Source organism: Denticeps clupeoides, chromosome 20 (genome assembly GCF_900700375.1).
Source record: "Denticeps clupeoides chromosome 20, fDenClu1.1, whole genome shotgun sequence".
Lineage (NCBI taxonomy): Eukaryota > Metazoa > Chordata > Actinopteri > Clupeiformes > Denticipitidae > Denticeps > Denticeps clupeoides.
Genome location: NC_041726.1, coordinates 5,304,614 through 5,448,792, shown reverse-complemented (window position 1 = coordinate 5,448,792; position 144,179 = coordinate 5,304,614). Strand labels below are relative to the sequence as shown.

General features: G+C 45.1%; 3 protein-coding genes across 5 annotated transcripts; all 3 read left to right on the top strand.

The window, feature by feature from the left end:
• The first annotated feature begins 22,776 nt into the window (after positions 1-22,776).
• On the top strand, positions 22,777-70,692 carry angpt1 (angiopoietin 1). Its single transcript, XM_028964468.1, has 9 exons — positions 22,777-23,636; positions 43,903-44,058; positions 44,356-44,477; positions 45,213-45,445; positions 49,773-49,900; positions 50,839-50,940; positions 52,937-53,103; positions 67,476-67,606; positions 68,641-70,692. The coding sequence occupies exons 1-9, from the start codon at positions 23,307-23,309 to the stop codon at positions 68,802-68,804; spliced, it is 1,533 nt and encodes a 510-aa protein (XP_028820301.1). The 5' UTR covers positions 22,777-23,306; the 3' UTR covers positions 68,805-70,692.
• Positions 70,693-80,756: 10,064 nt separating this feature from the next.
• On the top strand, positions 80,757-83,479 carry abrab (actin binding Rho activating protein b). Its single transcript, XM_028964357.1, has 2 exons — positions 80,757-81,424; positions 81,778-83,479. Exons 1-2 carry the CDS (start codon positions 80,940-80,942, stop codon positions 82,259-82,261), a joined length of 969 nt encoding a protein of 322 aa, XP_028820190.1. The 5' UTR covers positions 80,757-80,939; the 3' UTR covers positions 82,262-83,479.
• A 4,172-nt stretch (positions 83,480-87,651) lies between these two features.
• samd12 (sterile alpha motif domain containing 12) lies at positions 87,652-143,712 on the top strand. Of its 3 annotated transcripts, none has more exons than XM_028964182.1 (5): positions 87,652-87,790; positions 97,825-98,021; positions 100,793-100,922; positions 111,382-111,522; positions 142,835-143,712. In XM_028964182.1, the coding sequence occupies exons 1-5, from the start codon at positions 87,778-87,780 to the stop codon at positions 142,855-142,857; spliced, it is 504 nt and encodes a 167-aa protein (XP_028820015.1). In that variant the 5' UTR covers positions 87,652-87,777; the 3' UTR covers positions 142,858-143,712. The 3 variants fall into 3 exon arrangements, with proteins under 3 accessions (XP_028820015.1, XP_028820013.1, XP_028820014.1); XM_028964180.1 differs by lacking the exon at positions 87,652-87,790 and adding an exon at positions 87,876-87,984; XM_028964181.1 differs by lacking the exon at positions 87,652-87,790 and adding an exon at positions 88,034-88,214.
• Positions 143,713-144,179: the final 467 nt, after the last annotated feature.

Sequence of the window (144,179 nt, the reverse complement as noted above, 5' to 3'; positions counted from 1 at the left end):
TAAATACTGTATAAGAAAAAGCATTCTTCTCTGAAAGTACTAGCAAGTCATGTTTCAGTACAGTAAATTCAGTTGTGTGAAGGTCATGCCGGACCACAGGCTTTGTTTAGACTCCCTGGCACCCCAGTGCTGATAAAGGGGCTTGATAAACTCTTGATCGATAGCCGCGCACAGAGGAAAGTCAGTCGGCCACATCACCCCCGTTGAGGGCGGGTTAGCGGAAGAAGGAGGAGGTCAGGGGAGGCTGACAGGCCGTCTTCAGAAGGCCATCGCTTTGGCTCAGCTTTGATCAGCGCCTCTGAGCACAGCTTTAACTGATTAGATATGGCCGTCATTTGCATAAAATTACCTCAGAACTATTTGCAGACCTGGGGTCGGGCGGGAGCGAGGGCGGCGCTTTAATGTTGCCTCGGCGCTATCTACCAGCCTGCTCCCTGGTCGCGTGGCTGAGTGATGAATGGGCCTTCTCAGGCGGGCAGAGCTTGAAGCAACTCACTCCTTTACCCAAGACACCGCGGGGCCTGATAATTAAAGAAAGGACCGTCTGGTCCATTACGTCAGAGTCCCCTTAAATCCCTTGATCCCTGTCTCATGAGGCCGTTGGGTTCTTTTAATTGTACGCAGCTATGACACACAACAAAACAAGGTTTTCTGGTTATCAATATTTTGCTCATTTGCAATGGGTCCGCTCTGATAACAGAAAGAGCTCATATCTGCTTGGGATACAAATCCCAGTCCAGACCACATTTGTCATAACTCTTGAGAGAACCTTACCATTTATGCTCAAAGTCCACTTCCAGGCCATTTTTAAAAATGACTTGTGTAATGGGGCCTTAGAGTAAATTTCAGTGCATTTTACTGCATCCATGTCACTAAAACAACCCCGAAGCAATTTTTTTTCATTTTAGGTGTCACAAATCAATTAGGATTTAGTTAAACTAGCCAATCTGTCACGTCAGATTAGAGCAGATGAATGTCAGATGAAGATGATTCATTGAGGCCTTTAGAGCAAATATGCCATGCACCCAGAGTGCAATTTGTTTTAGTTCACCTTCGGGGCAACGTCACGTTGGTGGTTGATGGTGCAGAGAGATGCTTAGACGGTGATTGAATGAGCATGAAAATGCTGTGATTCACCTCGGCATCTGGCTCACCGCCTTGCTGCGGTATTTGTGTGTGGAGACACGTACTTAGACTCTAAACGAATAGACACTGTGGTGCGCATGTATTATTTTCTGCAATTTCGCACGACCCAGGACAAATTAATTGTGACCTTGGATTGACTATTATGAATGAAATGTGCTTTATTTGGAAGCACCCCGCCCCCCTCCCCTTTCCACAGGTGTCAGCCTTCAGCCCATCAGCAGTACGCAGGCACACTAAAGACCTCACACTCACGACCTACATATATGGGTACGATAGAATTTAGAGTACGGCAGCTCCTTATTCAAATCGTCTGTTCCACATTAAATACTGCAGGCTGCAATACTATTTATTTTAAATGGAAATTTACAGTGAAAAACGTTTTGGCCCAGAGAGGTACTTGTCATGCCCGAGGGCTGAGGGGTGAAGAAAGATCAGAATCTGGACATCTTTCAAAGAAGAGATTTATTCAAACAACAGCAGAACGTCACGAGGGCCAAAATCAGGGAAAACAAGGCGAGAACAAAAACAAACCCTTAGGCGTGTGTCTGGGACGACAAGAACTAAACACAATTGCAAAAGGTCAGGAAATGTGTCAACGTCAATGTGGCAGCAACGTCTGAGCACTGCTTCTTCGGTTTTATGGAGTCCTAATGGAGCCTAATTGGTGTCAGCAGGGATGGATCAGGACTCCATAACCAGGTGTATGTGCACATGCTGTGATGGCCCCATGGCCCCGGGGCATTACAGTAGTAGCTGATACTATTTCAACACAGTTTTTAGTGGCCCAGAGCTTTTAAACTGTATTTTGTTTTCTTGCAAAAGATTGCCATTCCTCAATCCAATACACAGTTCCCATGTAAAAGTTTCGGCCATTTCTAATAGTTCAGAATATTGAGTGGGCATAGAGATCATCACCATAGATTTAAAATGTTCTTTTTTCCTGAAACAGACCTTGCTGAACTACACTACAGACGTAATATGGGTATTGCAGCCTGTTGAGCGGTTTTTAAGGTGGAACTGACAATTCCAATAAGGAGTTAACTTATTAGATGCCACTCCAGGCAGTCACTCCTTCGTTTCCCCGAAGCAGCAGGCACATCTTGCAAAATGAGGGCACTCTTACTCCCCTTAAATGGGGAACAGAAAACCAATCAGGGGCCATGCAGTCATGATGTCAGCATGGGCGAATGCACACAAAAAAATTGCCGATGCCCGTGATGCCGCCCCCACCTCGATGCCGCTCTGCGCAACCGCCCATGTCACCCATATCAAAAGTGCCACTCGTACCAGTTGTATTAAAGTCCTGAACTCTTTCAAGTTCATGTGGATGGGTATCTCTCATTATGGAAGTTAGTAATACACGTTGCTAACTTGCCACAAGATGGAAGAAAATAATTAAATTCAGTTACAGGCTGAGAGAAATGGGGTTGAATGCATGGCAGTTTTAGTAATAATTTAGTAATATCTTGTTATTAAAAGATTGTGAGATACTTATGTACTTTCATAGTTGTTTACTATTTCATTTTTGACCCAGTCTACATAAATTTAGCAGAAATCTGCTAGACTAGAAAAATGTATTAGCATTCATGTTCAGTATAATAACAATATTATGTAGTAAGCAAAATTAAGTCTTGCCTGCTGTCCTCTTTGGACTTGTGCAGAAACATCAAAACATGCTGACGTTTACTCAAAGCATTACTTCTGCCCTCCCTACACGAATAATTATTCCCAACTGGCTACGGGTCCCTTTATACAGAGGTTAATAAAGGAACTCAGTGCAAGATTACACGCTTAACCAACCATTAGCGGAGTGCTCCTGTGGCGCTTTTTACACACAAAAGAGTCCAACGGCATCAAAGTACTGTCTCAACGAACCAGCAAATCATTTCAATTAGCTGTGACACCGCTGTCAGTTGGCCTCGTGTGGCCTATAGTTGGCCATGGTTGTCACGGCCAGAAACTAGCTCTGCAGAGCTGCTAGAGGCGGAACGTTCACTGAGAAATGAGAAATAAGACGGTTTTAAGGCTGATGAGCATACACACCGACATCCATTTTCACACTTTTACATTATCATTTGGGCCCTAGTTTTCAAGTCTTTAGTCTTGTGCATTAAGTCTTATGTTTGTTTGGTAGGGAATATAAAAACTGGAGCGCAACGAGGCCAAAACATACGTGTGTTTAAACCGCTCAACGATCTTGCGTCTTGAGTAATCAGCAATTTTATGGTGTTGATGACATTCCAGCACTACACACATGCAGGTGGTTAAGCTAAAATTGTCTCCGGTGTGAACTGGTTCAGTAGGCCTACGATACTCTTTTTTTTGTAATGCTAGGCAGTACCTGATGAGGAAAATATATTCGGAGACAGTGCGCACTGTGAAATACGCTGCATGTAGAGATATGCAGTATAGGGCAGCAACAGCAGGTTGAAAATAGGGCTGACAAAGACACCCGGACAATTACATTAAACATTTACCGCATTTATCAGATCTCTTCGAGATGGTATTTCACTGGTACTGCTTCAAGTGTACTTGCTCAAAAAACACCCCGCTGTCCTGACACACACGTCCAGCATTATGTAAACAAGCCAGGTACCCTAATTTTCATGATGATAAGCATTCCTTTGGCCTGATAATTGAGACGGAGTGTCTGAGCTCAAGAAGAAATATCCTCTCAGATAGTGCGCTAATAAGTCCCAGAGGGTTCTTTGAGAGCCCGGTAGACGGCCCACAGTAACACAGAGCACCACTTGAGCTCTGACCCATACCCCGAACTTCTAAGCCGGTTATTAGTGCCCACGCAGCCATCATTAAACTTCAAACGTGGCTACCGGTGAGAGAGGTACGTGTTTACCTATGTCAAGCTTAAAAAAGATTATAATTTGGCTCTGACTGCCTGAGCAAATCATCAATCATCTAGCTAGCATGGCACCTACAAACAGCTAATGTTCTATTATCTATAACATTTTATTGTTAGTTCCAGAAACTGTACATGAAAGTGTCCTCTAATTTGCTCTTATAATACTGAATCAGAAGTCTTTTTCCGAAATTCAACCATTTCGGTGTCTGTAGCTTTAAATGCAAATGCGGGACGAGGATGAGATCGGCCGATTGAACACCATTCACCAACCACAGTGTTTGCCACAAACAGGAAGTCGTGTTGGCATTTTGCCAGTAAAATATTAAATAAACTCACTGCTTCTTCAGAGTCTCGTGTGACGGAACTAAAAACAATATACATTTGTGCTCATTTTTACATCCAATCACTGAGCAACTGCAATGCTTCGCACTTTTGGAAGCCATGATGGTCAGTGGAGAAAATGTTTTGGCGTAGGGATGGGAAACTCTCTGTGCAGACAAAGCATGAGAAATGGGAGGTAACCTTTAAGCCTATGATGCCATAAGGGGACAAATTCCAGATCCGACCATCTGAGCTGGCGCTCTCTGAACGGCAAAAGCACTCTTTACACCTATCGCCATTTCTAGCCACTGCATTTTCATAGACAGGCTAGGGGAACTCGTATTAATGTTAAATAATCTCACAAAGTGAAAAGATGAAACTGTCAGAAACTCTAAAAACCATTCAGTAGAAAACCAGCTTTGATCATCTCAGTGTGTTTTTGTGTTGGTCGTACCAGCTAAGACTGTCTTTGACGGCACGTTTGACCAACCTATGTTCTCATGTGACCTTGAAAAAATACAATAAAAGCAGCAACCGGCATTATTCAGTGGTCGACCAGCAACTAGCTAAATAAAATCTATTAGTCTGCAGAGACAGATATGCACTTTTCTTGGATTCAACCTCATAATTTTTAACCAGAGATAACAAATTAAAAAATGACTCGATATTGCTTTAATTATCTGTCTTCTCTTACTCAACTTGACTTGATGACTTTTCTTTCAGTGAATGCTTGCTGACGTAAGGAATATGGGAATTAAATCGCCCTCCAAAGTCCCCTTAATATACGGCTTTCTTAATAGTTGCACATGTTCACAAATCACTTCTGTGCTCGTCTGAAAGCTTTTTGCCGGAGTCTGGAACCCATTTGTGCCAGTTGTTCAGATAACAGCATGAGTAACACTTCTCTGACACTTCCCAGAGCACAGGTTAGGTTGAGGCAACACAATGGCTCCATTCACGACATGGATGAAAATATCGTTTTCGGCACAGATGCCATCTTTCTTCTCGGTCCTCTCTGAGGTTTCCTCGTCTGGGGGGTTTTCTCCACTCCAATTCAGTTATGCAAAATGGGGAAAGATCAGAAAGTCACATAACTGAATGTGACTTTTTTTTTTTTTTAGTTTGTTTTGTGTGAAATAACAACAGTCAGATTGATTGAAGTTTTAAAGCAGATTAATTGGATGTTTTACATCCAGTTACATTTATGACATTTAGCATATAACCTTATCCAGAGCCGCTAACAATCAGTAGTTACAAGGACAGGCCCCCTGTAAAAAAAAAGTGTTAAGTGTTTGGCTCGGTGACACAGTAATAGTAAGGGGGGTTTGAAACTGGGGTTTGAACCTGTGACTTTGTGGTCTTCTTGTTTGGTCAGGTTAGGTTAGGTTAGACACCTACTGGGTTACCTACCTACCTACCCACTGCCCACCTACTGAGCACTGGTGGCCTAGTGGTTAAGGAAGCGGCCCCATAATCAGAAGTTTGCCGGTTCGAATCCCGATCCGCCAAGGTGCCACTGAGCAAAGCGCCGTCCCCACACACTGTCATGGCTGCCCACTGCTTACCAAGGGTGAAAGTTAAAAGCAGAGAACACATTTCGTTGTGTCACCGTGTGCTGTGCTGCAGTGTTTCACAATGACAATCACATCACTTTCACTTACACTATTGCCCACGTTCCTTCATGTTAGGGTGAAAATCTCAATATTTTCCCAAGTGGAATCTGGAATACAAATTCTGGTTTAAAAACACATCCATTGTCATTAGTGGATTGACTGTCATTCCATCCCTTATTAGGGATTTCAATAAGACAGTTGTGTGCCCTTAAGTGTAAGTGTGACTGTGGCATAGGGTGGGTGGGGTGGACCCCCATCTGTACTGGATGGTCACTGAACGGACCAAGCTTAATACACTACAGATGTGCAAGGCTGATTACAGATAAATGAGGACATCTTGTTTCCTGGATTTGCAGTGTTCCTCCAGCTATGGGGCTATCGATGAGTGAAATGGCTGCAGCTGAAAAGAGAAAATCACAGACAAAAAAGAAGAGGGGAATAGAAATGAATGGATAAGAGAGATATGAGTCATCCATCCAGACTGCATCAATATTTGAGAACGATTTCATTGTAGGCCTTGTAACGACAGTCATTCCAACTTATGGAAGATGTTCCTCTATACTGTACACAGCTGTTGGCGTATAAAAATAGACGGTGTGAACTGTGCTCTGCTGCCAAATCTAAATGAGACAGAGGGCCACAGTGAGAAACAGGGAAAAAGAAAAGGCGCGACTCTCATTCCGACACCCTTCAGTCGATATGAGACACTTACTTTAAAATTCAGTGCTGCGTTCCTTCCGTAATGGGATTAACCTTTGAGAGTGCAGGTGGTGTCTTATCTCATACTGCCCCTCTGATCCAGACTTCAAAGGGTAGATTACTCTTCTGCTCTTGACTTATTTAAATATAAGTTGTTCAGTTATGCTTTATTTGTTTATATAAATATATTAAATGTAAGATTTCAAAATTTTATTTCATTTGCTATTTCATGTATGAATGAAGCATGCAGGCTTTTTTTTTAAATGTGTAGGGCAACAAACAATCCATTCAGCCTATCATGTTCATTATATACTAGTTTATTGTAGGCCTGCATGCTTACAGAAAACAATTTATAATCCAGAGTAGATTTGCTGTCTTTTATATAAAAGACATGCTTTATTGCAGAATAAAATTACCGTGTAATTTAGTGTTTCATCATTTTGGGATGCCTGTTGGACATTTTAGTAAATAAATATGTTTTAGTGTGCATATTACAATGTTTGCATTCTATTCTCACATGATAAATTGGGATTTTGATGTCTATGGGAGGTTGGCAACCTCTGTGACCACCACGCCCATTTTTCTGTGTGAGATGGTTAGGCCAGAGCGCCAGGCTCTTAGGCCATCTATCAGCCTCATTCTCCAGTGGAGAGGGTGATCGGCTGCCTGAATGCCCCAATTCACGGCCCAGTGCCGCTTCCAGTCGCACTGTGTCTAATGCCGAGAGCAGGGAGCAGGTCTGCTGCCAAATCGGTGAAAGAGCGATGGGCTTTGTGGCACAAAACTACAAAACTCTGTGCCATTCCCAGGGACCTTTTAAACCCCATTCTTTGTCTTACCGTCACTGCAGTAACACCCATATCATTTGTTTCTCCACAGTCGCTCCTTTTTTCCTAACCCCCATGGGCATTTTAATTCTCACTGTGTGTCCATTTCAATTAAAAAAATGTTGTTTTTAGGGCATAGCTACACATAGCTTTTTTTGACAATGTTGTATAAAACACACACACAGTTATGCACTCAGTACACACCTGGCTTTGATATGCAGGGTGGCCTTTTTCTGTCCCCATTTCTTTAACTCTCCCTGCAGCAGCTGCTAATCTAGTTGTCAGGGTTATTAATAGGACCCCTGGCCCTTGGCCACCCTCCGCACATTGGCCCTGCCTCTCCGTGCCCCCATACTATCTTTTTGCCCTTAACCTTTGCTGCCGGGGCCCTGCCAGCCAACGTGATGACACCCAGGGAGGGACAGGAGTGCAGAAGTGGGGTCACTTCAGCGGTTGCCCACCATTCATTTCTCTTTTGGTCCCAGGAACTAAAGATGCCAAAGGTACTGTGCCCTGATATCTGAAACAACAGAGTTTATTTCCAACCGAATAGCTTAATATTATTTTATTTCCATGTTTATTCAAGCTTATTCCAGTATGTGTAAAATATAGCATGGCCATACCGAGCATTCGTCATCCAAACTATTTGTGGCAAATATTGGTCCTGACCTCTGGAACACCAGGATGTATATTCTACAGAGGCTGTCAGCAGACACTGACGCGTTGCATTTCTGTGCTTCCACAAATCAAGGACACGCAGGCATCTGAAGTAAGCGAGGCAGTGTATTCGCAAAGAACACCCCCGGTGGGGTGTTTTTTTAACCAGACGTCAACTAAAAGTGAACCACCAAAGCTACCACATCAAATAAATGGCCACTTTTTAAGAGGCAAGTGTGTCCTTACATCAGAATGTCTTACATGATTTCTGTTGTATCTCCTTGGTTCTCGGCCAGGGTCGTTTCTGGTGGCCGCCCACGTACCGAGCACCCCAAGGTCCACAGCAGAATGGGAGCCATTATGCCTGTTATAGACTCTTGCTGACAGTTTGTTCTCCACTGGATTTATGGCTATTTAGTGCTGCGGTTCCCTAAAGGACACTTTATTACCGTAATCAAAAGCACGTCCCAGGCCACGCCAAAGGGCCTGATTTATGGTACCTCGTAACGTCCCGTGTCCAGCACGGCATAGCTGAGAAGTGTCGTTTTACCCTCCTCATCCCGGTGGGCCACGTAGGTGTCCTGCTGTGACGGAAAGAGCATCCAGCTGTTCCAGCCAGGTGTGGTTCCTTCCTCTTGCTTGTCTTTGGTCTGTTGGCTAAACATGTAGGTCATTACATGGCAGAGGTGTGTGCCGTAGAGTGCCAATGACAGACAGGCCGGAGTCGGTCCAGGAGAGCTCATCACTCTGGGCTGAGCTCCATGTGTTGAGAGCTTTCTTGGCAGAAGGCCTCAGACCATATGAAGGTGCTTAGATAAGGAATTCCCTTGCAACATGGCAGCGTTTGAAGGAAATGTTAAGATCTTCATGAGTTGGACGAGGTTCAGAGATGAATGAAACATTTGATAGGCAAGGACCTGGACAAGATCTTTGTCCATCACTTGTGCAGCTTTGATTGCTCAGGATTGCACAGCTTTCTGGCCTTGCCACCTCATTAGAAAGAGTTATGATAAGCAAGTTCAAGACCATTGACCTAGCTTGTTACGCCATGACATCTCCTGCCCAAGGTTTTATGTGTGATGTCATGTGTCCCGCTGCATGAAATGAACTCATAAAATGAGACCAGGTCCCTGGTAGTTGACAATGAGTGCAAATATTTTAGAGCAAGACAAGACAAACACAGTGGCTATTTGGTTAGGGACCTTAGAACGTGTATCAACATTACCTCCATTCCGTTCACGAGTGACCCCAGACGTCAACAGAGAGGCATATTTGAGATGCCACTGTGACCCTTAAAGTGCACTCCCCCTTCACATCAAAGACTTGTTTCAAACGCGGCCCTAGCTTGGGAGGGATAAACTGAGAAACTCAGTAGCCGCGACCTGTAACCTCTTCAATGATCGCTTCGTTCACAAAACTGACCAAATGATCAGGACACAGAACTCTCTCCCGATATGAAAAGAATAAAAGCCCATTTGCGGTTTTCCTCACTCTGGTAATTGACATGTAAATCGTTTCGTTCAAATTAGCTTTCGCAGCAAGTATTTGAGAGCTCTTTTTCTGCTCATTGGGTCATTTGTAGGGTTGTGCAAACCACTGAATACTGAATATATTTTCACATGGGTATTCTTTAATGTCACAGTATGTAAATGAAATGTATTTACAATACTTTTAGAATGCATATTAAAGCAATTTTTGTGTTTGTTTATTACATTAAAGTGAATAAATTGTCGACAAGAATGTTTCGCATTAATTTCAATTTCATTAATCATCCACATACACATCAGACTGCATAAGGCCTTTGGGCCACCATTGAATGTGCTGATCTGTTGCTCTTGTTGCTAAGCTGTACAGGGCTCTTGCATTTCTCATGACATCAGCGAATTTTGACATTTTTCTAATGTCAAATGCAATGACATTAAAATGAGGGAAAAACATCTGGATATTTGTTATTTGATGGCTGTTTATCATTACAGCGCTTATGAACAGTAGTTACAGGAGAGCTGAAAGCCCAGTGTCTAACAATGTCACCATAATGCATGCAATTCACAAATTACTCCATGTCTCATATCAGAAAAGCTCCTTCGTGGTTGTTGAGTTAGAGCCAGGGGCTCTTGTGTCAAGACAGCAAATCTTTATGGGATTTGTGATTCCATGGTGACTATGAATGGGACCGAATTTATGGAGTGAAGTCTGAGAAAAGGAAACAAAAGTTACTTGGTGATCGGTCTCCCCCTTTCAGCTCTACAACGCAGCCTTTGACTGAGTTGCTGGCAGACTCGCTTTTTACTGCGGCACATTTGGCCTGCCCCTGACCCAAAGTTCAGCGTGTAAAAACCTCTAATTTCATGTCAAAATTCTGTAATCGAACATCAGAAACATGACAATTCAGATACCAATGATTCAATGTTCATTGTATTGCATGCAGCACAGGCGGTGGAGCTGATGAATGGGTCGCCCATCTGTGAAAACTGGGAACCGACCCTCGTGCTCTGTAAACCGCGAAAAAACTAAGATCAACAAACAGAACCAGCAAGATCGACAATACGCTTAAACAGCAGGGCGCGAAGGTCACCGGCCATGTGTATGTGCCTTCAGTCGCTTGTTGCCAGATTAGTTTTTATTTATTTTCTCATACTAATAGTGACTTCAATGCATGGCATGGAGGTAAAAAAGCCTCGTACGAACATGTGCTGAAGAAAACGCAGAGGTACACGTGTCCTGGAGGCAATGTCAAAAAGGTCTGAACTGATGCCAGTCATGACTGATTCCTGTGTTAATTTTTTCACCCATGGGTGGGGTTTGAAACCAGCTGTCATTTATCATTAATCTAAAATGGTATCACATGCACACTCCGCCCCCTCTTCTGTGTCCCCGCCCTCTTTTTGTTTGTGCCTCCGAGTGTGAAACAAAAGCAAATAGATAAACAAATTTTGTTCTACTGCGCTAATAGAAAAATTATTTACATTTTTTATGTAGTACTGTACCCCCTTGTAATCTCCTGAACAGGGGTGGGAATCAAAGATAATCTCACAATTCAATTATTTTTCATTAGTATTGACTACTATTTTACAATTCTTATGCAATATATAGTACAGGACAGTTATGATATGTTTACAATAGGACTGTGCAAAGCAGAAATCAGAACAAAGAAACTAGAATATAAAAAATGTTTTCACTTATTTCACCTTTTTTTGTTAAGTCCATAACTCCACATGTGTTCATTCATAGTTTTGATACCTTGAGTTAGAATCTACCAACGTAAATGGTCATGAAAATAAAGAAAACACATTGAACGAGAAGGTGTCCAAACTTTTGGCCTGTACTGTATAGTGTGTGGGTTACGGTTTATGGCACATTTATTCCACATTGTTTCCAAGTACTCACAATGGGAAATGGATTATGGTTTGAGTTACAGATGCATTAAGTGGATGCAAAGAGTGCACATTTTTTCGAAAAAAAGTACTACATGCCACGTTGATGTCATCTGGATCCGAAGCACATATTTTGGTGCTTTGACATTTGATGTCCAGGTACGTTGTACATTGAATGAATGAATTCGTCCAGAGATGCTAAAAACATGTGATTGAGGACTGAGTGAGAATTATATAATATATACTAAGTGCTATTACAACTGAGTAATGTGACTGTTACAGTACTGTTACTGAGACAGCTTATTTTAGGTGGTCCGTTGCACAATACATTTTTATAAAACCTTTGCACATTAATCGGTAAAGATGCATTTTTTTTTTAATGGTGTGCCAGACCAGCTGTTAATTCCGTCTTTTCTAGAGAACATGATCAGCAGGATCTGTTTAGCTGGCCCATGCTGATCAGCACTTACACAGCATCAAGGCTGTGTGCTGTAAAAACAGCGCTCCAGATGTTGGCAAAGATAGTTTGCAGTTAAGTTTTTCTTCCCACAAGCCATATGGCCATCTTACGTCATTTACGTCGCAGTTCCTACTGGCGGTGCAAATGCAACAAGAAAAAAATGGCCCTAGAGGGAAATTAGTTCTCAGGGGAGCTCCCCAGGTGGCCACTTCCTATAACTGCATTTTAACTGCTCAGTCTGAAAGCGGCTGTTTTGTATGGTGTTTTTTAAGTCAAGGAAGCTTCCAATTTGGGTCCATCAGAGACAGGGCAACAGTCATTAAAAATGTCCCACCCATTTAAGAGCACCAAGGAAAGAACAGACGCATGCTTGAAAAATTAGACATTGGGCCAGTCCTTTGGAAGCAATTTATAGATGCAGCATCATTGTAATGCCTTGTAAACTGTGTTTGATGTTGTTCTTGGTCTTCTAGCAAGCCTTTGGCCTGTTCTGAAAAAAACGTTTACCTGTCCCACACATGTATTTAAATTGTCTGGTCTGTGCTGTGTTTTCAAGTAATTTCTATTTTTTTTTTATCTATCATTTGAAAAATAATCCTTATTTTCTGCACAAAAGTATCTGGGTAGCATCGTAAGTGTTCTTGTCTGAAATTCCCGGGGATGCTGAGTAGCAGTGGACAGGTCGAAATGCAGTTCATCCAGCAGATGTATGGGTTGATCAGAAACAAAAACCAAGAGCACAAATGTCATAGGCCTGGGCCAATGCTGCGACCTCACGTTGAGCTGTCATCAAAGATTTCATCTGTGATTCACAGTACTTTTAAACGGTCTGCTTGGCTGTAATTCATTTTTCCTCATCCTCCCCGTTCGATACAATACACCCCCTGCTAGAAACCCGAGAATGAATTGGGTTGGTATATTGGTCAGAAGAAAGATGCATATGAGGAAGGTGATGGCAGATATATAACCAGATTTCAGAGCACTTGAAATACTATATGGGCCAAATACACCAGTTCATGGTATTGGATTTGTAATTTTTTTTCTTATACCAATAGCAATTTAAAGCCCCTGACCTTCTCTGTTCGTACTTCACTTTGTTGTAAGGCCACGAAAAAAACATACATCACTAAAGCTGATGTTATTAAAGCTTGGTTCCATATTTCTTGCACTTGAGCTCAAATTCCTGCTTTCCAGTTTATTCTATGGTTCAACTATGGTGCATAAATGTCAGTTGTAATTAGAGAGTCTTGTTAGTCCTCTGCCAGGAACAAATTTCAGAGTGGAGGGTGTGCTTGACATAGACCACCACACTCACACTGCAAGATCCAAGTCCAGCGACCAGGAACAAAGGGGCGTAAAAATCTTTAGACAAGATACTATGTCATATTAGCATGAGAATATGTGCAAATCATGAGAATATCTCATTTTCTGATGAGCTGTTTGACTCGAGTCTTTTCAGCCCCCTTGGCAGATGGGAGGATTTGCATGAGCCGGTTGGTATGTCATCATTAGCTGTTGGGTGGCCTTTGCTGCAACTCTGTTCGTAACTCTTTTCGCACGTACCTGCCGATGGCCGTGGGAGCTGAGCTCTGAGATTGCTTACACACCATTTACATTTACATTTACAGCATTTATCAGACGCCCTTATCCAGAGCGACTTACAATCAGTAGTTACAGGGACAGTCCCCATGGAGCAACTTAGGGTTAAGTGTCTTGCTCATGGACACAATGGTAGTAAGTAGGATTTGAACCCGGGTCTTCTGGTTCATAGGCGAGTGTGTTACCCACTAGGCTACTAGTTCAGGATGCTGAACTTGATTCCGCGCGGCTCGTCAAGGATTTGTGGTGAGGGTCCACTCTGTTTTCAATACCTGTGTTCTGTGGTATTGGAAAAGCAAAAGAATGGAAAGGGTTGTTGACACTGAGAGATGCTGGCCATGTCTTTTGTGCACGGTGCAGGAAAATTACTGGCAATAGGTTCGCCGCGGCTGAAAACAACCACTACACACGCAAGCCAGAGCTCACCTATTGCACAGAGGGTCCCAGGCGAATCAGCATGGCTTACCAAGAAGAATGCACAATACCATCTGAACCGAGGAGGAAACGTCAAAACAACAGAAACCGAGTGTTCGTGATGTCATCGCACTCGTCCCCCTTAACCGCAAAGCCTGAATTACTCCTGACATGTTGTTTATGCTATTTAAACACACTGTCCTGGAACAGATAATCCTTGTATTTTGATATTCCGAAAAATAAATTGATGGGAAAAGCCATAGATAATGGTTATTGTTACACTCCCCAAACTGAGCAGATTATGACGGTGTTGCATCGGTAACTACCATGTCGAAGCGAAATGCAGGCCCCCGCGAGCCCCAGTTCTGCCTGCCAGAAAGTATGGTCATAATCATCTGCTACACCTGCACTCCTTGACCAGGCCCAGCCTTATTTTCGTCCTGCTGGCGGTCACTGCTGACTTGTTGCATGTGGTGATGGGAAAGACTTAAGATGTGTTATCCTGCTCACATTTTTTTTAAATAAAACCAAAAATAATATGTAATGTAATATAAAAAGAAAACTGGATGGCTGTGAACCAGCCAATTGCTAAATTAGATTTTTTTTTTTTATTACTCACTCACTCACTGTCCAAAATCTCTGAATCCCTTACAGTCTCTGGATTGACCCAATGTGTCATAACTTTGATGCACTGAGATGTTGATAGTGGTTGAGAGTTAGAGATTTTATACCTTTTGGACACACCTTCTCATTCAAAGTGTTTTCTTTATTTTCATGACCATTTACGTTGGTAGATTCTCACTGAAGGCATCAAAACTATGAATGAACACATGTGGAGTTATGTACTTAACAAAAAGTGGAGACCTGACCTCCACAGTCACCGGACCTGAACCCAATCAAGATGGTTTGGGGTGAGCTGGACCCCAACAAATGCTAAACACCTCTGGGAACTCCTTCAAGACTGTTGGAGAACCATTTCATGTGACGACCTTTTGAAGCCTTCAGTGAGAATCTACCAATGTAAACAGTCATGAAAATAAAGAAAACAAACTTTTGGACTGTACTGTATGTGATGCACATCCCCTTATGATGCAAAAAAGTAGGGTTATTGACACTTACTTGAATTGCTAGGTGCAGGAGTTGGAAAAAGTTTGTTTCAAGTGTATTTTAAAAGATGATTTAAGGCCAAAAAGACTGATAATCTGACAATAATGACCAACCCATTTTAGGTCTTGGTGGACAAATCAGTGGCTCTAGGGTCAAACAGCTTGTTTATAATAGAAAGTAAATTAATGACGATTGTCGGCCCAGTCGTAAGGCGGATACCCAGTGTTTAACTGTAACTTCATCATTTCAGTTCATTTACAGTGCTGTCAAAACAAAACTTAATTGCCATTACATTTCCCAGCTCCCTGTAAAAAAGCGGCAAAGATAAATGTGCTTGATATGACATGCGCAGCAGACTAATGTTGCCAAGGCCATGCAAAGACAACACAGTCGATATTGCACAGCACCTGACATGGAGCATAGACTGTGTGCATGTTTGGAATTCCCTGTGAAGCAGATACACAATTTTAAGGGATTACAGTAGTGTCAGAATCAACAGAAAACTGACCGGTCCCATTTGTACTAGTCAGTGATAAACGAAGGTCTTACCACAGATAAACAAGCCAAGAAGCGAAAATCACAGAACATCATACTGTTATATTTACAGTACTGACATTGCAATGAAATTTTGCTGTGATGAAGCACATAACTGAATAATAGTGACACAAAGTAGGATTCCTTTATAGTATAGAACATTTTACAAAATAGTTTAATATGTGAGAGTATCATGACTTTCATCCAATAATTCAGTAAGGTGTTATTGTAATGGTACTACTTTACCCAGTAACAGGTAGTGTAAGAGAAAATTATATCCAGAAAACATAATACTTTTACAGGAGCTAATCCAAGTAATACCGTGCGTTACCGTGTTACAATTAGCTTGGCAAATCAGGGCAGGACTCCCCCAAAAAAGTTTTAAATGCAGACAAGAATATCAAGAAGTGGAACTTTTGCCATTTTTTGAGTCAAATATGAGTCCAACATTGTAAAATATACAACACACAACATTGATTGTTCCATTAAAATGGATCTAAGTGTTTGACAGGGACAAAGTTTGTCTTGACCATTTGACTAACTCATCTATTTCCCAAACTGTCAGTGTCTGTCTGCTAAATATTTGGTATTTCCACTCCTTTCATGATAAACCTTTATTTGCACAGATTGAAAACGGTTGCCTTGTTACGGTGCACCCTTTAGGCAACAAAGCCCTAATTCCATTTCCATTTCATAAAGTTCAGACTTTTTGCCAGTTGTATGCTTAAATCATGCCATTAGTCCATATGTTTCTTATTGGACAATTATTTTGCCTTTTAATTTTTCCATTTGGTCTCAAGTTACACACCATGAGGTGCATTTAGCTAAATCGCTGGTGTTGTGAGATTTGTGGATTTCTTTCCTACACCAAAAGGTGATCTCATTCACATTTGGTCATTTTCTGTCCTTGACCACAATATGTATTGTTGATTTTATACTCTGTACTAGAGAGGAAATGATGATTAGATGAGGTCACAGCCTTTTTTTCAAGCAAAGGTGTCAGGGCATCATTACCGGATTGAAGAATGCATTGAGACAAATGGCACTGTGCTGGCTACATTTTGGCCTATGGAGGGCGGTCCGGCTTCCAATGGGAACATTAGGAGCGTAAGAGGATCTTGGGGAGTTTTGCATCGGTTTTAAGTGTGACACAAGCCAAAAGCCTTTGAGAATGAAAAGGAGAAAAGACCTCATTCGGGGAGTTTATGGACCTATGCATCATAAATTGTGTGAAACAGTGGTCCAAGTGGTGAGTAGGCCCCTCAGCTGGTCTACGGCCTGGACGAGGTTGCTGTGTTTTGTAATGATATGGGCAGCAACCATATGAAACGTTCTGTGAGCCGTTTGCTTTCAGTCAGATAGAGCTGATGTTGTGGTTCGAAAAAGGTTTCTTTTAGGCCTTGTTATGTTCCACCATGGTCTACAAATGCCAATTTTAGTCCTCACCAATTTGTGTCAAACAGTTCAAAGTGAATTTCTCAGATTGTATCTTCTGCAACATATTAGAAATGTAAAATGATAATTTCAACATTTTGCAACAATGCACCGATTGGGTTTGTTGCACCCAAACTGTTTAATGGAAACTAAAAAAGACATCAATTGAGCTTACTTTTTTTAGTCTAGCTTGTTTTGGCCAATTGGGAAGCCTTACAAAGCTGACTGGGACAACCATGGGGAATAAACACCCTATTTACCCTCCTTTCATACTTTTCCGGTGATTGTGAAGGCTGTCATAGGTGCACCTTTGTGGACTCATTGCACCTTTCATCATGGTACCTTGTTTTCCACCAGCTCCTCACATTTGGCACTTTTTTCATCCGGGGCACCCTGGATCTCATGGAAGCTGAAGAATGTTTCCCAGCCATCGGAACAATAGTTCCTGAGGACTAAATAATTGAATAGAATGACTTGGCTAGCTCTACCAATTTCTGTTGTATTGGTTGTGTGTGTGTGTGTGTGTGTGTACGTTCCCCACCCTTTTGTAAACATTACTGTGAAAGGTAGGGGTGATCTGATACCACAGTGACACTGCCCCGACACTGTTGGTGTCATTCCAGGATGAACAGCAGCGTGGTGATATCAGACCGTGCTGAAAGGAATCGCCTCCCAATGCCCACTGAGATAACAGAAGCCCACATGGTGACAGTTTTGTCCCAGATAAAGCAGATAGTGTGATCTGATTGCAGAGGGATCCTATAAATGGCAGCTTGCAACTTGTATGTCAGGAGAACTCCCAGCCCATCCTGCGAGTCAAAGCAGAATGTACTTAAAGCAAAATGTCTATTTTTAAAATGTGCAGCTCAAAATGATTATGTTATTGTGCAGCACTTCCATTACACATCTTCGCATTCACTGGCAAACGAAATGCAACAAAATCTGTTTGCTGTCAGGGAATCCAGGGAAACATATTCAGTGTCAGAATCAAATATAGATGTTTTGCACATGAACATGTTAAGTTGCTTCTTCAACGCTGAGCCCAAATATTTAGTTTGAACATGGCCTTAATGTTCCTAAAGTGTGGAAGTGTGGTTTCCGTCATCATCCTAGCTGATGTAGGGTTTCTCAGCATTTGGGCTCTGGTTCCGTAAAAAATGTGTACCATGTTCTAAAAGTAGCAGAATGATGTATTGCTGAAGGTGTTTGTGTAAGTGATGATTTAATGCAAGTAGTAAAGACGTCGAGGATACGCATGTTTCTACTCATTTTTTGGGGAAATGGTTTGTTTTCACGAACCCAAGTTTGGCTTGCTCATCACTGTAAATTGGTCCTTGGTATATTTCTCAATTTTGAAATAAAGTCAAACTCCTGTCTGGGTGTTTGGTAAAATGACACGCAAACTGGTGACTGTATAACCCCTTTATTATTCTTTAACATTGGTACATTAATTGGTATGTAGTTTCAGCTACAAAATATGCAACATAGTAAAATATGACATGGAAATAAAGCAATGCTTTCACTATAAAAACTGTATAAACTGGTTCTATGTGCTATGGGCCTGTTTTTCTAGTTTCATGTAGTCATGCCAATGCCTTTGACCTTACACTAGAGAACAAGCTATGTGCAAAGAACCGGATTCAAAATTGTGCCGCTTGTCTATTGTTCAAAACAGATATCGTTCCGATAAATCTACAAAAAAATAGTTTTTACAAAACCTTAGAAATATGGTGCGTCTTGACAAACAAAGCATTCTGGCAGCAAAGTGAGGTTTTACACCCATGCAAGGTCAGTATTGGTAATCTGTCAGAAATTTTGACCCAATATGTCAGAATCAGAATCAGAATCGGATGCAAGCACATACAGGGAATTTGATTCCGGTAGATGGTGTCTCTCAAGTACAATGTAGGAAAAAACAACAACAATGTGCAAGGGTGTGGTGTTTTTGTCCAAGTTGTGGACTGTTTGTGATTTATAAATAACTATATCTACTTTTTATGAATAAATAGGCAAAAAATATATATATATCTTATATACAAGTGAACATAAAGTGCAGTGTGCAATGATGGAGGTGATTTACAGTATCAGCTGTTTAGGTGAGATGGCGAGGGGGAAGAATCTGTTCTTGTGTCGGCTGGTCCTGGTCTGCAGGCTTCTATAACGAGCCTGTGACCAGGGTGTGAGGGGCCTGAGATGATTTTCCCTGCCCTTTTCCTGGATCTTGAGACATTTGCCATTTCATCTTCCCTGTGTCCTTTAATTTAGAGTGGATATGATTATAGTCGCCTTAACTCTTCATGAGTTACGTAACATGCCCCGTAACGGAAGCATATTTTATAAATATCACGTGCCAAGAATCGCGAACGAAGCTACACTGCAACGATTCCGTCAGATTAAGCAATCGGAAGGCCGTCCTGTCATCTGGTGTTTTTGCTTTCAATTCTTAACATTTTTCAGACGACTTTGAAATATTTGGCCTCGACGAGCGTCTGACCGGCAGGAAGCCACACTTTAATCAAGACTCCAGAAGACTGAGAGGCAGCAATGAAGTTGTTTGACAGACAGGAACTCTCTAACACCTCTCGGTAAACTCAACCTGAACTTTACCGCGGAGTGTGTGTGTGTGTGTGTGTGTGTGTGTGTGTGTATGTGTGTTTCTGTGTGTTGGGGGGATGGCGGAGGTTAAACTGATGGTTGCTTTGACAGCGGACAGGCCCCCTCGCTCCGAATCCGCTTGCGTGAGCTGGACCGGGGATAACTGGGAATGGCAGAAGTTCAGGCTAATGGCTGAGGGTGTCACTCCGCGGGCCACCCCCTCAGCGCCCATGACATCAGCCATACTGGCATGTGCCACACTGGACCGCTTAAAAAATCAATCAAACCTTCCATCAGCGGAATTAGCCCAAGTTGCTAGGACGCAGACCGAAGACGTCTTTGCTTTCTTGGTGACACCTCATCAGTGGAATATACCCAATTTTCATTACTCCCGATTAGAGCCTCTTTTCTTGTGCCGAGTGCCTCGTTAAACACCCTCAAGTAGGCGTGGGTTCTTTCATGGACTGCCTCGAGTGTCCTTGTTTATAGCGCATTTTGTGTGGACGCTTTAGAAACCCCTCTGTACTGATTCAGCAGCCGCATTTCTATACATAAACACAAAATTCCCCCTCTTCACTTCCCCCTCTCGCCTCTAAATGAGATGTTAAGGATGCAACAATGTGATGCGTGTGAATGAAACCGTCTGAGGATCTTTTCAACCCACGAGGGAGGATTGAGACGGAGATGGCTGAATATGACAAAGATAAACTTGGCCCTGGGTGAGAGTATAAAGCGTCAGAGTGACATACTGAAGCTTTCAAGCAGACCATGCAAATGTCTGAATTGTGTGCCGGCTTTGGATCAGCATTGCCATGACGAAACCGGGGCCTTAGGAGCAAAATGCTCCGCTCCACGTCCCCTTGTGTGGTACCAAAACAGTGAAGTCCAAAGGGGATTACGCAAGCATGTAATTAATTCAAATTCGCCCGTTTAATGGAGCTGGTTAGGGTGAATGTTAAGTGCAAAAAGGGAGCGTTTCACCGCTTTGAGCGCTTCCTCTGAGACAAACGGAGACATTTTTGCAATTTATTTTAGATCAGTCACAAAAGTTTCTGCTAAATTGGTCTGGTCTCTTGGGCAAAATTTGTCATTGGAATGTCTTTGTGACAGAATTTACTGTATCATCTTAGGAAGGCTTTCAAACTTTCTTCTTTATGTCCGTGCTTTTCCAAAAATGTATCAACCTTTAAAAAGTGATGCATAGTAAGGTTAAGAACACATGACTTTGAGACTTTGGGTCTCAGCAATTGGGTCATGAAGGGTTCTTAGTATCATTATGTACTGGGTCTGGCAATGAGCTTATGACAAGACGACCCAGCATGAAATGTACCAGAGGGTCAGCACAGCCTCCGCCACCGTAACAGCTAAAGCTTCAGGGTTCCTTGAATGGACCAGAAGCATTATGATGAACATGCATGACACTGGACTAAATCCTTCTCTGCACTGTCCATTACCGCTAAACGTGGACAGATGCTCTATACTGCACTTTGGACTCTTCTACTATTTCTTTCTTGGACAAATCATCATAAACCCTGCACTGACACCAATTGCAGGCTCACTCTACCCTGGAAGGAGGTCCGTCTCTGTTTCATTCCTTCCCAATGTTTCTTCTTTTCTTTTTTTTTTGTCTCCTAGAGTTTTTTTTAGTGGAGGTTTCCCTTGTGTGCAGAAGGGTCAAGTGTGGGGGTGTCAACTGTAGGGCCTGTCAAAGCCCACTGAGACATACTGTATGTGATTATGGGCTATACAAGAAATAAATGATGATGTCTCAAAAAAACAAAATCATTTACAAGAAGTCACACAGGAAATGATGGAATGATCAGTCCTGAAAAAAACATGCAAAAAGGAAAGAAATGTATTGGAAAGTAGGTAATTGTGTTAGTGCTAAGAAATCACATAACCATGTAAATGTCATGCTGGCCAGATTTTATTTAACACGTAATTCATTAATTACATGTGAAATATGAAAGCTGTTTTGTTAATCCAGTAATAATGGCTGAACATGTATTGGTTCCTTCCATTTCTCTTACAAAGTAAATATGAAATTAAATAAAGAGTTAGTGCTGTCTTGGCCTGAAAATAAGACAATCTATGACTAAACGTAAATAATACAAAAAGAGGTCTCATCTTACAAAATGCTATTTTATTAGTTGACATCAAATGTGATACTGTAACAAATGTTTCATTTTGAATAAAGAGGGATTGTTTTTTTGTGCCAATATGGTACATTTATTAGAAATGATACAGAAATGAATCTATGGCAAAAACAACTATTTACTTCTTTATATCTTTAGACTATTTACTTTATAAGATTTTTTGGTAAGTGACCTGATGCGTTATTAATGCGTAATGTTTACTAGAAAGAATTTGTGAGTTCTTTTGTTAAAGGTATAGCTTCTTGGACGCCAACTCAGCGGACACCAGGGCAGACTTTGGAAGAAATGTTTGCTCGTGCCTTCTGTGCCGGGTAGCCTGGGTTATTCTGGGTTTGTTATCTTGGGTTTTCCTCCACACATTAATTCACACTCTCTAACCCCCGGCCTCGTCCCACCCCACACATCTCTGTCACCCTTCATCAGAGGCTCACTTCATGCCTCCCCCTCCCCTCCCCAAGAAAAACCCACCCACCATTCAGAGGCCGTATATCACCGGAGCCACAAGGCGTGGGGGCAGGAAGAGTCGTCCCTATCTCCCGCCACGGCCGGGCCGAGTCAGGCGATGCCGTGGCAGTTCTCGTAATTGGGTCTTGACACCCCGACCTCCAGCCTTTCACCACACTATCCCATCAGCCCCCAGCGCCGAACCCTCCGCACGATGCATCGTCTGGCTTTCGGTTCAACCCGCACCGAGTCACGTTCGCGCCCTTTGAATTCCGATGAGAAAATATACAGCTCCGTTTTCTGTGTGATGTTATGCAATTAAATGACCCTTCTGTATATATGTATGGCCTTAGAGTTTGCAATGTGTGTGTGTGTGTGTGTGTGTGTGTGAGTGGTTTATGTACTGCTAGAACAGACCTAGTGTACAGGGGCAGGGCTACCACACAAGTCTGGGGTCAGAATGCCGGTAAAACGATCCTCGTGGTCTGAGCACATCCTCTGTGCTGGGGTCCCTCTCCCTTTCACACACACACACACCGCACACACACATTCCTCTGCAGTCACTGTGCAAGGGGCAGGCTCAGAGTGTGCTGGAAGCCCGGAGCTGTTCTCCGGCGACTCACTCGCTCTTGAGGTCACTCTGGGAGTCAGGAGGAGAGAGAGAGAGAGAGAGAGAGAGAGAGAAGAACCGGGGCAGGCCCGACGCCCAGAAGCCCACACGCCGCCTTCCAGCACGGAGATTCCTCAGCCTGCGCTAATCTCCACCCGCCACCAGCCGCTCGGACCCGCGCCGCGCAACAAGTGTCGCCCTGCTGCCACCAGGGATAACGACCCTTCAGAGCGGACCGGCGAGACACCGACCGGACGACGAGGTCAACAATGCTCTCCAGACGCAGCTTCAACGGAACGTCCAGCGTAGACGTGGACAACTCACATTCTGCAGAAACTGTTTACTTCAAAGCGTTCTGATTACAGCGAGGGGGACACAGCTCGTTTTATTAGGTTTTTTTGGGGGAGAAACTGGACTCTTTCATTTCGTGACCTCTTCCCTCAGCTGTTGGTGGAAATGCTGTGGCGCAGGCTGGTCTGCCCTCTTCTGCCGCTGGCCGCCCTCCTGGTGGCGGCGAGCAACGGCGAGGGGGCCGGCGGGGAAAAGGACGACGGCGCCGGCCGCCGCTACCACCGGGTGCAGCACGGCCAGTGCACCTACACCTTCATCCTGCCGGAGGCTGACGGCGCCGCCCCGGGCGCCTCCTGCCGCGAGCCCGCCAAAGTGGGCGGCCAGTACAACGCCAACGCCCTGCAGAGGGACGCGCCGCCCGAGCCGGACTTCTCCACGCAGAAGATCCAGTACCTGGAGCACGTGATGGAGAACTACACCCAGTGGCTGCAGAAGGTACGCCAGTTCCACGCCCCGTCAGTCCATCAAACGGCCGGTTACTTCCAGGCGGGATTCCTGAACCCTGCCAGAGCTGAAAAAAGGAACGAGTGTCTGGACAGAGGCCTTCATGCCAAGATATTTCAATATCAACTAGTTCAAGTGTAATAAACACGCTGTAACACTTATCAAAGTGGCGTTTGGTTTGGGTTCGTTGACAATATACCAAAATTCAGTTTGATCTGTAGACAACGTCCCGTTTTTTTTTTTTGTTAGATTCTGTAGTTTGGTTATAAGCGGTCGTTTGCCCTTCGTCCAGACTTCAGCAGTGTGCTGTCTCTTTAATGACAGGAAGTGGGGTACTTCTGAGGGCGCAGCAGGGAACAGCTCTGTCCCAGAAAGAGAGAGAGAGAGAGAGAGAGAGATAGACAGCAGGAGAACTCGTAGCCCGCACAGACGTTTATTGTGCCGCAGCAAAAGTATTCTAGAAATGTGAATACGGCGGCGCTGGCTTCGTTTAGCAGATAATACTGTAAACTGCGAGTCGGTGATAACGGGGTGACAGAGCCATTTAAAAGTTGTGGAGCCATCTCCACAAACGTGTGCATTATTAAATTCGCCATCCCTTCTTTTCTCATTTTTTTTTTTTAGCCATGACCGAGCGGCAAACGAATGGCTCTCTAGTGAATTAATGAATTTAAAAAAGAATACAAAATTTTATCACGGCTTTTGGCAGCCGAGCAGGTTTTTTTTTAGACCAGTTGGCTCCAAGAAAAGAGCGATAAGCTGCAAAATGAAAGCATGCGTCGAGGCAACGTGGGACTTCTAAGCCCCGTCTTATTTACTTTCATTTCTCTGCTCATTGCTCAGGGCGTGTCTGGTAGTTCCTCACCAGGTTCTCGCTTTTCTGGCCCACGTCGCGTGAGGCATTACTCTTTGTTTCGGCCAATTAATTGACCCTAAAACTGCCAGTTTGTCGTCAGTGTTCCTGCTTAACGGGGTAGTTTAGTGCCAACTGTAGTAGTTCACTTGAGGTACCCGTATTTGCGCTTGTTATGTGTGTGTGCACGTAACGTTCTGAAGCACAGAGAGGACGGTTACTCCCCTAAAATGGTGTGCCGAGTAGCGAATTCGGCCGTTGTTGGATAAAGATTGATGTGGAACCCTAAGTGCCAGGCTTTCGGGTTACATATCTTATCTCATGTGTTTCTCACACATTCCCAGCGAACAGGTCTGAATTGATAAAACATGCATTAATATCAAGCAAAATCCACACAGCGCACGCGGGGCCAGGTCTTAAGTCCGGCTAAAAGCTCAGTATCAGCACAGGACTGGTAGCCTCCGTAGAGACAGCGTGCTTTTTACTGAAGTGTTTACCAAAGACGCCCAGCCGGTGAAATGGTCCATCTTTCGCAGGGAGTATTTGTATGGGCGAAGGAGGCGAAGGTTCGAGCCCCGCTGCTCTTCAGTCGGCTTCATCCATCTGCCGGTGGCGGATGGAGGAAAAAAAAAAAAAACACAGACAGTGTTTGCCGGCTGAGCCCTGGTGAAGTTTTAAGACTGACTGCTCCGCAAACACTGAGAGCGGGATCGTGACGCTATGTGTTGGTGATGTTAACGCCGAAATGCCTTGCCTCTGAGCAACGTGGGTGCCTTTCTGTTTTTTTCATCTGATTTTTTTTTTCTCGTTTTTGGATTAATTTCTCACTTTGGATAAAAAAAACAAGAGGGCAAGATAGAAATCCGTCTGAATAGGAGCGCATTTCAAGTTGCTACAGCTAATGTTTTGGCTCAAAGCCCACATTTTCAATAAAAAATGTAAACACTTGATTTTTTTTTCATCTGGACTAGCCTATTTTAATATTAATTTTAATATTAAGACTTAAAGTATTTCTTGTCATTGATATCATATATGTTATATATTTACAATCTATCAGTATTAGGTTGCAAGTATAAGATGTCCCTCCTCCCTTTTTTCAGTACTTATTTAACCAGTTGTTGCGAAATGATCTACCAACGATCTAATTTTTGGTCTATTCCACAAATGCAACACATGCAAACTAGTTTTTTCTCTGGGAAAAGACGAGATTTATCTTCTGGGTAAAAATGCACCCAGATTTGATAGTTTTACCCAGGAGATGAGGAACTACAGAGCACTAATAATGGGAAGATGTACATCGTGAATAGTGAAAATAGTGAAACATAGAGTGGCTATACCATTTAATGGAAAACAAATACAGAAAGAAACACTTGGAGCAAATGACACGGCGCTAATTCCCTGCAATTACGCCGCAAACATAAGGATGCAGTTAACATATTTCATTGGACAGAAGTCAAAGAGTCCCGGCCGGTCTATCTGTCTTGATCAGCGGAGTCCTGACCGCTGGTGGAGGGTAGAGCTCCGGGATGATGAATGCTGCCGCGCTGTGGGCTGATGAAAGCGCCTGACACAGATATCACTCTCTCTCCCCATTTCCTCCGGCCCGCTCCGGGCTGGGCCGGCATGATCCGCTCAGGGTTTCGTCCAATTCTGCTCCATTTGAGCAGATAACATTCTTGCCCAGTCAAAGGTGGCTTCTGTTTGTCGAAGGATTACCCGAGAGTTGCAGACCGGACAGCGGAGAGGGGATTTAGTCTGGCGGGGGTGCGATCTTCTGTCATTTGTTTCAGGAAACCAGCCACTTAGGCAACCCCCATTACCCCTCAGGTCCTGCTTCACTCATTTACTGCTTCATTACCAAATATGCCGTGAAGGAATGGTTGAGTAAAATAAAAGCCCTTATTAATTTTGCAAGAAAATACCGTTATTATTTTAAATTCGACAAAAGCATACTTCAGGCCAGTTTTCTTTTTTTTTTTTTTTAATAATGTCGACGAACTCAGTTGCTGCTGTGTTTTTTTAGTGCTCCGTTCCCTTAAGGGAGGTGAGATTGGACGGGGGGTTGAAAGCAATTTTTTGGGACAGAGAGCAGCCTACTGTCATGTGTCCATGTGGGAGTCCACTAAGAGTGGAAGTGATTGATCTGCAGACTGTATCTGGAGAAAACCTCTCAGGGCCCTGTTTTTTTTTTTTTTTTTAAAGGCAGTCCTGCCAAGCCAAACCGCTCATTTAGAAAGGCCACTTTGACGGCCTGCCTAGGAAAAACCCTCATCACTGAGATTTGGTGCGGTCAACTCACGGTAGTTAATACGAATGCCCGTGCCCAGCTCCCTGTTCTTCATCAGAGTAAACACGGTTAAACTGAATAAAAGGGGGGGCATATTTAGCCAAATTCTTCAGGGCCCTCAGAAAAGTGCTAGCCTGGCTTAAGCGCCTTGAGAAAGGCCCAGGCAGTTTTGGAGTGACTTTCTTTGTGTGTGTAAGTTTGCTTTGCCCCTAGAATGAATCTGAATAATGAAAACAATGCACTTCTGGACGGATGAATGACAGACACACAGACAAAAAAAAAAGTCCTCCCTTCCTGTTCTGTCTTTTTTTTTTCTGAAATAGTTCAACATTCATCACCGTTTCAACTTACTCGGGCCTGTGCCTTTTACCCGGTGCCAGAAAGAGGTGCAAAGAAAACAGAGCCGGTTGGCTTTGCCCATCAGGGGAATAGCTCAGAACATATATTACGGGTTTGAAAGCCGAAGCCGGCATAATGCGCCTTTCTGGGACTCAGGAAAGGAGGGGAGAGTTTGTCATAGTCAATATGGCCACTCAATTTTTGTTCCATTTTTTTCTTCCCTCCACAAATTCATATTTCAGCGGGTGGTTAAGGCTGGAAAAGAAGGCTTAAGCGCTACGATGCTAGCACCCCGGCCATCATTATTAGCCGCCTGAGCAGCGCCGTGGGTTCATGCAATCAAATTTCCTGCAGGCATTCAGTTAATCGCCATCCTGCGTACGCTTATGTTCAGGATTTATTTCAATTGTATTGCAATTATATTTTTCTATTTTGTTAGGTGCTTCGGCTGTTCCGATTTGCCCTGGCCCACAAACTTCTGCTCATGGCTAAAAGTTGCTACAATGCGTGTGGAATAAATTGAGAATTTCCTGCAATATGTTTAACTTTGCTCATACCCTGGGGTGGGTTTTTTCTTCTTTAAACAGCTGCCATTTCTCTTCCTGGGGTTGCAGCAGACATTTATGTGCTATGTCATTAGTTGAAAGACATTCTGGTGCAGCTAATATCTCATAATATACGAAACTCGGATTGCATCTGATTGAATGTCATTGTGGCTTAATTATCTAGTTATGCTATCGCAAAAAGGGAAGCATGTGCTGCCTACCTGACTGATGTCACTAAGCAACAAAAACTACTGGATCATTAAGAAACATACGTCAAGTTTCTTGTATTGCAACAGCCACTAAATTCAAGTGAAAGGGATTGTTTTTGTCATTGTGATAAACAGCACAGCACACCGTGACACAACGAAATGTGTCCTCTCTATTTAACCCTCACCCTTAGTGAGCAGTGGGCAGGCAGTGTGTGGGGACGGTACCTTGCTCAAGGTGACTCAGTAGCACCTTGGCGGTTTGGTACTTGAACCCGCAAACCCTCGGTTACAAGTCTGCTTCGTTACCCGCTGGGCCGCCACTTACACATTATATTATGAATTATGTATTATATATGCACCATCAATAATATTCTACCCAAATAACATAAAATGTTATCACTCAACATGGAGCACCTGAAATCATCTGTGTTCTTAATTTTGAATGCATTTCATCCTAAAATGTCGTTTTAATCCTTTGTGCTGTTATACATTGACCCGTCGTGAATATGACTGGAAACAAAAGTGCCAGGTATTCTTGCTTAGGTAGCGCTTTGGCCATGAACCCTCATATATCATACACCGCTGGACGTTGCTGCAGTCTCAGCATCAAACATGGGTCTTAATGGCTTCCGGATATGGTCTTTCTCAGCTCCTTAGCTTTTTAATGGGTTTTAAAGGCGCAGCCTGTGTTAGCGCACGCCGTTTCCTAACAGAACAGCTGCATTTTCTCAGGTTTTCATAAGTCGGGGGCAGATCTGGTAGTGATGCAAGCATGCATGGCTATTTTCGTCTCTCCATGCGCATCAAAATAAATAAGGTTGAGATGTCATGCTTGTGTTTAGGAAACGAAATCTCTTTTTCGGAGTCCAGGCCGTTCTTGGGTTATATTTCTTACTTCCATTGGAATCCACTTCATCTGACACACATTAATCCACGAGATAAACAGAGCGTTTGAGTTTTGGTTTTATTTCCCCCAGAGTCGTCCCTTCTCTGTACAGACGCGGCTCCGTGTGCGACCGTCTCTGTCAGTCGTCACCGCAGCAGCTGCCAAACTTCCGCTGGTCCACCTTATCGTCTTGAACGTTTCCTTGATTGCACGTCAAAACATCAAGTTTGCGCAGATGAAAGCGAACCACGCACGGGGATGTGTGATGCAAGGGCGTCAGATAAATAAAAGCAGTGAACTAATCCTCCCTGTGGGACAATTCGAGGTAGGCGAGGGACAAAGAGACTTCGGTGTTCATGAGTCACGTCTCTTTGCACCGGAGGCTCCAACATGCATTGAAATAAAATTTTGAATTATTATATGTCAGAATGACATTTAATAAGTGTTTGGTTTTTTTGGATACTGTGGTGGTCTAAAACACACCTTGGGGGGTGTTTAGCTTCAACCCACCAATGTTTCTCAGTTTTTGTCTGAATGAAGAACATTTGAGGTCCCGCAGTGCTACAGAGCTGAAAGCCACACGTCTCCAGATGTATTGAGAAGCATTGATGAATCTAGATGATCTAGATGATCCTGAAGGCCATGTCATAGAAGAAACATGCATCGAACCTGCTTAATTGAAACATTGTGTAGGTCCCAAGGTCATTTTCCAAAGACGATGATGACCTGTGAGCAGAACCAATCATTAATTAACATATGAAAAAATTCATGCATCATTAACATAAAAACGCTCACTCTAGGCAGTTAAAAACGAATAAAACTCCTTCAACTGAGCATTTTAATATAGATTTATACGCATGAGAGTTCTTATCTTTATTCTGCAGAATTGAATTATTTGCTAATTCTAATTGCGATCTTGAAAACCAGCCCAAAACCCAGTTAATACCTGTTGGCATTGGTATGCGCTGGGTTAGCGGGCTTAGAGGTTTAGCGCCGTGATCACCCTCCGCCCCCTCACGCCCGCCCAGCTCTGGAGAACGTCTGAACCTCGGCCAGACCGGTGTTCGCCTGGTCTGGGAGCTGGGCCAGCCTTCTCACATTCCCCACAACACACTGGGTGTGGCTGTCAGGACCGACGGCAGATAATTGCTAACGATGTAGATATGGGCGCTCTCGTAGATTCAGCCGCCACCCCTCCCCGACCCTCTCACCTCCTGTCAGAGCAAGTAAAGGTGGTGCTGTACAGAAAAAAGGGGGTCAAAGGTCATTCTACATTATGTTATCAGAATTGGAATACCTCTTGAAGTCCATTAGAGTCACACTCTGAGCAGTTTGGCCTCAATGACCCTCATTTTGAGGTTGGAGAACATAATGGTGCACACGGCTTTCTAAAGAACACGTATAACCGTTCCCATGAGGATCCGTTTCTAGAAATAATCCAGAAATTTCATGTAACGGATTGGGGAAGCTTTGGTTTTTTACCCCATGTAAGGTGTCAAAAGAAAATGCAACCAGTAGCACTTTTAAGGAAACAAAACAAATAAGCCTAAAGAAGTTTTTATGGAGTTTCCCAGCGTGGGGAACGTACGTGTGAATGGACTCCTGGAGGCTAATCTTTGACAGATCTGGTGTGGCTGTGTTTGGACATTTTGTAAAGAAAGAGGAGGTGATGTGCGACCGGCTGCTGCGAATACCTTCCACCATGATGGATAGGCGAATCCCCGCGTTTCCCTGGGTGCCGGCTGCTCGGCGCGCTGGCATTGACTGTCGTGGGGCCTGTATACAGCAGCAGGGGTCAGACGCCACTGTCATGCAATACGGATAGCGCCGTGACAGGATATTACTGTAGTAAATTCAGCGTAAATTATGGTCAGCGGAGGATAAGCGGCCGGGAAGGGAGGATAAAGTCTGTCACGGTGGCTCGTCACCACGAGCGCGCTGTTTTAGCTCATTTGACCCCCCCCCCGTGTCATTGTGTGTACACACACTTCTGCTGCACTTGAGGCTGAGAAAGCAAAAATAAACAGCGGCACAGACAGATGGAAGGACAGGGGGCTGTGGCAGCTTGGCGGACGTCCATGCTCCCCCCTTTTTCCCGTTCTTCCTCGCCCTCCGGAGAACCGTGGGGCAGTATATTACCCGAGCAGTGTGTGATCCTTCATGGCAATTTATGAAGATCCCAGTCCCCAGCCAGCAGTGCCGTTCTTCACCCATCTGGACAATTGTGGAGAACGTGGTGATCCATGAGCTAATTCTGCAGACTCACATTAGCACTGCAAGCAAGGTGGGCCTGTCGCCAGCCGTGAGATAAGGGCCGAGGACATATAGCATCCAGCGTGATGATGGGTTAAATACAGAGGACACGTTGCATTGTGTTCACCGCGTGCTGTGCTGCAGTGTTTCAAAATGACAATAACGTCACTTTCGCTTTGACACAAGGTAATTTGGACACTGATAAGCATGGCATTGGGAACCACTGTTGATTGTTGATGCTGAATTCTTTGCACGTTTCAGCCACAGTCAGTGTACGTTTGGATGATCCATTTATATTTACGGCATTTACCACACGCCCTTATCCAGAGCAACTTACAATCAGTAGTGACAGGGACAGTCCCCCCTGGAGACACTCAGGGTTAGGTGTCTTGCTCAGGGACACAATGGTAGTAAGTGGGGTTGAACCTGGGTCTAGGCCACTAGGCCACACCCCTGGCCACACCCATTGATACTCGCCTGTCTACTGGTGCAAATAAATGCTTCCATTTTAATTTATTTGCAAAGAATGCAAATACAGAGTGCCTGAAATACCAACTTAATGCAATTTTTCCTTTTTTTCTCAATTTGTGCGATATGAGGCCTTTTGTTGACATTAGTCCGTTTCAGATACTGAAGACACCATTAAATAAACTACAAGGGATTACTTCTTGATTGGGGCTCGATGCTGTGATCATTTAGGATCTAACAGTTGTCACTAACAGTTACAATCGGTTGGCAATGAATTTGAATTTCACCCCAAGGAAAGCTACCTAAAATTCCCAGGGAAGTCCACGCTAACTTCCAGCGCAGTGTCCTGTTCACTGAAATTCGGTCTACATCTGGTCTTCCTTTCACTCGAGACAAATTAGAGTCTCTTTGGTCCGCCGCTGAACAGACTGGAACTGTACCGAGAGACTCTTCATCTGAGCCACTGCGTTCCACCCACCTCCCTGTAGTACTCCCTGTAGTGGGGGCAGTGGTGGCCTAGAGGTTAAGGAAGCGGCCCCGTAATCAGAAGGTTGCCGGTTCGAATCCCGATCCGCCAAGATGCCACTGAGGTGTCACTGAGCAAAGCACCGTCCCCACACACTGCTCCCCGGGCGCTTGTCATGGCTGCCCACTGCTCACTCAGGGTGATGGGTTAAATGCAGAGGACAAATTTCACTGTGTGCACCGTGTGCTGTGCTGCTGTGTATCACATGTGAGAATCACTTCACTTCACTTTTTTTTTTTTTTTTTTTTTACTTGGGCACGCTGACTGTAGCTGTCAGCATGGTCGAGGCCTTCAAAAGTCCTCGTCTAGACCCAACACAGCTGAGGTGCTGATGCGTGGTGCGGGTATAGCGCATGTTACACTTCATAACTCGGTCATGATGTAATATGGATCCATAAAGACGCGTTCTGACGTTCCTCGGGGGACGTTATTCAGGGAAGAACTTTCCCAGCAGATTCCGCTTTCTCCTGGAGGACAGAGTACCAGGCTGTAGATCGCAGGGGGGCTGGGGCAGACCCAAGTTTGTTTTCTTGTTTGTTTCTTCTCCTCCCCGTTCTCAGGTCTTGGGTGAATGCCTGCATTTCCTCTCCCATACATCTAGATACACACAATTAATAGGAGGCAATTTCGGCGAACCAGAAATTGCCCAGACTTGAGAGGGCAGCAGTAACTCGAGGAATCGTACAAATAAACAGAGGCACACACAGGCTCGTCTGAAAAATAGTCACCGTCCCTGCCATTTTTTTTGTTTTTTTTTGCATGAGTGACGCAGAAGCCGCCGGGCACCAGCCTCGAGTCAACAAAAAAAAAGTAAAAATCTCCCAAGTTGGGCTGATATTACATTTAGATAATGAGAAATCCTGTTTTCACACATTAAGCTTGCTGACCACGGGCCTGTGGTTTGGGGGGGGGGGGGGGGGGAAAACGTCACCGAGAGTGGCATTATGATCACGTCTAGACCAACAGAAAGTTCATTTCAAGGAAATTGATCGAAATAACAAGCAAACGTCTGTGTTGTACTACCACCGTAAAAATAAAAAAGATGGGGGGAAAGTAAACATTTCTGTTGGACGCGGCGGCGCTCGCCGCTCTTCCGAGAAAAGAATGGAGAGTCAAAGCAAACAGACGTCTCCTTCAGGCCCCTTTTCTCGTTTTCAAACGGGTTCATGTGTTTTTGAGGCGGGATATCGAAAATTAATTGCCCTTTGCTTTCGCTAGCTTCCCTTGGCTTACTTTTGACATAAATCACACAGGCCTCCGTGAAAGCTCACGCATACCAGCCCCTTAATCTGGACTGACGCAAAAGTCATTTAAACTTCATATAGTGTCTGATTAATATGGGGCCGTTGATGTTTTAATCATCTGGGCTTGTAATAAATATGATTAAGATAAAAGGAGAGCTTAAAGGATTTCAGATACCATCTCATGTTTAATTTTAAAGGAGCCACTACAGTCTTTTTTTTTTGCAAAGGAAGAGTCTGCAAAAATATTTGGCTCAAACTGTCACGACTACGGACTTACGGGGGAAGGAAGCGCAGAGGTTTGACATACTGGGAACGGGGTTTTATTAATACAAACAATAAAGAAATACAAATAAACAGCGGCGCGGTGGCCGAAAACGATTTAACTTAAATAACGAACTGAAACTAACCCGTAGGCGTGTGGCGATTGCCAGAACTCAAAACACTCATAACAAAACCAGGTCAAGTTCGTGCAGAGTCCACGAAAATGCCAGCGACCCCGAACGGGCGGAAACTTCCGGCATTTATGGGGCGTCAGGATTGAGTTCCGGTGTGGAGCCCAGCTGCAGGCAATCCTGACAGAGCCCCCCCTCCAAGGGCTACGTCCTCGGAGCCCCAACAGTACCATCAGTGGAGGCGGCGTGGCGGACGGCGGCAACCACAGGGCTCCTGCCCTGCTGTATCCTCCCCTTGGAGGACCCGGTCCCTCGGGCTGGCTCCCCGGCGTGGTCAGGCGTGGCGGCCCCGGTCCCTCGGGCTGGCTCCCCGGCGTGGTCAGGCGTGGCGGCCCCGGTCCCTCGGGCTGGCTACCCGGCGTGGTCAGGCGTGGCGGCCCCGGTCCCTCGGGCTGGCTACCCGGCGTGGTCAGGCGTGGCGGCCCCGGTCCCTCGGGCTGGCTCCCCGGCGTGGTCAGGCGTGGCGGCCCCCGGTCCCTCGGGCTGGCTCCCCGGCGTGGTCAGGCGTGGCGGCCCCGGGTCCCTCGGGCTGGCTCCCCGGCGTGGTCAGGCGTGGCGGCCCCGGTCCCTCGGGCTGGCTCCCCGGCGTGGTCAGGCGTGGCGGCCCCGGACCCTCGGCCTGGCTCCCCGGCGTGGTCCCGCATGGCGGCCCCGGACCCTCGGCCTGGCTCCCCGGCGTGGTCCCGCTTGGCGGCCCCGGACCCTCGGCCTGGCTCCCCGGCGTGGTCCCGCATGGCGGCCCCGGACCCTCGGCCTGGCTCCCCGGCGTGGTCCCGCATGGCGGCCCCGGACCCTCGGCCTGGCTCCCCGGCGTGGTCCCGCATGGCGGCCCCGGACCCTCGGCCTGGCTCCCCCGCGTGGTCCCGCATGGCGGCCCCGGACCCTCGGCCTGGCTCCCCGGCGTGGTCCCGCATGGCGGCCCCGGACCCTCGGGCTGGCTCCCCGGCGTGGTCCCGCATGGCGGCCCCGGACCCTCGGCCTGGCTCCCCGGCGTGGTCCCGCATGGCGGCCCCGGACTCCCGTACCTGCACACAATAATCAGGGCCGATCCATCTGGGTACGTGTGGGCCCTGTCTCCACATGTCCCCTCTGACACGTCTTGTGTCACCCCCTGCACCGCGCAGGGGAGATTGTCCCAGAGCCTCCGGCGACTGTTCCAGGCACCCCAGGCTGGTGCCTTCTGGGACTATGCAGCCCCTCTCGCTGCACGGCCCTGGTGCCAAGGGGGGGGCATTGCCAGACCATCCGGCTAGCCCCTTCTGCGTCCGTTGGGACAAGCAGGCCCTCTTCCTGTCTGTCCCAGCTGGGTCCTCATGCCTACCCGGGGGCTCTATGGCGCTCCACCCCTCTGGAGGCAGACGCAGGCCCATGCCTGGCCTGCCCTCCTCAGTGGCTACCGGAGGACCCAGCTCCATCGCTTCCCCACCTCCCCTCCCCTCAGGAGGAGTCCCCAACCCGAACTGCACCCCCCCAAAAAATTCTTTGGGGGAGCACCCCCCCCGGCTGGACTTCGGGGTACCTTGGGGCTTGTCCACCTCGCCTTGGACCAGCACATTCGGGTCAGGAACCTCCTCCCTGGGGTTCGGCTCCGCGGCTGGGTCGCCATCTGGTGGACACAAAGAGGGGAAGTGGGGGCGACATACGGACACATATGCCACGCACACACACACAGACAGAGACAGACAGAAGAGAGGGTCGTCTGGTTCCCTCTCTGAGCTCTCCGGGACCTCCTCAGGGGGCACAGCCAGAATCTCGGGAGGCGCGACCTTCTCGTCGCCCGCCAGTGCTTGGTCTTCTTGCCCCGGATCCTGACTGGCACTGGATGTGGTGGAGGGGCAGAGTTCGATCCCTGGCTCAGGCTCTGGCCGATCAAACTCCGCCCTCAGTCTCTGCTGGAAGTCCCGAAAACTCCTGTCGGTCTCTCCCTGCTGCCAGGCAGCGTCGCTGGAGATGGTGGTGGGCGTGTGGCGTGGGGGGTGGTGGACGTCTTCTCCAGCATGCGGGGGCGCTGGTGATGCGCTGCCGTTCAGCTGGGGAACGTCCGAGCAGAGGGAAGGCGGGTCGGCGACTGGAACTGGGAGGGCATCTTCCCTGTGAGGCAGTTCCGACAGTGCAGTTGCTGGTTGGTGACCTCCTGTCGCCCTGTTCCACCAGCTTACGCCCGCATCGCTGTCCTCCTCCTCACTGTTGTCGCACCTCTGGGACTGACGTGGGTTTCCACGGACCTCGCAACGGACGGGCACGATGGGCGGAGCCATCCCGGCACCGACTGCCCAATCGGCGTCATCCTCGTGTTGGTCCGTGTCGACCTCATACCCTCGGAAGTCACGTGGATCTTCACGGATGTCGCGACAATCTCGGACGCGCGCGCTGGGTGGAGCCATCCCGGCCCCGACTGCCCAACGAAAATCCACGTCATTGTCGCTTTCGTCATCCGTGTCCTCCCACCTGTGACTCCGAGGGTCGTCCACCCTGCGGACATCCTGGACCCAGGGTGCGATCAACTCCCAGGGACAGTACTCTGGCCATTCGGGCTGGAGGCTGCCCATCCCCTCGCTGGAGGGATGCCGCCGTTGTTGTCGCTTCTCACCCCCCTGGAAGTGACGTGGGTCCCCACGGACCTTGCGACGATCGCAGACTGGTGCGATGGGCGGAGCCCAACTCTCGTCTCCCGTGCTCTCGTCGTCGTCCGTGTCGTCCCAGTCCACGGGGAGCCTTGCCAGCAGAGCGCAGAGTTCTTGGCTCGACATGGCGAAGATCGTGGGGGTCGCATCTTCTGCGCTCGCTGCCCACGTCACTTCCTCGCTGCTGCCGACGCCAACGTCCTCGCTCCGCCCACTCACCCGCCGACGTTGTCGCTTCCGGGTTTCGCGGAGTTTCCCGGGGATGACGTCATCACGCGGCGCCGCGTACCACGGCTTCTCGGGGAGAAAACGCTCCACCAGAACGGGCGGCGCGTCTCTCCCCTGGTGTCCGCGTTCGCCGCGCCGGGCTGCGTCCCTCGCGGCGCCTCCTCTCCTCTGTCTTTTACCTCTGCGCTTTTGGGGGGGTCGCTGGCATTCTGTCACGACTACGGACTTACGGGGGAAGGAAGCGCAGAGGTTTGACATGCTGGGAACGGGGTTTTATTAATACAAACAATAAAGAAATACAAATAAACAGCGGCGCGGTGGCCGAAAACGATTTAACTTAAATAACGAACTGAAACTAACCCGTAGGCGTGTGGCGATTGCCAGAACTCAAAACACTCATAACAAAACCAGGTCAAGTTCGTGCAGAGTCCACGAAAATGCCAGCGACCCCGAACGGGCGGAAACTTCCGGCATTTATGGGGCGTCAGGATTGAGTTCCGGTGTGGAGCCCAGCTGCAGGCAATCCTGACACAAACGCAGATGGGTATAGCTTTCCGTTTCGCAGGCATTTATTTTTTTCTGTTCCCGCTGACCTTGTGCTGACTTCATAAACGTTGAATTTTAATCAAGGTTATAAAAAAAAATTGATAAATTATGCTTAGATCATTTTTAGATTTTTTAATTTTTAATTGCCAGATGGATTTTAAGTTTGAATAAATGAGTTATAATGTTCTATATCAACATAAATTCATCATATAATGTAATGCATTATATCATATTTTTTCATTAAATTGCCAGAAATCTTTTATTAACCAACATGCATGCATCGTTATTGTAATGTGGGGTTGTATTTAACACGAATCAATCACGTATCAATAATTACTATGATATGAATTCGTATTCATTTCATTGACACTTGGGGGAAATCTGCATTCCGTTGCATATGCCTGTATTTTTGCAAATCAGTTTGAGCCCTTACATTTACATTTACATTTGCTTCTCTGATACCACTCAGCGCCTATGGTGACCTGTTAAACAGACAGGGTTCCCACGGGTCATGGAGTTTCTGGAATATCAGGGAATTTCAGTAAAGGCATTTACTGAATAAATTTGATCATTTTTGTGCCAAGGAATTTTGTTAATAGTGCAGTAGCCAAAATCAGATGTGTATTTACACGTCTTTGTTCCCAGTGACTTTTTGTTTTACTCAAAACCGCTCCCGCTCTAAAAATGAGCAACATTCTAAAAGTCTGCGTTGACGCACGTCCCTACACTTGCTAAAGTACAAAACATGTCAGGCAAGTGTAAAATTTAACATAACATACTTTAACATAAAAAAACTGGCTAACTCAAAGGGACAAAATAAAAGATGCATGTAGAGGATGTCAGAAATGGAGTCGAGGTTTTGGTTTGTACCATTCAACACGCCAAGCTGTATTTATTCTACACCAATGACATAAATGCAGTTTTGAATCATAGCGTTATCCGGGAGGTCATGCTTTTTGGTCAAGGAAAGTCGTGAAAAAGTCAGAGAAGTTTAAGTCTGACTTAGAGTGGGAACCCTGAATAGAGTACCGGGAGAGAGGGAGACTTCACGCTCCCCGCCCCGCACCACCAACCACACTCTGTTTTCCTAAGCTTCCTCATAATTGTAATCTGCACCGTTTAATTCCCAAATCATGTGAAAATAAATGACTGGAGATTCGAAGCAGATTTATCTGGCCCTTTTCTGACGTTCCCAGCATAAAAAAGCGCATGGTTGTTATGAGGTATGACGTACAGTCCCAGTGCATTGCTGACTTGTTAACCTTAATCAGATTTCCACTTTTAGTTCATCCTCCAGGTCCTCCAGGTATGCTGTCTGCTATCGAGAATACAAAGTAAATGGTCATTTAAACAATATCCAAACACTATAAATCTGTCGCTGAATGAACAGCATGGATATTTGTGTCTCATTTTCCTTCTTAATCGTGTATATGTAAGTGAGGCTGTCGTTAAAGTTTACGAGCCATTTAGAGACACATTTCTAATTTGAACATGGACTTTCCATCTACATGTGCAAATAAAAATATTAATATTTTTTGCATACGGGTTGGATTCGCTGTCTGCGACCTAATTTGTTATTTTGATAAAAAGTAGTACATTGTGCAAAAAAATTAGTGTTCCTTTCAGCATTTTTTGGTTATGAGGCTAATTCGTTTTGGGGATGGACTGGTTTAGGGTAATGTATACAAATTAGGACCTTGGATGTCCATGACCAAAGTAGTTGAATCAACAGTGATCCCCTTTTTAGAGACAGCATGGCAAAAACTTTGCAATCAAGGTGATGGAACTTCCTCTCACAAGACAGCCGTTCCAAGATTCGAAAGGGGGAAAAGGTTCACGCCACCAGGTCTGTTAAAACTATGACAGACTAAGTGTTGTTCATATAGCATTGTCTAAATGAGATTTTATTTTTAATAGGCTAATAGGGAACTATTTTGTAACTGCAACTAAACACAGCACAATGCAATAAGCATGGTGCTTAATCACTAGTGTCCGTTCGGTGTGTGTGTGTGTGGTGAGGGGGTGGGCGGGTTACAGAGGTTAGACAGGATGAGAGCACTGGTCACTCCAGATGATTTTCAAAAAGTGAAGTGATTGTCATTGTGAAACACTGCTGCACAGCACACGGTGATACAACTAAATGTGTCCTCTGCATTTAATCTAACCGTCACCCTTGGTGCGCAGTGGGCAGCCATGAAAGTGGCACCTCAGTGGCACCTAAGTGGAACCGTGTGGTTCAGGGTTCCATTTCCTTACCCACCGGGCCAACCACTGCCCCAAATAGCTGACCTTAAACTGGGCTGTTATACCAAGCCAGACAAGTGACTGGCCAGGTTTACACTAAATAAAACGCCTTGCTATGATTTCATCATGAAATCTCCACAATGACAGTCAATAAACACAATATTTTATGCCATTTAATAGAGTTAAAAAGCAACATAAAAACTTTCATATGTTGTCCAAGTGATAAGCGGTCTCAGGTGTCCAATGACCTTGTTATTTTACAGTCGCCAATGAAATTTTAATAATAATGATATTAACAACACACTGGTGAAACCGTTCTTTTTGTTGGCGAATTGCCCATTGATTGGTGCTAATTGCTTTGTCAGGGGGATCCATTAGTCTCTCATTGGTCCTTTTTTCTCTCAGACGACAGCCTCCCAGGCTACGCTGGGTGGAGAGATAAGAGGCGAGTTTTCCCTGAAAACAGCCCAGACGACCACTTTGTCCTGCAGACACTGGGTTTGCTCAAACCTTGTGCTCCAAGGCCAAAGAGGAGTAAACTTCTGTGCTAGGACGGCTCGTTTCACGTCCCTCAAATTTATTTCAATAGTTCAGCCATAAAACAGTCTGGGTGTCCCCCTCAGCCAGCGCTGTCTTCTCTCAGTTGATGGCAGCTTTAGGCAGATTGTTTTACCATTAAACGCGGGTCATAACTCGGCTCCCGGCGCTCGTAACAGAGGCTAAAAGAGGCTGAGGGACGAGCCCGAATGTGCCACAGCCGCATTCCTGGCCTCCGTAAATGGTGGGAATGAGCCCAGGACTCCGCGGCGACGGGGGTCAGCGTGTCAGACGGTGTCGTTAGCGCGGTCGCGGGGAGCCTCTGGCCATTTCAGCTCTCCACAGCCGATTCCCCCTTTTTAAACCTTTTATGCAACTTTGTCAAGTGGCAGTTTGGGAAACATTAAATTCTGTTTATGTGACTCTCACTTAGGCAGCGGTAATTATGGTAGAAGGGAAGGAATGATTTAGGAGGTTAAAAACCATGTCTCTGTGTTATTGCACTTTCAGGAATGTCCAAAAGTATAAATCCCTTTTTTGTCACCTTTCAAAAGTTGAAAGAGAAGTTGTAATATATATATTATTTTCATTTTCACGCGGTAAAGGGGGTATTATTGAAATGCAGCTTAATCACGGGGACAAAAGTGACCAACATTTTCATAAAGTAACTTAAATAAACCTTTACAAAAAGTGATTTTGGAACATCTGTGTGGGGTTAAACCAAATAATTACACTTCAGGAACATAGTTATTCTTATACGTTCTAGGCTCAGCGCGAGCTACGGTTATTCTGCTTTCGCAGTAAAATATTTTTGCAGTGAATACATGTTTCTAGTTTGAATATGACATTTCTGTATCTGGTCATAAAAAAGACTGCAAAAATCGGGAAAAATTAGAAAAAGATTTGATACCAAAATAAAAGGCATTTTTCAATGTTCATTGTAGCTTAATATAAATATTTAATTACCTCTGTAGTGTGTTTTTTGGTCTTCCAAGAAGTTCTATGTAACAAAAACTCATTACAATATTTTATTATTATTATTATTAACAAATACATCAATAAATAACATTAACGAGAGTCACCCCTTCGTCACCCTCAGAGAAAGATAAAACACAGTGCTAATCCATTTCCACCTCCGTGACACTCAGGACCTGGGTCTGCCACTGGGGTATTGATATGGATGTGGCGGTTCAAAAGGTCAGACCTGGCCTTGTAGACAGTGAGTGACCCCGGACTCATTTGGGCATGACCCTCGGCTGGTGGGCGACGAGTGGACGTAAGCCATCTTTTCCAGCTGCCCCCGCATTGGACACGGTGCTCGAAAGATCCTTTTCAAAAGCACACAAGTTTTTTTGCATCTCAACAATCCCATTTCAAAAATCATATAAATTTATTGTCTCTGAAACCCCATTGAATGACAGCTGCACTTTCTGCTTATGTTTCCATTGTCCTTCATGGACAACGGCCTGCAGGACGGGATAAGGGCTGGGAACAGAACTTGACACCCACGCCCATCTACTTCACTGCGTCCGCCAGAGTATTTTTAAATGAAGTGGTCCTGTTTATGTAATCTTGCTTCTCCTTGGTACTTTTCCTTTACAGCCCTCTCCTGGATAGCACTGCGGGTCTTCCGGCAAGTGATCTCGGGGCTAATGTTTCTGGCGGCCACCGTGCGCGCCTTCAAGGTGACTTACCAGACCTACACTCGGATGAGAAAGGACAGAAAAGGCGCAGCATTAGAGCAACCTGAGCGCAGGGAACATCTGAACTGTCCACTGGCAGCGTTAGTCTTCGTGTTCAGCTGCACCCTCTCTCCAGTTTGGAGACGTATGTGAAAGTGACACTCATCGCAGCCAGTGGGCCTGTTCTGCATTCTCTCACGGCTCTGAAACAAGCGTCACGTCCAAGGCGGGGTATTTGGCAGGAAAGTGCTAATTCCTTGTGGCCACCTTTTGTCACAGAACAGGGTAAAAGCTGTCTTCAGCTGTCCTGTCACAAGGATGAATGTCTCCCCTTTCATGTAGGAGAGACAGACGGCGTGCCATAAGATCCGAAGAATGGCTACATTTTGCTTTCGTTCGCATTTTTTGTGATGATTGAAATGGATTCTATGCCTTCGACTTGAGCAAGTGTTGGTTTGTGGACCATCGAGCCCATAGTACCTGTAGCCAAGCCAAATACACATCTGTCATTCTCCTAACAAAAAAAAGGGATTTTGGTTTGCCAAGTGATTCACACATTTCTGCAGCAACGATTGACCAATGCTGGCAAAGGTGTTTGTGATGCTTTGGAATGGTTAAAACTATGAATAAACATATCATGGTGGTTGCCATGGTGGTGTGGTTCTTGGCTGTAGCTTGACTTATTGCTCTTAGTTTCGAGTTAGCATGTTCTCAAGATGTTCATGTTGGATTTCCACCAGGTGTTCTGATTTCCTTTCATAGTCCAAAGACCTGCCCAGACATCAATAAGGTGAACTGGCGATGCTAGATTGACTGTGTGTGTGTGTGTTCACCTTGTAATTGACAAGAATCCTGTCTAGGGGATGTTCTTGTCTATAACCCAAGCATTTTTTTGCACAGACGCCAGCTGTGAGAGATGCATGAAGAGATGCTGGGTGGACATTACGTGTCATTTACAGTAGGTTGGAACCAGACCTTTTGCCCTGCAGAGTCGCGGTGTCATGGGATATTATGACTTGTTGGCCATGAGTCACATTATCCTTTTGCGGATCTGATCCTGCCGGAGCTCGCGTCAGATTCCTCCGACGATCCTTATTTTGTCAACCGCAATTAGCCGAACAAACGTTGCGGTCAGGGACTGTGGAAAAAAATAAAACGTAGCGAACAACTCCGATGTCACCGTCACACTGTTTTTTGTGACTTGCAGCCAAGTATTTCTCCCCCAGTTCTTTGGCAATAGAAGGCCTGAGCGAAGCCCTTTCATTTTCCGCTGCCTGATGCTATCAGCGAATTACTAATAGTCTGTGTATGATAACTGTTGCTGACTAAGTCGCATTAAAGAGCGAGATAATGGGATGTTTGGGATGTGAAGTCTTTTGACCCAACAAAACTGGCTCACTGAGGTCTCAGGAGTTGGCGTCAGTCGTTCGTGAGTTTCTATCCTTCGTTGTAACTCTGTGTCAAAAGTACCACTCTGGTTCTGTCATCCACTAAAAGATAATGATGAAAGAGTGCTTTCAATATAAAAACCTGTCAAGTCGCTTGATCTACATCTTCTCCTTTTATTGCAAAATGACCTACATCCGTTTCAACGTCTTCTCAAATTTGAGTGAGTCAATGGAAATCCTTGTGTCCATGAACGGAAGGGTTGAATTGATCCTTTTAATCTAGGAAGTACAGGTGTCTTTTAAGTTCACATATCTGATATGTCTCATTTTGTCAAGGGCCAACTAAGCCGGGACAGAGTGCCAGGAACTTTACGGGTCATGACAAAAATCGACAAAAGGAAATCCAATGGACGAGTTATTTCAGTGAACGTCATCTGATTTGGTTTTTTTTTTTGTGTGTTTCACAATGACACACAACAAAATGTGTCCTCTGCTTTTGGGGCAGTGGTGGCCTAGCGGTTAAGGAAGCAGCCCCGTAATCATAAGGTTGCCGGTTCGAAACCTGATCCGCCAAGGTCCCACTGAGGTGCCACTGAGCAAAGCACCGTCCCCACACACTGCTCCCCGGGCGCCTGTCATGGCTGCTCACCAAGGGTGATGGTTAAAAGCAGAGGACACATTTCGTTGTGTACTGTGCATCACAATGACAATCACTTCACTTTAAGTCATGTCTCGGTTTCTAAATGTCAGCAGGTCACAAGCAACTCTGTTCAGGTATTATGTGATAGAACCAAGTTATGTCAGTGTTATGTTAGTGTTAAGTTACGTCAAAAGTCAAAATTGTATTGTACTGTTCATATGGAGTCTTATTGAGAGAAACCAGTTCTGTGAAGAAGTATTAAAATCAGTTGATCGACATGTCTGCTGTGTTTGCTTTCATATGCAGATCGAGAACTACATCAAGGAGAGCATGAAGATGGAAATGGCTCAGCTGCAGCAGAGCGCCGTCCACAACCACACGGCCGCCATGTTGGAGATGGGCACCAGTCTGCTGTCCCAGACTGCTGAGCAAACAAGGAAGCTGACCAGCGTGGAGACCCAGGTATCACCCAGTCTTCTGAAGTTTCTGTTGACTTTACTCGTGCATGTCCTTTCTCCCTCTCTTCTCATTTATTAAGACAACCAAGCATGTTTGTTCTGATTTATGTGAAAGAAAAAGGTTTTTGCACTGCTCAACTGGAAAAAAAAACGAAAGTGTTACCATGTGATCTTAATAAAGGCTTAGCTATGTATATTGTCCACAGTTTATTATTTTCCCTTAAGTGCAGCTGATCTGTTTCTGACCTACATTGTGATCTAGAGACCATAAAAGCTGAAGGCTCTAATTTTGTTGGATCAGGTCCTCAACCAGACATCCAGGCTGGAGATTCAGTTGCTGGAGAACTCTCTGTCCACCAACAAACTGGAGAAACAGCTCATGGTCCAGACCAATGAAATCAACAAGATCCATGACAAGAACTGGTAAACATACACAGAGAGCCCCAACCCGCAGGGTCTCCACCAATCACATCCATTTTAAAGTGCTTACAACTTCCATTTAAAACTATAAATCCTACGTAGCCTGACATGATTTAATGACTCTGAAATGCACCAACACACACACACGCTCACACACACACCTCAAAATGACTTCTGGAAGGCTTTTCATAGTCACTCGGTCCCTGGAATTGTTTGATTGGTCCCGGGGGGCTTGTCTGTCGTCGGGCCGCCAGCATGGGCGCTGGGCTCAACGCGGCCAGCTGTTGATTCAGACGGCCATTTCAATTTGTGACAATGCCGTACTCACGTACGAGAATTTATGTCCCCTACCTTAGATTTGATGTTTTACACGTTGTCTCTTTTTTTTATATCAGCCTAGAGTAAATAATTTGTCCGCTGCAAGGGAACAAAAAATGAACCTCATGAACTGCAACATTTATTACCCCAGGATCTGATTGGGGTTTACAGTAATTTCTGATCTTTATGATGAAGTGTGTACCTGTTTGTTTTTCATGCTAGTCATGGAAACAGAGTAAATCTGTGTAAATGTTTATGTCTCCGTTTATGTCTCAGTCCCTGTGGTAATGAATAGGGGGGGGGCACGCTATAGCCTAAACATATGGCGGGGTCATTTCCACCATGTTTAGGTTGCTCTTTGGTTCAATGTCTTAGTCTTTTTTTGTTGTTGTTGTCCCTTTTGAACTTCTTCTTGACCAGGTTTCTGGAGCAGAAAATGCAGGAGATGGAAGCTCGGCACCGCGAAGAACTGGAGGCCCTACGTGAGGAGAAGGGAAGCCTGCAGGACCTCGTCGGTCGGCAGAGCAACGTGATCCAAGAACTGGAGGCTCAGCTGGACCGGGCCACGGGCAACAGCACCGCCCTCCAGAGACAGCAGCAGGACCTGATGGACACTGTCCACAACCTGCTCAACCTCTGCTCAAAAGATGGAGGTACCCTCATTTCGACAACAATTCACCCTGAAATACTGATACATCAAAATGTAAAGGCAATACTTTCATAAAGATGTTGCTTTTTTAGAAAATACATTTATGAAAGAAAGTGAGCAACCAAGATCACATGTGAAAACACTGGTGTGCAGAAACGTTCATGGTCATGAGATGGTTTATAAATAATATATAAGGGCATTAACTAATGCCTAATAAGGGCAAAACTAATAGCTAATAGATAATAGCTTGGACCATTCAATGGTTTAAATTCCAAACAACGTGCAATATTTAATGCATATCGTTGTGCACGTCTGCTTGAGCGGGGAGAAGAGGCCGGCCTCCTCGTCCTTTATTTAAAATATCAGCTTATCAGGGATGCAGCAGGGCGGCTGTGGTTAGCCGTTAACCCGAAAACTCGGACTAACAAAGTCCTCGCTTCCTCAGCGCCTCCCCGCAGCGGCGTCTCGGGGCCGAGGGGGTTCCCCTCGACCGCCAACGCGCGCCACACAGCCAACTTATTATCCCCCATGCTGCAGGCCTCCTGTCTCCGGCCATGCCCGCCCCCGTTTGCCCCGGCGACCGGAAATCTACCCAGGATGCTGGTAGCCTGAGCGCGCTCTCCTCAAGCATCACTTCCTGTCGCAGTGTCCCCGCGTGACCTCTGGCCCTTATGGAAACCGTATTTTCTGGGGTTTGTCTGGGTTTTATGGAGCCTCGTCACTTTGCCAGGTCGTGTGCACCACTATTGTGAGCGCCAGCTGTCTGTCCGCGTTGCCGATGTACTGCAGAATGAAACATGGCCGCCTCCGGCCTGCGGTTGGTCACTTCCTTTGCTGCGGGAGGCCCCTCACCGATGAATTAGTCAAATTTAACGGCCCCGTCGGGACGGGCCGTCCTTGAGATGGACGTGGAAACGGTAGATATCCGAGATCGCCCCTAGCTCCAGTGCCTTCTCCCCGAGGCCGTCAAAAACGCCGCGTCCTGCCAAATCCGACTTCCAATTTTCTTTCGCTGGCGAGGGGAGCGCCTGTTTACCTAAACACATTTGTGTTTTCTTTAGGGAGGGGATGGAGTCTCCCGTCCCTCAGCGTGGCGTCTGTGTGAATTAGGCTGTGTTTGGAAAGCTGAGAAAGTATTTCCTCGCAGGCCAGTGCGCAGATCCTCACCGACGGTTCAAGTAGGCAAAGTAGGATTTTTTTTTTGGTCTGTTTTATATTTGATTTCTTTTTTAGAGGCACCGCAGGGTGCAATCGGTCTCTTTCTGAACCTTTCGGGCACAGCGGAGCTTATTCTTGCCCTTACAATAATAGCCTCAGCAATATCAGTGCATCATAAGCCAAAGATGCATGATTCATGGCGAGCGAGCTCGGCTTTGCTCACCGCCAAGCCTTTTTGGGACAATGGGGTTCCTTTGTTGCATTGTCAACCGAGGTTCTCGCATTATCGAGAACATCGGTCAGCTTTGCGGCTTTTTAAACTGAAGCGCGCAGGGCACGGATTTGCCTGAAGATGCGTGAATCCGGGAAGATCTCAAGAGCATCTGGATGAGCTTGGGTCCCACCATAGATTGCAGACTGCAGACCTTTTGGAAGTGAGCGCAATAGAGCATAGAGTATACACACAGAGTGTTCTACAACATTCTACATACATTTCCTCTTTAACGTGAGTCTACAGCGAGAGCAACAAGCCATGTCTTTTTTCACGTATCTCAAACCACAATATTTTGGTCTGAGAGCGCGGTGAACTCATGTTTGCACACATGATAAGTTTTTTTTTTTTAAATCGTAGATATAAATAGATTTTTTTTGTTACCGTTTGGTTTATATCTGCAGCGCCGCAGCCGGCCAGTCTGCAGCCAGCTCTGATTTTAATCACAATAATCGGCCTTTAATAATAAGTAAGCTGCTGATTCATTTTAAAAGCCTATTGGCAGTGGTGCTTCGAGCTTCCCGGGATCCTGTCCTCTTTGGACCTTCGTTCCTGAGATTGGCTTTTGCCTGGCCAAGCTGTTCACACGGAGCAACTCATTTAAATCCAATCCTTGAAATGAAAAAAAAAAGATGTATTTGTGGTCGCACCATCGCCTGAAGGCCTGAACCGTGATGGGGTCTCAGTGGTGTTTCGCGCCGGCGTTCGGCGCTGACCTCTTGGAGCACGCGCCCCGCGCTCTCCCAGCGTGAGGTAAATTGCCGTGTGACAGGGGAGGCTTGTGTTGTGTTAGGCTCAGCGGCGTGAGCTTCGCTCCCTGTCAACCCATCACTGCGGGGGATCCTTGTCCCCGACACTCAATACGTCTCCAAAAGTGGCTGAAAAAACAAGTCTTCTTCCTGGAAAGCCTCGCTCGTCCTTCAAAAGTCCTCTGGTCGGCTTGTCAGGCATCAGAATTGTCACTGACTGACCAACACTTTTTTTGGTATGTGTATGTGTGTGTGTGTGTGTGTGTGTGTGTGGTACGTGTGTGTGACGTCTCTTTTTGCATCAACAATCACGACCATAAAAACAATGGCGTGAAAACTGAGATGAGCTCAGTTGGAAAAGGGCAAACAGAAAAAAAAGGGATGTAATCGGACAGAAACGCCCATAGATATAACCGGGCTTAGAGAACAAATATAAACCACTTGTTATAACAGGAACTTGAAATTTATAGCTTGTAGTATTTTGTCCTCAGCGCTGTGCTTGGTTTCAAAATATTCCCGCCATAATTATCTACAGATGGAAATAGAAGCAGCTGCTGGTTGAAACACACACACGTGCAGGCGCGCACACACACACACACACACACACACACACAGATCAGCCACTAACTGAACTTGTACTGCTTTCTTTTAGAAACACGCAAGTCACTTGCCCAAAGGATTCTATTGATAAAACATGGACTTCTTGGTGGATCCTTAGATTTTTTTTGAGGAAAATTCCAAAAATGTATTTTGTGTTGTAGGCTGGAGAAATACTCTGTTCGTATTGGCTGGTGGATTCAAATAGTTTGATGGAGAGCTTTAGGTGCAATTAGGATGACAATAATTTAAGTAGTACAATAGTCTATTGTATATTGTACTCTACTCAGGTGGAGTTACAGAGTACCACATCAGAAAGTAGTTGCTTCTACACCACAGTTCTGAGCAACATTAAAATACCACAACAGCCTAACAACTAGTTTTACACAGAGCAATTTTAGCAATTTTATTAATCATAAGAATATCATTTATTATTGACTTATCCACACATAGCATGTATGAACTTTACTACATTTTGACTATATATTACATTTAAACACACAGCATGAAACTCACAGAATACCACAGTCTGAGAACCAGGAACATGGTTTATCATAAGTACCATAAATCATGACAATTAACATATTAGTTGTTTTCAATTCATGTTACCATGATGTAGTCAAGTATAAGATCAAAATTCTCATACTATGAAATATTTTAAATTGCATTCAACTAAATCAGTTTAAAAAGAAACATCCAGTGTACTAAATTTCCACTTTCTGTATTCACATCCTTCCATGCAAACCATGATTAGCTTCTACAAATTACATTCCCTGCAAGTTGTGTGTGTATTGTTCATGCTATTGTACAAACACATAATATATGCGGCATAAGTTTCTGGGTAAAACCTCTGGGCAAATGATTGTAATGTAATGCAACATAATAACATGGAAATACAGCTCAAAGTGATGCAGAAACCTCCAGCTGTTAAAACTCACACCTCCGCTGCGGAAAATTAGGCACTAAATTGCACGTGTCGGGCGGGGCCGGTAACCCAAAAAAAGTCCGAAAATGGAAACACTGACACACTGTGCTGGGTGTCAGGCGCGGCCGCGCCTCGATTAAGACGTTGCCTCATAGCGCGTCGATCAATCACCACCAAAAGTATTTTCCCTTCCTTCAATCCCTTTCTATCTGCATATAGCTTACTTTTATTGGACGCCCTTTCAGCGGCTCATTCCAGTCATGGTCGGCAGCATTCTGCCCGAAACCCACCTGCCAGAATGCGGCGTAGGTTAGCGGCCAGCCGGAGCGAACCACAGCTGTCGTGGAGCGGCTCTCATGACAGATTGCAGACGTGGGCCAGCGAGTTTAGGACAGGACCCCACAGACACCAGTCACTCAGTCTGTCCCTGGGATGAAAGCTGCCCACAGGAAACCCAAGCCTCCGTGCTGACTGACAAGGTTGGGTTTTGACTTTGAAACCCAACACCTCGAAGACTGTTCCTCCAGCCGCCGCAGTTGTATTATTGCACCTAGGGCTTTGTGCGAGGGTCATCGGTGTTCATAAGACCAATAAACTCCTTTTTTATCACCTCCCTTTTGTGTCCCACCAGTCATCCCCAACAGCACCAAGCAGGTGGAGGAGGAGAAGAAGTTTCACGACTGTGCTGACCTCTTTCAGGCTGGTTTCCAGAAGAATGGGGTGTACACTGTTCACATCAGCAGCCAGGAGACCAAAAAGGTGCCCCACATGTTCCACAAAAACATCCCAAAATTCAGAGAACTTTATGAAGACCATACGATTGGTTAGAAATTCCTGGAGAGACTATTCTGGGTTGGGTTGGTGGTCCTCGGTTTCTTATCAATAGCTACTATATTCTAGAATACACCTTTCTGAAGAAATATTCATGAAAAAGTTACTCGTATGAATAGTTCATATCTTTCTTCACTTCTGTTGATTGATCCTGATAATTGGCAGTTTGGAATCCCTCCACGTCAGAGGAAGGGATGAAACAGGTGTTTTCGACTTCAGTAGGGTGCTGCCAAACCTGAGATGGATGGTCCAAGGTTAGCTGGGGCGGTGGCAGAAGTGAGTCTGTGAGGAGAGAGGATGGAGTGAATAAGAATGAAATCAATAGCCGGCCAGGGGCGAGAGGTCGAGAAGGAGGGGGCTGGGGGTCCCGACGTCTGGTTGCCACAGCGGTCCTGTCGGAGGTGCTTCCTTTAATTACACCCAGACTGGTGTGTGTGTTTTCAGCTGGGTTGGGCTGAGGTGAGAGGGATCCCCCTCCGAACCGACCCCTAGCACAAAGAACCACCGCAGAGGGGCCATAGGTTCCCCTGTTATCGACTTACATGAGGCCAGGGGCTCTGTATTACACCCAGGTGTCCACCAGCACCGGGGCTTTGATCTTTTATTCCTCCCATCTAGCTGGAGGTCTTGGAGAAGAAAGCGGGTATCAATGAAATCTTGTAGAACAAGCAGAAAGGTTCCATATTCCCAGGAGCCTCTGTGTGAGTGTGTGTGATTGGAACTGAGGAGCGGTGATTGAAGTACAACGAGTCGGCCCTGCCAGACATCACAGCTGTTAGGGTTTTGGTGAGGTTGCCAGAGCTTGTGCAACGGCTAACTTTGTGCTGTGTTTGTGTATGCATGTGGCTGTGTGTTTGGCTCAACAGGTTTACTGTAACATGGAAAGTGCTGGAGGTGGATGGACGGTGATCCAGCGCAGGGAGGACGGCAGCACGGACTTCCAGAGAACGTGGAAGGAGTACAAAATGGTGAGCGCCACTCACTGCCAACTCTCTCTTTTAGCTTTTGTGCACGAACATTCGTCACCGTCCAACAATAATAACAGTCAATTTCAGGGAATTAGGGGCTGATATGCGTGGCATGTTCCTTTGAACGCTTTATTTCAGTTTGCTTAATCTCGGCCGGCACTTGGACGGGAGGTGGAAGATTACTGAGCAAATTCAAATCCACTGCAGCGATAAATCTCAGGACAGTTTTGTTTTCCGATGGCACTTTCCTGCTACATTAACTCATATAGTCTCTCCGCTGATAAATGCGCCATCAACCCAGCCATCCAACTGGAAGCACATCTATCAGAATAGCGTGAAACGTAAATTAAAGGGCGTTGGATGGCGTTGCCAGCGTTGGGCCAACCCACTAAAGAGGTAAAGACAGGAGCCGCGCCTCTGGCTAGCGGCGCTGAAGGCAACGTGGCCGACCTCCAGTCAGAGACTGAAACAGGGGACGTCCACTGGCACCAGCTGGACAGCCCTCGTCATGCGAGCTCCTGGCGAGATGGCCGCAAGACTGACAGGCCTGTTTCGGGAAAACAGGCCGATGCTTTATCTTCGCGTCGTGGGACGTAAGCCAGCTCCCCTCCGAAATGTAAATACCCCGACTTTTAAAGTGCTGATGTATACAGAGCCATTAGCGTTCCGGGGCCCATTTTTTTCACGTGATGGACGAGACACTAAACAGGGAAAAAGTGAAGAAGATGGGAGTTAAGATTGTTATTTACACTGGACCACACAGTCTGGGTGATGTTTTGAAGGCTCTTCTGCGTGTTGTGGCATTTGTGGGAGAGAACTTCAACCTTGTAAGCCAAGGTGCAATAAAACCGGAGGCCAAGGTTGGCGTAAACAAATGTTGTAGGGTGCCTAATCAGAGGCCAAATGAATTTGGGCCACGTCCGATGAGTTTGTCCGATGCTACAGGACGTGCCTCGGACGAGAAGAATGCCTCGTATTTACCTAATCCTGTGACAAGTCGGCACACAAAAACAAAAGTGTTGGCTTGCCAGTAACTTTTATTGGTTTTATGGAAATGCTTTCATTGTCAAAAGCACTCCGCTTCCCATCTGAGCTGGTGCATGACTTGTCCAAACTTCGTCGTCCTTATAAACAAGGCAAGGAGGCCACGTTGCTGAAAGCAGAATGCAGCAATAGCTGGAGCTTTTAGACCGGTTGCGCCAGCCAGGATGAGAGGAGACCAGGTCCTCATCTGGTCCTAGTTTTCACTGTCATAAGCCCACATGCACCTGCTCTGGATTATGAAACTTCATTGGGTCTGTGGAGATGAATTGCCTCTGCAATGTCTTCATTAGAGCTCAGGACCAATCAGGACACCAGCAGAATGGACTAATGAGCGGTGGAACTTAGAACATAGAACAAGATAGAACATTCAGCAGCTGCTACGCTGAGTAACAGGACAAAGTGGACTAAGAACAGTCAGTGGCGGTTTTAAAATAACTGGTGAAGTCAAGCTTTTATCCATTAAGACTTTTTGCCAAAGTCCAGCCCTTTTTACATTTTAAGGATATTGTGATGGCCATACAGGCCTTGAATTATACAATGCTGTCTGGTTTGGTCTGTCATTGTTATCACGACTAGAGTAGTGTGACATATTACACCAGTTTTGGCTTCACTACACCGGTTGCCAGTACATTTTAGAGTACAGTTTAAAATCATCCACATGTTTTTAAGGATCTAAATACACAGGCCCCAACATATCTAGCTAACCTTTCTAAGTATCTTTGAGATCTAATGGCAATGCCATTCTAGGCTTAAAGCTCATTCATTCTCTATAGCATTCCCTGACTTTTATAGTTTACTGTCCATGTCCTTTCTATATATTGTTTTTTTTTGCATTTTATGTTTTTAAATGTTTTTTTTTTTTGTACAGCGCTTTGGTACAGTGGAACCGCTGCTTAGTGTGCTCTAGAAATAAACTTGACCTTTTCTCTTCTTGTCCTCCTCTCCATTCCAGGGTTTTGGGAGTGTGTCGGCAGAACATTGGCTCGGAAATGAGTTTGTGTACCAGCTGAGCAACTCCAGACAGTACGCTTTACGAGTGGAGCTCACAGACTGGGATGGGCACAAGGCCTTTTCCTTGTACGATCGCTTCTACATCGGCAGCGAAAAACAAAACTACAGGTATGGACACTTTGCACACAGTGAATTTTTTCATTCCAATGTGTGATTGGATTATCGGACTGGAAAGTGACCAGGACAAAATAGTTGGACATTTTCTCGTCCATGGGGCCCAACACTTTGCACTTGTCCTTCAGGTTTAAAAAATAAAAATTGTTCTCGCTGCTCAAGTGTCCAAAGTCCGTAAACCCAAATCACTCCTGATTTGCAGCCTAATGGTTTCATGCAGAATCATGTCAGCAGTGAGTGCACCGACATGACCCGCATGTCATATTTCATTTGCCGAAGCCCTGATGATTACATGCTGACAGCACAAGTTGTGCGTTTCTTCGTTTTTTTTTTTGTTTTGTTTCTGCGCTCTTGGAAGACGAAACCTCGCTAAGTTTCACTCGCTAAGTGTAACTTTTTAATCGGATTTCATGGATAAACCTGTTGAAAGCGATCTGACAGTCACATCGTTAATTGGACAAAAAGCTGCGTTTGCAAAAACCCTCTACACTTGTGCTGCAGTACACAACACAAACGCAAAAAAAGCCAGAATGCGCTCATAAAGTCAGTTGCTGAAACTATTTTTGTACCATGCATTCTCTGCCACAAAGCGAAGTGGAAATCACATCAGCTTCTCGATCTTTATAAATAGCTTTCATTCTCTCCAAGCGGTGCGGTGGGATAATCATGCATTGCTCCTTGGTGGAACGCTTGCCAAAGCGAACCTTTGCTCTATACCTCCAAACATCCCGGGACAGGAAGCAGCCACAGAACGCCAGCGTTGCGTTGGCCCCTCCGAGCGCTGGCCTTTAAATAGCCCTGCTGGGGGTTTCATAGGCTTGCGTTCAGCAAGCAGAGGTCGAGATTTAGGGAGGAGGGCACAGCCCCGCCCTGGTTATGCTTGGAGCTCGGGCAACGGAGAGTTTACAGGTGCACACACCGTGTCTCCACGAGCCTTGTCAGGAAAACGTAACATACATGTATGTATGTGTGTGTGTATATATATATATATATATATATATATATATATATATATATATATATATATATATATAAATATACACACACACAAATTTGCATCTATGCATTAGAGAAACCACATTGGATCTTTGGGGGCTTAAAGCATTACAGCTCAGAAGTACGTCCATTTATCATGAATGTTGTGGACGTTCGCCAGTTGAGAATTGGCTGCTCGGCTGCCAGCGGGAGAAATTACTTATTTTTCCAAATAAAAAAAGTCAAATGTAACAATCTTTCCCTTAAATCAGGAATAAAGGATAAAATGCCACATTTTAGAGAATTTCTCTTCATTATGTACAAGCAGGAAAACTGAATCAGAGTTAAACTATTTTCCAGTTTAACAATGTTAAAAAACATTTTTGTAAGCAGCAGCCTGTACGTTGAGATTGGATTGAATGTCACATGGTATTTATTTAGTGGGTATTACGGCAGCAGGGCAGCGTGGGATTTGTGGCATTTGAATGTGTTTTCCTGTTTCAAGGTCCTTGGGGGATTTTTTTTTTTTTTTTGGTATCCCATGAACTTCAGATGCAATTTCTTCAACACAAAAATAAATTTCAATAGCGCCACAGTTCTAAAAGCAGAGAGCATCCCTACTGCGACCTGGCACTATCTTCAGGGCTCTATAGCGTCGGTAGAACAGAGGGGATTTAAGGCCCAGCCTTAGCGGCGACTATGTGGAAAGTAGCTCTTTGTGCTGCTGTTTTTCGGTGGAACCAGTTTGACATTCGTTTGGGATTGAAGCAGATGTTAACCTGCTGTTTTTCACCCGTAGGTGCTGGGTAAGGTAAGGTAAGGTAGCCTTGTGAAGCTCTATGCTGTAAACATAAAAAGCTGTAGTCGCAATGCCTTTACCACACGCTAGCAGTGTTAGAGTGTTGAGCCTTTGTCCTTGTGCACATACGTGTGCTATAAAATTGATGCATGGTCGATGTGAACCGCCTGAACGCAGAACTGGAGTCTTAAGTGGGTTAAAAGGTCACATTTCTGCACGTGATATAGTATTGTAGGGGGAATTACACAATTTAGACTGCTCCGAGTTTCTTTTTTAGATAATAGAGCATTTCAACGAAAAAGCTTTCACATTATGCTGTGTGCCCCACCAGGGGTTGGGAATTGATGTATTGATGGCCAATGATTAACCAGCCAGTAATAAAGACTTTTAGAACATCAAATATAGCAGTTACCCAAATTCACACTTTAAAAAAAAAAATGCATCTGAACATGTCTTGTTGTCCTACACTGTTACTATAGGCAAAAACATGTATTAGCAGTATATTGCGGCGGAAACCGTATTTTGTAATGAGTGTATTTATGATGAACCATGGCATGGCTTAATGGACCAGGAAAGTGGAAAGATGTGAGAAGGTGACCAAAGCAATAATGGTTTCCTTCTGGACCTGTTGACTGTGTAACCATTCTATGATTGAATTATGACATGTATGTAATCCTCTGATTGGAGACTTAAAGTCAATCTTTTTTTTATTACGAAAATGATGCATGTTCAGAAACCACCTTCAGTAGAAACCATGCGAGAAACCACAGGGTAAACAACCAAAGCCCTTCTAACAATCTGCTTATGCAGTTTACAGGTTTTGAATCCTGCAGTGTCTCAGAGTGCAGTTCAAATCAGATGGATTCTAGTCGTAATTGACTTAAATAATCAGTTTTGTTATGATGTCACATTGGCAGGTCACGTTGGACTCAAAGTCTGCTTGTACTGCCAAGTACATGATACATTCAGTGCATAATCTTGATTTAATAAGCTACTTTTGAAGGTCCTGCAGTGGAATGGAAATGTGATATTGATATGTGGAATTTTTTTAGTCCTCTGTCGTTGAGATTTTTAGGGCCGCGGTGCTGGGAAATGAGCATTATTGCCTTTGTGTGGTGTAGAGTAGGTGATGCTGGGAAATGGTGTCCTCTCTTCAGCGTTGGGGAGCGATGAAGATGAGAACTTCTTCGCAGAGGTCAAGAAGGGAATTTCCTGAGCTGGCATGGACACTCGGTGGTCCACATTGGATGGGGTTGGGTAAACAGGGAGCCTTCAGGAGGTCACCGCTGGTCACACGCCACATCTCAGTCATTCGCTGTTGTACAAGTCGGCCCGAGATGGAGATGTCTCTCTTCCTCTATCTCTTAGTTGGCGCATTTGTTTCTAGTTTTCATCTTTTCATATTTCATATTGAGCATTTCATTGAGAGAAGAGAGGAAAAATAAGCAGGGGGAAACGTTGTGAAGAGTGTGCGCGCTGAGAAAAGGTTTGGACGGTCGAATTTTACAGCGCGATGTGGGAGTTTGATGCACGAACAAACACACCCAAGGTTAAGCAGCATTTCTCAAGCCTCCCGAGGAGAATTGTGCTGCTCTGTGTGTTTGTGCACCGTGGCTTTACATCTTTATCCAATATCCCGCTCCCGCTCCGAACCCAGCCAAACCCTAAACCGAGGATTTCTCCCTACCGTAAAGGAGAGCTCCTCGACACCAGACAGATGTCGCAGCTGCGTTTGATGAGGAATTTTGTGAACACCGCCTGCCTGAAGGTGAAATGTAGGACAATGTAATAAGCCACTGACCCACTTTTGGACTGAAATTCACACAACGTTACCCACTCAGACCAAATGATCTGGGGGATTCAAATATGACTAAATAAGTAGGATGCAAGCAGTGTGTTGCACAACAACAATCTTTAGCATGGATGGACATTTGAAATGCATGTGCTGCATTTGTTTTCAGATACTGTGTTGACCTCAGTGTAACACAGTCCCCTATTTTTTTATTTTTCTAGACCTAATCCCTTTTTTGTAAGCATTTTTTCACAGGGTAGGCTGTTGGGATGAAATAACCTGAGCAATTCATATTTTAGATTAGCACATTTAAGTGAAGTCACAGTAAAGTAAAGTGCAAATAAGTGCAAAATAATCATCATTGTTTTATGTGTTTTGGAATAATGTTTATTAGTTTTAGATGAAACCACCACGTGTCTGACAACACTGTTAAAAAATCTCATACACCCAATATATTTGGCCCAATACAATAATTCAGTTTTAGCCATTCAAATGTCCACTATCCAGGTCAATTGGAAAAAGAAGCCTTTCCCAGGAATTACTACTGAAAAGATCTTCAGTCCATCACATCATGAACATCAACACACATGACCAACAATGGCAATTTAGCTTCGCCAATTAATCTGCACCCATCTAACATCTTGAATGTTTTTAATGAAAAACATTGGAATAAACAAAGGTGTAGGAAGTGAAAATATATACTGAACTACGCCCCCTAATCAGCAGTAAGTGCTGCTAAATATAAACACACTCTCAAAATATTCACAAAGTATTAAATACATTTTTTTAGAATGTTTTTTTTTTATTCAAACCCACCAAATCTTTCAACACTGCTTCTTGACAATTTGTAGTTTGGTAGGAAGAAAATAGCGTCAACATGAAGCTGCTCACCCAAGTATGGGTTAAATAATCATGTGGCAATAATTTTTTTTTTCCCAAAAGTGCAATACATCAGCACAGCACACAGCCACGCCTCATTCAAAAAGCACCATTTCAATCAGCAGGATAACATGGGCAAAATAATTTCATATTGAAAGCATGGTGTCGGGCGATCAAAGTAATTTGCTGGTGGATGGTGCAAGGCTAGGTGTAAAATAGGGCCCTGGGCCTTTGAGCTCCACAAGTCGAACGCCATTCACTCAGATTAAATTTGAAAGAGGTTAATCACCGTTATAGCTGATCAAAGAAGACAGGACCGAATATTAGACTCACAGTTTATTATGAGTGTGTGACCATACACATAAGCAGGTCACCCCAACACTCACCTGCAAGCAGCAGTTCTTTGGAAACGGCCCTTTGGACATGTTCATTAACCTCAGCAATGGACCTGGGTGATGAGGTCAGCAAGGCAATGAGTGGCAGGTAAGCAGCAGCACGTGCCTCAATTCATGAAAAGCTGCGAAGCGGCCGGTCACGGGCAAAATCAGGGTCATGTTTTGGGGGACACGTCCTCTTGTGAAAAAAAAAAGCTGTCTTACCACTATTAATACCACATGTTACTGTTTTTTTGGCCTTGCAAAAAAGCTGAGGGGCAGGACATTACTTAACAAGGTGGTGTGAACACATTAGTACATTTGCTTTAGACCATAAAGCCCAATGGCTCTTCTGTGGGGACATATGGACTCCATGAATGCAGTGATCAGACAGTCGTTTGGATATACTTCACATATGGTTTGAATGGTTCTAGATGAAACCGCATAGCGCGGTCACGGATCAGGAGAAACATCGCTGCTTCAATTACACGACCTGAATCAAAACATGAAGCGGCAGATGGAAAAGATGGACTTTTGAGAGGATACTCCCACCCACACACACCCCCTTCCCGGAGGGCTCTGCACTTATCTTGTTTTAGTTCGAGTGTGACATCGGTGCCAGAAGGAGAAATAGCTATTCATGATAGTTCTGCAAGATTTCTGTGAGGAACCAAGCTCCATTGAAATATGTATAGAACTTCACACCAGCACTTGCAATGACATGTCTTGAAAATGTGCAAAGCATTGCTGTTGCTTGGTGATTGGATGTAAAAATGAGCACAAATGTGGTTTTTTTTTGTTCCGTCACGTGAGACTGAAGAACCAGTGGGTTCATTTAATTTTCCTGGAAAAACCATCGACACGACTTCCTGGTTGGGCCAAACATTGTGGTTGGTGAATGGTGTCGATGACTTCTATAGGGTGCTCTCCTCATCGTCCAGCCTCTGTCCTCCACATTAGCCTTTAAAGCTACAGACACCAAAACAGCGCGTCCTTGGAAACCTCATTGTGAGACTGGATCAAAGTGGCTGTAATTCTGCACCACGGCTGAATTTCAGACAGAGACTCCTGAAATATCCCCCAAACTTGAAAAAAAATCAAGTCAGGGGACCTTTAAAGTAACAATTTAACATTGCAGATATTAATAAAAATGTTTTTTTAAAGCTGTTGATGTGTCAAATACTTCAGCATCAAAAGTCAAGGTTGATGTAGAATCATTTTGGCAGCTTTTGGAAAATTTGGGAGTAAAAGAAACATTTAAGACCCCTTTTAAAACCCACAAAGATAACATACCCCTTAATGTCTACTTCTTTTTGTTAATGTATCTACTGCCCGTCATCCTTAGCCTACAGGCCCAGACTCCAACTGCATGTATTTATTTCTGCATTATAACATTTATTTAGTTACTTAATACAAAAGATGTGCTGTCACTGGAGCCGATTCTTGTAGTGTAAAATACATTTTGCAACGGTTAATTCACTCACAGCTCTTAAATTCTTTCTCTTTCTTTTTGTAAAAATGATCTTTGCTATGTCCATGGCCCTTGACTCCAATAATCTAAAAACATATTAATGTTCTGTTGATGCGAAAAATTGAGGAAATAAAGTGAGCCTTTGCCTTATTCCCCTAATTTATTTATTTTTGGAAAAGCCAACATCTAAAGGAGAACCCCCCTGTAGCAGCTCTTTATGATTGGTGTTATGGTGTTATTATTATGGAACCTCAAAGCCAGAGGACCACCTCTACAACCCAGAAGGGGAGTCAGAATGTGCCTCAGAGCGAAATAACGATGAGAAATGTTGGCGTTGCTGCTGGCTCTCACCCTTTCTAAATGTCACATTTCCGGTGATCAAGGAAAGCCTTACAAACCACGGTCTCTTCTGATTACCAGGGAAAATTATGGATGGCTGGACACCAAGGCCTCTTCCCTGGGGGTGTCATTGTGCAAGGCCGCATAAATCTTGCTTCATTCCGTTTCTGTGGTGGTGGTAGTGGGGAGTGGGTTTGTCCATAGAATTACGAATTCTTGCAATGTGCACTGGCCACTCTTCATTTCTAACGTTTGTTCTGGTGTAGCCCATCAGATACAGGCAGCGGCCGGGCCTGAAGGGGGTTTGTGGGGTCTCCGTTGACAACTGTGCAGATGTTTGACCCCTGGGTGACATTAGCCCTGCGGCTGCGTATGCAAAACACGAAGTTGATGGAAGAGTAACGTAGACACACATTAAGACAGAATACGTTCTTGTCCCGCTCACTGACTCGTAACATAGCATAGCGTAGCATGGTAGCGCTACACGGAACAATTGCTACAAGGTCGCAAGGTTATCAGCCGCATCCAACAGAATTCTCATTATGTCTGCAGTTATTTAAGGGGTTCATAAGGACGGGACGTTGTTAATTAAGTTACTTCAGACGTCAAAGTTTAAACATGGATGACATTTTCAACTCTGCATCTCCCGGATTTTCTTTTTTTCTTTTTCTCTTGTCTTCATCACTGCAGGCTCTTTTAGGATTTTACTTTCAAATGTATGTATATTAAATATTTATTATTGTTGTTTAAAAATGACCATTGAAAGCATTTGTAATTGAAATACCCCCCATATATAAATATCCAGCTCACATAGATCCATATTTTATTATGCCATGTTATGAGCTGTATGCTGTATGTCAGCTATATTTCAAAATGGTCCATGTGCAAGCAACTTTGGTCTGGAACAGGTTCGTTCAGCAAGCTTCATAAAAGTTGACAAAGTGCAATGTACCTTTTTTCCTCAAATGACTTTTCTTTGAAAATTAATAAAGGACATTTGGCAGCTTAACATTAAAAAGTTTTTTTTTTTTCTGTCTCTTTAACAAATGTAGCGTTAAGTTCTGTACAGTAGGCTATGAATGCAATTTTCTAGTACCCATCTGCAAACAACAGTTATGGTAAAAAAAAAAAGTCATTTTGCCAATTCAATTTCCCCCTTCTTTGCAGTTTTTTTTTTTCTTTATGAAAAGCCAAACGTTGTGAAATGAGATTTATGGCACTTGCACTGCCCTTGTCCGTCCCTATTAACAGCGATAGTTTTCAGGAAATGATTCGGAGTTGAAATGGACCATGTTTCATTTGGGTGTTCTTCGCTGGCAAGGGCTTGTGGCGTTGTTCCTTGGCTCTGCACCCCGGGATCTTAGAGGAGCCAGCGTGAGCTGGAGTTTGACAGTGAAGCTTAGCGAAGGCGAGTCCCCTCACTTAATGATCGAGGTGGTGGGTTACTGGAGGATGGGGGGGGGTCAAGTTTTTATTTTTTTTTTTAATCCAATGGCAGCTGTGGGACAGAACGTGCGATTGTTGTGGGAAACAGGTACAGTTTCAGTTTCTTTGTTTTTTAAGTTGGAGCATGAGTCTAAATGCTCCACCAAATTGAATAAAGACATGATAAATATTAACAGCATTCTTGGTTCTAACAAGTAGCACTGGCTGCCAGTGCAATAAGTGAATTTGGATTGATAAGACATCAGAAAACAAGTCAGGATGTCTCAAATGTCCAAGTCCAAAGTCCATGTCCAGGTTCTACTCAATACTAAATTTGAGCTGAAAATAATACCAACTAGAATGGCCAGTGCTATTTATATATTTGGTGCAACGATATAAAAGCAATACAGTCCAGCACTGTTTAGAAATGTTGTGTGTGCTGACATTCACAGAAGTCTGGCAGCTCGCAGTGTACTGAATCCATGTCACAGCGAGGGTCTGAAGGGGTCATTTGTCTTGTTGTAAATGTAACCCAAACCCCAAATCCACGGCTGTTTTTAATGGGCTCACCGATGGGTTAAAGCATAGATAAAATAGCACTTGTCAAAAATATAGGTTGTAAGCGGTGGTGAGTTATGAATATGGCATCCTAGAATTAATTGTAGGTCACACGAACCGATTAACACAATCAGATAACGTCTCCGGGAAGCTGTGCTAAAATAAACACACCACCCCAACCCCCACCTCCAGGGGTTCACCTCTGTCCACCCTGCTAGGGTCATCACGCAGGGGTTGCAGAGCCTTCCGTACAACTGCAGGTATTTAAGTCCGTCTGGCTGGAGAAGCCCGCTGATTTACAGGTTCCACATGTGCGGGTCCAACGGACCGGCTGCCTCTGGATTTATGAGCGTGTTCAGTCCTCACGGAGGGGCAGACAGAAAGAAAAAGCAATTGTAAGCAAGAGAAGAGCGGGGCTGGGAGGGGTTCATCATTTGTCCAGACGGCAATGATCTAGACAGTCCATGTAGTTCTGAGGCCACCTTCATCCCCCATGTCGGAAACGGAGTACATCTGTAATAATCTTTTGCCCTCCGGTCCTGTTTCCTCGGCCTGCGTAGGATTTATTTGTATTATTTGTAACGCGAACCGGGACCAGAACAAGAGAGACGTGTAGGAGGAAACGAGAGACCTCGGTGCGGTGGGACGCAGGGAGGCAGGTAAGTTCCTCCGCGTTAATCTGCGAACGGGGACGGCGCGAGCCGCAACACCACACTGATGTTGTCGTTCGCGTATTAAGACACAAGACAGGGCAGGACAGAGTGACAGGAAGGAGTTCAGGTATCGGGAGAACAGAGAGGACAGGTACGGTCTTACTGGGAGCGGGTTTTCGGAGCCGAGTCGAATGGCGTGCGTCATTCAATGACTGAGCAATTGGCAGCTGCTCTCCAGCCTATTATATAGGAGTCACGTTACCTCGTTTCCGTGTTACTCCCGGTCACATGATTGGATCATGTGACAGTACCCCCCCCTCCAGGGCCGACCCCCGACGGCCCCGGAGTGGCGGCGGTACGCTGCCGGTACTCAGCCACCAGAGACGGGTCCAGGATGAAACGACTCGGGATCCAAGACCGTTCTTCTGGTCCATAGCCGGTCCAATGCACCAGGTACTGGACCCCCCGACCTCTGCGGCGCGAGGCAATGATGCGCTCCACAGTGTAGGCGGGTCCCCCGTCGACGATGCGTGGCGGTGGCGGATCCGGAGCAGGAGGATGAAGCGAGGATCGGACAAAGGGTTTGAGTTTACTGACATGGAAGACTGGATGGACACGGATGGCAGGAGGGAGTTGGAGACGGTATGTGAGGGGGTTGATCCGACTGAGGATCCGGAATGGTCCGATGTATCGAGGGGACAGCTTGTGTGACTCAGTCCTGAGACGTAGGTCTTTGGTGGACAGCCACACCCTCTGTCCCACTCGGAAGTGCAGTCGACGAGGGTGCCGGCGATCGTGCTGGGTGGACATCCTTCGGGAGGCGATGAGGAGGGCCGACCGCGCCGATTTCCAGGCCGTTCGACAACCGCGGATCATCTGACGGGCCGAGGGGACCCCACCTGCAGGCACCTGGTGCGTGAAGATGGGGGGCTGATATCCATGGCAGATCTCAAAGGGACTATGGCCGGTGGCGGAGGAGATTTGCAGGTTGTGGGCCAGCTCCGCCCACAGGAGAAACCCGGGCCAAGTGCGTTGGTGTTCGGACGCGAAGCATCGCAGGTATCGTCCCAGCTGTTGGTTGGCCCTCTCCACCTGACCGTTGGTCTGGGGATGGTAGCCAGAGGAGAGGCTGCAGGTGGATCCGATAAGGCGACAAAACGCCTTCCACACAGCTGAGACGAATTGGGGTCCCCGATCAGAGACGATGTCTTGGGGGAACCCATGGAGGCGGACCACGTGTTGAAGCACGAGGTCAGCGGTTGTGGCAGAGGACGGTAGGCCGGGCAGGGCGACCAAGTGGACCGCTTTGGAGAAACGATCCACTATGGTCAGGATGGTGGTCATACCACTAGCTTCAGGGAGGCCGGTGATGAAGTCCAAGGCGAGGTGGGTCCAGGGGCGATGAGGAATGGGAAGGGGACGCAGGGGCCCAGCAGCCGGAGTGTTGGGAGTCTTGGCACGGGCACAGACATCACATGCATCCACGTAGGCCTGTACGTCCCGTCGTACTGAAGGCCACCAGAATGCTCGGCGAATGAAGGAGAGGGTCCGTTGGCGTCCTGGATGGCCTGAGAGGACGGAGGAATGGCCCCAATGCAGTACATCGGGCCGGCAGGTATTTGGGACGTACAGGCACCCGGGTGGGGTGTTGTCTGGGCCAGGGTCGGATGCCTGTGCTGCCCGGACCTTCGTCTCGAGGGACCACCGGAGAGGGCCTAGGATGCGATGAGGAGGAAGAACGGGTTCGGGGTCAGAGGATGGTGAGTCTGGGGCGTGTTGACGGGACAGGGCATCGGCTTTCTGGTTTTTGGAGCCGGGACGGTAGGAGAGTTGGAAGTCGAACTGTTCAAAGAATAGTGCCCACCTCGCCTGGCGGGGATTGAGCTGTTTGGTGGTTTTGATAGAGATTAGGTTTTGGTGATCGGTCCAGACCAGAAAGGGGGTGTCACTGCCTTGCAGCCAGTGCCGCCACTCCTCGAGGGCCCACCTGACCGCCAGCAGCTCACGGTCCCCCACCCCGTATCGCTGCTGTGCAGGGGTGAACTTCCGCGAGAAGAAGCAACACGGGTGCAATTTCCGGTCCGGACCGCGTTGAGAGAGGACGGCGCCAGCACCCACCTCTGACGCGTCCACTTCTACAACAAACGGAAGGGTAGGGTCTGGGTGTTGAAGAATGGGGGCGGTGGTGAAATGGTGACACAAAGATTTAAATGCTTGAATGGCCTCCGGGGTTAGGCGAAGCGGACCTGGTGACGGTTTGGTGAGAGCAGTGAGGGGTGCTGCGACCGTACTGTAGCCACGGATGAAGCGACGATAGAAATTTGCAAACCCAAGAAACCGCTGCAGTTGCTTCAGCGTCGTGGGTAGGGGCCACGACGCCACTGCTTCTAGCTTCTTGGGCTCCATGGCCACACCCTGGGACGAGATGGTAAAACCCAGGAACGTGGTGGAGCGCTGGTGGAAGGCGCATTTTTCCAGCTTACAGTACAGTCGGTGGGCGAGCAATCTCTTTAGTACTGCCCTCACGTGTTGAATATGGGATTCTAGAGTGGGTGAATAAATGAGTACGTCGTCCAGGTAGGCATACACCCACCGTCCCAGCATGTCCTGGAGAGTATCATTTATGAACTGCTGGAAGACGGCGGGTGCGTTGCATAGACCGAATGGAATTACTAGGGATTCAAAATGACCAGTGGGGGTGATGAAGGCGGTTTTCCACTCATCGCCCTCCCGGATACGAATCAGGTTGTAGGCAGACCGGAGATCCAGCTTCGTGAAATACTTGGCTCCCGAGAGGGCGTCCAGGGCGGTGTTGGTGAGGGGTAACGGTGTTCGATTTTTGATGGTGATTTTATTGAGTCCCCGATAGTCCACGCACGGTCGCAGACCACCATCCTTCTTGGTCACAAAGAAGAACCCTGCCGCGGCCGGGGAGGTCGAGGGGCGGATGGTGCCGTTTTGAAGCGCCTCTGCCACAAACCGCTCCATGGCCAATTGCTCTGCCTTGGAGAGGGAGTAGAGATGTCCTTTCGGAGGAGTGGTTCCTGGCAGCAGATCAATGGCCATGTCGCCTGGTCGATGGGGAGGCAGCTGGGCGGCTTTGGCTGAACTGAAGACGGTGGCTAGGTCATGGTAACAGGAGGGAATGTTGTCTAACACTGGAGGACTCGGTTCTGGGTTCGTGGAGACAGACGAGGAGGGTTGTGGCAGAAGGCAATGGTGATGGCAGTGCGCTCCCCACTCCAACACCATGCCCGACGACCAGGAGAGATGGGGTTCATGTAGGGACAACCAGGGGAACCCGAGGAGGAGTGGTGAGGTGATGATCTTGGTCACCAGAAATTGGATTTTCTCCACATGGGAGTCCAGCCGGAGTTGCAGAGGGACCGTACGGTGAATGATGGGTCCTGCGGAGATAGGATGACCATCCACGGAGGTTATTGTGAGAGGACTTGGGAGGAGTTCCAGGGGAATGTGATGTTGTCGGATGAAGGAGTGGTCTATGAAATTTCCAGCCGCCCCGGAGTCCACAAAGGCTGTGGTGGAGATGCTTCGCTGATTACATTCCAGGACGGCCGGGAGAGTGAGTCGGGAGGTCGGTGGCATCAGATGTGGAGGAAGGGGCCTAGATGGCCGTGCCGTGCTGATCTGCTGGGTGTCCCGTCTCCCCGGACGAATAGGGCAGGTCAGGCGGATGTGTGAGGGGGAAGCGCAGTATGCACACAAACCCTCCCGAAAACGCCGTTGCTTCTCTTCAGGCGTGAGGGTTGTCCGTCCCAGCTGCATGGGTTCCCCCCTATGGTCTGGAGGAGTGACGGTGGGCTGAAGTGGTGATAGAGGCGGTCGAGGGGTCTGATGCAGGGTCGGAATGGGGGCCGCAGTTTTCGGGAGAGCCAGCAGATGGCGATCAATCCGCATTGCGAGTTGTATGAGGGCCTCATATGTTGCTGGCATCTCCCGACTGACCATCTCACCCCGAATTCGTGGGGCCAGTCCCTCATAGTACATCATCCGGAGGGCGTGGTCGCCCAGCGGAGTCTTTGCAGCCAGGGTCTGGAATCTGGCGGTAAACTGGCTGACCGATGAGGTACCCTGGCGCAGATGGTAAAGCTGTGACGCGACGTCTTCCACGCCGTCCGGATGACAGAAGGTGAGTTTTAATTCCTCCACGAATTCGGCATACGAGAGGGACGCAGAACTGGGGGAACTAATTCGCGCAGCCGCCCACTCTGCGGCGGAACCACCGAGCCGGGTTAGTAATAAGGCGATTCGGGACCGGGCACTGGGGTAGCGGCTAGGCTGTAACTCGAAAATCAACGAGAGAGCGGTGAGGAGCACCTCGCCGCTCCCCTCGGTCCCGTTCCAGCGCTCCGGGAGCGGCAAACTGGGTTCGGGAACCGCGGGGGGGCGAGGGCTCTGCGCCACGCTCGCCGCTTCATGGTCTCGGTGCGCGGCGGTCACTTCCTGAACGCGCTGCCGCAGGAAGCGAACCTCCTGCGACAGACTTCCAAAAAGATTCTCCTGCCGCGCTATCCGATCGCACAAAGCAGCGAGTTGTGAAGCGCGTAATTCTGGCTCAGTCATTCTGTAACGCGAACCGGGACCAGAACAAGAGAGACGTGTAGGAGGAAACGAGAGACCTCGGTGCGGTGGGACGCAGGGAGGCAGGTAAGTTCCTCCGCGTTAATCTGCGAACGGGGACGGCGCGAGCCGCAACACCACACTGATGTTGTCGTTCGCGTATTAAGACACAAGACAGGGCAGGACAGAGTGACAGGAAGGAGTTCAGGTATCGGGAGAACAGAGAGGACAGGTACGGTCTTACTGGGAGCGGGTTTTCGGAGCCGAGTCGAATGGCGTGCGTCATTCAATGACTGAGCAATTGGCAGCTGCTCTCCAGCCTATTATATAGGAGTCACGTTACCTCGTTTCCGTGTTACTCCCGGTCACATGATTGGATCATGTGACATTATTTATGCCTTGCTTCTACACACGTGCAGCCTACAAGATGGAGAATGTGATATCTGTGCATTTACACATGTATAAGTTGTCACTTTACTTATGCTTCCTGTGCTTTTGCCTTTCTCTTGACTGGGACCAGACTGTCCCTGAAGAGCCACAGTGGAACGGCAGGCAGGCTCAGCAGTCTGGTGATCCATGGCGCAGACTTCAGCACCAAAGACGTGGACAACGACAACTGCATGTGCAAGTGTTCCCTCATGCTGACTGGTGGTGAGTCTCCGTATCAGTTCAAAGGTTGCAGGGGTTTCAGATTTGATTTAGAAAGGTCGCTGCATCCTGTCTCTCACCATTGAGGAAAGCAAAGTATTCGGGTGACATTCGTATGTCCACAAAGCTTATATCTTCTCGCATGAAAATTCAGACTATTGGATGACCAGCCAAAGGCTCGGCCAGGCTCCCAGAGGAAGAACACGTTCTCAAATGGCAACGCTTCATCCCAAACCAGCAGCATGACGCCATGTTCAGCTTCAGATTGTTCAGCTTGATGCTCTCCACTATGGATCTGGCCTTTGTTTTCGCTCTTATTTCGAATGTGTATGCCAACAGTGTGCTAAACAGGGTCCTGACGTTGATTCATCACAGGATATTCAATAAAGGGGAATGTGATGGGGAATGTGTGCAACAAATGAGGAAGAGTTCCACGGGGAGAGAAACCCTGTATGAACAGATGAGGAAAGTATTGATCGATTGGGTCTTTTCAGTACTGAAAACATGACCAACCTTGCAGGAAGGTGTCCAAAGGACACCAGCAGTGCTCTTAAGCAACATCAGAGTTAGCGCATCAGAGTTGTGCCAAATTCTTGCAATCTGTGCACAACATTATGCAGTGAGAATGTTGGCATGGACGCGCCTACCCAGCTAGTGCCAAATACGGCCTACAAACATAGACACGTCTACTGTACACCTTTTCTCCAAATACCAACCCTGGCAGATGGACACCGGGCACTGCCACTCACTGTCAACCTATTTTACCCATTCTACCGTCTCTAGACCTCTCTGGAATGACAGACTAACCTGGGTCAAACCCAATACCTGGCTGCAGTAGGGGTTATGTGACCTAGCATCTCCAATATTAGCTGCAAAGAGCTGCTGTGTAAGTTCAGGCCTGACTTAGATGAGTCTTCAGTCAGTCTAGAATTATGTGGTCAAATCACCTTGAAATTCCAACTCTAGTGACTCTAGATTTGTGTTTCAGCTAACTGAAAAATTGTTAATGAATTGCATGCATTCTTTTGTTTGCGTAGGTTGGTGGTTTGATGCCTGTGGTCCGTCCAATCTCAATGGAATGTACTACGCCAAAGGGCAGCATGTGGGCAAACTCAATGGCATCAAGTGGCACTACTTCAAGGGCCCCAGCTACTCTCTCAGAGGCACTGCCATGATGATTAGGCCTACGGACTTCTCGTAGGCCGCTCTATTCCAGGGGACCTTCCAGAGCTTCAGGCTCATGCCTTTTGGCATTCTGCCCTCAATTCCATGACACTGTCACAAGGTTCACTACCTGGCCGCAAGTGACGCTTTTGCCCTGATAATCACTCCCAGGAACTGGCTGTTGCAATTCTGGAAATCCTGTCGTCCTATTCTTATCACGGAGCTCAGCTGTGGTGGGCGGTTTGGCTCTTCAGGACTTTGGAAAAAAAAACCTGGCTCTTTTTATTTTTATAGACGTGGTACGGACTTGAAGTGCCTCTCGTCTCTCGCTCCAGAGTTGCGGACTACTGTTGTGGAAAGCTTGCCTTTGATTGGAGCCGGCAGTTCCATGCTGTCTTCTCAACTCATTCGACTTGCAAAAAGGTCTCAGAAAGTTTCATTCTTCTGGAAGGTCCTAAGAAACCAACAGAGTGGAGTTGCGCAATTAAATTTGGGACTCAAATATTATTATTTTCTCATATTTTGTATTCCAGTACATTAGTGTGATACAAATGATTGTTTTGTTTTGTTTTTTGGTACAAACCTCGCAGATGAGAAATACAGGCCTGGTCTACAGGTCCTGTTGAAAGTCCTTCACGGACACTGACAATTGAGTACGGGACGTGGTCAGCGGTTCTTCTGCCAGGACATGTTGATTGTTTCACAAGTTCAAGATGTCACATTATTATTGGCCGTGACCTCTGGTGGAGGTTCATCAGCATTTATTATTGGGTGTTTTATAACCAACGCGTGCCAAGATTGAAATGTGCTACAATTCTGACCTCATGTCAGCAACCATATGAGTGCAGTTATGTGCAATATTATAGTGACGCTGTTACAGGTACAGCTGTGGGTGTGGAAGAAATCCAAAACAGTATTAGCTGAAGGTTAGAATGTGTCCGCTCAAAACCCCTAACATGGACGCATTCAAAATATTCTCCTCTCATTTTGCGGTCGGGGTGGGCAATATTATTATGAATGTGCGTATTTTCTCCAATGTGAATATCTTGAACACCGTGACGCTGCATAAATCATTTTTTATTCATCCCAATGTCTATGAATACATATGGTCAGTGTTACCAGAAGGCATCACTATACTGTCACTCTCTCTCCACATTTCTATATTTATTGTAACAGTCCAGCTTATCATATTGAGACTAATATACCAGGTTTTTTGTTTTTTTTTCATTTTCAAACATTAATTAAATTAAAAAAATTACAAATGCATAACAGTGCCACCATTTCCATTTCTTTTTTATAATCAGACAAAATCATTGAAGTTACATCACTGAAATGCATTATAAAATCATTCAGTTCTGACATTTAACACCGAAGAAGCTCTGGTCATTTAAAAACTCAATTTTCTAATCTATTTTTGTACTACTTGGTTAACTTTGTCCTACACCTTTCTTCTGAAAAATATTCTTGCACATCTCAAGCACCCCTGCTCTTTATTCAGTATGGAGAACTCACTGGCGTGCCTATTCCGCATTTGGCCTTATATATCTTTTTAATGCATCTCAGCTGAAACAAACTGTTCGGTTCAGTTCTGTGCACTGTACGCATCCATTACATAACTACCAGCATGGAACGTGTTCGAAGAATAATATGTAACTATATATGCAGGTACACGTATGAAAATGCCTCGCTGCATCTGGATTGTGTAAGACCTCAATGTGACATGTTTATTACCATACTCTGTAAATGGTGTAATTTAATGTGTATATGTAAAATAACTTTCCTGAGGAAAGCACTGTATTTTTTTTTCCGTTTCTTATCCGTATGTCCTGTGTATGTGTCAATGTGTGTGTTTATTCATCTGTAATTACAGTAAAGGCAAGTGCCTCAAGTGACTCTGCTATTGCCTTTGGTATTATCTCATCAAGCTGTAGGGTTTTTTTTGTCATTTTATTTAAACATGTTGGTCTCACAATAGACGAAATAAAGAGCATGTGATGCATTTCTCCAGCTTACGTCGATTGGGACATCTTTGGCATTGGGATATTATGTTGGCAGTATAATGCACAGAGGAAAAGTCCATGAGTCAAACCCGTGGCAACCGGTTGACCGTGGATGTTCAACGAAGTTCAGCGAGATGGTTAACAACTGGATGCCAACCTTCTCCATTTCCCTTGTTTGGACGGAATGTTTTTTGGTCTCACATTTGCTCACAATACCCCTCGCACATGAGGGCGTCGTCGCCAGATGGTGTCGAGATAGTCCCCTACCAACTAGCTCTATTGTGTTGGGTGTTAATTACCCGGTTCTCCGCAGTGACAGATTGCCTGGGTGTCAAACGATGAAGTCGGGCACCCTGGGTCCCTCTGTGACGGGTGTTGCTCAACCTAATCGGAGGTTAAACAAATGACTGCCGCTCACACAGCGGCGCTTGGCATGTCAGCGCCGCCTCTGACCCCACACCCCCGGAGGAATGCGGCCGCCATTGAAGAGGTCCTTGCGAACAATGAGAGGCGAGAGCCGGGCAGTCAGTAACAGCGATGACACGTATGTACGCTTGTGTTGTTACAGGGCGGGGGATTTGGGTCTGCACAATGTGATGCGGTAGAGGGAACGTAGACAAGATCTCTGGTGAGGTTCAACAGGTGAGGGATAATCCAAACACGTTCGGACAGGCCGTCCTCTCCACAGCCAACCCCCAAAACCCCTGGACCCCAATCGCCAACACCGCCCCCCACTTTGCTGGCCCCTGGCCGGCCATGAAGACTGAGATGGGGGTTCCTCCTGAGGGACGCTTAGACCTGGCCTACAAAGTGAATGCTGAATCCAGGCCAGATCAGATAAGCACAAATACAGTACATACAATGCAAAGAACACCAGCTCAGCATCTGGAGACTGGACACAAACAGATCTTTGGCATACATTCTCCTTTGCTCTCCGCATCTTTGGACAGTTACCTTGTGGAACATGATTGTTCCCGTTCGAAGTTCTGGTTCCTCAATGTGCATTGTATTCATAGGGTGTTTATAAGGTTCAAAAGATCATCAATGTTACAGGCTATATCAGGGATTATTGGCTATATCAGGGACACTCGGAGTTTGGTGTGGTGTGATTGAAGACACACACACACACACACACCCCTACTCTGTGGTTGTCATGTAGACTAAGATGGAGCCATTTTGAAAAATCAATAGCAAGAAATATATTTATTATTTGTTGTATCAGGAGAAAGTGAAGTGTGTTTGATGAGTGATGTCTGTTCTTCAGAGTCGCCTCTTTTTCCTTTACGGCGGCTTTGTTCACTTTTGTCATCATCAAAAGCAGCTTGATGAGACGCTCATTAACATGAGTGAATTATAAGAATTACAAGTGTTCAGTATAAACCTTCAGGACTGTTGGAAACCGTCCCCTTTGTCCAACTTAAGGTGGTGAAGAGAAGACAAGATTTGGAAAGACTCAAATCTTCACCTTTATTCCTTGTTTTATTGTGTGTGTGTGTGTGTGTGTGTGTGTCTGTGTATGCGTGTGTGTTATTACAATGTCATCTGACAGAACATCAGCAGAACATCAACTGATGCCAGTTTGCTGCTGTCTACCAGATGTCACTGACGAAAAAGAGAAACAGTTCAAGCTTTTGGACTTTTTTTGATGTGCTGACTTTTCAAAGGACATTTTTTCCTTCTGAAGTTAATTATCTTAGCTTTTATCTTAATAATCATTGATTATGTAGGATAATAAAAAAAAACATGTCCAATGGATGGAGTTAATGTTGATTTATTAGGTGAGTACAGAAAACTCAGAACCTATTTAAAGGGAACATTTTTGACACGCAAATGGAAGAAAAATTATCTATATATTTATATGTTGTAAGTCGATGCAGCCGTTCCAGACATCCATCCGTTTCTCGGCCCAGCCACTGGAACCCAAAACCTTCTCCACGTTCTCTGCTGAATTAAAAATATTAGGTGTTAGGTCAAGCATTTATTGTTAATGTGCCTTTCTTAGAAACTTTGAAATCTTCCATGGTCCGAATATGCTCAGCCATCTGTTTCATCGCAAACGCAGCCCAAATTAGGCCAAAGCTCTGGACCCTGAAAAATTTATCTTTGCTCTAAATGAAGTGAACGGTAATCTAGAATTGAAGAAATAAACACGTTTTTTGGGACGTTAATGCAATGCCCCAGATGACACGTTGCGTTCCATAAAATTACTAAAGGGTCAAAAGTAGATGATCCTGCACCATTTATTATTTGAAATGTGAGCGGCGCTTGTTGCCACGTCTCGTTGGCTGTGGAAATGGATACTCATCTGGTCACAAAGACAACCCCCCCCCCCCCTCGCCCGGATCTCGACAAAGCGTCCAAAAACAAAACTCTCCCGTGTCGCTTTCTTAAAAAAATATAAATGGATAGGAACAAAAGTGTAAACACGCCGTAAAAGTCCGGGGGAGGGGGGGGCTCCCCGGCTCGCCGCCCTCCCTCTCTTTTCAAAATTCTCAATAGGTGTTTGCCGTGATGGATGGCGTGCCACGCTGAGAGTGACACTTGATTTAGAGTTTGGTGAGAATGTGTGTGTGTGTGTGTGTGTTGCACGGAAGACCCCCGGGTTTTGGGAGAAAGTCAAACGCACGGCGCTCAGCGCGGCTTCGTCCACAGGCTGATTTACAGCCCGTGGTTCCAGGGCACCAGATGCCGCTAAATGGACGTGTTTACCCGCCGCTCTACGAGCAACAGACGCCGCGGGCCCCGGGGAGCCATGCTGTGTGGACCTCGTGCCACGTGGCCAAGTTTCCCGTGACAAATGGTCACGGTCCGTGTCGGGAAGTCGCTCTGTTTATATGTTTGTGTGACATTCCCTGTCTCTCCGTGTTTGCGAAAGACGATCTTTGCATTTTTTTGTGCTGAAGGGAGATGGTAGCTAGCTACATCGATGAAGACGAAGGCAGTTTCCATGAGTTCCGTGTTTGTTGACGGATATGTCGGGTGACGTATCGTCTGCTGTGGATTTCTTGGAGAGAAAGAGATGCTGAGGTGAAGGTTCCGAATGGCTTCTTCTGTCAGGCACAGAAGTATCGAGGGTCAGATGCAAAGTCGTTTTAATGGACGTTAAAAAAGGACTCCATTAGCTACATATTGTTGAATTATCACTCCTTTATATATTATAGAAAAATGTTATAAAAAATATTTTTTTTTGCATAATTATCCTGACAGCAGCATAGGTCTCTACAAATGAAAGTCAGGGTACATATACAGTACAGGCCAAAAGTTTGGACACACCTTCTCATTCAATGTGTTTTCTTTATTTTCATGACCATTTACGTTGGTAGATTCTCACTGAAGGCATCAAAACTATGAATGAACACATGTGGAGTTCTGTACTTAACAAAAAGGTGAAATAAGTGAAAACATGTTTTATATTCTAGTTTCTTTGCTCTGATTACTGCTTTGCACACTCTTGGCATTCTCTCGATGAGCTTCAAGAGGTCGTCACCTGAAATGCTTCTCCAACTGTCTTGAAGGAGTTCCCAGAGGTGTTTAGCACTTGTTGGGGTCCAGCTCACCCCAAACCATCTGGATTGGGTTCAGGTCCGGTGACTGTGGAGTACAGGTCTCCACTTTTTGTTAAGTACATAACTCCACATGTGTTCATTCATAGTTTTGATGCCTTCAGTGAGAATCTACCAACGTAAATGGTCATGAAAATAAAGAAAACACTTTGAATGAGAAGGTGTGTCCAAACTTGTGGTCTGTACTGTATATATTTATGCTATTTATTTTGCATTCTTGTAAATATGCTAAGCATGATAAACATACTTTAAAGCATACCATATAGCTGTGCAGAGTATAAGTCGTCTTCTTCATGAATATTACTAGTGCTGGGTATTCATCAAGGCCCTCGTTCAAATACATAAAAGAGTTTTCCAGGCGTGCAGCAGAACAGATCTACGGTCCATACATGCACCCCTGGTGGGGGGACGCAGCGGGTCGCCTGTTATCTTAAACGATTCATCTCCGGATCTGCTCCCCAGGGAGGTGGACGTTTGTGCAAGGTGCACTCCCTGATGGAGAACCTCTTTAATGACGAGGTTGAGATAGGAGAGCCTCAAACAGGCAGCGCGTAACACAACAGAGGGACAAAATGGCCGAAGACATTTTTTTCTCATTCAGATGCTACCTTGGCATTGCATTCTGGGACTTACTGACGTTGTTAAACTTGGGATTTATATCTTTGTTCTGCCCTGTTCTTCCGGTGAGCACATGCATGGAGCGGGACGGACGTGTTCACACAAGGTCACCCCGGGGGTTCCTCTTGTGAAAAAAAAAAATCCCCAAGGGTCTGTGAAGGAGAAACCAAATCTGTGAATAAGCTTTCAGAAACCATGAAACCCGAGAGACTTGGAGATTCCTTTTTTTTTTTTTCAGCAAACTTGTCTTTTACATCCCAGACAAAATCCCCAGAGACAGTCACCCCCCCCTCCTTCATTTTGCCATCTTCTCCTTTACTGCCACCTTGCATTTCATGCTATAATTGATCTGTTGCTCTGTGCACGCTACTTTATGCTAATGCAGCCAGACACATTTTTAATGGCTAGACATACTTTTTTTCTGATTCAAAACTCAGTAAATTTGCTATTAACTACATTTAAAAAGACAGAACAATTAACAACTGAGAATAAATTAGACAGCAATCAGTTTGAAAAACCCTTAGCCCACAAAATGACTATTTTAGAGTGAAAGAAGAGAGGACATCTTTGATCCTCAGTTGGAATTGTGGAATGTATGAAGTGCTCAGGATGCAACTGGGCATCTAAGGTGTCCAGAGGTACAAGCTGTAGTGTCAGTAATGTTCTCTGACCAGCAGTATGAATATAGAAGAATATAAAAGAGGAACTGAAATCATCTTAAGAGAAAAGATTCAACAATGCGGTCAAAGTTCTTCAAGGTCTTCATCGCCCATACCAGCCCGCTCAAATTTATTCTCAGGCGAGTGCAGCAAGTTTTTTTCTGCGTTCACGTCTGTGCAGATGACAGCCACGTCACGATTTTGTCTGACTGGAGGTCCAAAAGGAATGTTGCAGCCATGTGGACAATACTGACCCCGGATCAGTTTTCCCCTGCACATAACATGTTCTTTATACTGTCACCATTCCAAGCCCACAGTTCATCGCAGCAAGAAATAATGAGCGAGCACGAGCTGATTCCCTCATCAAGTGAGGACGAATTGGAATGATTTGACTTGGTGAGTTGGAAATCCTGGATTCGGCACCATTTTACTCACAAAATCAGCACTCCTCAGTGTTTTGGACCTGGTGGTAAACCGGCGCTAAGTTGTGTGTGAAGACACCGTCTCCTGGGCCTGGTGTGTTTTAGCAATTTCATGCATTATTAGAAGGTTAAGTTTATCTAAACCCGAAGTAACCGTGGTCAGGAACCTCCTGCTGTCTGGAGGAGAATCTGAACCCGGCAGAGGCTTGTGGAAGGTCCACTGACTGCACCAACGACTGCTATTAATGGCGGCCCTAAATCTTACACCAAAAGGAAAGGAACGAGAGGAGAAGCGAAAAGAAATTCTTTTTGCCCCCACCCCCCCCGAAATACCTCACCAACGCTTACAATAAATCCACGTTCTGTAGCTTGCGTGCTCCGCACGGCTCTTAATGAGATCAGCTGGATCACCCCATCCACTCGCTCTTCCTGTCATCCCCCCTTCGCCGGGGTTGGGATTTCTTCCCTTCTCCTGACCTGCGCCCACCCCGGCTAATTAAGCCCCTTCCACCAAAAAACGCTTATTTATGTGGGTGCTGGATCCGGCCGAACGAAAAGACCAGAATTCGGCTGTAGATGTCATCTGGCAGAGTCAGGGACAGGAAAAACACGCAGAGGCACACAAAGCCAATTTCAACCGTAATGAGGACAACAGGCATGTGCTGTGCAAAAATCATATATTAAAAAGGTAATGTAGGGTATGGGAGGGGAGAGGGGGACGGGTGATTGGAATGTCACTTTTGCAATCAAAAAAATGTAAATGAATGAGTCCAGCTCATGATCATTCTTTTCTTATTTTTCTTTTCTATTAAATTGCTGTCAATCATGCTAAATATACTTGACTAATTCTTCGTAAAATGCTTGAACACAAGCACCAACAATAACTTAATTAGCTTTTTTTTTTTTTCCTCATGAACATGGAAAAGGTACATAAACAAATAAATATTTGTTCAATGTAAAATCCTTCTGTGTAATTCTGTTTGCATAATTGTGCAAAATTCAGCATTGGTTGGTATAAAATGCAGTTTAAAGGTTTCTGGAAGGCATTTTGAAAATACAGTCCATAATACAGCGAAGAAACGGGTAGGGTACGAGAGACCTACCTGGATCTTGCCATGAAAAATGAGTTTTTAAGATGTTTTTTTAAAGGAAATTTAAAAGACGTCTGTCTTTTCGGTACCTTTTTTCACGGTTCCGTAATAGTCCAATAACAAAGCAGTACTGGAAACAGCCGTCCCGTCTGGTTTGGCGGCCTGCTAGATATTTCACCGGGTGCTCTGTGTGTGTTTAGCAGTTACAGTATCTACAGTAACAGTCACATTAATCATGGGCCAGTTACAATAACACTAAGCCAATTAGAGCGAACGCCAGCCCCGCTCGGCGCGCCCCCAATCATCAAGGGTCCCGAAACAGGGCACACACGAGTTTGGGGGCTGCGCAGCTACCCATGGTGGCCAACCAAAACAGAACCTCGGGAGCAGCTGCTGGCCCTGAGGAGCACTGGACAAACAGCCAGGGCGCGGAGGTAGAAAGAGGAGAGACGTTTGGTCACACGCCCCCGGGCCACAGGTGGACTTGCTCGGGCCTCCCGGGTTTGGAAGCGAACGGTGGACAGACGTTCCGACCTGGTGGGCCCAGGACGGGGTGGGGATGGAGGCAGGGTGAAGCAGAGCGACACCTGGATCGCTGGAGCGGGCAGGGCATCTGTCCTAATGATGAATGCCATTAATCAATGCAGGCCTGGAGCCAAAATGGAAACCATCTGACCCTGTGGGCCCGGGCCTGAGCTCGGCGGTGACACTCGGTCCGGCGAAACTGTGGCAACTGCGGGGAGGAGGACTTAATGAGCTTCTCACAGTAGGATGTAATCATGTACCATGAGTTCATTTGGATGGAAACAGAAACGTGCTTTTACTTTAAAGTCGGTTGGGTTTCCTTCTCGAGGAAAAATAAAGAAATGTCTGCAGGGTGTTCAGATGTGTGTGTGTGTGCGTCCTTACCCATCATGCATTTTTTTCCCCCTTCCCATCCTTCCACAGCAATAACAGGAACACCCTCTGCTCTCTCATATGCATGATTTATTCAATCAGGGACCAGTGGAGTGACATTGTTCAGGACCTGACCCTGCGCCATCAGTATTATGCAAGCAATCATCAACTGCAATTTCTGGTCATTGGCGGAAAAAATAAGCCTGTGCTCTGTGTCATCGCAGCTTCGTAGGCATCACTATTGATGTTGGTGGGACTGGTGGGACACACACACACAGACGAGCAGTTGGCGGAAGTCTGAAATTTTATGTTCTCTGACGCCCCCTGCTGACACACAGTCGTCCACCTCTTGGTGTGAACTTCAATTTCCTCATATTCACATGTAAGTAATGCAAAACTGTAAGATAAATTATCCCAGAGTCCAATTTAAAACCCATATCACGCATTATATCAGCTACATGTACATGTAGCTCTCCTTACCCATCATGCATTTTTCCCCTTCCCATCCTTCCATAGCAATAACAGGAACGCTCTCTGCTTTCTCATATGCATGATTCATAAAATCAGGGACCAGCGGAGTGACATTGTTCAGGACCTGACCCTGCGCCATCTGTGTTATGCCAGCGTTCATCAGCTGCAATTTCTGGTCATTGGCGGAAAAAATTAGCCTGTGCTCTGTGTCATCACAGCTTTGTAGGCATCACTGTTGATGTGAGTGGGACTGGTTGGACACAGATAAGATAAATCAGATAAACCCTGGTTCCTGGCAACTGCTAAACGAGGACATAGCATGAAATGAACCAGAGGGTCACCACAGCCACCACCACCGTAACATCTACAGCTTCAGGGATCTTCAAATGGATCAGTAGCATCATAATGGACACGTAATGTACACCATGATACTACATTTTGAACTGTAGGCCTTTTCTCTTATTGGACAATCACAAAGCCTGCATGGACACCAACTGCAGGCTCACTCTACCCTGGAAGGGCGTCCCTCACTGTATCACTCCTTCCCAACGTTTCTTCCTTTCTTTTTAACTCTCTCCTAGAGTTTTTTCTTGTGTGCGAAGGGTCAAGTGTGGGGGGTGTCAACTGTAGGACCTGTCAAAACCCATTGAGACACACTGTATGTGATTTGGGGCTATATGAGAAATAAATTTAGTTGTTGTAACATGCTTTATCCAGTAGGTGAAGCTGTAAGAACATGAGAGCACACACACATTCGGTCGTTCTGCGTGTGTGTCTGCGTGTGTTTGACTGGCACAGAGCAGCTGTTGCACACAATTCAGCCTGATCTGCAGCCGGGCCCTATTAATAACTTCTCATCCAAACCAAAAATTACCAAGGGAACGCAAACGTGCACAATCCACACGCGCATGCACGCGTGAATACACACACGGCGTAAATATTACATATGAACCGGATCCAGAGAACGCGCAGTCTTCCTTTCACGCTCTGTGTTTTTGGCTGAGACAAGCCTGCCAGGTGCATTGCAAGACTATCCCCTGCCTACGTCCTTGCAGAGATAGTCTTCAGGTGTCACATTCTTCCTTGGTTCAAGTTCACGAGGTTTTTCTGTTTCTCAGATGAACTCTGTTTCACGGAACTGTTTCTCTAGTTCTCTCACGCAGCAAGCAGCCCCAGGCCCTTTATTTATCGCCTATCAAAGCATATTTTGCAGGTTACACTCCGCTTTATATGCTTTATAAGGACTGTTGTCGTTTATTTTGCACAACTGCAAAAGAATTAAAGTTGCAGATATTTTGCAATGCAGCAACACTCTCATGCCGCAGTCGCTCGGCTGGTGCAAGGGACATAGTTGTGAAAATAAGGACAAAATCGCAATGAGGTGGCAATGGTAATGTGGAGCTGTTGTTCAAATCATGCTGTGATGTCATTCCGCAATGTGCCCCATTTATTAATGTATACAGTGCCAACTGTGCGCAGTATGTATAGAATAAAATTGTAATACATTGAACATGAATTTAAATGCAATTGTGAGTGAACTGAGTTTTCAGTTTCGCTGCAAGCATCAGAATAAATAGGCTGAGGCTTTACTAAATTTGATCTATGAAATTTTAAGCTAATTGGACAGTCTTCAAAACAGGGTATTTGATATCATTGTATTGCCCATATTGTGAATGGAATTACAAAATACGTTCTGTGAATATCAATGGAGTATGGCTGATTGCACTTACTTTTACATTAAAAGTTCATTTTGTGTCCAGCAAGGACAATACTGTACTGTCACATCTGCTGGGTTCTTAGAGGACTTTGTCTCCGCACAAGAAGATCCCCACGGGTTTCCTGTCCTTTCCTGTCACCCCCCGACCCCGAAACACTAGATGCCTCCAGGACAGAGCATAAGGTCTTGTTAGCTAACTAATTTATTCCCTCCAGCCCCCGCCAGCCTATTGAATGGTCTTTTAATCTGATCAGCGGCGGCCCTGTCTGGTTTTTACGTGGGATACGGTGACACCTGGCTACGCACAAAGGCTCCGATGCCACGCGTCCAGATACGTCTGGTCTTCCGTCCTGTAATCGGGACAGTGCGCAGGCTGGCCCCTGTTTAGCCCCCTAATCTAATGGCCGCCGTGGCAGGAAATCCGAGCCCACGCTGGTGCCCAGGGGTCGCCAAGTGTCAGGGAAAGACGATCATCGGGGCGCTGGGGATGCCACAAATACTTTCCACCCTCACTAGGGCTCGCACCCCTGCACTTTGCTGCCGCTCGTCACCGTGAGCGCAGGCAGAGGCGACACAGGTGGGAGGGTAAAGAAGGAGCCCAGTGTTTTCTGGCAGGTTCTCTGGAAGCGAGGCCGCAGGGCGCCGTGGCAGTAACACGACTTCTGGGCGGTGAGAGGGGTCACTTGAGAGGAAGCAGCCATCACAGGAAGAGCAACTGACACCAGAAACCGAAGATGTCACAGGTTCAGGTGAACGAGGCTGGACAGAGGAAGACCTCGACCAACAAGAACATAAAGAAGCTCCGCGCCGTGAGCGCGGTGTGCAGCCTGGCTCGGAGCTGGCAGAAGTGGGTGAGCGAGAACGAGGAGAAGCAGTCCAGCGAGCCCAGCGGCTGGGCACCAGCCGTCCTGGGCGAGCCGGAGGATAAGAGAGTCACACCCAGAGAGAAGAAGCCACCTTTGAAGGCAGAAGGTGCAGAGGACGAAGGAGACTCCCGCATCAGGACCAAGCAGGTGGTGAAGTCCGTGGGGGAGCGAATGTGCACCAACATGGTGTCGGAGGTCGCTAAGGGCTGGAAGGAGATGGAGAAAGAAAAAAGGGACAGAAGCGTGGACACAGAGGACAGTGGGTTCTCTGAGGCGGAGGAGAGGAGTCCAGAATCTGAAGGTGGAGCACAGGAGGCCAAGGAAGTGAGGCTAAAGAGACCCTCGGCCCAAATGTAAGTTTTTTCCAGAAAGACCTACTGCTCAAATGTGGACAAAGATGAGAATAAATTAGTCAATTTTATTATTTTCTCAAAATGTGTCATCTTACGCTCAGGGTGAGGCGAGCACCAGGGTTGCCAGATTGTTAGGAATTACATTTATTTCAGAATTTGGTGCAATTTGGTGTATAAAAAGCTGTTTTCACAAATTGGTTTTAAAAAAGTGGAATTTTTCATTTTCAATTTTTTAAGGAGCATTATCAAGCCTAGGGTTCATATTGAATGTTATTTGAATGAATAAAACGCTTATGCACATACCTTTAATGTACATGATCTAGACAAAAAATCGCTGTGTTGCACCTCCACAGACTCAAAAAGAAGAACGAAGAAGCCAACAAAATCAATTCCACACCGAAAAAGTACAGCACCGTGGGCAACCTGAAGAGCCGCTGGCAGAACTGGGCCTCGGAGCACGAGGTCAACCAGAAGCTCAACCCCTTCAGCGAGGACTTCGACTACGAATACTCGATGCAGACTCGACTTCGCAAGGGCGAGGAGGGCTACGGCCGGCCCAAGGAGGGCAGCAAGACCGCGGAGCGGGCCAAGCGGGCCGAGGCCCACATCCACCGCGAGATCGAGGACATGTGCTTCATCATCCGGACCATGGCAGATCCGGACCCAGACGGACGCACCCGGGTCACCTTCGGGGAGCTGTTTGACCGCTACGTGCGAATTTCGGACAAGGTGGTAGGCATCCTCATGAGAGCCAGGAAACATGGCAAGGTGGCCTTCGAGGGTGAGATGCTCTGGCAAGGACAGGACGATGGTGTGATCATCACATTATTAGTCTGACACCAGAAGGAGGAAGATCTGGATTCTAATCATAATCAATATCGGTGATCCTTGAGGAGCAGGCAGCATTAGCTTGATAGGAAAGGATTTGTTGACATTTGGTGAAAATGCCTGAGAACATTTGATTTTACATCTCTAATCATACTGAGGTACTGCTGAACATCTTTTTACAATGCAAACAGCAAAACTAGGTCGCGGGATCACGAGGGAACGGGGCTGAAATAAAGGTCATTTCACCTCTCCTGCATGTGAATTCGGGATTATGCGCAGTTTCACCGGACGGCCACCAGGGGGCGCTCTCCTTGCATTTCCTACTGACGCTGACCACCAGCGCAAACAGCGACATTTAAGACATCAGCAGCAGCAGTCTGCAGCATATCTGTTACACCGAGCAAGGTCATTTCCGCTCAGGCTGCGGGTCTGAGGCTGGAAGCTGGCGCTCATACTGCTGGTCACATGTAGGATGGTCACTGCTGGTCACTGCCTGATTTATGCTCTTATAAAGCCTTAGCATCATGACCACCACCTGATATTAACCTGGTCGCAGTTGACACCAGTATGGCTGATTGCTGTTTCTAATTGTTTTTATCGCATCTTTTGACATATCTGGAGATATTGGACTCGTAGTGACTAATTGACATGATTCGGGACGATTGTCTCATGTTTGTGGCAGGTGCTGCACGCACAGTGTGGGATATGAGGACATATCCCAATGGCTGAGGACAATTTGTATGTCACCTACACATTTTTAATGGCACTGTAAAGTGAAAGCAGTGGTGCATAAATGTATGTACAAGCATCAAAAAAAAAAAGTTTTATGTTTGTCCTGATATACTTTGTTGCTCGTTTGTTGTTATGGGACGCTGACATGTAAAATGCACGTACGTATGGCCCCAGGCATGTATTCCCAACATAAATGCTGAGAAGACCCTTAAGCTGTGTTACAAACCCTCTTATGAACATTATGAACACCACATATCTTCTGCCAAAGACACTTGGTTTTGATAAATCAGATACAAAGCAAATTTATTGTCATTGCGCTGGTACCAGTACAATGAATGGCATCTAACCAGGAGTACAATATCTGCTCAACATTTACTATGATCGTGGGAACATGAAATATGCACTAATTAGCCGATGGCCTCCAACCAGGCGTGCAGGATCTGAGCTATTTATGTGACCCTGGGCGTGAAAACGATGTGTTGCGGGTACATTGAACAGGGGTACATTAAAGGTTGTGATTGCCTACCCTTTCACTCTTGGAATTATGTCCACACTGAAAAGAGTAAACCAAAGCTGTCATTGGTTTAATCTGTTTTTTCTTTTTCTTTCTCATTCCAGTTGTTTAAAAAAAAAATTTAAGTTTGCTCTTTTAAACTAATCTAATGTATCTTCATGGGTAAAAAAATGTTTTTAATTTTCTATAATTTTCTACATTTTGTTTATTTGCATTACGTCAATGCTAGCATATTAGGTGTGAAAGATTACTTTTATGTTGGTCTATCCAGAATACTATGCTAATACACTGTAAAACATGAATATTGGCTGAACTTAAAAAAATTGAAGTAATCTGTCCAACCTAATATTTTTGCGTTGCCGTAATGTAAACAAACCAATCAAACCTGCCGTAACCTGTATGTTTACATTACATCAATGCTAAAATATTAGGTGTGACAGATTACTTTATATTTTTCTGTCTAGCCAGTGTTCACTTTTTTCAGTGTATGAGCAGCAGAATTGACAGTATCAGTAGCAAATCACAAGAATTGGCCCTTAATTTAGACTTGAAACATGAATTCTTCAGACGTGGCCACTCGTGCCCAAGACGACCACCTGGTTTCACTCCAAGTCTTTAGTGAACACCTTAGAATGAATGGCGTTTCAAATTTGTTTAAAACCTTGCACGTCTACGTTTACATTTACAGCATTTATCAGACGCCGTTATCCAGAGCGACTTACAATCAGTAGTTACAGGGACGTCTAGAAATACCTGAAGAATTGGAAAACATTGCTTGGTCTTAAACACTGGGTTGGGTCTTTTTAGAACTTCCTAGAAACCCCTGCCCCCAAAAGGTCTCAATGGCTCTTTAATTGCTGCCATCGATTAGCCATGGAGTCAACTTCCATGAGAGTGAAGATCCCTACATTGGCCGTTCAGTCTGTAGGCCACACACCGTAAATGGGAGGCACAAGAGTGTCTTAAAATTCTTCTCCATCATCCATGAAAGATATCTTCCTCCATAAAAGAATGCATTGAAGGCTGAATCGAGGGACTAGGTGATTGTAATGAAGTTCACAAGGTCAAATGTTCCACCTTCATATATCTAAAAAGCTTCAGATGATGTAGTTGAGCTGTCCAGGGTCCTGGAGGGGCTGAAGAGAGGTAATGAAATGGGAAAAGGCAGAACACAAGCATTCCAAACATTCGTTTTCAACAGTGTCATCACTCCTTTGAGAAAATTTGTTCATCCTCACATTGCTCATCGAATGCTGTTTCTCAAATTAATTTCTGCAGATGCCTCAGCATCAGTACATAGAGGCAAAAAACCTTCTTCTCTGAGGCAGCGTCAATATATAAACCTGCCTGGGATTTGATTTGTTAAAATCCTCCTGGGAGTTGCTCTTCATGAAAGGAAAAAAAATGTAGGCTGATGTAAAAACACAAATCCCACATGAACGCTTGTGTTGTGGCATATATATATATAGTTTAAGATTTTTAAGATCATATAGTACATTATATAATGATGGATAATATTAGATCCATGTTGCAGTTGTTTTTTGCTTCTCATCAAACAGAAGGTAAGATGCCACCAGCAGACGGAACCTGTTTTGCATAAAATACACACTTGCAAAGTCAAAAATAACATCTCTAACACACTCACAGACCCCCTTTTCTGTTTCTATGCCCTAATTAACACCAATTTTAGACTAAAATTGCCAACTTTTTTTAGTTTATAACAGACCCGTCTTCCTATGAATCATAGAACACATTAGCACCTGGTTTCAGACTTAATTTTTGATTTATCCAGATGAATCAATTTCCTGTTCAAGCCAGGTCAGGGTGGTAGTAGCCTAGTGGGTAACACACTTGCCTATGAACCAGAAGAACCAGATGTTCAAACCCCACTTACTACCGTTGTGTCCCTGAGCAAGACACTGAACCCTGAGTGTCTCCAGGGGGGGACTGTCCCTGTAACTACTGATTGTAAGTCGCTCTGGATAAGGGCGTCTTATAAATGCTGTAAATGTAAATGTCCCAGAGGACATCAGTGAGGTTCATTCAAAATGCTTTTAGTCTAGGACTATAGGCTTAATCCAGGAACAGGAAACACCCGGAAGGACGAAGATGCCATTCCGCTATAGAAACACAACCTTAGCTCCTCGCCTGCTCTTCTATAGTGATTAACCTCCTCTGTTGGATGCTGGCATTTTTGGCTTGATCTCTCCTCATGCTGTCTGTTTTAGGATATTTACCCCTGATGTTCTCAGACACTCGCCTGAACCCTGATCCTGCCATTGCCAAACCTCGAACAAAGACAATTCTGTCGCCAGGCTGCTTCCTGTTCAACCAAGCCATGATAAAAAGCTTACGCCTCCCACCCACTGCATGCTTTGGACACAGCTGTGTGGTGTCCTGGACTGCTGTCTACTCTAGAGGCCCTGCCTCGTATCTCCACGCGTCTCCTCAAGTTCTCCAGCCTCTTCAGCCGCCAGAGGCATGCCGGCAAATGCAACCCTGAGGCCTCCTGTGATAGCGTGGTAGAACTCACTCTTTGGTTTAATTTGGTATGCGTTGAGGGCGTCGATTTGCTGTAGATTACAGAGATTACAATCTCTTTGGTTGTGACTGCCACCTCCAGAAGGTTTCTGGTGACTCCACCATCACCAGTGACAACAAGGAGTGGTCCAGAGGGCCGGCTGAGAAGTAACCGAGACTGGATAGGTGACACTGAGGCCCTCTGAAGGAACTGACAGAGCAGGTTGTCTTTCTTGACAAGGCTGAGGTCATTTCTAGCAGTCTTGCGGTTGCCCGTGTTCCTTCCTGTGGTGTGCTGGGGTGCTCGGATCAGGACTGGGGAGGCTAACAAACTTACTGGTGTGGAAAGCCAGGTCTGTGGTGGGTTTGGAGCTGGATGATCTGGATAAAGGACAACATCAGGGCCATCCAGAACAATCCCTCTCACCTAAAAATTATGGAAGTAATATATCGCACCTAATATTTCAGCATTGACGTAATAAACAGGAAACTGGTTATAAACAGCAGGTCCTTGGGACCCCTGTAACCCAACCTATTAGAGAGCAAATTGCCAAAAAAAACACAGGTTTGCCTTCAAATTCCTCTTAAATTAATTCTAAACATTTACTCATACAAAACTGCAACTTCTTAGTAGACTAAAGAAGACAAAAAGGGAGTGAGAAATGGGCCTTGCAGTGGATTTTTCAGAAGTGACATGCATTGCATTGCTTTTCCACCCATTCCCACGCCCGCCATTTTGACAACATGTTGGTATTCCTTAGTTCTTAATGCATGCATGCTTTAAATATTTCAGTCTGTGCGATATAAGGTGACCGTGCAAATGTGGGAAATGTTTAAAAAAAAGCTTAACCGTAAGGCAGTAGGAAAAAGTTTGTACTGTGTACGTCACAGACTGTAAGGAATCCCGTCAGACAGGACCTTTATCAGCAGAGTGCAGAACATGTCGCAAACTGTGTTAAAGGTGACCAAGTTCAAGTAGATTGTTGTCATATGTACAGAGTACAATGTACCGAGCATAATCAAATTCTGACTTGAGTACCATCTCCACAGACACATATTTTCATGACCATTTACGTTGGTAGATTCTCTCTGAAGGCATCAGAATTATGAATGACCACATGTGGAGTTATGTACTTAACAAAAAAAGGTGAAATAAGTGAAAACATGTTTTATATTCTAGTTTCTTTGCTCTGATTACTGCTTTGCACACTCTTGGCATTCTCTCGATGAGCTTCAAGAGGTCGTCACCTGAAATGCTTCTCCAACAGTCTTGAAGGAGTTCCCAGAGGTGTTTAGCACTTGTTGGTCCAGCTCACTCTAAACCATCTGGATTGGGTTCAGGTCCGGTGACTGTGGAGGCCAGGTCTCCACTTTTTGTTAAGTACATAACTCCACATGTGTTCATTCATAGTTTTGATGCCTTCAGTGAGAATCTACCAATGTAGATTGAATGAAACATTGAATGAAAAGATGTGTGCCTCTACTGTATGTATATATATATGTGCATACATGTGTGGGTATGTGTGTGTGTGTGTGTGAATACATATATATTTGTATGCAAAACCGTTTTCTTTTTATAGCGCCCTGTAATTGAACAAAAGAGAAAGAACTACATTTCCCACAATCCTCCAGGCGCACGCCGCTCAGCCCTTTGTCGCTGACCAGCCACGAGCAGGGGAGCGGAGAAGGTGGCATGAGGCGACGCTGACGGGTGGCACCAGCGTCCCCAGAATGCGCGGACGCGCGGACCTGTAGCAGAATGGCCGTGCACGGTAAGAGCTGGCGGGGGACGCGGCGACGCGAGGCTGAGCCTCCCCGGACCGGACCGGGGAGCCGCGCCCGGTGATTGGCTGGCGGGCGTCTGCTGTACAGCGGCGCGTCGTGATGAGCTGCTCCGGGTCCGCGCTGTCCACGAGCCGTGGGTTGGAGGGGGTCGTAGGGGAGCGATTTACCGTGAGAGTGCGTGGTGAGTTCAGGGCACGTTGCTTCACATTTCTTTAGTGACCTATAAATAAGAGCGCGGTCAGATACACACACACACACACACACACACACACACACACACACACACTCAGGGTCCAGATCTGATGTAGAACCGGGACCTTGGCTGGAAATTCTGCAGCAGGCGCGACATGATGCTCGGCCAGTCGCCGCACCTTATAGGGGGCATCTTGTGGATTCAGAATCCGATGAGAGGTGGGTGTGTTGCTTACATCTAATTTCATTCTATTCGTGATCTGCTAATCCGACCATTATTCGTCCATTCATCCGTCTAAGATGTCAGGTCATCATTCTCTTCTCTGTCAGACTCTGTTCTGATGTTTCCTGATGGAATGGCAGACTTCGGTCCTGCTCTGTTCTATTCTGTTGAACTGTTGTTCCTTTGTCCTGTAAGACTGTGTTCTGTTCTTTTCTCGTCTCTTTTTTTTTTATTATTCATTTCTGTTCTATTGGTCATCTAGATCCCGCAAGACTTTTTCTCTTCTCTTCTACTGTGTTCTATTTAATAGATGTTTACACGTCCATGTCCATGTTCTGTTCTATTTTGTTCTGTTCTCTTCTATTTAGTTCTGCTGTGTTCTATTGTCTTCCCTTATTTTCTATTCTATTCTTGTGCTTGTACTTTGTTCTGTTCTGTTTGGATGTATTCTGGTCCAAAACTGTACAGACTACTCCATTCTGTTCTATTCTTATTTTATTCTATTCTACATTTACAGCATTTACCAGACTCCCTTATCCAGAGCGCCTTACAATCAGTAGTTACAGGGACAGTCCCCCTGGAGACACTCAGGGTTAAGTGTCTTGCTCAGGGACACAATGGTAGTAAGTGGGATTTGAACCCAGGTTCTGGTTCATAGGCGAGTGTGTTACCCACTAGGCTACTACCACCCCTGTTTCTAGTCTTTATTCTGTTCTGTTTAGTTCTACGTAGTTCCTTACTGTTCTCTAACTTTTGACACCTTCTCAACTCATTTCACGAGATAAGAACAGGTTCCACCTTTACGGGGAACTTGTTGCGCAGCCGCTGTTGTAGCAGGGGGAACCTCGCGACCGCCCCTGCTCCAGATGGGCCGCGTGGATCTGCCTTCTTTACATTTCAGCGTGTGGATTTTTCTCGGCGTCCCACTCCGCCGGGTGCCCTGCAACATGAACGATGTGCTTTGGGAGAATTGCAAGCGCGGCAATCGCCTCGTCGTTGTGGGGAAACTGTCCGACTTGTTTGTCCGCTGCTGTCTGGATTCGCATGATTTGCTTCTCAAGTGCTTTCGCTTTCGATTACTGTCACGCTTCCATTGGACACGCGCGGCATAGTTCGATAGGACCAGAGATCAGTGCAAATCTACCGCGTGTCAAACCTGAATAGGTGTTTGTAAGGCCTGTATATACCAACCATTGCCAAGCTTCGCTTTTTCGGCACTGGATCACACCGCGCCGCTCCATACCTCCTCAACCAGCACGTGTCCATTTCTGAACATGAAGCCGGTGGCTAAATTATTTTTGGCGGTTTGAATGGATCGCTGGAGACGTAGGGCGTGGCGTTTGATGACTTGGCCTGCAAGCGTTACACCCCCATTTATTTGTAGTTAATGGCGTTTTGGGGGTCAGCTAGGGGGTCATTGCAAGGCTGAAGCACTCTTGGCCACAGTGACGCAGTAACGCATTTCTTGGGTCAGCGTTCGCGTTGCCGAAGCTCAAATGACGTGCTGAGCTCGTATCCGGACGTACAGAAGTGCTGAGTGGGACGGGAGGCGGGGACTTGTGACTCGGGCTGCGTGCGATATGATTAACCCTCGATTAACGAAGGCAGCAGAACGGGGCAGGATGTCTCTGTGTTAAAGGGCTGCCGACACGTCGTAGATGATTTGTGCCCAAGGGACTTTCTATTGAGTTGGACTGTCGTCGTCGTCCCCCCCCCCCCCCCCCCCCCCCCTGTGTGGTTTCAAATGGCAGCATTGAAAAGCTTTCTCGTTTAAGCCGAATAATCGATTGATCAACTTTTTGATTAATCGACTAATAATTTATAAAGACTTTATAAAGGGTCTTGCACAATGGTCTTATTTATCTAGCAGCTCTTAAAATGGGCAGCTTTAGACATGATGACTAATAGTGAAGAAAACTTTTTTTATTCAAATGTATTTTGCTACGGTTCAGTGGTAGACCATTCTGTTAATAATGTGTAAGTGCAATGACGTATCATATATGAGGAAAATCGTAATTATTTTATCTGAGAAGAATTAAGTATAATAAGCGTATAATTAAGGGTAATTGAACAGATAATAATACTGATATTGTAATAATTTAATACTGATGGTGTAATAACTGACTCACCTGAAAGTGCCCAGTGGAGATGATCAGTCAGAGTGAATCCCAGCAAGTACAATAACAACATTTTTTTTTTTTATTTAGCCAAAGATCACATACAGTTTGTATTGGCTTTTGACATGCATACATTTGACTCCAGGTTAAACTCCTAGTATTGGCTAAGGTTATTAAAGGTTGCATCCTTAATTGAAAAATGTTATTTGAAGCTCCTGAAGTTGGTTTAGGTCAGGGGTCACCAACCCAGCCACCATCCAGCAGTTTTTGGACTTTAGCCACATTCAACACACCTGATTCAGCCTCTCTTCTCTCCCACTTGAGTTGAATCTGGTGTGGTGGAACTAAGTGCAGGGCTGGTGCCCTCCAGGACCAGGGCTGGTGACTCCTGGTTCAGGTAATGGATCTACCCTGACCCCGATTGGCCTTTGAGAGCCATTATCGTCATTCCAATCAAGAGAACAGAGTAGAGACCGTATAATTACAACTAAGGGAAACACTCCATAGTATACAGGGCAGGCCTGAGGTCTACTACCTTGACAAACCTCAAATTATCCCCATCTTTACTATCTACTTAACCCACGGTGGCATGCTTCTTGGGTGGTAGTAACTCACTCGCCTATAAACCACAAATTCACATGTTCAAACCCCACTTTCTACCATTGTCTCTGTCTCTGAGCAAGACTCTTAACCCTGAGTGTCTTCAGGAGGACTGTCCCTGCAACTATTGATTGTAAGGCCTTCAGGATAAGGGATTCTGATTAATGCCGTAAATTTAATGTTTCTGTCTAACCCTATTCTTCCTGGTTAAAAACCAACCCCTCATTTCTCCCTTGACCCCTTTGAACGGTCTTTCCTTAAATCCCAAAGCCTAATTCCTAAATCCTTTGCCCAGCCAAGCTGCAAGCGTTCATGCCAGGGTCCTAAGGATGAAGGTAAATCGAGGGTGGCGGGCTACGGCGCTCAGGCGATCTGACAGGCCCCTTTGTTGGCTCTCAACAGACGACCCTTTCTCTTCATTTAATGTCCTTTTCCCACCCCGAACACCCCCAGTTGGTGCACGTCCATGAGACTAATTGATACCGTTGCATTTATTGAAGTTGGACTTGCTAGTCTTAGCACATACACATGCAATGCAGCGAGCTCTTATTGTGCAGCAGTGGACTTTCATGTAAGACTGTGCAGTAAAGCCTCCATTAAAGGTCATAATGTAGAGGAATACGCAACAATAACTAATAGCCTGTAAGACCCAAGGAGTATAAATATATAAGCTGTAAGCTGACAGAGTGGATCATGGGTCCTTTGTGCCCTTACATACATTTTAAAGTCAAGATATAATGCTAATGGGATTTTTTCGCGAGGTGGCGGGGATTTGGTCTCCCGTCGGAGGTCGCTGCTTTCTCGCCGGATTACATGCACTAACGCGGGATCAATATAGATGAGTCGCCGTGCTCTATTTATAACGCGTCCCCCCGGTCTATTTTTTTTAACAGAGGCCGCTTCCCGGAGACGGTGAGGGGTTAGGAGGCGTGGGCTAATTTTAGTTCTGATTAAAATTCTGCTGAGGAGAGGCGCAGGCAGCAGTCTGAGCGATGGTGTCGAGGCTGTCGTAGCGGCACGTCTTCGCTTAGCAAACAACGGACCGTACACATCGCTGCAATAAATTGGTTGAGCCCGAGTGACTGGACAAGGAGTGCCAATACCGAATAGCTACCCAAAAATTTCTGCTTAAAGTTACGTTTTATTTATCCATGTAATATAAGAGATCTATTATATGAGCATATTTAGATTTTAAATTAGTGATGCCTTAAGTGCATAGCTACCTGAGCATCTTTCCCGAACTTTTTTTTATAGATGCATTAGAGAAGGTTAAAATCAAAAGAGACAATCGTGATTAATCGTGATTAATTGATTGCAAAAATGTGCAATCTTCAACACAAAATCTCAAAGCCAAACTTAAAAGAAAAAGCATTTGTCATTCTATTCGGTTTCTGTTCTCATTTTACACTGTGTCTCTTTTTGCAGTGGGGGTAGTAAAGTAAATTCCTGGGAGAATAAAAAAAAACAAAAAAAAACACATTTGGCTCAAAACAACAGCTTCAACCGGGATTCGGAGTATCTCTATATGCTTCTATGAGAAGCTTCGACTTCCCTGGACTGTATAAATGGTTCCAGAAAATACACCACAAAAAAATGATGACATGTTTATCGTAGGACACCTCTGTGTTTATCGTAAGACACCTCTGTGTGTGCAGTCCCTTCGCAGCTTTTCCCTTCTTCTTCATAGTCCTAGAACACTGGCCGACTTACATAAACTGCTCCTGATGCGCATTTGTTACTTTAATTGCTATTTTTGGTGAATGTGCACTGTGAACTGTGTGTCCCTGAAAGGAGGGAACGTTCTGAAGAAAAACGAATATTTCTTTTGAAATATTCAGAGCTTTCCCCTTGTTCTGCATCCGTGTGCCTTTTTGAAGCCTATCTTTATCCCCTTAAAGACTTGCTTTGTGTTGCAAGAGCACGAGCGAGTGTAGCTTTTCCGCCTCGGTGGCTTGAACAGCAGCAGGCATACAGTATTTTTAAAGCGATTCTGTTTTTCTTAAAGTGGGTCAGGTTTTTCTCCTTCTGTTTCTCCTTTTTTTTAAACAGATGAACAGCGAGGAAGAGAGGCAAGAGGCAGAGCATCTGTATCATTTTAACCCTCCTGGCTCAATGAAAGTGGAGAGGTCTTGAGTTGACAGCAAATGATCATGTTTCTTACCGTTAATGCCGTGTCAGTGCGAATCAGTCCCGGGGGGGTCCCATGGGTGGCAGACCAGACCACAGCCAGAGGGAAGGGGTGGGGGGGGCACGATCCACATCCAGACCTGAGGCCTTTGCTTTTCTGAGGCCGTACCTGACCCAGTTCCAGGCCTTTGCACTGCGAACATGAGCTGGAATGGATACAGGGATGCATGCGTCACTCGTTCTGTATCTGCTCTTGAAAAAAGTCCGGGTTGTGCTGGTCATGTGATGGCCACAGGCCATTCCGTCTATCCAGACATACTTTTTTTTTTTAGAACATTAAGTGCTTCATTGCTATTTTTAAAAAGAAGTTTTTTTTTCCCCAAACTGCCTGAATCATCAAATTTTTAAAAAAAAAAAAGATATGTCTCCATTATGTGAATTTTCAAGGAAACTGACCCATAATCAAAATTTGTCAAGGTGCCACCGGCCCCACACACTGTCTGTCATGGCTGCCCACTGTTCACTAAGGGCGTTGGTTAAAAGCAGAGGACACATTTCGTTGTGTCACCGTGTGCTGTGCTGCAGTGTTTCACAATGACAATCACTTCACTTTCACTTCACTTAATGGCCCGTTCCACCGACAGAATTTTTGTGTCATTTAGGAAGCCATTTAGGAAGCGACTAAGGACGGGTTGTCCGAGGAGGCAATTACACTCAGCGCAGAAGTAAACCTCAGTAGGAGAATGACATTTTCGTAATATCCTCAACGCCGTACAATGTATGTTTAATGTGACTGCAGCATTTATAGCAAATGACAGTCAACGATAAATCTCATTCAGATAAGGCATTAAGTACTATACAGTACTGTTGTATTTTAACACAGGTCTATACTATACTATAGACACTATACTATATCTAAACACTGTGAGTATTTTTATTATTTGCCTCAAAATGTTAATAACCTTATGCTAAATTTAAATAACCTTATGCTAAGTGTAAAAGCTGGCAGCTAAACAGGAGCCATTTTATAACTATGCGACTTATAATCCTACTGGTTGATGACTATTCGATTATAGTCGATGACTAAAATAGTCCTTAGTCGCAGCCCTTGTACACAGCAGAGCTCAGCCCTCCTCCACAGCTGACCTGTTTCTCCAAGCTCTGTTTCTAGGCCATGCACTTTCTAACTGGCAAATCTAGAAGAAAGCTCTCCGCTCACGACAGACACTTGCAACCTCACTTCAGATTATAAACACACGACCCTCATTGCTGCTGACTGGATCATTGTTGTGCTGTATTTCCAGTCCTTTCATGCACAAAAAAAAAACACACAAAAACTATACTGTAGAAAAGGACGATGAAATAACGTATGTAACGCATTTATCAGATGCCCTTATCCAGAGCGACTTACAATCAGTAGCTACAGGGACAGTTTCCCTGGAGCAACTCAGGGTTAAGTGTCTTGCTCAGGGACACAATGGTAGTAAGCGGATTCGAACCCGGGTCTTCTGGTTCATAGGCGAGTGTGTTACCCACTAGACTACGACCACCCTACAATGAAATAAACTGAAAAATACCAAAGAAAGCATATATGTATATATACACACACACATATATATATATAGAATATTCTCAGTGATGCTTTAAAAAATTGGACTTACAATACTTACAACAAAAGAACTATTTATTACTGTAGATATACCTAATAAAGTGTCCAGCGGTCACTTTTTTTTTTTTATGAATGCACTTTTTTAAAAAGTGGACTGTGGTCCTTTAATGATTCCAGCAATGAATGCTGACTGTGGGCAGCTGGTGGGGGTCTGATTTTTCATTCAGGTCTCAGTGCAGCTTTGTGAATGCGCGTCTCTCTCTCTCTCTCTCTCTCTGTCTCTCTCTCTTCCTCTGCATTCATTGCGCATGTCACAGCGGCGCAGTCTGGGCTATTTATAGCAACGCTTGCAGGAGAAAAAAGAAAGAAGCGTCCTCCCTGCCTTTCAGCTCCACATCCCTCCCCATTGCCAGCACCGCCCGCCTAATCATCGCTCCTTCTTTCACCCCCCGAATCAGAAAGAAAAAGTGAGTCAAACGTTTCCCTCTCACTCCATCTCATCCAGCCCCATCCCCATCCCTGCTTTCCAGCGTCCCTCCCTCGCTTTCTGCACCGTGGACACGTCCGTATCAAGATGCATAATTCATCTGGGCCGTTTCTGCAAGGCTGAAGCGGGCGGTGGAGGAAAACGGGGGGAAGAGATTAGTTTTTTTTTTGTTTTTGTTTTTTGTAATCACATTTGTTCGCTGTCACTTTAAATCGCCACTCGTCCCCGGTTTACAGATATATTCCGGCCAGTAGACTTGTGTTTTAGTGATGACTAGGCGTCCACCCGAAACATGGAGCCAGTTTAGAGCCGGTTACGGGGCGGAAATCTTCTTTTTATGTTAAACGCCGTAAGAGACTGGAGACTTGACGTGGCAGTGGGCAGCCACGTATTTCAATTCTTCTTCTTCTTTTTGGAATCTAGTATTTCATTCCTGGTCTGGATCCCCGTAATGGCCTGGCAGGCGAAGGCCCAGAAGTGTCCAGCGGCAGCTCTCGGCTGGCCGGCCCTGAATTTAATCTGTTGGAAGCGTCAGGCGGATTTCTGTGTCCTTCCGAACGTTCCGAAAGTTTTTTTTTTTTTTTTTTCTAAAGTTGGGATTCAGCTCTTGGGTTAGGGTTCATCCAGGCCTGTTTAACTCGTTGTTGTGACGTCTGAAGAGGGTGGATTGATGTCGGCGAATGACTCAGAAACGGTTCGAAGCCTGAGTGGCGCTGTGGTCCCTCGACGCGGAGCCGAGTGGGAACCGCTCTCACGTGCCGCCCTCTGGTGATCGAGCGGTGCCACGACATCCGCCGCCAACATGGGGCCCGGTTGCCAGGCTCCCGCCAGCTTGGCGCCGAAGCAGCTCCGTGCTGCCCGGTCCGAAGTGGAGCTTGTTTCTTTGTAATTTGTCCTAATTAATGATTCTATTTAAAGGTGTTGGCGGGGGTTTCAGAAATAGTGAGTACTGAAAGTATTCAGACCCCTTTAAATCTTTCAGTCTTTGTTCTTTGTTAAATTCATTTAAGTTGACACTTTTGCAGATGAATTAACAAAGAAAAACTGCAATATCACATGGTCCTAAGTATTCAGACCCTTTTGATCTAATACAGCCATGAGTCATTTTAGGAAAGGGTTTAAGTCAGGGCTCGGGCTGGGCCATTCAAAAACAGTCACAGAGTTGTTGTGAAACCACTCGTTCATTATTTTAGCTGTGTTGGAAGGTAAACCTCCTGCCCAGTCTGAGGTCCTGAGCACTCTGGAGAAGGTCTTCGTCCAGAATATCCCCGTACTTGGGTGCATTCATCTTTCCCTCGATTGTAACCAGTCGTCCCTGCAGCTGGAAAACACCCCACAGCAGGATGCTGCCACCACCATGCTTCACTGTTGGGACTGTATTGGACAGGTGATGACCAGTGCCTGTTTTTTAAGAATTAAGGCCAAAAAGTTCTATCTTGGTCTCATCAGACCAGATTATCTTATTTCTCACAACTGCATCTCTGGAGCTCAGCCACAGTTATCTTTGGGTTCTTCTCTCACCAAAGCTCTTCTCAGTTCGGCCAAATGGCCATATCTAGGAAGGGTTCTGGTCGTCCCAAACGTCTTCCATTTAAGGGTTATGGAGGCCGCTTAGGGACCTTAAGTGCAGCAGAACTTTTTTTGTGACCATGGCCAGATCTGTGCCTTGCTACAATTCTGTCTCTGAGTTCTTCAGGCAGTTCCTTTGACCTCATGATTCTCATTTGCTCTGACCTGCATTGTGAGCTGTAAGGTCTTATATAGAGAGGGGTGTGGCTTTCCAAATCAAGTCCAATCAGTATAATCAAATACAGCTGGACTCAAATGAAGTTCTGGAACCATCTCAAGGACAATCAGAAGATATGGACAGTACCCGACTTAAATATATGAGTGTCACAGCGAAGGGTCTGAATCAGTTTTTCTTTGTTAATAACTCGGCAAAATGTTAACAATTTTGTATTTTTCTGTCAATGTTGGGTGCTGTGTGTACATTAATGAGGAAAAAATTAACAATATAACAAAGCCTGAAAAATTTGAGGGGGTCTGAAAAGTTTCCATACCCACACTGTATGTGTGCATTTTAACGCCCTCTTGTGTTTTTTCCCGGAACATATATTATGCATATTCCATAATAAACTACTATAATATTTACTCACAATAGAACAGAATGGAATAGAATTATACACATAGTTAGCCATTTATTATACTCATTGTTTTATACAAATAGTTTTGACAACACAATGTTATACCAACAATGCAAAAACTACACTGAACATGTCTAAATAGTAGAATAGTAGAAAGGGTCCAGAAATTTGAACAGAGTGGTGACATCCAAAAAACTGTTTAATGCACATAAAGAATATGTTTTGGTCTTTTTAATTTTCCTCTCCAGTGCAGTATATATAATAATACTCCAGTTTGACACCATGATGTATGGTAATTATAATCTGCTGAAATTCAGCAGTCACAAATCTATGACAGATGCAGTTTAATGAGCAAATTACCATGAAGTCAGTGGATAATTATAGATGCCATTTTCATTTCTAAAATCATTTGGTCTCTGCTGAAGTGACTCGGTTATTGCAGTTATTTGAAAACGGAATCAGAAAGCATGGTGGCGCTCTCCGTTTGCTCGGTGACGGAGGCTGTGTCGTCTTCGTCCACAGCTGTCCACTGCAACTTGAGCCAGAATGGAATCGACCACCAGGTGTGCTCAGAAGATGTGACGTCACACCTGGAGGAGGAGCTTTGCGACATGGGGCCAGGGATAGAAGACGACTGCCCCGCCTTCCAGGGTCATAGCCCTGGGTTCCAGCGGCGCTCTCTGCCGCATCGCTCCGTTTCCGAATCAGAGCTTACGAAGGTGAGAATTTTTTCTCTTCATATTAAAAATAGTATTGTAGTAATATTAGGTGGGCACCACTCCACCTGAATTATGTGCATCATAAAACAAAATGCATCTATTTTTTTCTGTCTCATTCATTGATCTGCAATGGCCCTCCTCGCCATGGAAAAGAATGGTCTTTTAACATCTTTGTCCGCCAGATGGCGCTCTGCACTCAAAAAACACTTTTGAATGAATCACATTTTATCTCTTTACAAATTAGTAGGTTTAGGTTTAGGGTTTTATTTGGACACATGATGATATGTGTCATCAGGTCAGGAGTCAGGTTCATGGCCCTCTTGGCCTCAACCACCTTCTACTGTGACATTACCTAGGAATCACGTGAAAGATACATTTTCAGCATATTTCACCATTTCAGTTCCAGACAAATTGGCACCTGTTTTTGCAAATGAGTTTTAGTCATATAGAAATGTTGACTATTTTGAACTAGTAACATCAGATTGATCAAAAATACTGTACAGACATTGTTCATGCTGTTAATGACTACGCTGATGGATGGAATATCTGCATAAATGTACCGTGGCTGATGATCAGCCAAAATGAATCTTTGGTTCAGGTGGAATCTGCCGCTGGTTCACAGATTATCAACACAGCAACATCTAGAATGCAGAAGGTCTGCCAAGCTGCAATGAAGGCAAATATACTATTTGAAATATGAGCAATTATTATCTAATTTCCTCTATTTTTTCCCCCCTGTGGCAAAAACAAGGACATTTCTAACCGAATACACACATGCACATTTTCAGTTCCACTGAGCCCCTCGCTCCTCTCAACAGTCGGTCGACTGCCTTGATTGGAACCGCTATCTTACTGCGGTTTCATTTCCGATTCACTCACACCTCACCTGCTGGTGAGCGTGTCCCCCCTGCCGCCATTACTGCATCGGGGTGGCTAAAGTAGCTTGGCCTTCAGAGGAGACAGGCACTCTCGGACCTTTGCTGCTGTCTGCGGACGGCGGCGATGATAGCGGCTTGTTGGGTAACCGCCGGTGGTCCCTGTAGGCCAGGTTTGATTAGCCCCTGACGAAGGGGTGTTTTATTTAGCGCCCACGAGGGGTGTTGCCGCAGTAAGTGTGTTGTTGCAGGGGCTCATTAGGGAGAGAAGACCTGAATGCTGGGGTGGGGCTTCAGCATTACCAACATCACCCATCAAGTCTGAATAAGGTATTAAATCCTAAAAAAAATACTAAAACCCTATGACAAGCTATTAGTCACTTAAAAGCAAGTTGCCCATTTGTGAACACACAACACTTTGAGAGAAGTTGCACGCTTGTGTACACAATGCGATCTCTGCCTCTGATTGGCCTACACTGACCTTGTAATCCTTGACATAAACGATTATTATAGTAATAAAAAGGCATGGCAGCCGAAGCAGAAGGGGACAGGCCCATGTCACATGGCTGGAAATACTCTAGAGCACACAAACAGCGCGGTGACCTGCACAACATGCAAGTCGGTGTTAAAGTGCAATAAAAGGGCCAGTGTTGTGCATGGTCATCTGAAACGGCGTCCCCTAGCTAACATGGCCGATTCTTGCCCTGAACAACAGTGGACGTGAATTTGAAACACAAAAAAACTGTAATCACTAATTAGAGGGCAATATTGTCAAATATGATTGATATCATTGCACCAATGGAAAAAGTCACGTTGGAGAGGGAGATTTTCAGGAGGCTTGGAATGTCTGGGAGTCCTTGCTGAGCGCAGTGGGGGGACTTTCTCTCATCAGAAGCTTGTTAGCATTGCAGCGCTGGTGAGAGTGGACTCTGTAATTGCAGCCCTTCTGCGACGATTGGCTCAATCATGTCACGCATAAGGGGCCAACGTTGAGTTAAAGCTCCTCAATCACCAGCCTTTCATCAGTAAGCCACGTTCAGGCTTTTTCCCCGAAACCTCCCCGGAGTGTGTAACAAAAGAGCCTCAACCTTGGCTCAGCCTGCATTCCTGGTCTTAATATGAAGACCACCCACAACCTGATCATGTAGGTCTTTCCCGATCTTGCAGTTTGTAGCGACTGTCAGGTCCAGGCCCAGGAGGCGCACGTGTGGACATGTCCGAGCAGGAGGAGGGAACAGGAGGACTGAGAGCAGCAGGACGAAGACATGTAGGGTGCAGCAGGCAGGCAGCGAGAGACTAGGGTGCGGGTGCGATTGTAGGCACCAGAGAGTTCAGGGGTTTGCATCGCAGTGGGAGGAGCGGCACACGGTGAAGAATCAGTATACTTCCTTTACTTTACTTACAAGAGGCTTCCATACGTCCATGGCATACGACTAGAAGAAGGAGGCAGGCTGTAGAATTGTCAGGCGGCAAGGGTTGGCAACGTCAAGATCTGAGCTGGAGACAGGTAAGGGCAATCCGAAAGTAGGGTCATGGTGGTTTGTTGGCAGCACTGAGGTCAAAACGGGAAAGGGCAATTTCGAAAGGGTAAAAAAACAAGGCAGTCGAAATGTGGCTTGGACAGTCAGAATAAACAGCTTGTAGCCATGAAGCATGAACCTCGATGAGCTGACGCCAATCAAGAGGGCCACCGGATATTTACAGTTGTCTCCGACGCCAGCCTACGGGGTCCCCGGGGTTGGCCTTGCATCCCCTCTGGGCACAGGGGGTGGAACGGCAGCCGTGACAGCAACCCAAAAGTTGACGTACCGTCTCCATGTTGGCCGTAACGAATTCTGCTGAGAAACCTATACACACCACTGTTCTCCTTAAAGTTTATTCCATCTGGTCCTTCAGCCAGGGAACGTGAAGCTTTCCAAGCCGGTGGCACTGTGGACCCAGCAGGACGTGTGCAAGTGGCTGAAGAAGCACTGTCCCAACCAGCACCAGATCTACAGCGACTCCTTCAAGCAGCACGACATCACAGGTACTCTCCCGTTCTCACATCTCGGTCATGCTGACCAGTGTACATGCAAGGAGGAAGAATGGAGCATTTTGGGTTTTCACCAGGCGGGTACAATTGTCACAACTGCACCACCGCTTCGTTTGCATTGGGTGGTTGGAGCCAGGTAGAGCGAGAGAGAGAGATCTGAGGAGTTTTATCTGGTTTTGTCTTTGCATTGTTAAACTCATGACTTGGTATTGAGATGAAAGTGTTGTCATGACAACACTTTCACAGTTCCCTCCAAAGACGAAAGGCAATCCCCCCACCACCACCCACAAGGTCCTATGCTCGCTTGCCCACCCTGTCGCATTAACGAACACGTGATGACAAGGCCACTAATCGCTGTGTACTCTAGCTACCCTCTCACCGCAAAAGCGATCAAATCGTGTTATTAGCCCCACAGGCACCCTTCCTGGCGGCATGGTGGAGGAAATGCGTTTTAATGGCCGACGAACTTTCAGCCTCGGTTTGTGCTGCAGTCGGTGACCCGACGACTTTCAGCCGCGTCCCCAACCCGCTAAAGTATACATCCACAATGCATGAGTTGCTCTGTGACTGCCATTATGGTGTGTTTATGATTAACATAGGGTCCAATTAGCAGTAATTTATGCAGCAAGGACGAAAATGATTCATGGTATCCGAGGACGTGCTGTAACTTAACAGCACACATTTAACAGACATCAGGCCTCGCCAATTAGGCCGACAACGCAATTTGCATCCCTTCGTCCCTGGATATAATAGCACGCAATAACACAAAAGCGGATCCGTGTTGAAATAATAAATGTAATGCTCAAGAAAAAATTGTTATGATAGAGGAGGGGGGCTGGAAAAACATGAATATGAATGAATCTAACAGGCTTCATTGGCCTGAATTCAATCTTAATTTCTCTGGCTGCATTTGAATATTAAAACTGTACTCTGGATCCAATTTCCATGTCTTGATGAGCTAAAAAAATATATATATATACATATATATTCAAATAAGACAAGTAAAACAAGAGCTAGTCTGAATAGGCTTACTTGAAAATGCCACAAGCTGTGCAAGGACTAATGGTAGAAGACAGTAAGCCAATTAGGCAAATGATGAGACAAAAGCAGTTGATATACCTGAAGATATCTGACTTATTCAGGACTTATTACTGGACTTATTCAGGACTTATTACTGTGTGTAGGTTTTTTGTAATTCTGACTGGAACATGGACATTTGAGATTATGAGGACGGTCCCACTAGTTTGGTTTAAAAAGTAAAAATGAAAGTTTTCTTGGCTATTGTCCCCATATACCATAAGATCAAGAATGCCTCGCTGTGTGTGTGTCTGAACGAAAAGATATCAGCATTTCCCTGCCTCACACAAAACATCAATAATCATCCAAAAAGCCAAACATTTCCGATTCATCGGCAGCTTTGATTGCCAGGATTCCCTTGTAGTTGAAGCGCAAACTCCCGCATGACGGCAGAGTTTGACTCTTCCACGGAGCTGTCATTAAAAATGCATTAAAGCATATTAAGGCATAATTAGATATTGGTCCCTAATCTTCGTCAATTACAAAGACCCCAAGCCAGAGAGTGAAAAGCTTGGCTTGCTTTAACTGAACTAAACACACATCTCAGATCGTGGAGGTGTAATCAGCGGGATGTCGAGGTATGTAATCTGCACAGAGGCGTGGGCAGCGTGGGGATGAACATCATTCAGTGCTGAGCCCCAAAGGAGGCACATACAGTTCTACAAAGGACTTGCCTGTGTGTATGAGGCATTTCTTGGACTCCTAAGGTAAAGTATATATCTTAAATGTCACACATAAATGTAAATGAAAAGAATCTATAATCACAGAAATAATGACTTTCTGAATTCGACAAATTTCTGTTTGATTTTTGCACAGTACGGGGCAAGTCGTTTTTAAATAATCGTACAAACAGGCAAAGATTTTTTTGGACAGTCGGGTGTACTTCTGCAGCCTTGGTTTGCTCTCCAAAGTTTTCCAATAATATAATAAGCACTTATTCCTGCTCTTTTCCAACATTGTGCTTGGTTCTTAAAGGTCTGGCTACGTTGGTCTGAACCAGTCTTGCAGATATTCAGACAAAAGTGCTTTAGCAGATAAACTTACATTTACATTTACAGATTTACAAATCTTAGGTTCTCTGTGAGTTGGTATTTTATCAAATTTTGCAGTGCCTGCTTAGCTTAACATAGAACCTCAGGGCAGCAGTTCTCAAACTGGGATCCGCAGATGCCAGGGGGTCTGTGATTTTATTCCTCGCCCATTAAGTATAATAAATTATACATTCTTCTCAGACAAGTACCCACGGCAATGGCATTTGGGTATGGAAGGATTCTGTACATGGAAAAAAAAGTGGAAAATTAGGAACTTTTACTAACAGACTAGTAAAGAGGTGGCCCGGGCAGGCTGTGGAACTTCCACCTAAGCTATGTAATCCCAGAAAACTGAAGACAGGCCCCCGGGCATGAACTTCAAGTGCGGACCAGCTGATAGACGATGTAGTTGCTGCAGATTCTCCTCGGGACAGTACATAAATCAAGTGGTTTTTTCAGGACGCTCCAAAGCCAGACGCTTCGCGGAGCAAAGCGGGGTGGTAAAGCGAGGTAATTTATGGAGTCATTTACCATCGATGGTGATAGCTTCACGAGGAGCCAATGCAAATACGAGACATTAGCTGACTCAAGGGAAGGTTGTGGCTGTCAGCGTATGTAGCCTGAGGTTTCGTCACTGCTGCGCTTCTAAGCCTCCCGCTGCCTTTCAGTCATCAAGCATACCGCTCCATGAAATCGGTTCCAGAGTCCCGTGGCAGGAGTCGCTTTGCGTTGCGTGTACATTCAGCGGAATGGAATCAGTAGTTCCCTTGAAAAACAGTCCTTAGGGGAGGGGATTTGAATATTTTGATTAATGAGCTCTAATACAGTGCGTTGTGTTCTAGCTGGCATGCTGTTTCTAGGTCAAACAATTTCCTGCTGATACAGAGCAAATACCTTCACTGAGCTGAGCGTCGATGTGCCAATCGTTAAAATAAACTCCAGCCGCCCAAATAACACTATAACCGTCTTTGGATTGAGTACAGTGAACGATTAGCCAAAGCCCAAGTGCTACTTCTGGGTGGAGCGGTTGAACAACAGCACATTGATGCTTTCAGCTATAATGATGAGCGTTTTCATCTGATCTGACTTATGTGACCTGTTGAAGAAGCTGAGACTGGTCAAAATAAGAAATGGATAACATTGGGTTATGCAGAGCACTGGTGGTTAGTATCTTGAGCTCTTGAGACAGATTTGAAAGGACATTAGCAGCCTGGATAAAGTTTGAGTTAGGAACTTGGAAATGAAAAAGAATGGATGGATTTGGCTTGAGTTGGACAAAAAGAATACAGAAGGAATGATTGCATGTAAGATGCAAGTCAGGCCTCCATATAGAAATGGACTCCTCATATTTGTAACATTGTCTTTCTTCACTGTTGATCTTCAACAAAACAAAATTCAAGGATCCCTAAAAAAACGTGCATTCTTTCTCTGTCAGATGCTACATTTGACCAGCCAGTTTCATGGACACATTGGGCCACATGTAGTCAGACAAGCAGTGTTGGTCACATTACTTGAAAAGAAAGTATTTAGTTATAGTTACTAGTTACTTTTTTTCTCCTTTGTTAGCGGAGATCACACCTGGCTTTGCGCTGCTATCAACTAACACATTCATGGCAGTGGTTGGCCTAGCGGGTAAGGAAACATACTGAGGTGCCACTGAGCAAAGCACCGTGCCCACAAACTGCTCCCCGGGCACCTGTCATGGCTGCCCACTGCTCACCAAGGGTGATGGTTAAATACAGAGGACTCGTTTGTGTCACCGTGTGCTGTGCTTCACAATGATAATCACTTCACTTTAGTGTATATTTTACATATACATTCTTAACTTTAATTTCAACAAGGGAAAAGTCATGTCTGTATCTCTCTTGCGTGTGTATTTTTGTTTCATGGGAATAAAACCCGCCCACCTTTGCCTCTGATTGGATTATCATTAAGCTTAACTCAACCTTAGCCAATCGTCATTGACTACGTGGTTGTCTCGCTCCTCACCAAAGAAAACAAAAAAGCTTAATTACAGTAACACGCCACATGTAAATGTCAGTAATGGTAACAGCATTGTAACTTTTTTTTTCTCAGTAACGTCATGATTGTAACATCGTTATTACCATACTGTAGACAAACTCGCTTCCTTTACAGTTGTTGAACAGAGGAACATTTTCGGGGTGTGTTGGTTAAGTCATTACCTTAGCATCTAATTTCACTCTAATTTCCCTAAATTGCCTTCGGGAGCTGTCGGTGCTAACTGATTCGAAATTATCAACGAGACCAAAATATGGATTATGTGCTGCAGACCACACTCATTCTTCTCACAGGTTGGATTTTTTTCCTTCTCAAGTGCTTTCTCTCACTCTCTCTTTCTCTCTACTTAATCCTTGCCATTTCTTGATTATTCGTCAGGCTGCACATCTTCACTCCTTGTCAGGAAATCAATACGATCCTTCGATTCATCAATATTCTTGATAGTGCTGGGGCAGGATAATGCATAGTCTGTCTTTTTTCGCTTTATTAAAATTAAAAGGCATGGGCACTCGGCCCCGTCCGATTGGTGGTTTCAGGTCTGATGAGTGATGAGTGTTTAAGAATATGTTCACACTGACACAGAGAACAAGTGAGGGCAACACAGGTAGTGGTGGATGTACTGGTAAATTTCACGGAGGCAGAGATTTAGACATTTTTTTCTAATTATTTGACTGATCATATGAATTGTTGGACTGTTCACGCCGTACCTCACCTACGTAACCAAACCTATAGCAAATTATATTATCTTCTCTGCATAGTGATAGAATGATGCCTTATATGTGCATAAAATAGACTAATAATATAAATAAATCTAATTGATTTTTTTGTGCATATCTGTGAAATACAGTAAAGGGGTGAACTCCCTTTGGAAATTCAGTAAAAGGGCACAGACGGATGTGGTGGCAGTAGGTGTTTCATTAAAAACTGGCATAACAAAAATGATAATAATTATCCTCCATCATAACTATATACTGTATGTACTGTGTAAAGTTCACCAGCCGGTAGATGCGCTGCACTGCAGACTGTTGGGGTTTGGACAAGTCTGTCATTTAGTGAAAGGGAGCGAGAGAGTAAGAGAGAGAGAGAGAGTAAAAATCACTCCTGGCGGCAGGATTAGTCTCTGCAGACAGCTCCATAAGGGTCAGCCAGGACATCGGAGGGCTGAGCCCCAGAGGCAGCAACTCGAGCTGGGTGTGGCGTGTGCCTGGGGGTGGGTGGGTTGTGGAAAAGGTGGGGCAGGGAGGATGAGAGGTTTTGCAGCTGCCTCAGAAGTATGTGAACTATGTTCCATCTTTCACCTGAGGACCGCCCCCCCCCCCCCCACCCACTGCAGTCTAGCTACCTCTCCAGCTTTCCCACAGGAAGCCCACTTCTGAAATCTTTACCTCTTTCTTTCCCCTCCGTGCCTCCCTCCTCTCTTCCCTCCCTCTCTCTCCATCATGCTCTCCGAGGCGGCCATTTTGAGGAATGGAGGGAAAGTGAGGTTAATTTGCAGTTTTTTGTGTGCCGTTGTCTTCCCTGCCCTCCCACCTCCCTCGCTGCTCTTTCCTCTGCCTGGGTTGATAGAGCAGTAATTAGTATGCCTCTTGCTTCACATGTAACAGGGACGGGTCCCAGGGGCTGCCTGGGAGTTTCTTTCCTTTATATATATATTTTTTTCCCGGGCCCTTGCTCGTTCATCAGAGCCGAGCCGTGTCTGCACGCGCCAGGCCTGAGCCCACGGCACAGAGGCAAAGGGTCCCGTTCACGCAGATTAAACTGCACCTGGAGCAGCACATGAGGAGTCCTGCTCGCTCGCCACATCAATCTCGGCCTCACGACGCCATCAGCCAAACCGTGTCTCTGTGTGCGTGTGTGTGTGTTTGGGGAAGACTGAGAAAGCTCTTCTTCTTTAGTTCTGTCACATTTTTGTCCCAAGACTAAAGGTTAAAGCTTACTATAATACATATTAAAAACTGTGACAGAGAAAACGTGTGTGAAATAGGCTCAGACGGGGAGTGACAGGGTGACAGGATGATCTGGTCAGAAAATAAAATAGAAATACAATTTAATAATTGGTTTGGTAATTCGGTTTGATTCCCAATTACCCAATTATTCTTTTTTATTTTTTGGTTGTCTTTTTTATTTCCTCCTAAGGGCTGATTTAGAGGACTCACCCAAAAATGCAGTGAATCACAGGTAACATAGTACTATACAAAATATTTTCATCTGGCCATGTCAGATTTCCACTCCTTAGAGGCTGAAAAAAGTCCAAATGCAGGCACATTTGTCTTTATGTAGGACTTGTTTCTGACTGCCACACAGGAAGTATTTGCAATAATTAACGTTCACATTTATGGCATTTATCAGACGCCCTTAACCTAAGCGACTTACAATCAGTAGTGACAGGGACAGTCCCCCCTGGAGCAATTTGGGGTTAAGTGTCTTGCTCAGGGCCACAATGGTAGTAAGTGGGGTTTGAACCTGGGTCTTCTGGTTTATAGGCGAGTGTGTTATCCACTTGGTTACTACCACATGCATAAATTTGACACTGGGCTACTATACATGCATACAAACATATAAGTGTTTGTATCAGTGTATTTGTGTGTGTGTGTGATATGGTGATATGTTAGCGTGTCAGAATTGCAGATCGTGATGCACATGTGTGATTTAAAATGAGAACGAGTGGGGTTTTTGTATTTATGAGCTGCAGAAAATGTGTGCATTTACACGTGGGCCCTGCATTTGTGTGTGTGTGTTACGGAGTGGACCTGTTTATTTGCATGAGACCTTGCATGTGTGTTTGCATCTGTGCGTATGTACAATGCATGCAAAATCTTGTTTATCTGCATTCTAGAGTGTTTATCCGTGTCTCTGTTTACATCTAGCTTTCTGTGTGTGTGTGTGTGTGTGTGTGTGTGTGTGTGTGTGTATGTTGCTCTGAATCTGAATTATCGCCGGTTGAGAGAGGGTCTTATTAGCATCAGCAGACTTTAATAACAGCCAATCAGACACGCAGCAAACGTCGACGGGACGGACTCAAAATCAATATGCTACAAGTGAGGAGGCCCGAGTGTTTTAAATCATTTTCTCACTCAACCGGACCGAGATAAGTGGACACAGGAGAAGAATAAAGCAAAGGGCATCGATGGGCGTGACCCCTGTGGCCCGCATCGGCTCCCATCCCCAGGCACAGCTGGAAAATATTTCTCAGGCTCTTTTTTTTCCCAGAAGGACATCTTGTTCTTCAAGTAGCTGTCTCTTGTCTTGTCTCAAGGGTACATGAGCAGATTTTATGTAAGACCCTTGTCCTTCATAGAATAAGCATATTTCTATATCTGTTTTTTTGGGGGGGAAAAGTGAAGAGAATGACTGAAATGTAATGAAAATGAATGTCACCAGTTAATAAGGTGCTTGTCACTTAATGATAGTTAAACAATGTTTAATTTCCATTTCCATTTTTTCAAATATATTTAATGATAAATAATTAGAAAATAATCCAAAGTCATAAAAAAACAAATATGCAACCTGATATTTTATGCATCCAAGTGTCTTTGTTGTGAGTATATATATATAGCAGAAATAAAGCCTTATTCCAGCTCCTGGGCCTTTGACTTTGAGTATGCACTTTGAACGAAGTTCTCACTTCTGACTAAGCCACACCGCTGTATCTCTGCTGGAAAGCTTTTTCCCCCAACCCAAATGAATTAATTTGTAGAATTCATTTGCATATGAACATGAATTCCGATTATTCCTTTTTTTTGTCCAAGGCCATCTTGCTTCTGACACGCACTTATTGGGTCAAATAGAGAAAGTCACTGCACAGAAGTAATAATTAGACACCAATCAGATTCTAAATAATCAGATTGTATAATCTGACTCCTTTTATAGTCATTGATCTACACGTCTGAATAAAAGTGTCCATAATCTCCTCTTCACTTATCAAGTGGCCCTCTTTCCATTTATTTTTGGCTAGAATGATTCCCTAGCTTTTATGGCTGACAGAAGAGCAGCTGAAAGAAACAAGAGGCAGAGGGCACTATTTTCATACAGCAAATGCATTGCGTTTGGAGTTTGTTTGTTAGCCTATTTCTCCCACCCTCAAAGTAACATTTAATTATATTTTTATTAACAGAGTTTATATTGAGACCCATCATTATTCTGGGTTTTTTTAAACTAGTGCAGGGTGGCCAACAATCGTGATAAAATTCAGCTCGGTCTCTGTGATCAACTATGGACATTTTTCATGATACTAATGTGCATAATTTTGTGTGTATTTACAGTACTTTTAAATGGAGACACACAGCTATCAGACATCCCATGTCTCTCGGTCCAGTCTGGCAATATCAGAAAAAATCTAAACATTCATTATGGGAAAGTATATTGTGATCAATTATTTTGCCAAATGGCCCAGATCTAATTTAATTCCACGCCCGTCAATATATCATGGGTGCAAACAACATTAAAGACTGTGTCTCTTGTTTTATTCATTATTCATTTATTTATTTATGCAAATCTTTGTACTGGTGAACAAGCTCTGCACTTAGTGCCAGTTAGAAAATAGTGCCAAGAAGCAGGAAATGAGGAAGAATGCAGATCCTTTGGAACGTGGTGCCACTCAGGTTGAAGATGATTCCTTCGGCTTGCTTTCTCTCTTTCTCTCTCTCTCTCTCTCTCTCTCTCTCTCTCTCTGTCTCTCTCTCTCTCTCTCACTCTCTCAGTGGTCATTAAAGCCTTTTATCCATCCTTCACTTCTCTGCGGCACGTCAGTTGCTAAGAAAGAGAGAATGCGGCGCAACTGTTGTTATGCAGATCATCTTTCTGTCAGTGTCTAGTGATGTGGCGATATGAAATGGTTGTGCGCTGATTAAAAGAATATCTTTGAGCCGTCGTCCTATCTTGTTTTTGCCCATTTCAAATTCCATATCTCCCTCCCTCACTTTTTTTAATCCCTGCATGCCTTTTCTCTTCTTTTTTCTTTTTGCACAGTGCTGTGCGGCAGCCCCACACACGGGCCAAGCCCGTTGTGAGATAATAGAGTTGAAGCTGCATCGCTCTCTCCATCATCGCTGAGGAAATGATCTGTGGGAACAACAGGGGTCTGCTTAATGCAGTGTAATCACTTGCCACTTTTTTAATCACTTTCAGAATCGCCCTTTTTTCGTGCTATCTCTCTTTTATAAAAATAAAAAAATTAAGCGATAGGGGATTGCAGATGATTAAACCACACTGTCTCGTTTTAGTACAGTAAGGATCTCCTGTTTTATTTAGCGCTGTAAGAAAAAAAAAAGAAACACATGAAAGGTTGCAAATGAAATTAGCCATGGCGTACCGCTGGATTTTTTTTTTCTTGCTCTTGTGGAACCTTGGGTAATCAGAAGGCCTCTTGGTCAAAAGAAATGCCACCGACCTTGAGTTCCTCTAAGACTGATTTTGCAGAAGAATAAAGAGCTTGTCGCTTGTGGTTCACATACTAGTTCATTTCATTTTATGGTGAATTAATACTTAATGACAATATATTTTGGTAGTGTCAATTTTTATCCGCAGCTCAAAACAGACTTGCTTCATACCTTTATATATACAGTACAGGCCAAAAGTGTGGACACACCTTCGCATTCAATGAGTTTTCTTTATCTTCATGACCATTTACATTGGTAGATTCTCAAACAAAAAAAGTAGATACTTAACAAAAAAAGGTGAAATAAGTGAAAACATGTTTTATATTCTAGTTTCTTTGCTCTGATTACTGCTTTACACACTCTTGGCATTCTCTCGATGAGCTTCAAGAGGTCGTCACCTGAAATGGTTCTCCAACAGTTTTGAAGGAGTTGTTTAGCACTTGTTGGGGTCCAGCTCACCCCAAACCATCTGGATTGGGTTCAGGTCCGGTGACTGTGGAGGTCGGGTCTCCACTTTTTGTTAAGTACATAACTCCACATGTGTTCATTCATAGTTTTGATGCCTTCAGTGAGAATCTACCAACTTAAATGGTCATGAAAATAAAGAAAACACATTGAATAAGAAGGTATGTCCAAACTTTTGGCCTGTACTGAATATATATGATTATTTAATCCAATAAAATCTGCAAACCTGTTAATATATATATTGAACTAGGTAATAATTAATAATTATTATAATAATTTTTATTAATTCTTGATACTGTTATTACTTTTTACTACTTTTATTAATGAAATACTTTTGGGGTATTTTATCACCCAATTATTGTTGTACTTTGCAACAGACATATTCTTCTTATAATGATCATTATGGGTATATTTCTATATCTTTATGTATGTGGGTGTGTTTGGATATTGAATGTGTGTGTGTTTATCTGTACGTGTGTCCAGGCCGCGCGCTCATGAGGCTGACAGACAGGAAGTTGGAGCGGATGGGCATCGTACAGGAATCCCAGCGGCAACACATCCTGCAGCAGGTGCTCCAGCTCCGCGTGCGCGAGGAGGTCCGCACCCTGCAGCTCCTCACGCAAGGTACCACACAAACCCACACTCATACCAATCACCTGCAAGACACTGACCAACCACATGCAGCCTAGGCAGAAAAGCACTCGACATCAATCAAAATCTCGCGCTCGTATACCGCGCCGTTCCGGAATTAGACGTGGTCGCTGGGATTGAAGTGGATCTTTGGATCTTAACACCACTTGCGAGTGTTGAGATGGCGAGGAGGGTTAGAGTAAAGTAGAGTCCCTTTCTGCAAATGATGCGGGAACGTCCGATTTGTGTGGCGTGCGGGAGGGGAGCGGCAGCTCTTTAGAGTGGCCACCCTAGTCGGCTGACGCGATGGGAGCCGACAGCCCGACCAGCAGCTGAGGAAAGGCCTGATTTCCTCGGGGATGCGGTCTGCTAGCTGACTCTGCACACGGAGGGAAGGACTGGAGGAGTGCGGGAAACGAAGGAACGGAGAGAGGGAGAGATGGAGAGCAGTGTGTGAGGCAGCCTTGCCGTGGGTGTCTCATTTCCTCGGAGAGTGAAACTGTGAGGGAGGCCGGACGAGTGAGGAAGTGCGAGAGAAGGCGAAGCAATAATTGCTGTGACCAAGCAGAGTTACCCAGACGGACAGTAATTGACCTTTAAGGCTCACTGGGCCATGGGAGCTAAAATAATTACATACCGGAGTACGGAATGCCAAGTGGATCCGTGTGAAATGGTCCCTTTGTCACAGTTCGAGTAAACAAAGAAACACATCCTCGTACACTGATCAGACTGACGAGTAAAATCGCAGAAGTTCGAGGGTAATGCCAACCAACCAGGCAATGTAGCGCTTCTCAGACTTTTCACATGTGAAGTGGAGGCCTAAGCAGCTAGTTTACGCAAGTGGCAGTTTTATTCCCAACACAAATACTGTTTATTATCGGCTGTGGTCCAGAATTGACTGTCAATATACAATACAATAAATATGAACAATAATTTATACACCACTAGAGGGAGCCAATGTTAACTAGCTAACTAGCGCACATAACTGATTTACGTAACTGTTTAACATGCTTATTCTTTTTGTTAAATGCAGCTCTTTTAGTTAATTTGATGTATTCGTGTTTTTGAGATGAGAGTTTTATCTAAAGTGACGTGTCTAATTGATGCATTTTCCAATCTTCTTAATAGCACTACCTATTAAAATTAAAGCAAAGCACATTAGAAACCATTTCAATAGAGCATAAATTAATAATTGTTTAGCCGTTTCATATTTTTTATCGATTTAATAAGAACATGAGACATTCAGTTCCCCTTGTAGTGACAGGTATATTCTAAGAAAAAAACTGCAGTTCTCATCCAGGTTGAGGCCACATTTGGTCTTGAAATCTGTGCTCCTCCTGAATTGGTCTTTTTTTTAAACACACATCTGGCTACACCAAATTTTAATGTGAGATTGAATTAATATAGCTTAAGATATTATGATATGCATTCAGGCTGGTTAACATGAGAGAAGACTGGCTAAAAAACATATTATGCTGCCTTTTCAGCAGGGGAGTTGATCACACTGTTCGTGTTTGGTGTGTGTTGAGTTGTAGCCATGGAAACCCAGGTACCATCAGCGTCCAGGTTTCCAATTTTTCCGTTACTGTTCCATTGAAGGGGCTTTTTAATCATCAGAGGTTCCACTTTAGAATCTGACTCAACATTCATATGCACACAATTTGGACATTTCTACACAATGGGGATGTATCACAATACGAAAATGGGTTAAGATCCAGGCGCAGATTAGAAACAAAAGACTCATGTGGAGTGGAAAAGTCAGACAAACACTTAACACCTGGTATGGGGTGGAAAACAGGGACCTCGGGGCAAATGTAGGTTAAGGTTAAGCATAAACCAGAGTACACCACTCAGACTAGCACTAAGACCATTTGCTCCAAAGCCAAACATGGGGCTATTGGTTCAATACCAGACCTGGATCACTGGTGCAGGCACCAGTGTGAGGGAAACAGGAACGAGGAATAAGGATTGGGCGTGTCCTGCACTCCGCAATCCATTCATGTAAAAGAAACATATTTTGTTTCCTCTTTATTACTTGTACTGTAAGTATATTCTTGGTGTATTCTTAATTCACAGCCATTGCTGATACTAGGTTTAGAATTTCTACAGAAAGTGGTGGTTAATAAGACCCTAAAAACTAGTATCCCATCGTTTTTACCTACTTTTACCATAAATGTATTGTAGATTTGTTTTTTATTTTCATCCTGATGTTTCATATCGTGGGTGTCCCAAATGACTTACAATCAGTAGTTACAGGGACAGTCCCCCCCTGGAGCAACTTAGGGTTAAGTGTCTTGCTCAGGGACACAATGGTAGTAAATGGGATTTGAACCTGGGTCTTCTGTTATCCACTAGGCTACTACCACCACCAAACAAAGATTTTGAACTTGTGTCTTGTAGCTGTGAAGAAAACACAAGTTTCAACGCTACTGCATCCAAGCATAATATTTTTCGCTAATGATCATTGCGAACGTAAATGGGGAAAAACAGGTACATTTGCAGTGTTGAGCGGTGGCATTTTCATAAGAGGACAAAGATAAAGGCAAACCCATTTAGCAGTCTGCTGGGTGAGTTACTACACCCATTACTTCATGAAACCACCGAGTCCTTGGTCCGGAGCTATTCTTGTCCCCGGCTGGCTAATATCGCTGCATATTTCCCTTTCCAGGCTTGTTGTTCAGAAACAGGTCTTTGTGAGGTCCTGATATGATAATTTGTGTTTGGATGTGAGTGCATTCATTACTCTCGCATTAAACCATCCCAGCGCGACGGAGAGGATGTGTTTGGCAGCACGGCCCTAATCGCTGGCTTGCCTTGCCGCGCTAATGAGGTGAATGAAAAGGCCAAGCAGGAAGGAGCACTGGACGTCCAGATGCTACTATTCTCTGAGTGTAGGGTTATTAATATGCGTGTGTGTGTGTACTGTTTACCTCACGTGTGTTTATCACTTGCTACTCACATAGTCACGTAAGATTATGTTAGACACTAGCTTATCATTCCTTGTTACGCGGTATAATATTTTCCAACCAATTTTTAGTTTTTATGAATGTATGGATATGAGTAGGATGAAATATGGCCCAATGTGAGAGGTCCTTCTGCCTGGACAGCGTTGAAACAACTTGTCAGTGGAATAATAATTATAATGAACAATGAACCAGCTTGTCCAATACAAATAATAGACATAAATATCAATCTATAATAGATAGATTTATTTTTTTATTCAGAAATATACAACAACAGAAATATACAACAACAGCAAAACTGTCACTCTAATCATCTCTTCGTCTAGCTGGATCAGGCCGTAAGATTTCGTCCACACCACAGGCTATGTCTTCATTAGGAAGGCATCTTTGGAAGAATCGCCGTGTGTGACGAATCCACCCCTGCGCAGAAGCTGCATCGAGAACATCACAGGCCTGCTCCATGGCCTGAATGAGGGGTACACGCCGCCATGCAGAATAAATTGCGTTAAGGAAGGGGGAGTTTGGTGGAAGATGTAGCACTGCAACCGGAGGCAATGTACTTGGTGTAACGCTGTGACGTTGTGTATTCTGTCACGAAATGAAAGTATTAGATCGGTGTTATAGGGTCCCAGATTTTCTCGGCAGTGGAGGAGCTCAGGTTGGGTAATGCAGGGTAAAGAGTGATGTTACCCCCTCGCTGCCCTGGCACATTGATAATTGCCCTCTGTCCAATTACAATTCTCCCTCTACCTCTAGTCTTTGCTAGATTAAATCCGGCCTCATCTACATTTATATATTCATGTTGGATTTCCTCAGCATCCATTTGCAAGACTCTCCGAAACACAGTGAAAGACAATCGGATGTCGTTCAACTTAGCCTAGGTCTATTGCAGAGTAAATTTACATGGAATTTTACACCATAGTAAGGTGAACAATACATACCTGAACATGCTCATTACACAGATGTTTGACTCTCTCTGAATTTCTGTCACGTGGGACTCAATGCAGTTGCTTCACGTGTACCCGGTTTTCTTGGAGGGTTCGACCTAATGTTGTCAGAGAGACTCGATGGATGCTATTGAAAATATTGTGACCACTGATGACACTGGCTTGGATTCCTCTCAATCCGATGCAGTTTTTGGCCAAAACCATGTGTACAATAGCCAATTCTTGCACCCGAGTGAACACGGGGTCCCTTCCACCTCGGTGTCCGAGACCCTCAACCCTATGTAGACAAAAATACATCCAGCCTACTGTCAAATATCACAGGACAAGATAACAAAAATGATGATGACAAGTAGCTTTAGGTTTAGCTGTTTTCTTGACGGAATGAGAATTGGCTGAGCTCTTAGTCCGGGCGCTCTCAGTGTGAGTCCGTGGTTGATAACGTGTTGCACAGATTTCTCGAGGTAAGGCTTGCCCTCTCCACCTCTTCGCCTGCCTGGGTCACTTCCTCCACCTCCTTCCTCTCCTATTTACGCTCCTCCTCTCATTCTCACTCTTCCTTCCATTGGCGTAAAAGACAGATGGACCCATCCGCAGTCCTTGTATGGCGCGCCCGATTGCTGTGTCTTCAATTAAAAGCACGTGTGTTTGTTCATTCGTGTGGTCATTGTGGAGCCGGTGCTTCTTTTTGGCGAGGAAGTAACCTCCCAATCCTTATCTCTGTGGAAGGTGTGTGTGTGTAAAAAGAGTTTTGCAAAAAGTGTGAAGCAGACATTTTGTGTAATGTTGTGCAGATCTGCAGAGATGTTTTGCTCCTTAAAGTAGAGTTTTGATCCAATTGTGTGAAAATTTTTAATTTAGTGTGTAAACAATTGAAAAGAGCTGTAATGTGGAATGTCTGTGTCTTAGTTGAGCGAGGAAGGTCGATATTTGCGTGTATTGCCGTATTGGTTTTAAGGCACACTTCTTTGTCTATTATCCTCTCTCGAACACATTGCGAGTGGCGCCCGAAACATAACCTCGCAAAAGTCAGGGCCGAGGCTGTCGTGTCTTTGTGAATGGTAGAGGCCATGTGTGGAGGAGAGAGAGAAGACGCATGGCTGTAGAAGTGTGTGTGGGTGGGCGAATGACAAAGTGCAATATATTCTGTTTCTGTATATTGTTTTGTGTGTCACTGTTTATTTGTATGCAAATTCATCCTTGCGTGCTTGTGTGTTGCTGCATTGGGACATGGTATTTGTTGTTTTATTCCTTTTTTATTGGATTGTGTGTAAGTATTTTTTTTTTTTCTACGCCTGTTTCAACTCCTCCTGACGTCACTCCGGGGTCAGGCTAAAGGAATGATGAACGCGTCATTATCTCACAGCATTGTGGGAGACGCACCGAGAACCATCTCCCACCCTGGGAAGGTCATATTCATTTCATTTTTTCATTTCCTTCCAGGGCCATCCCAAAGAGACACTATCTGCTCCCGCAAAGATGTGATTAAGCTTCCAAAGGCAAAAAAAAAAAAGAATGGCTTCAGTATAATTTCCACATAAATTGAAGCCACATGGTAATATTGTATTTAATGGAGTTCTCACTTTCCTTAGCCCAATTTAATGTGAAGACAATCTGAATATATTAGATGCGTTTGCACATTAGGGATCTAATTTTAGCTGCATATCCAAAAGGTTATGGTTCATTATGGAAGAAACCAAGCAAGTCGTATCACTCATTACGAAGCTTGGGCCATAATCTGATCCGATTGTTTGCAGCTGGAGAAGCCAAGGGCTCATGCCACGTGGATGCTGAAAAACGAATTCGCCTGTAAACAGGTTCGAATCCCTCTTCCCATTTACATTTATGGCATTTGGCAGATGGCCTTATCCAAAGCGGCTTACAAGGTGCTTTCATGTTGCCATCAATGAAGTACAGTTCTGGTTCACTAGGACTCAAACACGAATACAATCATTTTATTTCACTCTGTTGTAGTGTTTTCTTGCATAAATCAGACTACAAGAAAGTTACAAGTTAGTCTAAGTTTTCTCTAAAAAGTAAGGTCTTCCCACCAAGACCAAGGCACTTAACCCTGAGTTGCACTGAGGGTACTGTCCAAAAAATGGAAGTGGGATTTTCTATGTGTCTTCTATGATAATGTATTTATTGTTTTAACCATTTGCAAGCCAAAACTATTAATTATACATATCACTTATATTCAAAATCACACATTGAGAGCATTTATGAGATGCTCTTGTCCAGAGCAACCTACACTAGTGCTTTGTTGTCCATATCTGAACTTCATGCTAATATAGCTAGGCTTAAATCAACCACTGCTGTTCAACAGAGACTATAAGTTACAAACAATCATAGCGCAAAATATGTCCACAATGTGAGTGAATAGGCATTAACAGTCGACACACTGCCAATTACCATAGAATAGTTGCCTAAAAACAGCCTTGAACTATAAGATTTAGGGCACAATTTTTTTGCAATAAGCACAGTGCTACATGCAAAGCGTGGGGCTCTTTTGCTAATGTCAGGTAAGCACAAAATTGTGCTCTTTATTAATAGACTGGCAAAAAGTAAACGCCTTAGTCCCACAAGCTTCGTGAAATTATAACCATGCTTGGCACCTCACAACGACAAGCTTATATCCCGCCCACGTGACATTGTGTCAAATGTCAGCACAATCAATGCAAAAAAAATAAACAAGCAGCTTGACATTCCCCAATATTGCAATCCCTTAACAGGAAGCTGCTCTGGAACGGTGCTCCGGTTAAATTAAATTCTTGACTAGGACGCTAAATAAGTGCAGAGACCCCTTTGCAGCTGTACCCTGTTAGCGGGGCCTTTTGTGTTGCAGACTCGGCGCCCGAATGGCGTGACATAATTTTTGCTCTAAAAGCATCTCCGCCGGCTCAGGTCACGCAGCTCGGCGTTCCAAACATTTCTGCCACTTAAAAAACCCTCCGGCGAGGCTGCGGCGCGACATTTAAGCAAGTGCAGCGCTCCCTGTTAAGGTTACCAATTAGACTGCGATTCTCCCCTACGCGCCTTTCCGAGTGGGCCGCCGGTCGGCTGATTGGCTCCTTTTATGCCCCGCTAACCGAAGCGAACAGGAGCCCGGAGAGCGCCAAGGTCAGTCCGCGCGTATAACAGATAGATCTACCAAGGGAAACGGCGAGGAATTCGAGAATACGACCGAATCCCCTCCACCCCCTTCCAATCACCTCTACTCTCCCTCTCCATCTCTCTCTCCGTCAAGGACATTTGAATGCAGCGCGACGAAGCATGTGCAACACGCTCGGCCACTTAATGAAGCCAGGGAAAACGGAATGTTCCGGAATGAAGTCGAGGTAGAAACGTGCCATTCACGTAACCCCCGAACGCCCACGCCAAACATATGCGAAGTTACGACTCCTCGCTCCCGGGCTGCTGGAAGATGTGTTCGGCGGGCGCAGCTGCCTTGGCAACTGCGAGGACGGTTTGCTTTGCCACCCACCCCTACGTAAACTAAAACTCGAACCTTATCGGAAGACTACCTGCCTAGCCGGTACAACCCGGAGAGCGGACGTAACATGGCCGGTGGAAGCGGCCTCGTAATCAGAAGGTCGCCGGTTCGAAACCCAATCCGCCAAGGTGCCACTGAGGTGCCCACACGCTGCTGCCCGGGCGCCTGTCATGGCTGCCCACTGCTCACTCAGGGTGATGGGTTAAATGCAGAGGACACGTTTCACTGCGTGCACCGTGTGCTGTGCTGCTGCTCAAGCACTTCACTTTCACATCCGAGCAGAGGCACAGCGAATTGGAGAACATGCACACACACACGCACAGGAGAGTGACAGTTTAAGGGGGGCGAGTTGAGTTAAGTGAGTCAGTAACGAGGGAAGCGGGGCGTCGGTGGAGTTCTAAAATGGACCGTGGCCGAGACGGGAGGGTTGACTTTCACTCGCCGGAGCCACGTTCATCGGTTTAACGAGAGGCGCGGGCCATTAGAAGAGCACCGGACCGGTTCCGCTCTGTCTGCCAACGCCCAGAACCCCGACCGCCGGGCACTCAAGCGGCCCGACGCCAGGGTGCTCGCACAGGCGCTCGCCGTGAGTCAGAAGGGAGAAGCGAAGGTGAAATCCGCTTCCCAGAATCCAGCCGCGGACTTCCCATAAGAGATCGATAGGCTGGACCTTACGCAGCGCGGGCCGCCAGATTTACGACACCGGCTTTGTGGCTCTGGTGAAGGTCATTTTTCCTCAGAAGGAACATGAAAATGCTGTTTTTTTCCTCTGCAATGTTTCTCTCTATTCTGGAAGCGTTGTATAAAGCAAAGCACACTGAACGTGGTCAGCAGTATCAGGGTCCCTATTTTGCCAGTCATAATTCTCGCATAAAAACACTGATTATCTAGCGATGATCGTGTTAGAACACTTGTGGACAGGAACTGGACAGGAACAGGAACTGTGGGTGTTTTGGACAATTTTGGACTGGAACAATCAGGCACATTATCCAGCAAGGCATTCATTTGCAGACTTTGCGTGCTGAAAAGAACGGGTTTAAATTGTCCTGGATGAGGAAGTAGGGTCAGTCATTGCCATGGGGTCCTCGGTTTCTTTTCATAAAAACATCATAAATGCTCATCTTCTGGGTGACAGACATAAAGACACTGAAAGAAACAAGACAGTACTTTTTTCTAGCTTTTATCTACTTATTTGACAATAGGATATATTAGATCCTGCACTATTACACCCAATACAGCACATGAGAAAGAATAAAAAATAACAATGATAATTTAATGACATTATAATTGACATGGAACGTATAAGACGTTGGATACTGAAATAACTATTGGGATACTCTAGTAGGGAAAAGAATGATAAAGAAGGAGAATGAGTGTGTGGAAATGATGTGTGTGTGTGTAGAGGGCATATAAAAGGAAGTGATCTATATAATCTTTTAAGATTTTGACCGTCATTTAGAGACGTTCAGGATTTATAGTGTCATTGCTGCTGTCCCCCACTGAAATGACATGGTTATCCATTACTCGTTAACATTATCCTCCCGAGGTCGTTAATGATGGATGACATTTAGCCGTGCAGCGACACAGAGATGGCTTTGCGGTTGTAACATTAAGTTTATCCTTGATTTACAATGTGTTCAAAATTGCCGGGTAATTACGATACGCAGTTGTCCGCTGCTGGTCTTTTGAAAGTTTCCAAATGTGTACTTTCACCCTATTTTACCACCCCATTCATCTAAGTCAAATTTTTCTTGTCTTGTTGTCACAAACACAAGATTAATGGCTTTTGCGTTGCACATGATCCAACCTGCATGTCCAGTAACTGAGCTGGGGTTAGATTCCTGCAGAGCGAAACAAATGTCCAATAGTTCTGTGTTTTCACAAGAACTGTTTGGATAAGAAAGAACCCGCCTATCTGACAAAATGGGCTCATTCTAAGGTCCCTCAAGACACTTAACTCTAAGTTGCTCCAGGGAGACTGTCCCTGTAACTACTGATTGTAAGTCGCTCTGGATAAGGGCGTCTGATAAATGCTGTAAATGTAAATGTAAAAATATGTCTCCGAATCGAAAGTCATGTGACCAAACACGTCACATCCGACTGAAGTGAGACTTCAGTCAGCTCGCAAACTTTGAGAGAATGAGAGAATGGATCGGATATGTTGCTGATCCAATCCATGTACTAATCATTTAAATCACAGCTTTTTGCGTTCATGTAATCGCACAGACTGACATCGCAATTACGATTGCGTTTAGATTAATCGTGCAGCACTAATTAAATGGTTGCTCTTTGCATTCCAAAATAAATTCATTGATGTTTTTGCATGTTTGACAAAATCTGATTTTATATAGTCTCTTTAGATCGTAACTTGATTAAGCATTAATGAGAGATGTTTGTAAGAGTCACTTTGTGTCCTTATTCAGATAGATTATGCTAGTGAGTAATACGTTAACATTTCAGATGGTCACCTGAGCAAATCTGATTTTAATGCCTGAAAAAAATGTGTAGCAAAAACGATTCGCTTATAAATAATTCATTTGTCCGTGTCGTAATACCTGTAATCGCCGGTGAAAGCGATGACGGGTGGATGGGCCTGTCTGCCTGAGTGTAAGTGCTAAAGAGTCAACATCACGGTTAATTCAGGGTGAAGTGAGAAGCAGATTAACACGATTTAGTGTGTTAATGCAACATGAAGCATTTTAACAAGATTTATCGTGCAGCCCTGCTTTAGCGTGGTGTTTACTGTCATCTCTGAAGAATGTCTCATCTGTTTAGCCGGTGGCGTTTTTGCTCCGCTCTTCAACTTTAGGCCTGGGTCTTTGTGCCAAGGCTAATCGTTCTCCATTTAGGAGCTCAGTTGGAGGATGCCGTTTCCTAACCTGTAAACTGTTGAGATTTAAATGTGATTACAGCCCTTGGGGTTGTTCTGCAAAACGTCTAATACCTATACCAATAATAGGATACAATCAATCAAACTGAAGGAATTAATTAGCATTAAGTTAATTATGATATTGTCTCGGAGCATTATCCCATGACAGGCCACCAGTCATTTGCAGAATTGCACCAGGGCATTAATGTTCACATAACTCACAATAATGAAGTGGTGTTTTAAATTCGTAATGAAGACTTAATTAATTCCTGGGCCTTTGCATTTCAGTCGAACGCTGTGATGAATTAGATAGTAATATTCGCATTTGTGGGTCATAAAACATAAATACGAATGAGTGTGACACACATGTATGAAGATCCAATGTGCATTCCAGCATGTTTAAACACAACTGAACTGATTCTACTGTTCCTGTTGGTTGAAGCATTGAAGGGTCACTGACAAATCAATGGAAAGGGATTGTGAGGATCACCTGAATCTTTTTATGGTGTAGTACTGAAGGTATTGGTGTCTTCCAGGAAGAAAAACCCATCTATGGATCGTGCAAGTCACTGAATCTTGTGATACGACCTTCATAGATGCTGGGACAACAAAATAACCATTGGCAAGATGAGTTCCTCAGATTCTGACATAGAGAACTAGAAACTAGAATGTCCTCTAGCAACCAAGGTATAAACCAAAGAAAACCAATGGAGGACAAGTGAATTGCCCCTTTAGTAAGCGTCTCCACCAGCATCATGCAGGAATGGCGTTTTGATGGCGTCCACCCCCTCACCACCCATTACATGTACGCCTTTTATCAGACGCCCTTATCCAGAGCATTCAGTACTTAGAGGTACAGTCCCCCTGGAGACACTCAGGGTTAAGTGTCTTGCTCAGGGACACAATGATAGCAAGAGGGGTTGGAACCTGGGACTTTGTGGGCTTCTGGTTCACAGGTGACTGTCTCACCCACTAAGCTATTTCCACCCATCCAGGACGTTTGGTCAACGTAGTCTGGGTGTGCGTGTATCTATGTGTGTGTGCGCGCACACACACGCAAGGGAGAGCATGAGTGAGAGTGACTTGCCCCAGGCTTGTTTTGACCTCTATTAAAGATTTACGCTCTTCACAGGGGTACTTATTAAACCCCAGGGCCCCCTTTATGACGTTAACTTTCAGCTTGATTGTAACTGTGGGGGAGATTAAAGGCGCTACATTGAAAGGTCTTTTAGCTATTCTAGATGATTGATCTTTGCAGGACCCTTTGATATTGGAGCTGAGGGTCCCTTCGCTCCGTCTTGCTGGCCTCATGCCCCCTCGCTCCTGCAAACTGCCAACTCGCAATGCCAATCCAAGTGTAATTACAATGCATAGTTGTACCCTCCTTTTTCTGGTGCAGCAAGTGACACAAGTGCTCAAATAGCAGACTGCAATTTATAAAGAGAAGAACCTGCGGTGATCGTTGGTCTTTCTTTTGACAGCCAGATACAGAATTGCTGAATCCTGCAGATATCACCCATCAAGGAAAAACACCCCCCCCCACACAATCCCTGATATTAAAGCCTTACATTACCAACATCATACCATTAACAGCAGCGTGGGACCACCACCCGCTTACGCTGATCACGACTAGGTCGTTTGTGCTTGGTTGGAACCCTGCTTAGTGTTGCTTGGTGGGATATGGGTACCTGTGCAGTCGCACTTTCCTACATGAAAACACTGAGAACACTGACTACAGTACCAATACATCATACTGATGGTCCCGGGCCCGTGGGGGGAACCTCACCATGTTCAAGGGTTTCTTAATTGCTTTCTGCAGGTATCTACCGCTTTATTGTTGCAGATCATAATTTCTGTACATCAGACCACTATGCCCAGGAGTTTATTATCTCAGTGAATCACACTGAGTGTGATTTTTTTTTTTCTTCCTTTCTTTTTCCATTTATTTTTCCTAATGGAGCCTCCTTCACCATTTTGTGTGAAGGGAAATAGATCGTCGCTGTTGGTATTGATTTTCGTAAGAGTTTGTCGGGAATTTGAAATTGCTATCAATGCTTCATTGCATTCATGGTGAAATATTAAACTTTAATCAGGGGTTGATCGGTGAAAGTGAAAATGTTAAGGTGATTTACTGTGTTGTGGTTAAGGTGTTTTCTTCATCCAGCTCCACCGGGCCTGTCGGGCTTTTATTGGATGCTTTAGATGGCATGCGAAACCTTGGTGTGGCTGCAGTGGGGGCCAGTGGTGGCCTAGCGGTTAAGGAAGCGGCCCCGTAATCAGAAGGTTGCCACTGAGGTGCCACCGAGCAAAGCACCGTCCCCACACACTGCTCCCCGGGCGCCTGTCATGGCTGCCCACTGCTCACTCAGGGTGATGGGTTAAATGCAGAGGACAAATTTCACTGTGTGCACCGTGTGCTGTGCTGCTGTGTATCACATGTGACAATCACTTCACTTTCACTTCACTTATTTGTCTGCAAGAGGAAATGATGGCAGTATGACAAAGCGGAGCAGATGCGGTACTTTGTGCAAGAAATGCGCGGTGGCCCAGAGTTTATTTTGGCGAGTGACCCAGACCCAGATCTTCGGAGTTAAGATAAGTGCAGCCCATGCTCTCCTTTTTACTCTTCAGTCTGTGCCGTGGCACAGTCTCAGACAGGAACATGTTCAAGTAGACTGGCACCTATGATCATCACCCTGGAGAAGCTTGCTGTTATATCACAGTCTCCGTGGTCTACAAAACCCATCCCAATCAGAAGCATGGATCAGAGATGGGCTGCTCAGAAGCATTCACTTCTGGTGTTCAGACAGGCCTCGTGTTTTGTCAGGGCATCCAGTCAACATGGTTGTGGGTTTGAAAGTGAAGTGATTGTCATTTTGAAACACTCCAGCACAGCATACGGTTACACAACAAAACGTGTCCTCCGCATTTAACGCATCACCCTTAGCGAGCAGTGGGCAGCCATGAAAGGCAAGCAGTGTGTGGGGACGGTGCTTTGCTCAGTGGCACCTTGGTGGTTCGGGATTCAAACCGGCAACCTTCCAATTACGGGCCCATTTCCATACGCGCTAAACCACTTCTGCCCAACTAAACTCTCTAATAACTCGACTGAACTCTCAGATAGCTCTACTAAACTGTCCAATAACCCTGAATGGACAGTCAGCAGAAGCTCCTGTGGTCCATCCAGCTGCATCGCCTGAAGACTGCGGCTTTCAGAGCTGCCTTAATGTACTGTCGTTCCGTGTGATGAAGTACGGAGGCCGCCGCACCGTGGTTATTGCAGCCATTTTCCACTTAATTACTGCCGTGGTCAGCGTACACGAGTGGGGCTTTCGGGGCACGTCCGGTGCATCGCGCGGCACGTCACGCCGTTGTTTCCCTCTTAATTAAGGAGAGCGAGCGGCCAGTAATTGCAACGAGGGACACCGCGGGCGTTTCTCGCAGCGTGACAAATCTAATCTAACGGCTCCGCCACTGACATCACGGACCGACCCAGATGCCCTCTCCATCTCCCCGCCTTCTCTCCCGGCTGCGGCAGGTCAGCGGAGATCCCCACTAATTCAATTACACTGGCAAAATGAAGAAATATCATTCTGCGTTATTTACTGATTATCCACGTAATTACTTCGCGTGTGAGAGGTAGGGCTTCCGGTAAATTTACTCCTCTGCTCTTACGTTTCGGTCGGGGAGCAGTCGGAATGTAAAGAATATGTATGACATGCAGCCCTGAGCCTCGGTGAATACGTGCTTTTTGGAGAAGGCTTCTGTTTATTTATGCATATAGGGGTTTTGCTGGGTTAGGCTCTAGTCTTTTTTTTTTTCAACACAAAATCAATTGGGAAAAAAGTCGATGAATTATTCACGATTAAATACTATTCTCATCTGAATTGGCCCCACAGCTCACTGTCCGTCTCCATCTTTATGTAGGGCTTGTCACCGGCAATTTGTATTGCATTGTTGTGGCAGGTCAGACCGCACACAGGCACTAAACAGAATGCAGATGTGTTAATTGCATGCAATTTCTTTTTTGTTTATTTAATTAAATAGTTTTTCTCTGAACACCACAGGCAAAACAAAGTGTTAGGGATTCCGTTTCATCTTTCAGCCCTGGTTGTATCTCTATAACAAAATAATGAATAATTATTGCAGTTAAGCGTAAGTTAATGTTGTCTGGACCACAACAGGGCAAAATAAAACCTGCGCTGTAGGTCTTTTACACTAAATCACCACCTAGTGGTGTTTCCTCATATGACAATGGTCATCATTAAAACTTCTCTTCGATCACATCTACGTCCATCGTAGCTTGCTGATGTGTTGACTATCTTCTGGATTAGACGCGATGCATAAAAAAGGCATCAGTCCCGAATTTTGCTCTGTCTGTAAGAGCGGCGTCGCATGCGTTACACGCCTCCACTAAAGCTAAGGAAAGCCCTTTTGTGTGAAGCCCTGTCTGCTTTGATCAGCGGGGTGATTCCATCTCAGTGGCAGGCAGTTCGATGCCTTTCTATTTCTCCCTTTTTTTCGAATTGCAGTGACTCACCATCCCTTTGAAATTTTTCCTAATAAAAGGCTATTCCGTGCACAAATGCTTCCATTTGTGGTGACGTGTGTCAAATATAAGCAAATAGTTCTATACGAATACTGTAAATTCTAACAACAGGCAGTGGATGTAATGCTGACACTTCACTCATACACATAAACACAAAAATTCTTTCAATATATAAAGTTTAATGGGTGTGTGTGTGTGTGTGTGTGTAGGCCCTGGGTCCGGGTTGGGCTCCAGCAGCCATGACCCTGCTTCAAGAATAATGGGGTGATGGAATGTGAGTGAGTGAATATAACTGGCAGCAGAAAATCTGAAACATCAGGGTCTTCATTACGTACATCAAGTTCAGATCTGCGCCCTTCAGCTGTCACTGTATGTTTATCGGGGTGGCGCGGCGCTATCTGATCATGCTTCCTTTCCACCCCGTCAACTTGGTGCACGAGTGAACTCGCTGCTTTGGTTTTAGGCTAACGTCAGGCAGATTTGCTTAGCTTATCTTAATTAGCTGTTCTGTCGCTAAGATGCGTTTTGGCAGCGATTTTTCTGAATTTAAGAGTAGGTGACGGTCGTTGAGAGATGCGTCTGGGGGCAGGAGGACTTTCGCATATTTGCTACGGTGACAATGTCAAATGTTCCTTTGTCGTCTTGAGAGTCAAATATCATCGCAGAGGTCTTCTCGGCCACAGGGTTTTATTGGTCAAATCCAAAGTGAATATATTTAAATAAGAAATAGGTTCGGTTTTATGTCGAGGATTCTCTCTGACTCACCAATGATGAGGAAGAATTCTAAAAAATGAATCTGTTCTTATGTCTGAAATATATTTTTTTCTCAATGCATGCTAATAACAAAATATTATCACACTCACATTAAAAAGAAAATTCCAGTTCCCACACCCTCTCCCAAACAAAATCTTTCTCTCTTAATCCCGTCTCTTTTGAAGAGCTTGTGAGCACTTTGTGTCTCCACTGTTCTGCTGCTGTATAGTTTTCTGTAGTATAAGTGTGTGTTAATTATTCAACACCGGTTCTTTTGACGGGTCTCTTTTGACGGGTCTGTTGACCAGTGATCTCGGTGTTTGGTTAAGTTTTCAGGAGGGTCAATGGGATGCAGACACTGTTGTGTGTGTGTGTGTGTGTGTGTGTGTGTGTGTGTGTGTGTGTGTGTGTGTACCAGTTTAGGAAGCTGTTGTCACAACTGATGAGATATTGCAGATCTGTAGAGTTCTGCCGAAGAGTGGAAACTATTCCTTTCAAGAGGATGCGTATGAACGTGTGTGTGTGTGTGAGTTTTTCTACTGTTATTACTTTGACTAACCCACAGGCAAGGTTTATTAAGTCAGTTTACCTGCTTGAGCCGAATTCTGTATAGATATTGTAGTCGATAAAAGTTATTGCAATCTAAGTTTTGCAATCTGAAAATCAATGAGGCATTCAATGTAATTTAAATGTGTGTTATTGATGTAACTACTTGAAAAATGCCTCCTTCCTGCATATAGCCTGTACCGAAATGTCACTTATTAATTTTTATTGATTTGCTCTTTTTAAGCCATTGATTAATTGTTTAATTTGCTTCACCAGTGCAATGTAATAAAAAAGTCAGGCACTGAAAATTGGTTTGATGTTGGATGTTATATAACTTGGTCAACTAAACTGAATGCATGAAGATGCACACATGCACAGGTGCGTGGGAGCTTTTTTATCCGGATCCCCGGCATCCTCAGCCTTACTAGAGGCCCAAACTAAAAGTGCAGGACTCACTCCAGGGAAATAAATAGAAAGTAATATCCTCTCCAGAAGGCCTTGCTACCCTGCCCCCTCCTAACAATTACAATATATCTGACAAAGGCGCAGAGCCCAGATCCCTGGCCATTTCTGCCGAGGTGCCGGCTGTCAAACGATGGCAGGTCTCATATAAAAGGAAGCAAGAATGGCATTAATACAGTCTTATTGAATATAAAACCGGCCAGACAGTAGAGCAACAATCGAGAGCCCTGCTGAATGCCAGCAGACTCTGCACAGTCGGGACATGAGTCATTTTCACCAGAAAAGGAAAATGAAGACGTTCCTGCTTTAGTTGTTTTTTTTTTTTATATATATATTTGAATATTCTAAATGGTTTGTTATGTGAAACTGCAAAATTGAGAGCAATTTATTTCGTTTCCCCGCCAACTCCTTTATAAATTACATTTTTAAGCAAAGTACTACTTTTAAATGGAAAGTTGGCCCTGTGGTATTTTACTTGAACTTTAATAGACCTCAAGGTGCCCACCTTAGTCAGGTGCTTCTGGTGGTATATAGAAAGACGCAGCTTTTGCAGACATTCCAAATGTCATGCGGTAGATATCATCACACAGCTGGTAATGGAGGAACCATCCACTGCTTTTAACATAAATATGCATTTTTAAATATGTATTTATTAAATGAAATCTCATAGACCGACTCTATACTCATTTTGTAGATACAAACATGCATTAAACATACATGACGTGTGGGAACAGCTGTTGCACTCAAAGATCCATGTCTCCTTTGCTTGCAAAAGAACATTTTTTCATATTCATTTGTTATTATAAAACCGTTGTATTGTATGATGGGGAATCAAAAACTTAAAATGCTTCCATTGTCACATGAAGGGACGTTTGTGTAGTACATACAGAACTGTTTGGAGCTTCTTTTTTTTTTTTTTTGAGAAAAAAATACTTACATCCTGCAACCACATTTCGTTACCAAGAATATCCACAGAACACAAAAATGCTTTATAATTTCATTTTCTAACAAAGAAGCCTCTGCTTATTGAGAAACTTTCAACAAAAGTTGCCCGTGTCGGGCTAATAGATAACAACATAATTCAATCACAAAGTATCGTGCAAGTAAGCGATTGAAGTTCTCACTAATTCTGGTGTTGACAAGGCAAATTTGAGATTCGAGGTGATGGTGAAAAGTACCGTTAACCTGAACGTAGTTATTTCTACTGTATTTTCCGTACATGATACGATACACATTTAAGCCAAATTGCTGCATGTAGATTTCAGTATTTTCACATGGTAACCGTTCCCGTAACAGAAAAATGCTGGGATCAGAGGTACTGTGTATGGTTTAAAGGACATAGTGGTTTAAGGGGCTGCAATCATTTGGCGGCCAAGGCTTTCTTGATGCATTTGGGAAGAGCCGGCCGGCCTCCGTCAGGCAGACAATGGCGAGCCGACATCACTAATGCACCTCAGGTCAGCCCCACAGACTCCTCTGCTTTTAAGATAAGATAAGTAAGTGATTCAGCTTTGGCTGCAGCCGCGGCGAGGAGAATCGGTCGGAGTAGTGAAGTGGCGCGGGCTTTAATAGCTGCTTTTATGTCCTTGCAGCACCCCCAGCACCCCCCTTTTGTCATCCAAAGCTCCGAGACGCCTTGACAGTGCTGTTTGCTTTCTCAGTAGTGCCGTCCGTCCGTCGACAGCGGACCCCTCTTACTTGCTTTCAGACCCTCCCGAGGTCGTTTGCTTGCATTTTCATAAAGCAAATTAACAAGGCTCTTTGAACCTTGAAGAAAAACAACAGCTTTGATGTCCAAGATATTCTCAGGTATGAAAAAGGGAGAAGTGGTCTCACAGTAATTATGTTCCCATGCCATCATTAAAGCAGAATTATTCATTTTGGCTCTTTTGGAGCTTCTCATTCACTCCGCACAGTTTTCCCCTCTTCTTGATAAAGGAGTGATCATCAAAGACCCTTTTAAAACACCAGTTGTATCTAGTATGGCATGCTGATGATCAAATGCAGACAGGAAATCAATATCATCTCTCTGATCAATTTTTGGGGGGCTGTTGCAACATTTAAAAAGAAAAGCAAGATATCAGATATCCAAATATGTAAGCTGAAATAAGCCCTCGGGGAATCATATCAGACACTCTTAAGGCTTTGGCTCATCTAAAAGATATTCAACAGATAATTACAAAAAAAAAAAAAACACTGGGCCCTATTTGAAACGTGGCAACCGGCGCTGCGCTAAGCGTGCCGCTTGTTCTCCTGCATCTCAGCACCTACGGGAGATTTTTCGAGCAACATCAGCATCATCATCCACCACCATCAAAAGATGGGTAGGCCTTTCGGAAGACTGGCGTCCATCCTGCTGGTAGAGTCTCTACACACTTCCACTCCTTATGGGCCGGGGACGTCCTGAAGTCTGCCGTCTCAGATGTGCGCCCTTTGCCTTTTCCGGCATCCAGCCGTGAGAGCTGCGTTTGAAGGCCAGGCGCATGCTAAACATCAGCTCTGCTCGCGCCCGGCCCGGTAATTGTGGCAAGCGAAGAGACGTGAAATATTCACCGTGACCGCCGCGAGGGTGCGGCATGCGGAGGCCGGGCTAATATTTACTCTGGCGGCCCCGCCTCCCTGACACAGGGGAAGTACGCAGAAGCGGAAGGGATTGGCTAATTACGAGGGGATGGAGGAAAAGCTGGAGAAGAATAGAAAGAAGGGTGCGAGATGTGGTGGGCTGGGGCCACAGATGGAGAAAGCGAATAAAAAAGGGAGGAGGGAACGGACTGCGTGCGCTAGCAGAGCGAGAGAGAGAGAGAGATCAGGTGCTGGGCTTGAATTAGGAGATCCTTTCATCGGCCCTCTGGAAGAGGCAATTAAAAGCCAGGACGGGGGTGAACAGAGTGTGATGGACATGATCCTGATGCGGCGTTAATTATAAATGTTTGCGCAAGCTCCCCCTCGGTGAAAAGGAAGAGGAGGTTCGCAGAGGAAGGGGAGGGGGGGGCGAAGTTCTTGGCTTTCGGAGAACGAACAGCTCGGGGAGATCGAAGGGAAGGCCTGTTAACCCCCATTAGCCTCCTCCTTGTGTGGGGACTTGCAGAATACAAATCACACACTTGCCATTGCGCCTTCGTCTTCAACTCCTGGTTTTCTACTGCCGCCTTCTTCTTTTTTTTTTGAGGATAGAATCGCTGACAGAGCCAAGGGGGGAGAAACATGATTGGCAATGTGGGTGATTTCTCTAATCAGATGTTTGGAGCCGATATGAATATTTGTCTTGAGAGGTGTTATCAGTCTCGATTGTGCAGCGGAATATGAATTTGGAAATTGATATGCGCTATGGGAAATCTGTGTCCTCGCTCCATCCTCTTTCGATGGAAGACAAACAAAAATATATATATATATAAAAAACATGGATCAATTTTCTGCATCGTAACAGTTTCTAATTTCACTCTACACATGTGATGATTGAATTAAACCCTTTTAATTCCAGAAAAAAATCAGTATTGCTTCCATAATGAGAGCCAGAGCTTTGGGATTGAATTAGGGTGGAAGCAAAATTACCAAGATAGACCCCCTGAAGAAACAGAGGTCCTTTCATCCCACTTTCATTTCTGTTCTACCTCATAAAGGCTCAGTTTGAACACACCTCTGCACCACGAGCCCAATTTCATCTGCAATTTTTATGAATGTAGCTCTTTCAGGGTTTCTTAGTCACCAATGAGAACAATAATTCAGCAGAAACTCTTTCGTCACTGATTTGCTTGCAATGCCAGTGCCCATAATTCCTAAGGAGCCACTATTCACTTACACTATAATTACAGTCATGTTCATCAGTGTTGTTTATCATGATTTTTGGTAGGTCTCTTGTTCTTCTCTGCCATGCATTGAAGTTGATGTTGAATGGCAGCTTGTCAAGATGATTTTGGTCCTGGGTCAAAAAACATGGCGGCCCGTGGAGAATTGCACAATGTGCATCACTCCCCATTGTTCCAAGCTGGAATTTGCCTTTTTTTTTGGCAGGGGCTGGGAGGGGTGGGGGTTGCCTGGTAAAGCTCACATGCCTCGAACTTCTGGTAGTCCTGCGTTCGTCTTTCAACCGCCTGAGGATGTTCGAGCGCTCCCCTCCCTGAGACTATAAAGTTAATCTTGCGGTTTATTGGATTGGAACCTTCGAGGTGAAACTCGATCTTCATCACGTGGTCCAGGACATGGTGGACTATGCCGGCTTGTGAACTGCACGCCACCTCGATTAAGATCTCCGGCCGTGGCGGCAATTACCCCAGCCCCGGACCGCAGTGACGACAAAGTGGGACTGTCAGCGGCCGCCATCCAAGCCCAAGTCCCCCTGTCGATACGAGGCCCTTCTGCAGATAAAGGGAGACACGGACAATATATCTCCTCTACAACGTCCTTCCCTCCCCCCCTTTTCCTTTTTACTGCCTTGTCAACGGCACTTGCGCCCCGCCCGCCCCATCGCTCTCCTCTGTAAATTAAAGCCCACCCTCCGCCAATCACTCCTCGCCATCGAAGGCTTTGTCAGTCCACCAAATAAAGGCATGTGCTGCCAGTGTCAGTATTGCTTAGCCGTCAAGGCGATTCTTTTTTTCCCCCCTTCTTTCTCTACGCGTCTCCATTTTCTCGGAATAAATACGGCGATACCCGAGTCCCGGCGATCAATGCCGCCAAACTCCTAACGAAGAATGAAATTCCCTGCCGCGGGGTATTTCCACACGTCTCTCCTCCTTGACAAATTTAATCGTCTCCTCTGTTTTTTTGGGGGTTTTTTTCCACCGTACAATCCGAGCGCCGGTGTTAAGTAAACGGCTGAGGACCCGTGCAATGGATACACTCGTGAGTGGGTCTTGACGTCAGCGGACGACCTCAACGTCGGAGCCCGGTTTTCGACTCATGCGACGAGGGTTTCAACTGGCTTCGTTCGCCGTGCCAGTCTGGTGATGGGCGATATTGCGCGCCAGGTGTTGTGTGGGCACAGCCAAGGCTGTGGACTGTTGGAGGTGCAGCCTGTGCCAGCGCTGAGGTTGGCATCCAGCAGACTGACGCCTTCCCTGTTGATTCAGAAGCATTTGGCTCCGGCAGGAACGCTGGGCCCGAGCCTGTTTAGGCTGATGCTTTATGATTAGTCCCTGAGCTGCACTATAGCTTTCTAGGCATCTGGAGTAATAGTCTTTGGCCAATGAAGGACATAAAAGCAGTGGTGGCCTAGCAGTGGTGGCCTAGCGGTTAAGGAAGCAGCCCCATAATCAGAAGGTTGCCAGTGACACCAAGGTGCCACTGGGGTGCCACTGAGCAAAGCACTGTCCCCACACACTGCTCCCCGGGCGCCTGCCAGTCACTTTCACTTTCATATGCAAATATTTCTGAAATTGGGATCTTTGCTGGGATTCACTGTATCAATAAGCACGTTCTCTCATTTGGAGGTTCTTTCATTAATTCATTCTAAAAGGCCTGGGTAAAAATTAACAATATTTTGTGACACCGTTTCAGGACATCATTGAGGTTCTGGCTTTCAGAGGTTGGATTAGGAGGTTGGATGGATTGATGGGGGATGGTAGTAGCCTAATGGGTTAGACACTCGCCTATGAACCAGTTTATCACAAAGTCCCAGGTTCAAAGCCCACTTCCTACCATTGTGTCCCTGAGCAAGACACTTAACCCTGAGTTTCTCCATTCATCGCCCTGAATCATGCATGGGTTATAAGTGGTTAACAATATGCTTATTAGTCTTGTAATGAATATATTTATAAGGCAGCGGTTTCATGAGAAGGAACCAATGATTTGTAACCATAGTGACAAAAAAAATGCGACATTGATGGGCTGGAATTCTGTTTTGGCATTTGATTCTGCTGAAGAGGGTGGTGGTGGTAATTATGTATTGGAATCCAGTCTATGCCATTGGAAACCCACTGCAATTCATGGTAATTAGTTTGCAGTCACTGAAAACATTTCCATTTTTAATGCTAAGGAAATGGTTTTAGATAGATGTGTTTTGGCAGCGCATTTTGTCCGGGGGTTATAAATATTTCTCCTCCACTCATAAACTCGACACTGTACACTGTACATTAAGCTCGTTGTTGTTTTATTGTTCTTGCGGTTGGGACGTGAATGCCAAAGACAGCACATGAATTTAATCAACGCATTAGTGTTAAGGGTCGGTAGATATGATATTAATCAGCGTCAGTCTCATGAAGTCAGCAAACAAGGCTAAAGACAATGCAGATCGTTCTCAACTGTGCAGCACGCTTCCTGTTTTTTCAGCCACGCGGCCGTGCCGATGTGTATAATAAGGGCTGAGATGCAGAGTCGACTTTTTAACCCCCTCCTATTTCATAGATTATGTTTTAGTTTGAACTGAATTAAAATCCAGTATGTAATCCGCTCGTGTTTGTTTTCCCTCCTAATAGAATTTAAATAACAGGAACGAGTCCCATTTCCTCTGGAAAGAAAGTGATTATCATAGGTACTTAAGTAGAAAATTGATTTGCAATTGTGTCATTGCCTCAGTGGCTTCTTGTTGGGCCCTCGTATACCCAGAGAAGGGAAGCGAGGGAGTCGGGGAGCGGGGCAGAATGTGATTCAATTTCAGATGATAAAAGGAGCGCTTCCTCGTGTGAATTGTGCTCGCTGTCTGGTTCTCTTCTCCCTTGCTCTCCCTCTCTGGCAGATGTACAGTTTCCTGAAAGTCTGCTACAGCCCACCATTGTGCTTGCATGTGAGGGGCTGTGCGTAGAAGAGGTGGGGTCACCTTACCTTATGGACATCATTCTGTCCATGTTGTCAGCTGTGTAAAAAAAAAAAAAAACTTTCTAAAAAGTTCTAATAAAAATAATCTTGTCTAGTGCCCCTGCTGGCCGGCAGCAGTATACAATTTATCCGCAGTATATAATTTATCCGCTCCGCCCACTGAAAAAATAGCCTTTTTCCTGTGTTTTCACTCTTCTATATTTCCATCCATAGCACCAAAGCACTGATTTCGACCAGAAATAAAAGGGTCCAGATTTCTCCCGCTCGCGGTTTGTCAGTGCGGAGTGGGCGTTTGAAACAAGTCACACATATTACCGGAATAGGCTGTTGGAAGCCAATTACTCATCATTCGTGCAGATCTTAGTCCAGGGGATTCATACCCACCTCGTATATTCACACATTCTGCATTACTGAGTACATAATGTCATTGCATACCTCTGGGATCACACAATTAAAAGGTCAAACCTGGAAATATCTGCATAATGGACGAAATAGATTTTTTTTTGTCATTTTTGAGCTCCCCTCCAGACAAATCTCCTGTTTGGCTCCTCTGGTCATGACCGAAAGAATGTTCTGTGTGACATTCATTCCCCAGCGGAGAGGAAATGCATTCCTATTATTAATATTTATCATTTGTTAACTTGGTGGATGCTTTCCTCCTGTGTGACCTACATAGCTGACAGATTTTCCCCCCTGTATCAGCAGTACTTGCTGCACTTGCTGCTTTTTTTCGAGGAGCTATTTGGGTGAATCGCAGCATGGCGTGTACACCACATTACACCTCAGCCTCCTTTTTTGGACCACTCATTACGTTTTTCAGACATCTCGAATTTGCAAGAATTTTTCCACATATTGAGAGGATGACCAGAGATGCTCGCCTGGTCTGACCTTTTAGCAAGGAAACAAGAGATTTGTAAGCAGCCTGTTTTTTTTTTTTTTGTCTTCGCTGTAATTCTAGAGCTGCCATTTGCTTCCAAAAAAGCACCCAAGAATTTGGTAATTAAGCCCAGACTTGCCCTCTCTTGTGGTTCCTAGAGCCTGAAAAACAAACGGGCTGAGGGAAAAAAAAAAAAAAATTGTAATGAACCAAAATGAGTCAGTCCCACTCCCAACACCCACATGCAACGCATAAGCAAACTCGCCGCTGCCAGGCTAATTGTTTGTTGAATTGATTTCTGATTTAATTACAGGGCTGTAGAATTAATTTATCCTGGGCTTTTCTTAACAATAGGGCAGCATAAAAAAAAAAGAACAATGTGCTTCTACAGTTTAGGCAATCTGACTCCAGTGATCCCGATTGCTAATGTGATTGCGTTGCAGCCTATTGAATATCCGCCCACTCGGATTTCTTTCTTAAAGCTCTTAAGCATTTCGGGTTGCTTCCTTGCCGAAGAAGGCGAGGAGAGCAGCCACCACGGGTTCACCGCTTTTAGATCCTGATGCTCAGTCTAAGCGCCTGTTCATACAAAGATGATGGGGCGGACCTGGAAAAGGCCACCGGAGGCAATCAGACTGATCTGACGTGAGAGTGGTGCCACAGGGTCAAAGGTTAACAAAGGTCAGAGCTTTTCGACACCCCTCTGGTCCTGCCCTAACACATCCTACCTACCTTTACTGCCACCCGTCCCTTTTGAGCAAAAGTTCACTTCTTGTTAAATCTGTAGGCTTCAGAAAGACTTTGGGCAACTGTGGAACTTTCCAGACTGGAGTCCATTCGCCCAAAGCATACTTGCTCATTACTTTAACACTCCAAATAATGGTGCTGTCCCAACTGTATCACAATCTCTTACATACTGTATATCCTGGAAGGGAATGGACAAGCACAGGGGTCTCCAGCCTTCTACATGGTAACTGACCAGTCTTCCAACCCTCATGTCACTTTAACGGACATTTCAAGTCTTCAGGACTGATTGAGTGATTATGGTTGAACCTGTAGTGACCTGTAGGACTTGAGGCCAGCACAATTGTAAGAATTCCGATTGTGACAATGTGTGCGATGTCGAGGAAACCCCCAGCAGGAATTAGCAAACAAGTCGTGACATTCCTTGAACCACTTTACAAGCTCATACAGGTGGAACCTGTCACTCTTTGATGAATGGCGTCTCCCTGCAGTGTAAGGTCAGCGTCCACATGCGCTGAAGGTCGGTGAGACAAAATGCTGAGTCCAACCGTTGCGACCGTGGTCCCGGGTCTCATTTCCCATCCAACATGCATGGCTGCGAGCGGGAAACTGTTGAGCAGTCACACTTTCCGAGCTCTTTTGGGAGCTCCGTTTCGCCCGGGAAAAATAGTCCTAATGAGGCCAGGCACCGAGGTGATAACCTAGATCATCTGCCGATGTGAATTCCCGACATCTTCATGACACCCGCCGAGGGTTCTTCTTGCCTTTTATTAAAGACCACTGGAAATGTAAGGTACATTTTCATCTTTGTAGGGATCATCATTTTTTTTGACAGGTTTCTTACAGCATATTAGAGAGGAGACAGTATGGATGGGAAAAGGAGGAAAAAGCACTTTTTCACAATGGTATTATAATATTGCGAGGTTTTATATCATTATCCTGTAGGCTGTGAGGCGAACGCTGGAGAATATTCTTTCGTCTGCGGTTGCTTGGTTGAACCGGACAGCATTATTGGGGTAGACAGAAGTAGTTGTTCTCCCAGAGCGAAGCACAATGCAGCGATGACGCGCTCGGGCTAAATAAGTTATCGTGCCGCTATTTTTAAGACGAAGTGCAAATGCAGTAATCCAGAGAGCCAGAGCCGAGAACTGCCAGCGCAGCCACATCAGGGAATACGGCGCTCCCTTCATCTCCCTGCCGGCTCCTCCCGGTTCTCTGCATCTCCTCCGGCCACGTTGGGATCCTTCTTTGCGGTATTCCAGGCTACTTCCGTCGCTAGTGCTACATTTACACAGTTAGATTAACAATTGCTTATAGAGAATCTGTATTGAAGAAGCGAATGAATTTTTTAGTCAATTAAGTTGTCAGCAGGAGAGTCGGGGGCTGAAACAATCGCATATCTGGCAATGCTGCTCTTTGCACGTGTGATGCATTGGGGCAGTGGTGGCCTAGCGGTTAAGGAAGTGGCCCCGAATCCCGAGCCACCAAGGTACCAATGAGGTGCCACTGAGCAAAAGCACCGTCCCCACACACTGCTCCCCGGGCGCCTGTCATGGCTGCCCACTGCTCACTCAGGGTGATGGGTTAAATGCAGAGGACAAATTTCACTGTGTGCACCGTGTGCTGTGCTGCTGTGTATCACATGTGACAATCACTTAACTTAAATTAATTTGTTTATTGCAGTAATTAATGCTAAACCACCATTATGTTTGAACTATAGGCTTTTCTTGCATTTTTTTTTATTTAAGGTTCAAAATGTCAACACAAAGGCACAACTTCCAAACTACTACTAATAAATTATTTGTTTTAATCTGCTTTTATTTAATTTAAATGATTTTTTTTTTCATCCCCTGTAGGTTGTATTGGTTGAGGCACGGTTAGCAGACAGCCAATTCCATCACTCTTTATGGCAATTACTATTTTTATGAACGTTTGCTTATTTGTTCATTATGTGCAGCCCTCGTGAAATCTAATGACTGGAATCAGTTTAAGATTAGCTGAGGAGTCGTGACTGAAAAGTGGATGATGAATAAGACGTCCCTGTTTGGTTGGAGCGTGTATATAATAGCACATAATGGCGGGTCGTTCATCACGGCCGAAGCGTTCGCTTTAACAAGGTTAATGATGGCGCTGTAGCGCTGTGACGTGTGTCCCACACCTCGGGTATTCGTCTTTGTCGCGGGCTTGCAGGACCGGCCTGTTTCTTATTCACTCGCTGCATTGAGAGGAGCAAGAAGAGGGTGAAATAGAGTGCACACACACACACACACACAGACAGGCTTCAAACCCTGAAAGACCGAAATAGAGTTTCCAGTGTGCACAGACTGTGGCATGTTCAGGAGAGAATCCTGCAATGCCAGCGCTCCTTCATCCCCCACCCAGCCCTGACTCCGCTGCCTTAATCCGTCGGAACGGACCAGCTTCAGCAAACCGTCGGCATAAACAGACTTATTTACTTTATGGGGTTATGCTGATGAGGAGTTCTGTTTAGGAACAAAATGCAACTTGCCTGCTTTTGTTTGTCGATGCGAAATCAGGGCAGGAAAAAGCGAAGGGAAACGCGCGAACCACGGAAGGGAATAAGAACGGCATGGCCTATTTAAACCTATGGAAGGAAGGAAAGGGAGCGAAGTTTGTTAGTTAATTCGTATCCACGCTCAGCCTCTCTGCTCCAGTCGGTCGTGTGGCGTTTGCCCCTGGTTGAGGAAATTAAGAATGCGCTTTTTCATCTGGCTTTTGCACTGACATGTTCCGTGTCGCCCTGGTGCTTTTTTAAAGAATGGTCTGACCATTTTTAACACTCACATGGAGGGAAAAAGGTGTGCTTTACTCTTTTTCTTCCACAAATACTGTGATGTTCGTTGTGCAGTAGGAGTTCAAACTCCCATGTCCAGCTTTTCAGGAATGGAGAATTTAAAGTACAATACTGTATTGTTGCGCCTTTTGTGAATAATTTGTACATCAAATATCTTGTGGACAGATAACATCTAAGTATGCAGGAGCTACTTTAGCAAAACAGGCACCATTCTTAGTAGAATTCATAGTGGATGGGTTCAATCGTTTATAATAAGTGTAATATAATCAATCAATTGATCGTCTATAATAAGTGTGTACCAATTGAGCCCATAGCACAAATGTACAATTTTGTGAATGTTGTTATATAAAGTAAAAAAGGAATAAATCTGGTTTCATTACAGGGGGAAAAAAAATTATTGTTATACATATCTTGCCTACTTATTACCATGCTTCGCACAAGGATTTAGACACAAGTGTGTGTGTGTGTGTGTGTGTGTGTGTGTGTGCGTGAGTGTAGTGGCAGCGATGCTGTTGAATATTAATGCATGGCTAGCCCCCAGCTCCACTCTTTGCCTGAATATTCTGGTCTCAGCACCTCGAGGACCCGTTCAAGTGCCTCTCCTCTCCCCGTCTGATGTCGTTCAGTCAAATCCATCATCTCCCTTTTCCACAGAAAAAAAAAAACAAAAAAAAAACAGAAAGACAGAGGACTGAAAGAAAAGTCTTTTGCACTCGTTCATTGTGTGGCACGTCACGCTGTAATAATAACCACTTTTCCTTTTTTTTTTTTAAGTGGAAGCTTAAGAGTCTGAGAGAACGAGAGCGATAATAGAATAGACGCTGTACAAAAGTGCAGACAGTGCACCTCAGTTTCCACTGGCTTCTACTCCGTCAAAGACATCTGGACATGGGAGATGCCACGAAGGCTTCATTCCATTCGCCGAGTTTTATTAAAACTCTGCTCAGGGATGGAGGAGAAGGGTGACTTCATGGTAGGAGAGAGCAAAACGTGTTGACTACCTTAATATCTTAATTGTTGTTTTAACCATGCGTGAGCTGAAATTATAGCATAACTAAACATATATTTTGTCCAAGTATTCACTGTCTTAAGTAACCGCATAGACTACCGCACAACGTGCATTGCAAGCTCGTAGACTTGCATGGTCAGCGTAGCGCAAGTTAAGCTAGCTGAGCTTCCTCAGAATGAGTCAGCAAACAGCGAAAAGGGATAAAAACTACCTTGGCGTCTCTGTCGTTCAGTTTAATTGCTAGATGTATACTGGGAAGAACTGGGGAAAAAAACTGAATGCAATTTCAGAGGCAACAATGGCAGATCGCCGTCTTCAGAGTCTCCACGTACAGTACAGGCCAAAAGTCTGGACACACCTTCTCATTCAATGTGTTTTCTTTATTTTCATGACCATTTACGTTGGTAGATTCTCACTGAAGCATCAAAACTATGAATGAACACATGTGGAGTTATGTACTTAACAAAAAAGGGTGAAATAAGTGAAAACATGTTTTATATTCTAGTTTCTTTGCTCTGATTACTGCTTTACACACTCTTGGCATTCTCTCGATGAGCTTCAAGAGGTCGTCACCTGAAATGGTTCTCCAACAGTCTTGAAGGAGTTCCCAGAGGTGTTTAGCACTTGTTGGGGTCCAGCTCACCCCAAACCATCTGGATTGGGTTCGGGTCTGGTGACTGTGGAGGTCAGGTCTCCACTTTTTGTTAATACAAACTCCACATGTGTTCATTCATAGTTTTGATGCCTTCAGTGAGAATCTACCAACGTAAATGGTCATGAAAATAAAGAAAACACATTGAATGAGAAGGTGTCCAAACTTTGGCCTGTGCTGTACGTGGAGATGGCGATCTGCAAACCTTTGATGAAAATGGTTTGCCATTGTTGCCAATTAAATTTTTTCCCAGTTCTTTTTGTTCATATGGCGAACATTTGCAATGAAACGTAACAAAATAACAGGTGTGAAGGTTCACTTACTTAATGTGGCTAAATGTTTGGACAAGATTCGTACGTCAGTGGGATTCAAGACTCACAAACTAAAGCGAGGCAACATCCATTGGGCATTCTCCTCTTTACAATCCAAGTGAAAAATGTGTCAGCAACGTTTTAATGTGCAATGATTTGCTGTAGAATTTGCTCAAAATTGTTTAACTGGTGATTTTTAAATATAGTCTATTTATCATTTGTTTCATGAAATATTGTGATGAAGTGAAACATTTCATCCAGTCCGCCCTGGAGCAATTCAGAGTCGAAAGCCTCAGACACGCAGTCGGTGGGGATCAAATTTGTGACATTTTATGTGGTTTACAGGTTCGTAGGACAGTTAGTTAGCTGCTTTGCCCACTGTCGGCAGTATCGAAGTCCCTGCGCTCGAGGTAGCTTCACTTCTGCAGGGACCTCTTAGGATTTATTACTAAGGTGTTTAGGAGATTAGTGTGTGTGTGTGTGTGTGTGTGTGTGTGTGTTGCCCTGAAAGCATGTGAAGGTGGTCCATGGTAATTAATTTTAAGTGCTATGAGCCCATTCCAATTTGAATCACAGCAAACATTGCAGCGTGGCAATTACATTTCCACAGGATGTGTGTAGGGTTTCTTTAGGGTAGATATGGGCGGCCTGGCTGAATGGTGACTGATGCCACCGTTATTCCAGCATGAACGGTGTGAGGACTGCAAGGTTCTTTTTGTTGGAACAGGCCTGAATGCCACTTTAGACATCCCTCGACTGTCATTGCCCATTATGTGCCATGGCTCATATTTTTTTATCCTTAATGTGCAGTTGTCACCTGTCAAGTGACATTTTATCTTTCTAAATTTCTCGGGCCGTCTTTTTTTAAGTTTTTTGATTCATACTACTAATAGGTACATTTAGTTTTCTATATGGTTGTAGGTACTTGGACAGATGACCTTCTGGACTGTCTTGGTTATTGGTGTGGCCAATAGGGGGCAGTATCCCTGCTGTTTGTGAAAGTGAGTGTGAATTAATTGATTGTCATTGTGAAGCACAGCAATCGCAACACACGGTGACACAACGAAATGCGTCCTCTTCCTTTAACCATCATCCTTGGAGAGCAGAAGGCAGCCATGACAGGCGCCCGGGGAGCCGTGTGTGGGGATGGTGCATTGCTCAGTGGCACCTTGCCGGATCGGGATTCAAACTGACAACATTCCAATTACGGGTCCGTTTCCTTCCTACAGGCCACTGCCCGGCAACCCAATGCTCAGGCTCAGGTACAGTGATGGGGACAATCCTTCAGGAAAAACAATGTGAAAGTGAGGTTTTGATCCGCTGAGGATCTACAAAGATCCTTCTCAATGCTGAATGCTCAATGATCCACCTCATAGCTGGTATCTTCAGACTGAACTGGTGCAAAATGGCTGCCACCTTATCATGCTGGGCTGGGCTCCCCTCAATGTCTATTCAAAGCAAAGTTTGTGACATTGCACAAAATGAAGTGAGTATCTCTATAAATCGTTAGAAATGCAGTCCACTAATGGTGGTTCTTTCTCTCTCTCTCTGTGTTCCTTCCTGCAGCGTCTCTGGAGAGTTCTCCGTAAGCCAAGTGCTCCTGAAGATGTCATGTGATGCTCCGAACAGACTTCCCTAGCAGCCCCACCTACATCTGTGTTCTGGAGACCAAATCCCTGCCTCCTCCTCCCTCCTACGCTACTTAGCCTCCAATGTCCCACCCCTTATTTATCTGTGGTATACTTAGTTCATAGCTATACTTAGTACATGGCTATACTGCTATGCTATGGCTATACTACCCACAATCCTCCACTCCACGCGAGGATGTCAGAACCCGGGCAAGTCGAGGAGAGCTCATCTGTGTGGACGGAGGACGCAGTCCACCCCATTCCCTTCCTGTCTCTGAATATTTCAGGCGTAGCACTTTACTGTCCCATCCTACCTGTCCAATTTGCGTCTGTCTGTCTGTCCGTCTGTCTGTACGTCTGTCTGCATTTGCAGCTTAGCATGCTGTCTACACACATATACACACACAACAACACAGAGTCGCGTAACAAGGAGGACAATGAATATTTAGTCTTCTATCTCCGTCTTTCTTTTACCTCAAACAAAGGAACACTCATGTTTTCCATTGAATTTTTTTTTTTTTTTGCCCTTCAGATGACTGTCTGCTGTGATCTTCGTGCTCGCTTGGTTCAGTGGTGATCGTCTGTTTCGTCTCTGTGTGTTTGGGGTTCTTGTATTACTTCTCAGCCCCCCTTGGGCCCCTAAAATGTCAGTGAACCTCATTACTGTGACTCAGACCTAGGTGTCTTAAACAAAGGACTCGCCCCCTCCACCGGGGGTGCCGTCACCCCCGAAAAATCCCCTTGTGTGTCCTCACCTTACCTGTGAAGCCAGGCATCACGGGAGTAGGACTCCTTTGTACAAAAAAAAAAAAAAAAGAGAATAAATTGAAGATAAAGGTCAGGCGCCGCTCAGAAGATCTTGCTGCTCGAAGAACAAATGGACATTCGCATTCCGAAAATGCAGGAATTGCAGGAAGGACGCGACGTTCGAACTGCCTTCCGATGGAGAAATGTAGTCCCCGCTGCTCATTGTCCTTTGTTTTACTCTTTGTGTACTGTTAATGTGAAAAGGCCGTTCACTGTTAATGGCAGACCGTACGTTAACTTACTAAAGCACACTAAAGAACTGCAACCTCCTGCCGTCGCTTGCCCGCAGTCACATGTGTCTTAAGCTTTCGCGGACGGCCCCGTTTCCAAAAGTAGCGGTGGAGCGGCAGGCCCGTGAGTGTAGCATTGACAACAATTAACACCGACGAGACTTCGGGTAAAATGCGGGCGATGGTTAAAAAAACAACTCGTTTTTTTTTCTCTTTTGAGTGCTTGGTGCACGATATCTATCTTTT

Bases quoted from the DNA above. Each gene is read 5' to 3' on its own strand.
- samd12 (XM_028964180.1), top strand. From the start codon at position 87,903: ATGAGCTGCTCCGGGTCCGCGCTGTCCACGAGCCGTGGGTTGGAGGGG. The intron at 100,923-111,381 runs GTACTCTCCCGT...ACGTGTGTCCAG, and splicing joins CAAGCAGCACGACATCACAG to GCCGCGCGCTCATGAGGCTG. The intron at 111,523-142,834 runs GTACCACACAAA...TCCTTCCTGCAG, and splicing joins CCTGCAGCTCCTCACGCAAG to CGTCTCTGGAGAGTTCTCCG.
- abrab (XM_028964357.1), top strand. From the start codon at position 80,940: ATGTCACAGGTTCAGGTGAACGAGGCTGGACAGAGGAAGACCTCGACC. The intron at 81,425-81,777 runs GTAAGTTTTTTC...GCACCTCCACAG, and splicing joins AAGAGACCCTCGGCCCAAAT to ACTCAAAAAGAAGAACGAAG.
- angpt1 (XM_028964468.1), top strand. From the start codon at position 23,307: ATGCTGTGGCGCAGGCTGGTCTGCCCTCTTCTGCCGCTGGCCGCCCTC. The intron at 23,637-43,902 runs GTACGCCAGTTC...TTTCATATGCAG, and splicing joins ACACCCAGTGGCTGCAGAAG to ATCGAGAACTACATCAAGGA. The intron at 45,446-49,772 runs GTACCCTCATTT...GTGTCCCACCAG, and splicing joins CCTCTGCTCAAAAGATGGAG to TCATCCCCAACAGCACCAAG.